This window comes from Geotrypetes seraphini, chromosome 3, assembly GCF_902459505.1.
Source record: "Geotrypetes seraphini chromosome 3, aGeoSer1.1, whole genome shotgun sequence".
In the NCBI taxonomy this organism is placed as follows: domain Eukaryota; kingdom Metazoa; phylum Chordata; class Amphibia; order Gymnophiona; family Dermophiidae; genus Geotrypetes; species Geotrypetes seraphini.
In genome coordinates, this window is record NC_047086.1 from 141843060 (window position 1) to 141957085 (window position 114026).

The window sequence follows — 114026 nt, forward strand, 5'->3', positions numbered from 1 at the left end:
CCACTGATCTGAATTTTAGAGTTATTCCAAAGGGACATGAGTGGACCTTCATCAGCGTGAATTTCAGCCGCTGCATCTAATAGGCGTAAAGCATGCTGCGTTGCACATAATAAAGAATACCTTCTCAAGTGTCTAGGTATTGACACTGTAAGAAAGCACGAGACGTGCAGTGGTGTACATAAAAAGCGTTCCATTTCAAACCATGCTGGTTGGTCTTGAGGGTTCGAATCAACTATCCATTGAGCTCCATATTTGGCTAATGATGCAATATAATAGTAGTAAAAATCTGGTAGATTTAGGCCGCCATTAATCTTAGAGGCCTTCAGCTTGGCGAGAGCAATACGAGGTTTTTTCTTGTTCCAAATAAATTCAGAAATTTTCATATTAAGCCAATGAAAGAATTTTTTCTGGCATAATAGGGGAAGCATAGAAAGAATGTAATTAATTTGTGGAGCCAGAGTCATTTTAATGGAGGCTATTCTACCCCACCAGGACAGATAAAGCGGAGACCAACGCGTTGTAGTATTTAAAATTCTAAGCGCAATTCTATAAAAGTTAGGTGAACTGTATGGAGTCACGCTTAGTGCTGCCTAAGCACTGTTAGGCGTCCTACCTTTAGGCGTACCATACTTATGCCAGTGTTCACTTCGCCGAAATACGTGTGCCTAATAGCTCCTAATTGAAAAAGAGGTGCCTAAAACAAAAACACGCTCATGATCCACCCCCAAATACCCACTTTCAGGCTGGCCTTTTGGACTAGGGCCAGATTCTGTAATAAGCGCCTAAGGGCCAGATTTACCAACCTGCCCAATGGGGCCCAAACCAGGCCCGATCCAGGCAGGTCCGCCGAATTCAGAAAAGAAAAATATGTAGATGGGAGCGATCAGAAGCATGCCCCCCATCTGGTGGCATGGATCGCTTTTCTGCAATCCCCACGCATGCGCAGACCATCTGCAGATGGCTGCGCATGCCCGTTGGAGCCACAATCTTTTTATCTTTTTTTTAGTTTTAGCCCTGCGAGCCTGTGGTTTTAACCCGCTTTAAACCCGCAGGTTAAAACCACAGGCTCACAATGCGGGGAAGGGAAGGAGCAGGCAGGAGAAATGGGGAAGAGCAGGGCGGCGATCGAGGTAGAGCAGGGCGGCAGGCAGGAGACAGATCGGGGCAGAGCAGGGCTTCTATGGAACTGGAGAGTCAGAAAGACGTTGTCAACTGGTCTCCGGCAGTCGCTTCTAGGGTTGATCGGCCAGCCCAGTCGGTTTTAAAATTTTGGTTGGTGAATCGCATCCCTGTCTACTTTGCATGCGTTTCTCCTCATTTACATGCACGGATTCAACGCGGATTGCAGGAGAGGTAAGTGAATGAGGCCAGAGTGAAATTTGATCGTTAAGGGGTCGCAAACCGATCGATGCACGATCGGTTTGCTTTGTGAATCTAGCCTAAAGTTAGGTGCCTAAATCAGCACCTACCATAATTACCTAAATAAGCTTTAACAAGCTCATAATTGGGGAAAAAAAAAATTTAATTGGTCAATAGGCACCTACTCAAATCTATAAAGGGTAGGTACCTATCACATGGTGCTTAGCAGTACCTAATGCCTAAATGGGTGTGTTTCAGGGTAGAGACAGACATAGGCGCCGCTAGGCACGATTCTCGAAAGAACTTAGGCTGGTCTACATTACCAGTGACTAAGTTTTGTGATAGGTGTCGTAAGGTGTGATTCTGTAAATGGTGTAAATTGAAACGCTGACGGCGCCCTTTTTCAAGGCTTCTGCCGATTTAGGTGCTGTTTACAGAATCTGGCCCTTACTTTTGATAGAATTTTTTGAATTAGGCACTTGAAGGGTAAAAGGGGACTTGATTTACCGCTTTTTCTGTGTGGTTTACACAATCAAAGGGGTTTACATGGGGCAATGAAGTGTGAAGTGACTTGCCCAGAGTCACAAGAAGCTGCAATGGAAATCAAACTCACAATCTCGGGGTGCTGAGGCAGCTGTTCTAACCACCTATTAGTGAGCCCTGACACACAGGGGAGACAAGAAATTGTGCTTCCAGGCCACCGAGAGAAGCAGGGTTATAGTAAAAGACAGTATAAAGCACCTAGAGCTGTCTATCCCCCATTTCAGCCGAGGCAGCACCCTTTTAGTAAGAAGGAGGAAAATCTCCTCCATGACCACCGGGGGAGCCAGAGAGAGCTGAAGTCAGCTGCCACCTCAGCTAGGCCTGAGCGTGGTTTCAACAGTTTTAAGCCCAGCTTGCAGAAGCTAGCCAGGGCAGTTCAGGAGCAGTGGCTGAGAAAACCTCTCCAGCCAAGGCAGCGAGTCCAGGCAGAAGACCCCCCCATGGACTGGCAAGGTCCTGAAGATTCCCATACACCAGAGCCTGACCCGGAAATGGAAAGCATGGACTTTGCTGAATCAGAGCCAGTTCCTAACCAGGCAGAGGCCATGGAGATTAACCTGTGCATTGTGGGCAAGTAGCCATTTGTGGCATGGTTTGGGTTTTTTTTCTCATCCTAAAAGCCCTGCAGTGCTTTAGAGTTGTTGGGGAGTGCATATGGTTATAGGGGATGTGTATGCTGTGACATCTGGGAGGGATATTTTTTTTGAGGGACTCTTTTTCTCTGATGTTATTTAAAGAAAAAGTGATTAAGCTACACAGCAGCCTTAACCCCCACAATCAGCTCTGAGGAGCTGAACACCTGCCAAAGCTGGTAATAGGCAGGCTTGGAGAACCTGGACTGTTTCCTTTGTTGAGAATTGGTTAGGTTAAGAGTTGAATGCAAGGGCCTGGTGAAGAGGACTTTGTTTTTGGACTACTGAAGTCCAGGCACCTTGCTGGGCTGTGGGCTTTTTGCCAGCCCTAAACAATCCTAGTGTTTTTTGTTTTTTTTCTTTTGTGCATTAGTTTGCTTTACCGATAGCTTTTGTTCCTAGGCCTGTTTGGGACTGTGAAAGTAGCCCAGAATGTATTGAACTGTTTTAGGACTTGCTAAGGACTTGCCTAAATACTGGAAGCCAGAGTTTGTGAGGTTTTTTTCTCTTTTTGTTATCTCTTTTGGGCAGAATAATAATGCCTAACTGATAAACTTACCTTGCAAAGCTCTCCTGTTTGAGAATTGTTTTCTTTTACTGTTTTGAACTTTGAGTTGAAACTAACTGGTGCAGTTTTAGCCTGCTCACCCTAAAGGGCCATTCTCCCTCTGGAGTGGCATGCAGAAATCGGCCTAGTCACCTTTTGCCTGCACTTGCACTATCCAGTGGAGGCCGGGAAGATGACAAAATTGGTATCAGGAGTGGGATATTGCGCCCCCTTCAGGCAGTGGTAAAAAATATTTTTTTTCTTGGGGGAAAAAACCCCCAAAGTTTTTTTTTTTGTTGTTGTTGAATTTTTGGACTTTGTCTGATATCCTGAGCCTTTTGGAAATCTGAGCAAGCTGATTGGACTCACTCCTGCTCACCCTGAAGGGCCATTCTCCCTCTGGTGTGGTGTGCAGAAATCGGCCTAGTAACCCTTTGCCCACACCTGCGCTATCCAGCGGAGGCCGGGAAGGTGACAGCACTAAGCCAATCCTCCACTCCAAATAATGACAATTATGAGGTATTAATGGCCAATTATTGGCACCACTTAAGTCTATTAACCAATTAATCCCTCCCCTTATACTAAGCCGCAGTAGAGGTTTCACCTATGGTCAGGAGCGCTAAATGCTCCGACACTGCTCTGATACTCATAGAATTCCTATGAGTGTTGGAGCAGCGTCAGAGCATTTAGCGATCCGGGCCATGGTAGAAATCTCTACTGTGGCTTAGTAAGGGGCATCTGTCCTCCTCTCTCCTCCCCCCCCCACCATCGCATGCGACGCTTCTCTTCCCCTATACCTCATTAATGTTCGCGGCACAAGCAGCAACCCCAACCTGCTGCTCACGCCAAAATCAGCTCTTCCTCTGACATCACTTCCTGAACCCGTGCCTAGGAAGTGATGTCAGAAGAAGAGCTGATGCTGGCACGAACAGCAGGATGGGGTTACTGCTCACGCCGCGAATGTTAATGATGTGTGGAGGCAGGAAAGGAGCAGATGGATGTGGGTGGCAGAGAAGAGGGCAGGGAGGGGCACCACCTCCCCAGGAATCTCTCACCCTCGCTACACCATTCTCTGGCGCCAGATCATGTGTCACCTTATAACATATACATCCAAACTTAAATATTACTTTTGCTTCTACTGGGAGCCAGTGAAGTTTTCGGTAGTAAGGTGACAAACCAAACGTTCAAGAAACCTTTTTATCTACATACTGTACATAAGTATCAAATTGGCTCTGTGGATAATATGGGACATCAAACACAGTATAGCCATAAATGCCAAATTCAGTGCACTTTGGGCTATATTCACTAAGCAAACCGATTGTGTACCGATCGTTTTGTGACCACTTAACTATCAAATTTGCCTCTGGCCTGATTCACTTACCTCACCTGCGATCCACTTGGAATCCTTGCATGCAAATGAGGTGAAACGCATGTAAATTCAACAGTGACCTGATTCACTACACCAAATTTCCGATCCGACTGGGCTGGCCAATCACCTGAAGAAGCGACTGCTGGGGACCAGTTGAAAATGTCTTTCCGACTGGAAGCCCTGCTGTCTGTCCTGCAATCTCTCCTGCCTGCTCACCCCGAATGCTGCCGTGCTCTGCCCTGCTATCTCTGCTGCTCACCCTCATGCCACCCTGCTCTGCCTCGATCTTCCCCTGCCGCATTGCCGTTCTCCTGCCCTTCCCTGCCCAGTGAGCCCGTGGTTTTAACCTGCGAGTTTAAAGCGGGTTAAAACCATGGGCTCCATTTATCTTTTTGTGAGGGCGGCAGCTGGCAAGAGCAGGAACAGCTTTTAGGAGCCACGTGGGTTGGAGTCAGTGGAGGTGGCGGCGTTTCCCCGAAGTCAAAAGTTAAAAAAAAAAAAAAAAAGATTGCTGGTGCTATGGTCTGCGCGTGCGCGTGGATCGCGCATGCACGAGCCGTGCAGGAAGATGGGGGCGTTCCTCCAATCGCCCTCATCTGCATGTTTAAGTTTACTGAATCAGTCAGACCTGCCGGGATTGGGACCCAATCGGGCAGGTTAGTGAATCCAGCCCAAAGTTGGCTAAACTGGTGCTGATTTCATTACCATTTTTCCCGTATTTTGTAACAAAACCTGTATCACTTCAGAAACTATCAGTGCAAAGATCAAAACCAATTAGGGATCGCCCCATTCCTGCAAGCTCTGTCCTCATCTCCACTAGCCTCAAACACTTTAAAAATCAAGTAAACATACACATGAATGAAGCTCAAGGTTCAATGGGTGCACTATGATACATGTTGGTTTACTTATGTATATAGATAAAATGGGGTAAAATCAGCAACAATGATTGGTGATTTTTTTTCCCCACTGCCAGCAGAATTAGACCCAGATATAAAACAGGATATAAAACTAACCAAATAAATAAATAAATACATATCTGGTACCTCAACATCGTCAATATTCAGCAGCATTATATGGATAACTACCTGGTTAACACTGAACTGCCTTTTTGCTTTCCAAAGTTAACTGGATAGCTATCAAAGTACCCCTGATAAATACGGGCAATGCCTGGAAAACTCCTGGCTCTGCCCAAACCATCCCTGGACCAGCCTGGCACTAAACAGAGAGTGCCACAACAGTCAAAGCAAGTATTTGGAGGAACTCTCCAATTTAATGCCACTGAAAAGCCACTGCTGATCTGATGAGCATGATTTAACCAGGCAGGAGCCTCTCATAGAAACATAGAAAGATGACGGCAGAAAAGGGCTATAGCCCATCAAGTCTGCCCACTCTTCTGACCCACCCCATTAAGTCTGAGTGCTAATGACCTAGTTCCTTAACTGCCCTCGTAGGGATCCCACGTGGATGTCCCATTTATTCTTAAAGCATTGGAAGCTTGTTCCAGTGATCTACTACCCTTTCTGTGAAGAAATACTTCCTGGTGTCACCATTAAATTTCCCTCCTCTGAGTTTGAGCGGGTGCCCCCTTGTGACCGAGGGTCCTTTGGAGCAGTCTCTCCTGTCCAGTTAAACCACACTGAAATATCAACCCCCCAAAACTGGTTTTGAAGACTTGGTACTTAACTAGTAGTTTAAGATTAATGGAGTTAGCAAGTCCCAATTCTCACTTTTCTCGCTGTCATTATAACGTGAATGTTTCTAGCACCTGTGCGCATGCCAACAATTAGAGAATGACGAGGGAACCCATTTTTCCCTGTCCCGTCCCAGCGAGTTCTTTTCCTGTCCCTGCCCCATTCCTGCAAGCTCTGTCCTCATCTCCACTAGCCTCAAACACTTTAAAAATCAAGTAAACATACACATCCTGGGGGGTGGGAGGGAAGAGAAGGGAATAGAATTGGAATTGATTCAAGGTTTTTATGAATAGTTTCATGAAGGTTTTATTATATTTGTTCATTAGCTGGGAGGGTGGGGGAAATTTCATTATGAAGTAGTATTTGTAAGTTTTGTTGCACTTATTATGTAATGTGCAAATATGTGAATCATTTATTCTGCATTTGTAGTTTGAAAAATCAATAAAGATTTTAAAAAAAAATTTTTTTAAAAAGGTGTTCGAGGCTTGTGCGGTTAAAGCAGAGCTTACAGGAATGGGGCAGGGACAGCGACAGTGACAAAACTCAGGGGGACGGGAAAATTGAGTTCCTGCAGGGATGGGGTAACATTTGTCCCCATGTCATTCTCTACCAACAATCTTCTTGAGCTCCCCAGTGACATCGCTCAGCCCTGCCCATTCTCCAACCTGAATAAGGAGGTGGCCACTTTACTTCTTCTGTAGCTATCATGCAGAATGCTTTGTTTTACAATTCTAGCTCTGTGTGGGAATTAGTTCCCTGTACCCCTATTTATATCTAACAGCAACAATGCACAAAATGTACCAATGTTTTAGTCAACTGATTTGCCTGTAACATAAGTGACCTACACCCTTTAGCAGGAAGTGTTAATGGACAGCAATTCCTACATGTTCAAAACCTGTGGCTAATGAGAAAGAAAAGGAGGCAGAGCAGAGAAGACCTCTCTTGGCTAAAGAGAGCAGTATGGTCAGGAAACAAAGATCAGGAGAAAAGGAATTGGATCAGAGCTTGGGAGCTTTTACGTAACTTGTGTGCAGTGTGAAAAAAAAAAAAAGGATTTCCTCAAAATACATTTGAAAGAAAAGATTGGATTGGATATACAAAGACACTGTTTGATGCTCTGTATTGCTTATTTGATGTAACGGGTTTGTATGTGATTTGTTGCTATTTTGTTATCAAAAAAAATTTTCAATAAAGATTACGATTAAAAAAAAAAAATCAGTTACATTTGCAAATATATAAAACTGGATATTTTTAACACAAAGCAAACAGAATGAACAGACACTGGTTTCTTTGTGTGTATCATGAAATCTGTGCTACATAGGTTCAGGGTATAGCACATTCTTGGATGTCTGGTAGCAGTGGATGGGCAGGTTCCAGCCTGGCAGGTTGTATCTTCCATCTTTAATACTGACCTGTCACAAAGGAGAGTAAAAAAGATAATGTTATTTTAAAGCATGCACTTACAGATCCAATTCTCTCCTGGCAGAGATAGAGACACAAAGCACCTGAAAGGTATATGACCCAATCACTAATCTAATCTAATCTAAGACTTAGATTTATATACCGCATCATCTCCTGAAAAAGAGCTTGATTAGATTAACAAAATAAGCACAAGCCCTGAGCTCATGGAACATCTCCTGGATTGGTTGTATTTAGAGTGGCAATTGATGTCCCCATTACGACTGTTTCATGTGTTGAGTATCAGATTACCCAGATATGTTATGGACAATGGTATTATATTTGACACCTTGAAAATTTTAAAATTTATTAATAAATTAACAGATGTTCCGGGAGAGAAATCCACTTATCAATCCTTGTGGCTAAACTCCAAGATTCAAATTGGCAAGTCTGGGATCTTCTGGAAGCAATGGATGCAGGCAGGTATACGTACACTAGATGATGTTACATCAGATGGGAAAATGCTTGATTTTTCACGACTGCAACAAGCATTTGGTATTGCTAAGTCTCAGAATTATAAATGATTGCAGTTGAAGCAAGCCATTCAGAAGGGGTTCCCTGATTGGCAAAATTTTAAAAATTATTACAGCTTGCAGGTCCTATGCTTCCAGATGGATTCGTTAGGGCATCAGGCTGCCCGGTGGTATAAATTAATATCTGATTTCTTGAATAAAAAACCAAAAAATTGTTATTAGAGACATTTGGAGCATAAAGCAGTACATTTCTGCATCTCGATGGCCACGAATTTGGACTTGGAGGTTGAGATGTACAGCGTCAGCATCTATGAGACAAACATGTTTTTTTCTGTTACATTGATCTTTTTGGACCCCTGTTAGGTTGCACTAGTTAGACAGTTCTAAATCTAATAGATGCTGGCATTGTCATCTGGACATAGGGACACTGGATCATCTATTGTTCTATTGTCCTTTGATACTTAACTTTTGGAGGTCAATATGGGGTACGATTAACAACATATTGGAATCATCAATTCCACTGATGTTCCACTGAGGCGGTCATATGTGGAACGTTATTACATGTTAAACCCCCTATGGATCGTTATAAATGCCGCCATTTTCTTGTCAAGACCGGGATAGCCATGCAGATGGTAACCCGAAATTGTAAGAACTATGACCGCCTAAATTTTCCTTTCTGGTGGGCAAATTTGTGATCCAGGTATAGATATGAAAAAATGAATGCCGATAGTTTGGGGCACAGTAATTTATTTAAGCTGGTTTTGGGGCCATTGACATCATATATTACCTCACTATAGTAGGTCTTTGATTATGAGTCAGTTTTGGTTTATTTTCGTACACATCCAGGAAAGGGTGGGTGGGGGAGGGGCTATTTCTGTCCTAATTTGACTTTTGAGTATGTCCACCTGGGGTGGGAGGAGGGTGGGAGAATATTTTTATTCTGAATAGGGTAAGGTTATTGGGATAGTCTATGTTTCTGTGTTTTATTGAATAATCATTGGGTGGGGGGGAAAATGGTTGTTTATGCATATTTGTAAGTTGAATGTGCTTTTATTAACTTATTATATGATATAAATTTGTGTATTGCACTTTCGAAGTTTAGAAAATCAATAAAGAATTTTTAAAAAAATAATAAGCATAAGACAAGACAGAAGCTTTTGATTTGAATAAACTAAAATTATTAGTCAAAGATTTTCTGTAATCTGTTAAATAAGATTCCCTATCGACTGATGAACAAAATTACTATATTTTTTACTCCATAAGACGCACTTTGTGTAAATCTCGGTGCATCTTATGTAGCGAAATACAAAATTTGTACCCCCTTAGTGTTGTAAAACACCCCCCAATGCCGCTGCCACCATTGTTGCCGTTGATGGTACCTTTTTTAAACAGCCTGGTGGTCCAGCGGTATCCCTCCATCGCTAGACGGCTCTTGTACTCAGGTCAGGAGCACGGATGTCAGGAGCAAGCGTTACGCGCTTCTGCCTCAGTCCGCTGCTGCTTTCTGAATGGTCTTTCTAATTGTATGGCAAACACCTTATTGGTAAGCTTCTACCAGTCCCAAATGTACGTATTGCAAATATATATTTTCAGTGGACCGGATCATAAAGATCACTAACATTTATGGGTTAGCCTCAGCCCCACCACTCCACCGCTGTTCTATCTCGTGACCGCGGGGAGATTTATGTGGCACTTCATCACTGGCTGTCCATGTTATAGTTTAATATTTTATATTCCTTATTTTTTAATATTTTGGAAAGTATATTCTGTAATTCTAATTTAACGCAAGTAATAGTATATGTACTTAGCTTATATCAGACACCGCCTGGGAGTCTGACCCGACATGAACTTGAGTCGGATGACACGACGCGCGACCTCGGGAGACCCTTGATACAGCACCGAAGGGTGTGAAACATGCCATGTCGGGTCAGACTCCCAGGCGGTGGCTGATATAAACTAAGTACATATACTATTACTTGCATTAAATTAGAATTACAGAATATACTTTCCAAAATATTAAAAAATAAGGAATATAACATATTAAACTATAACATGGACAGCCAGTGATGAAGTGCCACATAAATCTCCCCGCGGTCACGAGATAGAACAGCGGTGGAGTGGTGGGGCTGCGGCTTTCTGAATGGTGGCATCAGTTCTGGTGGAACTCGCGAGAACTGACGCCAGCCATTCAGAATACAAAGGCGGGCCCAAGCCGGAGCATGTAACGCTTGTTCCTGACATCCATGCTCCTGACCTGAGTACGAGAGCCATCTAGCAAGGGAGCGATTTAAAAAGGTACAGGGTGGGGTAGGTGTACGATTTAAAAGGTACGGGGTTGTTGGGTTTTTTGTTGTTTTTTTTAAAGGTACATGGGGGTTTAAAAGGGTATGGGGTATGATTTAAAAGAAACAGGGGGTGTTTAAAAGGGTTCGGGGGTATGGGGATGATTTAAGGTACTGGGGGGTACAAGGGGGTATGGGACCTGCCTGCCTGTCATTAGGCTACTAGGTATGCCTGCCTGCCTGCCACTAGGCCTGCCTGCCCTATGCCCTGTCCCAGCCTACCACTAGACCACCAGAGGGGGGACAGGGTACAGAGCTAGGCAGGGAGGGGGACAGGGTGCAGAGCCTGGCAAGAGGTGTGGGGTTGGGTGCAGAGTCTGGCAGGGAGAATTTGGTTCAGAATGTTTTTTTTCTTGTTTTCCTCCTCTAAATCTAGGGTGCGTCTTATGGAGCGAAAAATACGGTATTTGTTTTCCCTGAGACAGTTGTCTAAATACTGTTAGAATAATAATGTTTTCATAGATTTACGAAGGGTCTGAAACAAGAATTCTAATAGTAGATGGAAGTTCATTCTAGATCTCTTTGAATCTATAAAGTATCACAAATAAGATCGAACAATCTTACCAGTTGATATTATTCCCTTAAAAGATGGAAAAGAAAATTTGTATTTTTGAATGTTTCTTGAGTCAACAGATTGTTGTGCATTCAGAGATAGAGGTAATAGGAATGCAAATACAGTCGACTCCGCCTAAGTGCACGTCAGTTAAGCGCACGCTTCGGTTATCTACAGCCTACCACCATGGTCCCTTTTTTTTTTTTTTTTTTTTTATATTATAGTCGATGGACGTAAATTCCGGATAATTGCAATTCTGATAAGCACACAATCCGCTTATGCGCACTGATGTTATAGGTCCCACCTCTATTTGTTCACGTTACATTCACTCCAGTTAAAAGCAATCACATTCTGATGTGGATGAGCCACGTGTTTCGGAACAGCAGTCTAGGCCTGGCCAGATGTTTGAACTTTCAGAACTGCACCATGGCGACAAAAATTATTGTCTTTGATTGAACGTGTCCACCATGCTGGACAAAAATCATTGTCTTTGCCTGAACGTCTTAAAGAGATTTGATCAATAGGAGAGTCAGGTCTCTATTGCAAAACATTACACTGTTCATCCTAGCCAGATTTTTCAGATTTACAAAAAAAAGCAAGCCATATTGAAAGACTGGCAAAACAACAGCAATCCTACCAGAAAATGGAAAAGAATTGGGAAGGCTTGAGATGTTGAATAGGCGTTGCTGCGGTGGTTTGCTGAAGCTAGAAGTTGACAGCTGCCAATCAGTGGGCCTCTGCTGATGGAAAAAGCAGCACAGCTATCTGAAGAACTGGGCGTAGACGACTTCAAAATAACAAAAGGATAGTTAGAGAGATGGAAAGTTCGTAAAGGCATAAAATTTAAGAAGCAGCATGGCGAAAATCAAGATGTGGATGAGTTTGGTGCAGAAAGATGGGTCAGGAAGTGTTGCCCTCACTCATTGGTGGATATTAACCATGCAACGTTTTCAACACCAATGAGATGGGCCTGTATTGGCATGCCATCCCTGATGGAACATTGGCTTTCAAACACAGCAAAACTGTTGGCCTCAAGGTGCCAATGGAATGATTGACATTGCTGATCAGTTGCAATATGGACGGTAGTGAAAAGCTTGAGTCACTGGTGATTGGGAAGAATCGAAATCCTCGGTCTTCAAAAGCATTAAATGCCTGCCTGTTGAATATGAAAGCAACAAAAATGCATGGATTATGGTGACAGTGTGGACTGAATGGTTGCAGAAGCTTGACAATCTGTTGAGAAGGCGTAGGAGGCACATTATAATGCTGTGTGATAACTGTTCAGCACACAGCAATGACGTAAGACTAACCAACATCAAACTCGTATTTCTTCCGCCAAACACAACCTCTTTGATCCAACCAATGGACCAAGGGATAATCGTAAACTTCAAATGTCATTACAGGTCACTCGTCCTAAGATATGTGATGGCAGTGATTGATGCAAACACGGAATCCAGCCCCCGAGCTGCTGAGGTAACGCGAGAAAAATGACGGTACTTGACTCTCTTCACATGGTATGGCAGACGTGGAGTCGAGTCTCATCATCAACGATTTCAAATTGCTATCGACGGGCGAGCTTCATTCACGTATCTGATGAGACAACTGAAGCTGACACTTCATCCATTGAACTCCCAGTTGGATTCTTGTCACAAGAGTTTGAGCTGTATGTCGCCGTGGACAATGATGTGCCATCATTTGACAGCACTAATTCTGATATCTGTACAGTCATAAAGGACACTGCAGACAACCAAGAGTCTGATGAAGACAGAGATACTGCTGCAGTCAACACGACAAAAGAAACACCTGCAGAGATTGTGTCCTTCTCAGACGCGCTGAAGTCCCTACACGCGCTGTGATCTGGAGATAAATGGATGTCACGACTATGGACAGTTTTACAGCATCAGTAGTCAGATACACAGCCTGAATCGTGCAATGTGTGTGCAGAAAACAATGACTGATTATTTCAGTAGAATGTTGGTTTAAAAAAAGGTTTGCAGTGTATTGCATTAGACGGAACAGTGCTGTTTCTTTAACTGAACCTTGTTAAATTGTATTCAGTGAGTTTTTTGCTGAATAAAAGTTTTATTGCATTTGACTACAGCGTACTGTGATTTTTCATGACTAAAAAGTGGTACTACGATTAAACTCGCACTCCGTTTAAGCGCACGTGGCAGTCCAGTCAGGAGGGCTTGCACTTAAGCAGAGTCAACTGTATACCATGTAAGATTTTGAATACTACTAAGTTAATCAAAGCAGTTGAACCTTGGATGGTCAGTGCCAATATCTGGCCAACCCAAATTTCATCTCCTTTAGTGTGACTGGCATGGATTCCAGAGCCCCACCAGCTGAAGACCTCCTCCTCACTGAATTTACATGTTGGGCGGCTGCCAGCACTGTACCAGAATCACTACTGTTCCCAGCCATAGGCTACTCCCTCCCTCATCCATGCTCAGTTTTCATGCTTGCACAAAACTTAGCATATGCACACAGAGGCTGGCTGGCTGGGACAGTGCAGGCAACCACCCAACATGTAAACTCTTTGGCAGAGAGGAGGTCTTTGGCTGACAGGGATTGGAGATCCTCGCCAGCACAGGTATGCTGTTTACCTTGTGGGCACTGGGAGGAGGAAAGGAGCAGAAAATAAATTTGGGTTTGCTTTAGTTGGGGGGAGGAGATACAATTTTTATCCCACCTCTTTGCTGTGATAATCAACTTAATCAGCTGCCTAGCTGCGCTACTGGCCTATACTCTACCCAGAAACCGCTCCCATCTGCAAACTACACATTATTGAAGATATGGGCAGTAGCGTAGTGAGGATAGGAGTAATATTCTAGTGAGAATTGGTGGAGGTCAATATGGTTGAGATCATTAAAGGGAAGTAGAAGATCTGAACCAGAAGTGACAATTTTTTTAAAAAAACAAATCCCTTTGTTGAGTTGGGAACTATTGGAAGTTGGGATGATAAGGATTGGATTGGTAAAGGCTAGATTGGTATGGAATAAAACAACGATTATCACTGATGTTAAGGAAGAAGAAAATTTGATTTTAATATTCCACGCATATACAGTATGATGAAAAAGAGGGGGAGATTCAGGAACATGTATTATGTTAGGCATTAAAGGCCTATATGTTTCAGTAAATAGTAGATTTTAACACATATAGAGCAGGAAATATGTTGGACAATATTTGAGGGGACAAGAAATGCAGAGGAGATTATGTCAATCCACGACAGGAAAACTATTAGGATGGTCTGATCATGTGTTAATAAATTTTATATTACAGAAATCTAAGAATGTCATGTTAGACGAAAGGGAAAGAAATCAGATAAAGATTAGATCTAATTTTGAAGAGAGAATTAAATTATAAACTGAAGGTACGTGGGGCTGCTGAAAATTTCTCAGCCCAATCAAGTTATTCCACACTTTTCTTGATACTTTTCATTTCATTTCATATCATTGAAATGAAAAGTGTCAAGAAAAGTGTGGAATACTTTGTAAGTTTCATATCTCCACAACATTCTCTTATTGATTGGGCTGAGAACTTTTCAGCAACCCCTTGTAGATGACCATCAAACATTAGAAGAGATAGTACTAGGATGGAATTCAGCTTTACAATCATCATTAGAGGTGGTAGCTCCTGAAAGGATGATTGCAGTTAAAGCTAGACCATGGGTTAAATGTTCCTCTTATTGAGACAGGAATTGAGGCAAAGTGAAAGGCTGTGGAGGAAAACAGGGGATAGGGATGATTTATAAAGTTATCAAAGTAAATTAAAAAGAATATGTTTGGATATGTGATGACGAGAGAAGGTATTTTAGGAATACGATTCAGTCAGTTATATATAATACAAAGGAATTATTCCATATTATACAAATTTTAGTTAGAAGACATATTGATATAAGAAATGTAAAGGGGTTAAATAGAACCAGATGATTATGCAAAATTTTTGAAGGAGAAATTGGAGAAGTTAGCTGGGAGAAATGATGAATGTATGGCTGATGAACTGCTGAGTGACATGGAAGATGATGTGGACGGATGGCTGAGTTTTGATAATGTGACAGAAGAAGTAGTGAAATCTGTGATATGTGGATAATCTCCAATAAGATCGGTTTTTGAACCTTGCTTGACAACACTTGTGAAATCTGTAGTTGATGAAGGGATTACAGCAGTGGTCTCAAACTCGCGGCCCGGGGGCCACATGCGGCCCGCCAGGTACTATTTTGAGGCCCTCGGTATGTTTATCATAATCACAAAAGTAAAATAAAACAGTTTCTTGATCATATGTCTCTTTAGCTATAAATGACAATATTATTATTAAGACTTAGCCAAAAGGAAAGATTTATGAACTATAAAGAGTTTTACCTTATGCAAAATTGTCATTTCTTTAATAAGACATTAACTATTTTTTTTCTGAGGCCCTCCAAGTACCTACAAATCCAAAATGTGGCCCTGCAAAGGGTTTGAGTTTGAGACCACTGGATTACAGTGTGGACTACAATTGCCAATAAAACACTTCAGATGGGAATGGTTCCTGAAAGTTGTAAGATTGCAACTGTGAAGCCTTTGTTGAAAATACAGCATTTAGATCCGGATAATCTGAATAATTCTAGATCAATTTCAATAATGGCATCTGTGATGAAAAGTATTGAGTGCGTAGTGTTACGGGGGTTGGAAGAGTACATGCAAAATAAAAACTGGTTAGATAGCATTAATATGGATTCAGGAAAGGGCATGAGGTGGAGACTTTGTGCCCATATCTCGCTGCGCACTGGTCTATAAAGCAGAGTGCCTAACTTCAATCATGTATATCAGAAAAAGGGGTGTGGCCAGGGGCGTGTCAGGGTGTTCTAAAAAAATTGAACACAGATTTATAGAATTTGACAGAAATGTGCCTACGTTGGACGCTGGCATTTACATCTGCAGTGGTTCATGCCGAACACAATTCTGTAAAAGGCACGCACTCTCTCTACAAAATAGCACTTAATGCTCAATTTTTTTCAGCAACAAAATTTTGCTACCATTTATTGAATTCCCTTTTATGCGGACAATTTTATCTGGTTAACTTTAGACCAGATATTCAAATTAACCTTATTTGAGCTGAATCTTCAAAGTTAACCACAAACTGTGGACTGAATAGTGATGATATATTTCACAGGGTACCTGGGAACAGCAGAAATTGTTTCTGGATGAATGAAAGTCAATTTATTGAAAAATACAACAATTGCTTAGCAGCTATATTCAACTGCAGGTGATGTGAGAGGATGTGATTAGGACCCAACACGATCCGCATTTTGGCAACTCCGGCCTTCATCCGGAGTCCATATATTAGAAAGTCACATCAACTAGGGCAGGGGTAGGGAACTCCGGTCCGGGTTTTCAGGATTTCCCCAATGAATATGCATTGAAAGCAGTGCATGCAAATAGATCTCTTGCATATTCATTGGGGAAAACCTGACTGGAATACGGCTCTCGAGGACCGGCGTTCCCTACTCCTGAACTAGGGAGTTGATTCATAAGTCATGGCAACTATTTTTTTTTCTCTCAAAAATGTGCCAACAATGGAAATCTATTTGAAAGTGTGTGACATGGACTTCTTAATGTTGCCACCAGAGGAGAAATGAGTGTATCTGTCTCTGGTAGGGGAGAAGCAAAAAACATGACATTTTAAATCATTGTTTTACAGTGGTGCCTCACACAACGAACTTAATTGGTTCCAGGAGCAAGTTTGTTATGTGAAACGTTCGTTATGTGAAACGCGTTTTCCCATAGGAATACATGTAAAAAAAAATAATTCGTTCTGCAGCATAAAATATGCTAAGATGACATAAAAAAAGATAAATTTTTGGTTATTATTTTTATTTAGATACATCTAAAAACATAATTGTTTTTTAAAACAACACACATTTTTTAAATTTAAAGACAGACTAAGTAGAGTCTAATTTTACAGTGAGAGAGGGCAGAGTCTCAGCGGCAAAAACTGGGACTTAACTGTTCATTTTTTTTTTTTCTACCGTGTTTCCCCGATGATAAGGCAGGGCCATCAAATAAGACAGCCCCCCCTTTTTAGAAAAAAATGTAAAATAAGGCACCCCCCCGCAAATAAGCCACCCACCGATACCTGCGCTTACCCGAATCGGGTGGTACGGTGGGTGACTCCGTGTGGTCCTTGGCACCCCCGACACGATCGGGGCAAGAGGGAGCTCAAGCCCTCTTGCCCCCCCGACTCCCCGACACGATCGGGGCAAGAGGGAGCCCAAGCCCTCTTGCCCCCCGACTCCCCGACACGATCGGGGCAAGAGGGAGCCCAAGCCCTCTTGCCCTCCCGACTCCCCGACACGATCGGGGCAAGAGGGAGCCCAAGCCCTCTTGCCCCCCCCCCCCGACTCCCCGACACGATCGGGGCAAGAGGGAGCCCAAGCCCTCTTGCCCCCCGACTCCCCGACACGATCGGGGCAAGAGGGAGCCCAAGCCCTCTTGCCCCCCCGACCCCCCGACACGATCGGGGCAAGAGGGAGCCCAAGCCCTCTTGCCCCGCCGATTCCCCAACTCCCCGACAATATCGGGCCAGGAGGGAGCCCAAGTCCTCCTGGCCACGGCGACCCCCTAACCCCACCCTGCACTACATTACGGGCAGGAGGGATCCCAGGCCATCCTGCCCTCGACGCAAACCCCCCCTCCCCCCAACGACCGCCCCCCCCCAAGAACCTCCGACCGCCCCCCAGCCGACCCGCGACCCCCCTGGCCGACCCCCACGACACCCCCAACCCCCTTCCCCGTACCTTTCTGTAGTTGGCCGGACAGACGGGAGCCAAACCCGCCTGTCCGGCAGGCAGCCAACGACGGAATGAGGCCGGATTGGCCCATCCGTCCCAAAGCTCCGCCTACTGGTGGGGCCTAAGGCGCCTGGGCCAATCAGAATAGGCCCGGGAGCCTTAGGTCCCTCCTGGGGGCAGGGCCTGAGGCACATGGTCGGGTTGGGCCCATGTGCCTCAGGCCCCGCCCCCAGGAGGGACCTAAGGCTCCCGGGCCTATTCTGATTGGCCCAGGCGCCTTAGGCCCCACCAGTAGGCGGAGCTTTGGGACGGATGGGCCAATCCGGCCTCATTCCGTCGTTGGCTGCCTGCCGGACAGGCGGGTTTGGCTCCCGTCTGTCCGGCCAACTACAGAAAGGTACGGGGAAGGGGGTTGGGGGTGTCGTGGGGGTCGGCCAGGGGGGTCGCGGGTCGGCTGGGGGGCGGTCGGAGGTTCTTGGGGGGGGGCGGTCGTTGGGGGGAGGGGGGGTTTGCGTCGAGGGCAGGATGGCCTGGGATCCCTCCTGCCCGTAATGTAGTGCAGGGTGGGGTTAGGGGGTCGCCGTGGCCAGGAGGACTTGGGCTCCCTCCTGGCCCGATCGTGTCGGGGAGTCGGGGGGGCAAGAGGGCTTGGGCTCCCTCTTGCCCCGATCGTGTCGGGGAGTCGGGGGGGCAAGAGGGCTTGAGCTCCCTCTTGCCCCGATCGTGTCGGGGAGTCGGGGGGGCAAGAGGGCTTGGGCTCCCTCTTGCCCCGATCGTGTCGGGGAGTCGGGGGGGGGGGGCAAGAGGGAGCCAGGCGGAGAGAGGGCAGTTAAGCGCAGTGCCTGCGCGGAAGGATGCAGCTCGGGCGACTTCGTTGTGTGAAACGAAGTTCGTTGTACGAATCAAGACATAAAGTTCGTTGTGCGCAGCGTTCGCTGTGCGAGGCGTCCGTTATGCGAGGCACCACTGTATTAACAAATAAGTAATAAAATGTTAGCTGTTTCACAAAACCAAGAACACAATCAGCTTGAGAGTGAGTATGTTTAACTGTTAGCATCCTTCAAAGTAGTCTCCCATCCCCAACGCTGAACAATTGTCTGCTCTGGTGAGCTGTAGCATTGTCATGTAGGATTATGGCGTTGTGCAACAGTTCCGGACATTTCTCCCATACTGAATAATGCAGGTGGTACTTAAGAAATGATGACACACAAGACAACCTGGGAGACTACTTTGAAGGATGTTAACAATTAAACAGTTTGTACGTGTACTTTGTTATTCATGTTGTATGTACATTGTTTGCCATAATAAAACGATGATTTCAAATGTCATGTGTTTTGGGATTTTTTCGCTTCTCCCCTACCAGAGACCACTGCACTCAACTCTTATCTAGTGGCAACATTAAGAAGTACATATCACACGCTTTCAGATGTATATATTAGATTTTCAGTGTTGGTGTTTTTTTGAGAGAAAAAAATAGTTGCCATGACTTATGAGTGAAGGAGTGGCTTAATGGTTAGGTTCAAGCCCAGTGTTTCTCCTTGTGACCCTGGGCAAGTCACTTAACACTCATCAGTCAGATTGTGAGCCTACTGGGGCAGATAGAAAGAAATACTTATGGGGTAAAGACCTGGAACAACTGCTCGTGCCTACCACTTATAGGGAATTCAGGAAATGCCTAAAAACACATCTGTTCCTGAAGTACTTAGGTAACTGACCTATACAATCCTAGTCCTAAACAAATGATCTTTAGAACTGTTATTCACTAACTCTGAACTATGCTTATTCCACTTGATCTGTAATACCTTTTAATCATTGTAAACCGCATAGAACTTCACGGTCCTGCAGTATATAAACTGTTATTATTATTATTAAACTGCTTAGGCCAGGGGTAGGGAACTCCGGTCTTCGAGAGCCGTATTCCAGTCGGGTTTTCAGGATTTCCCCAATGAATATGCATGAGATCTATTTGCATGCACTGCTTTCAATGCATATTCATTGGGGAAATCCTGAAAACCTGACGGGAATACGGCTCTCGAGGACCGGAGTTCCCTAACCCTGGCTTAGGCTATAAGGAGTGTACGAGTATAAATAAATCCTTGGAATAAGTAAAAAGTTCCACCAAGCATCTAAAGAAAATGCTCTGGGAAGTGTGCTACAAAGCAGATATTATGGGATGTCCACTTTGCAGCACACTTTCTTTAGACACTTGCTGGAATTTTTTACTTATAGCTGATGTGACTTTTGAATATATGGACTACAGATGAATGCAGGAGTTGCCAAAATATGAACCGCTTGGGATTCTAATACATCTTTTCACATTACCTACGGCTGAATACAACTATTAAGCAATAGTTGTACTTTTATTCATCCAGATACAATTTATGCTGTTCCACTGTTATTCCCAGATGTTATGTTGTAGGATTTTTTTATTTCTCCCTTTTTGTTTGGCTTCACAAGACACCTTCCGTGTATGAACTTGTATTTGAGGATTTTAACAAAATACTTGTTCTTTATTCATTTACAAGCAAAAATGAAAGTTCTTTCTTATTGGTATATCTTTGCTTTATGTTCTATGTCTACAGGTTATAGAAGGGAAGGGAGGGGGGTTATTCTTTATGTATTATTAGTGACAGATTATAAGTGCTTACTGTGGCGGATTAATGATTATATATACAGTATATTGTTCTGTACTTTTGTTGGCTTGAAAAATTAATAAAGTTAAAAAAACAAAAACCTGACACATTTCAATCACTATATTGAAAATAAAATCACTTCCCCCCTCCCCATAAAAAAAAAAGAAAGTTCTTTCTTATATACTGAAGTGCTTGGAAAATGGATCCATACACTGACTTTTACTACCAAATGGAGAGAAGAGGCAATGGGCAGACCAGAAGTTGATAAAACTCTATAACTCACCGTGCTGTGGCCCAGTTGCTTTCTGCCTGGATCCTGAATCTACAAACACAAAATATTTTATGTGAACAAATAATTAGTCGTTCTTCTTGACAGACAGACAGTACTTGCTTATAGAAACTTAAAAACACGAAAGCAGATAAAGACCAAATAGCCCATCCAGTCTGCCTATCTGCAGCATCCACTACCTCCTCCTCTCTCTAAGAGATCCCACATGCCTGTCCTGTGCTATCCCTTTAAAAAACACAGTGGATCAGCTTCCACCAAACATTCATCCAAGTCAGAGCTCTATTCATACTCCATCTCCATCCCTACCCCACCCCCATACTAATTAGGCATATTAGTCACATGTTTAGATACAGTAGACTCTCAGTTATCCATCACCCATAGGGATTGGTGGATACCAGATAACTGTAGTTCCCCCCACCCTCACTTGTAGGTCCAGCATCTATTCTACCTTTCTTTCTGGGTCACTTTCTCTCCCCCTTCTCTCCCCAAATGGGTCTAGCATCCATCCATCTCCCATGCCCTTCACCCTGCAGAACCAGAATCCATGTCCCTTCCTCCCCACCCCTCTCCCCCTCACACATGCACACACTTATGGGTCCAGCATCCATGGCAGCTGGTCCTGACAACCCCCCTCCCTCCCTCCCTCACTTATCCTAAGTAGCAGAGCCAGTCTTGACAACCCCCTCCCTCAGTTATACGAAGCAGCAGAGCCAGTCCTGGCAACTACACCCTCCCCCTTTCACTCATTTTTCCAAAACTGATTGGTTAATGTATTGGGAAATAATATTTTTTTGCACACATTAGGAAGCCATGCGCTGGGCTGTAATACAAGTTATTGCATTAGCTTCCTTATAGAGTCTCAGTTTTGACTTAACATGGTTTATCTTTATGCTATGGTAGGAGATATGGAGCCAAAAGTGGTATGCTCCTAGGAATGTGGCAAAATCATCTCTTGAGTATTTGGTCATGATCTTTATAGACCTTTTCTCTCTCATCTTTTACTTAGACTCTTCTTAAAGATCTCACTCTTCACCCCTCTCCGTTTGATTCTCCTCAGATGGATCAGTCCTCTCACCCAAACCAATTTCAAGTAACACTCTTACCCAATAAGAAGGCCCTCCCACAGATTAATTGAATGTAAACTTGACCCGGGGTTGTTATGAACTCCAGAAACGTTCCAAACCCTGAGCAGCTGGATAAGCAGAAGCAAAGGAGCTTAATTTAAACTCACATGATCTGCTGCTTGGCAGTGGATGAGATTAACCACAGGGTCAATGAAAATGCATTTAGTCTATTTTTGAACTTCTTGAACAGTTCCTAGAAGCTCATTTCCCAACATTATGATGGGGCACACCATGCACAAACAGAGCATGACTGCAGTATGTGATGACACACCTAAGATCACCTAAGTTCAAGAGAGCCTGGCAGTAGAAGACACAATTCCAGACACTTTAAATCAAAATCTAACAACATTACTGCGGATATCAGGCAAGTCCTACACCATACTCTTAACTGCCCAAAACAGGTGCATGGAAAGTAGAGGGGGTTCATTTGGATACTGTTTATATAGTAATAAAACAATCTGCTATTGCAATTATATTGTGAAGGATAACTGCATTTACAAATACACAGAGATAGGAAAAATGGAGTGACAGAGGGTGAGATGTAGAGAGTGAGAGGAAGATCAATACAGAGAGACAGACAGCAAGAGGAAGCATGAGGAGAAAGGACAGACAGATTATCCCTAACAGAAAAAAAAAAAAAAAATAGGAGTGAAGCCCTGTGCTATAGTGAGGCAGAAAATTAATGGCACTGTTTTATTGAGAACCAATCTCAATCTTCTTTATAAGAGAGGCAATGTTTTTTTCAAAATGTACCTTTAAAACATTACCGTTTTGGTTTTTTAAACAACAAATTTCAAGACTCCTGAGGAAGGTGCCCTTAGTACCGAAACGCGTGCAGCGTTGAGTCGCTGAATGTTTTTATGTTACTGACAATAAAGACCCCACTGGAACATCTCGACCTTCCCACTTTGGGTTTTGATGATTTGATTGCTTCCTTGGGGATTTCCTGCCGCTTCTAGTGGTGCAGTCTTTATTGCCTGACAGATTTCTCCTGCTTTTCTACAGGAGTCTCTACAGGAATCAGGGAGGCCTCCGCTAGGGTTCTGGCATAATTTGCAGCTACACAAGATTGTTCCCGTTTCCTCTATATTTGTTCCTCACTGTCTGGACTCCTGCTGAATTCCCACAGCCGGGAGCTCTTCCATCACTCAACTTTTAGGATCAGGAATTTAAACTGGGTCCTGGTTCTAGAGTGATGCATCACCATCACAGAGGTAAGCAAAAGGGACTCACCCCTTTGCTTTCCCTTTTGTGAATAACTTTGGGAACCTGGAAGAAGAATATAAGTTCTAGGAATTTACTGAGTATTTCTCCAATTGAAAATGACTCTGGATATTACAGCTGCATTCTGAGTTTTGATTTCAGTTGTCATTGAAGAACATTTCAAAAGACAAGCTATTTTTGCATTTTTTGGATATATGAACATAATGTGAATTATCATTGTGCTGTTTATTTTTTGCATTGTTGCACTGTTTCAGATCTTTGTAGGTGGGACTGATAGTGAGAATAGTGGTAAATTGGCAAAGATCATACTCTATTGATAGTTATTTAACTTTTAGATTCCCACTGTTGAAGGTCTTTCTTATCAAGATGCATTAGGGTCATAGGTCAAGTTAGTTGGCTGTTACCATGACTTAAACAGCCCTAGTATTGCTTGATTCAAAATACAGTGGTGATATTTAAGTTGCTGCAAGTTAAACAGTATGAAAATACTCACATGCAACTTGCGGTGATATACAGCAAGTCACACTAGGGCCCTAAAATCACAGTAAAATGACCCCAGCTTCTTTCCCTTAAGTAAACATGACCTCTAATCGTAGTTGAACATACCACTAGGGGCACCATTTAACTGAAGGTGCTGGACTGGGCTGGGTTAGAGGGACTGGGCCTCAATCCTACCAGAAGAACTCCTTTTGACCACCAGGATTCAAATGTACCCCTGTAAGGGCTGGGATGGCCTTCAAAAGAGGGGGGGGGGATCTTGAGGGTTAGAAGTTGGCAGGGCCACAGCTGAGGGTGGTCTTATGCCCCAGAAGGATTGGGCTGCAGTTTTCTGACCCAATGTTCCCAGGCTAAGGGAATAATGCTGCTTGCAACGTAGCTCACAAGCCATATTAGTCTTTTAAAATAGAATTAGCAACCTGCGATACTGAGATCCTTCAGGTTGCTTTATCCGGCAGTGAATCAACATATGATAAAAGGCAATCTTTTACCACACCTTGATAAATTTCCCCCCTTTTTATTTTTTTAAATGTTAGCTTTGATTTAACTATAGTAATTCTTTTTTTCTCATTGGCCTTAGTAAGGGGTCCTTTAATTAAGGTGCGCAAACTAATTTAGAACATGCTAAATGCTAAGGAATCCATTATATTCTATGGCCACCTTAGTATTTAGCACGCGCTAAATCGGTTAGCACACCTTAATTAAAGGACCCCTAAATTAGACATGATAGGTATTATTTTGGACCTTTCATATAGGTAGGTGCCTTTAATAAAATCCCACCCCCACCATGCCACAGAAATACATTTATCCACGCTCTGTATGACTTCAGAGCATGGCAGCTATCCATGGAAAAACAAGCCAATAATTTTTTTAAAGTGTTTTTTGGCTCATGAATATCTTTTCGCCCTGAGACTCTAATTTTCAGAAAAAAACATGAAATGAGACTCAAAAGCCTGACACTGCTGCTTCAGTGCAAAAAGAAACTATTGAAAATGGACTTAATAGAAATATTGCAATAAGCACCACAGTATAAAGAATTACACATACCACAAGGTGGAGCCAAAGAACTACTGTACTGGCCATAATGCATATCTGTAAGAATTTTTTGTCTTCAAAAAGATGAAAGTTCAAAGGGATTTATTGTAATTGAAAGACAGTTTTTGGGTGAGATTCAATTGAATCTGAGCTTATTCATATTTTCTAATTTACTTTTGGGTCTCCAGTTAGCTCTAATGTGACTTGACATTAGTACATGATGTATTACGGACGGTATTAATTATATGTGTGAATATTGCTCTGTATGTTTGGTTTTTGTGTAGTTTAGGTCTTTCCTATTTTAAGATGGAATTCTTTGATATTAAATAGATATTTGTAACCCGCTTGGACCAGTCATATGAACAAGTGGTATAACAAGTTTTAATATAACATAAAAACATTATCTACGAAGCCTTCCTTGGGAGGATTTAACAGAGGATGTCAATAAGAGTTGGCCACTTGTTATATACTTTGGGAGCACAACTTTCAGTTCCTTTACGATTCCACCATAGGTACTTTCAGGATTCAACACCGTCTGATAAAACTTCTGACAATGTTTTGCACTGGGAACAACACTATAAGTTTGCACTGCATTTATATATTGCACCTAATAGAGCTCGCTACATGGGACTTTCCTCTACCAGGGCTTGCCCCAAGTGTGGATATGTGACTGCTACTTTGGGTCCCATGTTTTGGCTCTGTCCTGCTGTACATGGTTTTTGGAGCACTCTACTTACCTATGTTTCGTCCATCTGGACTTGTGGACTGAAATTGGACCCTCTGATACTGTTTGATTTGTATTCATTACAAACGCCTGTTCCCAGAGGCTATCATTCTTTTCTGCAGTGAACCACTTTGATGGGGAAGAGTTATTTTACTCAACTGACTTTCTCAGAGTCCCCCCTCACTTACTGCCTTTTTGTGGTACATATTCAAAGCAGTTTACATATATACAGGTACTTATTTTGTACCCAGGGCAATGGAGGATTACATGACTTGCCCAGGGTCACAAGAAAAAAGTCCTAGGATTTGATCCCACAACCTCAGGATGCTGAGGCAGCAGCTCTACTACTAGGCCACTCCTCACCTCACACTGATTTAAGCCATATCAAGTGATATAGAAACCCTGACCAAATTCTGCTATCCCACATAGAGCACAATTCTATAACAGAGGTTCACTTCAATCGAAACCTACACCAGTGGCAGACCACCCCAGGAGCCGTCTTCATGGGGGTTCCGGTGCCTCTCCTCTTTGCCTCCCCCCCATATCTTCTATCTGGTGCTCACGCTAGCCTCGACTCCCTTCTGATGTCACATCCTGATCCCGCACCAGGAAGTGACATCAGAAGGGAGCAGAAGCCGGTACAAGCATCTTCCACTTGCTGCTCATACCAGCTTCTGCTCCCTTCTGACATCACTTCCTGGAGTGAGACCAGGATGTGATGTCAGAAGAGAGTCACAAGCAGCAAGTGGAAGATGCTGCGCGCACCAGCGGACATTTCAAGAGGTACGTGGGGGCACTCAAATGGTGGGGAAGAATGGGAGGCACTAAAGCAGCTGGGAAGTGTGGTAGGGGTGCGCAGAATGGCGATGCCGGACACCACTGCCCCGAGCGCCATCCTCCCTCATTACGCCACTGACTTACACTACCATCTTATTTGTTTTTCAGTCCTTCCAACAAATCTAATACTTCTGATGTTTTACCATGAATTGCCGTTAAATCTTTTTTCTAAAGTAAACATCGGTGCCATAGGAACAAAGGGAAGATTTCAAAGGTATTTAAAAGGAGACCAGAAGAAAGGCATATAGTTAAGCACCAACTTACCTTCTACTACCTCTGCTTTTTCCTCATCTCCGCCAGTCTCTCCTTCATCTGCTTCAAAGCCATCTTCTTCTTCTTCTGCTTGGAAACCTAGAAATGAAGATATAAAATAAAGTTCATTAATTTGAACTATAACCAACACATAATGATGATCTAGGTAACCAAGAATTCTAAGCTTGAGAATCTAGTATAACCAAAAACTGTAGGTTCAAAATGCAAGCAGTTCAATAACAATATTAATATAGCAGCAGCTTACATGGTGCTGTGCAAAATACCTGCTTCATAGAGTTTATAGTCTCTCATCATGGGGACAGTCTAATCCTGACCTTAGGGGACAGTGGCCATAGTAAGGGGGGGGGATTGGACCACCCCAGGTGCTGTCTTGGTGGAGGCACCGGAGCCTCTCTGCCCCCCCCCCTTGGTATCTCTTTAAATCTTTGCCAGCATGAACAGCTACTCTGGCCTGCTGCTCGTGCTGGCCTGTCTCCCTCTGAAATCACTTCCAAGTCACAGGGCCAGGAAGTGATGTCAGAGGGAAAGCCAACGCCAGCGCAAGCAGCAGGCCAGAGAAGCTGCTCGCGCTGCTGAAGATTTAAAGAGGTTTGGAGTGGAAAGGGAGGGCGCAAATGGAGCATGGAGGCATAGGGTCATGGAAAGAGCAAGGAGGGTGTAGGGGGGCGCCACTGCACTGGGCACCTCCTACCCTTGCTACGCCACTGCATAGGGAGGTTACTGACATGTTCAAGCTTATACAGAGAAGACGCAGGGGAAATGAAGCCTTTATAATCCTATATAGTCCTTCAACACAGAAATGGAAGGTAAAGCCAGGTTATTCAGTTCCTAGTTCTATGTCTTTCAGTGGGCTGAAGAAATTCGATCATGTAACACCTTATCGACTTCTGCATTGGCTGCCAATGGAGGCGTGTGCGAAATTTAAGTTTGGCTGTTTTTGTTTTAAGGTTTTATTGGGTTAGCTGACCTTTTTTCTTTTTCAACCAATAGACACAAGAGAAACTCACACTTGAATTTTGTCTCCCCAGCGGTTAGAGGATGTAAACTTAAAAAATATCATCAACATCTTTTTTCGTATCAGGCAGCATTGTGGGGTAAAGATTTGGAAAAATTGCTTTTGCTTACTAATACTTATGAGGAATTTAGAAGACACCTAAAAACATTTGTTCTTGAAGCATTTAGATAACTGATTTTTAAGGTTTTTAGTTACTAGTTTTTAACTTTGTAAGTTTTACTCAATTTGTAGTATTTTTAACTATTGTAAGCCGCATAGAACTTTACGGTCCTGCGGTATATAAACTTTAATTATTATTATTACATATGAATGATGTGGAAAAGGGAGCAATGAGTGAGATAATCAGATATGCAGATCACACAAAATAATTCACAGCAAAGTACAAGAGAGCAACGTGGATCCAGCTACCCACACTTTTGATGAACTCAGACCCTGGCAGACATTGAAGAGACTGTCATTAAAGTGGCAACATGGGCAACTCAATTAAATTTATGCCAGGTTGGTTAGGATATATGTACACCATCTGCTGGCATATGCACAGAAAGAGCAATTTTGCAAAGCTATACATGGAAAAAAAAGAACAGCATCACTTGGCAGCTATAAATGCTGGTACTTATATGTGGAAGTGATGATTTTACAACCTCCTCATACAGGTACTCATCAACTTACGACCTATTTAAGTTACGACATTACGACGCGTTTACGACAGTTTCCCCGCCAGCTGTTAGCAGCCCCAGTCTCCCGCACTCCCAAGTCTCGCTACGCAGCAGTAATAATATAAAGAGGAGGAGGCGCCACAACCAATGTTCACCACAAAGGGACTGTGCTGTGCTTGACTTAGAAAGTAAGAAAATGTTGATTAAATATTACTTTAAGATGATTACAATATCATTACCCAGTGTAATACAGTATTCTTACCTTAGTCTAACATAGGCCGACTTACGTCCTGATCAACATACGACCTGTCAGTCAGAACCAATTGCGGTCGTAAGTCGACGAGTACCTGTCTAAGTATCAGCACTCGCACATATACTCCTGAATTCTATAAATGACGCTTTAAATTGCAAGCTCAAGTGTTAACAATAGTTCACCAGGTTTTTTGGGTTTTTTTTAATAATCTTTATTCATTTTAAAATAATTTCAATAAATGAAGAACAATAAATAAAACATTTACACTACAGACATCACTTAAAATATTACAATATTCTTACAGACCAATAACCCTCCCACCCAAACTATTCTTTATCATTCAAGAATCTATAGATCTATCATAATTCCGTAATTCACTACATATTTTAAACATAAAATTACACATTTATCCACTTAGACATATTTTAAACTTATAAACCACCCTGCCCCCATCCATAATAATATTTGATTATAACCTATATATTCCTCCCACCCTCCCTCCCTGAATGGGCAATTCTTCTAACAACAAATGTATAATTATATTAAATCTACAAAAGATGTCAATGGACCCCCATATTAGATTAAAGTTTTTAAAATTCCCTAACTGATCAGCTCTCATTTTTTCATATTTATATATTTGACATAAACGTGTCCACCAGAATGTAAAATTTAGACAATCCCAGTTTTTCCAGTTATGTGTAATCAGTTGTATAGCTGTACTTGTCATAATTAATAAGAGACTTCTTTTATATTTATCTAGGGGGTCTTTGATATACAAAATGGTACCACAGATTATTACTTCATAAGTTAAAGGAATCTCAGATTCTAAAATATTAGTAATATGTCCTCAAATCGATTTCCAAAAAACCAGTATCTTAGGGCAATAAAACAAACAGTACTTTGTATTCTTCCAAGCTTTATTCAAATAAAGAACTTGATGGTTTAGAGTGTTTGGATTTATTAAAGGGTCCTAAAGTTCCCAAGCATATAAAAAGATCTCTTGATGCTCCTATTACATTAAAGGAGATCCGGACAGCGTGGGAGTCTCCTAGAGTTCACCAGGTTTTGTATTATGTTGCGCCAGTATGTTTTAGGGAGATGTTGGCAGTGGTTAGTGAGTTAAAAGCGTATACTATTTAGAGAGTAGAGCCTCTATGTTATCAAGAGCTGGAGTGAAACTATGGGATGCCTTGCTGGGTTTAGGCGGAATAGAAAATTTTTAAATAATAAATGTGGGTGCGTGCCCAATTTGCAAGCCCAACTTAATTGAATAACATGCCGATTAGTGCTGATACTTGACTTCTTAACAATTATTAGCATTAATTGATTTTCAATTAAGGGCCTCTTCTATCAAACTGTGCTAGCAATTTTTAGCGCCGAGAGCTGCGCCGAATGGCCCGCGCTGCTCCCGATGCTCACAGGAACTCTATGAGCGTCGGGAGCAGTGCAGGCCATTCGGCGTAGCTCACTGCGCTACAAATTGCTAGCGCAGTTTGATAGAAGAGGCCCTAAATTTTTGCAGGTAAATTTAGGCACAGAGCCGCACTTAAAATTTATTCACAGCACCGAAATGGGGGTGTGGAAATGGAAGGGTCGTTCAGCATGATTGGGGCGTTCCTCAAAGTTATGCATATAATTACAGATCTTAGGGACATCCGCATCTAACTTTAGGCATGAGGTTTTGCACCGCATTTCCATTGGTATAAATGGTCACGGCTTAAAGTTAGTGAGATCTGTTTGCATACAATGGAAGCAGTGCATGCAAATAGATCTCATGCAAATTCATTGGGGAAATCCTGAAAACCCGACTGGATTGGAGCTCTCGAGATCTGATGCTGGACATGCCCTGATATTAGAAATTTGGTCCATAAGGGCAACTCGGTATTTGAAGGCCTCCAATTAGGTCCCCAGAGCAGCTTATTCGTTAACAGAATACTGACCTAACGGATATTAATAAGTGCCCAGCCTGTAGCCCAGAGTTGGTTTAACTGCACGCATCTAGAGTCGGTGCAACGGATGGCCACCAGGATGGACTAGGGGCTCAAGGATCTATCGTATGAGGAAGAGGCTGAAAAATTTGCGGCTGTACTCACTCAAGGAACGTAGGAGAGAGAGGGAACATGATCAAGACGTTTAAGTATATTACCGGCCGTATCGAGATGGAAAAAGAGATTCTCTTTCTCAAGGACCCTCAGCCACAAGAGGGCATTCCGCTCAAGCTCAGGGACGGGAAATTTCATGGCGACACCAGAAAATATTTCTTCACCGAGAGAGTGGTTGATCCTTGGAACGAGCTCCCGGGTGCAGGGATCGAGGCAAACAGCGTGCAAGAATTTAAGAGCAAATGGGATGCCCATGTGGGATCCCTTAGATGGTTAAGTCAAGGGAACTGTCACCAGGAGTGGGATCCCTAGGATAGTAGACTTGGGGGTGTGTCAGTAGAGTGGGCAGACCTGATGGGCTATGGCCTTATCTGCCGCCATTCTTCTATGTTTCTATATCTAAGGGCTCCTTTTACTAAGGTGCGCTAGTGGTTTTAACAATGCCGCACACACTAAACACTAATGCCTCCATAGGTTTGCGTTAATATTTTTCATTTAGCGCCATGGTTTGTGAGTGCTAAAATGCTTGCGTACGTGTGTGTTATGTGGTTCATTAAACAAAAAATCGGCCTCCCGATTCAATGGCACGACCTTCCCCCACGCCTTCCTAAAGCAGGAGCTGCAGCGCTGCCTCTTGCTGGCCGTCCGCTGCTGCTCCTGCTTGAGGGGGAAGGGTCGTTCTTACCTCATTAACGCTAATAGGCAAGCGACAGGAGGAGTTCCGGTGTGTGAGAACCGCAAGTCCTACCTGGACTAGAAGAAGAACCAGTGTGGCCGCTTCCTGCGCGTCCACCAGATGCTTGGCCGGGGCTTGGCATGGCGCAGGGCCAGACCATCGAGTTCCGCTACACTCTGGCCAAGTGCGACGACTACGGCGTGGAAGAGGAGCCGGCCGAGCTGCCCGAGAGCACTTCGCTCACGGTGGACAACAAGCGCTTCTTTGACGTGGGTGCCAACAAGTACGGCGTGTTCCTGCGTGTGAGCGAGGTGAAGCCCACCTATCGCAACTTCATCACAGCACCGCACAAAGTCTGAGCCAAGTTCGGCTACACGTTCTGTAAGTATGCCGAGGACATGCGCAAGATCCAGGACAAGCAGCAAGAGAAGCGGCTGGCCAAGCAGCACGCGGCCCGTGGCGCCGCCTGTCTGCGTTGCCGAGCTGCTGGCGGCCCCGGACCAAGGCGACGATGACGAGGATTGAGAACGAGCTAGCACCCGTCTTGCACAGTAAGCAGCTGCTAAACCAAGTACTCTTTTCAACAACTGAGTGGTTCTTGCCCCAAATAACCAAGAACTTTTCTACACGTTTAAGCTATTATTCTTCTTCAAATGTATGCAAGGGTCAGATTATTGCTGAATTCTATCTATATAGAGATAGATAGAAAAAGATAAGTCCTCTTCGTGTGAGCTAACATTTGACTTTAGCACAAAAAAAGATATTTTAGAACACGTCAACAAGATTTTTATTTTTTCTTCTCATTTTGTTTCCCATGGTCCTCAGTGGCACGTTCTTCCTGCTATGTCCTGTCCCTGCTCTGATGTCAGGGGTAGGATCGTGGCAGAGAGAACGTGCCACTGAGGACCACGGGCAGCTGCAGGGATCACTTTAACACCAGCGAGCCTGCAAGCTGCCCTATTAGCATTAAGAAGGTAAGAGCGGGGAAGGTGCAGGCTTGCGGGGGGAGCAGGCGTTCGTTCGCGGCGGGGGGGGGAATCAGGCCTTCAGGGCAGGGAGGCAGACCTGTGCAGAAGGGGGAGTAGGAGGATGAGTTCCTTTGGCGGTGGGGAGGCAGGCCTGTGCAGAAGGAGGAGGAAGAAGGAATAAGAGAGGGGAAGGGAGATGCCAGACCTGGGGTGAAGTGAAGGTAAGTGAGAGACCAAACCAAAAAGAGGGGGGGAGGAAAGCAGAGGAGAGGTGCTGGGCTAATGGAGAGAGGGAGAGGGAGAGAGAAATGAAAGATCACAAGGGGAAGGGCACAAGAGGGACAGATACTGCTCCAAAGTAGGTGGGCAGGGTGCAGAATGGCTGGATAGATAGTAGGAGAAAGCCTGTATCTGGGGAAGGGGATACAGGAGGTAAGGAAGTGAGAAAGAAGAAGCTGGAGAGGAGAATAGGGACACAGAAGAGAGATGCTGGATGAAAGGGTAGATGAGAAAAGGAGAGATGGTGGATCTGTGGATGGTGGGGTCCATTGCTGCAGCTGCGGGGGGGGGGGGATGGAAATGAAAAAAAAAGGAAAGATGCCAGACCTCCGGGGGTATGACAGAGAACACGAAGGGGCGGACAGCGATGGTAAGATGGATGGTTAGCACGAAGAAAGGGAGAGCCTGATCAGAAGACAACCAGACCCAACATGGGACCAACAAGATTTGAAAATGACCAGACAACAGAAGGTAGGAAAAATAATTTTATTTTTCTGTTTTGTGATTACAATATGTCAGATTTGAAATGTGATATCCTTCCAGAGCTGGTGTTGGACGCAAACGTGAGCTAGGATTTAATAGAGAGAGGAAAGCTATTTTTTGTTTGTTTATTTTTTTACAACCACAGGACCAGTGTGGGTAGGAGAGGGCAAAGGGGGTGAAGAGGCTATAAAATAAACCCACCAGGATGTTTGGAAAAAACAACCCAATTAGGCAGGAAAATCTAATTGAATCGAATCGAAATTTTTTTTCCTGAATCGGGCAGCACTAGTGTGTACATATCTGTCTATCTATGTCTATTTTTATTTATTTATTTAGATATTTATATACCACCTATCAGGTTATCTAAGTGGTTTACAATCAGGTACTCAAGCATTTTCCCTCTCTGTCCCGGTGGGCTCACAATTTATCTAATGTACCTGGGGCAATGAAGGATTGAGTGACTTGCCCAGGGTCACAAGGAGCAGTGTGGGATATGAACCTGTTTCTATATACTCCTATACTTCCCCCTCCATATCTGTAAGGGTTAGGGGCACAGCCCCCCTCGTGAATAAAAAATTTGCAAATAACTTTAGGGCCGACACTGAACCACCCCCTGTCTCCCTGACCTCTCCACACCTTACTTTTAAAGCCTGGTAATCTAGCAGTGAAGCGGGGCAAGAATGATCTTCCTTTGCTCCTGCCCTGTGCAGAGCCATGATCAAATTCCCGCTGTAGTTTCGTAAGACTGCGGGAACTCATGGCAGCCATTTTTCAGCAAAGCTCTGCACATGGAGCAGGGAAGATCGCTCCTGCCCCGCTTCACCGCTAGACCACCAGGCTTTAAAAGTAAGGTGTGGAGAGGTCTGGGAGGAAGTGGAAGAGAGGCAGGGTGGTTAAAGTCTTGCAAATAACTGAATTAGTGAATCCTGAACCTGCAAATATAGAGGGGGAGTGTACATCTATAGATATAGATGTATAGATATACAGTATATAGAAGATAATTTGAAAAACAATTCTGTCTTAAATGTTTCTTCATGGTATAATGCAGTATGTACTGTACTGGCTGGAAAACATAATTCTGTTGATAAATGGTAGCACTTAGTAGATCAATATGCATTTCAATGATGGATTTATTTTTGTTTATTGTTTCTTATGCTATTATCTGAGCAATTTAATAAAAATATTTGAACAAAAAAAAATAGAAGAAAGAGAGTAAATTGTTAAAATGTACCAAGTCTTTGCTGGTTGGTTTTTCAAAGGTTAGACATTGAAAGCAAATTGTCTCTGATTTATCAAGGTCTTTTCCAATAGATAAAGACTGAGAATAAAAACCTTAGCGGTCACGTCTATAACTGAGCTCTCAATATTAGGCACCAACCCCTGGATTCTATAAATGGCACCCAAATTTAGGTGCCCCAAATTGCGCATAGTTCTGAGATTCACCTACAAATTACTTAATGAGCTATTAACAATCAATTGTTGATGTTAATTGGCTCTAATTGGTGTTTGTGCTTGGATCTGGCTGTGTGTGGCGCTACAGTCTCAGCACCCTGATGCCGTGGGTTCAAATCCCATGCTTCTTGCGACCCTGGGCAACTCACTTAATACCCCCCCATTGCCCTGGTACATTAGGTGGAGTGTGAGTTCACTGGGATGGACAGGGGAAAATGCTGAATGTAAACCACTTAGGCTATCAGTGGTATATAAATGCTAAAATAAATAAATATCCATGCACAAATCCTCTCATGTACAACCCTAATGGGGGCATTCCAAGGAATTACATGCAGTGTTATAGAATCTGTGGACTGTGCACCCAAGTTGTGTACCACGATTTACATAAGTTCGCTGCACTGCATCTAAGATGAGGGGGGGGAGGGGGAGAAGCCAACATATTAATATACAAACAGATCTTTTTTAGATTTGATTAGAACTAGAGGACAAGAATTGAGGCTGCAGAGAGGTAGACTTAGGAGATACACCAGAATAGTACTTTTTTTTACAGAAAGGGTGGTGGATGCCTGGAATTCCCTCCCAGGGAAGGTGTTAGGGACAAAACAAGGGACAAAATTTAAATATATATGGTCTCAAACTCACGGCCCGCCAGTTACTATTTTGAGGCCCTCGGTATGTTTATCATAATCACAAAAGTAAAATAAAAGAGTTTCTTGATCATATGTCTCTTTAGCTATAAATTACAATATTATTGTTAGGACTTAGCCAAAAGGAAAGATTTATAAACTATAAAGAGTTTTACCTCATGCAAAATTGTCATTTCATTAATAAGACATTAACTATTTTCTCGGAGGCCTTCCAAGTACCTACAAATCCAAAATGTGGCCCTGCAAAGTTTGAGACCGCTGGTTTACATAGTTGAAAATTTAAGTAGGGAAAGGAAAAGGAATGATATACTGTCTTTCTGTGGTTACAACCAATGTGGTTTACAGATTATATTAAGGTACTTATTTGGCACCTTGGGCAAAGGAATGTTAAGTGACTTTCCCAGAGCCACAAGGAGCTGCAGTGGGAATTGAACCCAGTTCCCCAGGCTGTTGCAGTGATGTAGTAAGGAGGATGCGAGGGGTGCGGTCCGTTCCGGGCACAGTCTTCTTAAGGGTGCGGTGGCACGCCTCCTCCTCTCAGCGCTCCCCCCCCCCACCTGCCTGCCCCTCTCCTTGCCACGCACACCCTTTTCCTTGCCCCGTATCTTTTTGGTGCTCTCTGATGTCACTTCCGGAACCCACGCCTAGGAAGTGACGTCAAAGGGAGCCAACACTGACGTGGACAGCATGCTGTTCACACCGGAGAAGTTTAAAAGGTACAGGGAAAGGGAAGGGGGGTGCGCACATGGGGGGGAGGGGCGCACGTGGAGGGGAGGGGCACCACTACAGGTGGCGCTCACCCTTACTACACCACTGAGCTGCTGCACTAACTTCTAGGCCACTCCTCCACTCCCAGTACAATAACGTAACCTAGAAAGGTTGTTATTTTATTGTCCATCTGTTTGCTGAGCTAAGTTATGATTCTCCTTTAACATTAGAAACATAGAAACAGAAATAGACAGCAGATAAGGGCCATGGCCCATCTAGTCTGCCCACCCCAATGACCCTCACCTACCTTTCTCTGTGAATAGATCTCACGTATCTATCCCATTTGGCCTTAAAATCAGGCACACTGCTGGCCTCAATAACCTGAAGTGGAAGACTATTCCAGCAATCAACCACCCTTTCAGTGAAAAAGAATTTCCTGGTGTCCCCGTGCAGTTTCCCGCCCCTGATTTTCCACGGATGCCCCCTTGTTGCCACGGGACCCTTGAAAAAGAAGATATCTTCTTCCACCTCGATGCAGCCCGTGAGATACTTGAATGTCTCGATCATGTCACCCCTCTCTCTGCGTTCCTCGAGTGAGTACAGCTGCAACTTATCCAGCCGTTCCTCGTACGGGAGATCCTTGAGTCCCGAGACCATCCGGGTGGCCATTCTCTGGACCGACTCCAGTCTCAGCACATCCTTACGGTAATGCGGCCTCCAGAATTGCACACAGTATTCCAGGTGGGGCCTCACCATGGATCTATACAATGGCATATTGACTTCAGGCTTACGGCTGACGAAACTCCTGCGTATGCAACCTATGATTTGCCTTGCCTTGGATGAAGCTTGCTCCACTTGATTGACAGTCTTCATGTTCTCACTGACGATCACCCCTAAGTCTCGTTCTGCTTCAGTTCTTGTTAGGATCTCACCATTAAGGGTGTAAGTCTTGCATGGATTTTGGCTGCCCAGGTGCATGACTTTGCATTATGTAATATGTTTTGGTTTAGGTTTTCTATTGTAATTTCAGCACTGCTTTAATTAAAAAAAAAAAAAAAAAAAGATTTCAACATAAACACTAAACTAAACTAAACCTTACGTTTATATACCGCATCCTCTCCACGGAAGTGGAGCTCGACACGGTTTACAAAGCTTAAAAATATAGGAAGAAGAGAGGAGAAAGATTTACAAGGACATATAAAAAGAGGGGATGTAAACAGGAGAAGAGATGTTATATGTTAGAGAAAAGCCAGGTTTTCAGTTGTTTTCGGAATAGTTGGAGGGAGCCCAGGTTCCGCAGCGGGATAGTGAGATCGTTCCAAAGGCCCGTGATTTTGGAGAGGAGGGATCTTCCCAGTTTACCTGTGTGGAGGATGCCGTGTAGAGAGGGGAAGGATAGTTTATGTCTGTGGGCTGATCTGGTGGTAGCAGGCGTCAGGGCGAGGAAGGATAGAGGGATTAGGGGCGGGAGGATGCCGTGAATGATCTTAAAAGCCAGGCAGGAGCATTTGAAATGAATTCTGGAAAGTACTGGGAGCCAGTGAAGATTGGTAAGTAGTGGGGAGACGTGATCAAATTTGCGTTTAGCAAAAATCAGCTTGGCTGCAGTATTCTGGATAAGCTGGAGTCTGCAAAGACTTTTTTTTGTTAGGCATAAATAAATGGCATTACAGTAATCGAGTTTGGATAGGATGATGGATTGTACAAGGACGGTAAAATGTTTTTGGTGAAAATAGGATCTAACTTTCCTCAGCATGTGGAGGCTGAAAAAACATGATTTTGCCAAGGAATTCAGGTGATCGCTGAGGGAGAGGGAGGAATCGAGTGTGATGCCGAGGACCTTGCTTGAGAACTCAAGGTGCAGAGCAGGTCCTGTGGGTAGTGTGAAGAGGGTGGGCAGGTGTACTAATTTTGGGCCGAGCCAATTTTGTTTTTGATTCATTTAATTTCATCTGTACAGAGAGGGACCAGGCGTGAAGTCTCATTATGCATGAAGTGATGTTCTCTTGGAGGTTTGTAAGGTTCTGATCTGTTTCAAAAAGTCCTACACTTCTCCCTCTGTATTCATGGTTTCAGCATTCGCGGTTTCGATTATTCAGTTTTCAGCTTGCTGGCTCCTCCCCCCAAATTACATCAGCTTTCATATAGAAATCGCCAATTCCAAGCGTTTACAGAGAAAATCGCTGGTTCCCAGCACTTTGTTCACCGTGATTTGCCTCTCTTTCAGAAACAAGCCAGGTCTCCCACCATGTTATTCACGGTTTCACCATATTCACAATGGTTTTTAATAGAAAACAGCAAACAGCATATAAAAAAGTTATTCGCGGTTTTTCAGTATTTGCGGTTCTGTTAATCCCCTATCACAGCGAATACGGAGGGAGAAGTGTATATAAAAAGAAGATGGAATCAAAGCACAACGTAAATGTCCTTCACACTTTAAACATGGCATAGAAGGGTGCAACCTGCATGAAGTGTCAGGAGCAACTCTGGCTACCTTGTTGAATAGACTGGATGGACCATTCAGGTCTTTATCTGCCATCATTTATTATACTTCCATTTGGATTTTTAAAATGAGTGTAATCTGTTAATGGGTCCTGTGACATTAAAGTAGATATTGGATGTAAAGATGTAGAAAGTACAGCTATGGAAGGCTTACAATATAATAGCACAGTTCAAGTAATCTAATGCATATGGTGAAGGAGTCTGGGACTGGTTTTCCTAAATGTTGAACTAAGTTTTCTCTTTAATAAAATGCTGATTTATTTTTAGCTGCATACCTAACTTATCTCATGTTCTAGCCTGCCTGCCTTGGGTGTTAGCTTGGACATTCTAACTTCTTATGGCTATCTCAGCATAAACAACATGTAACAGAAAGACTGCAGGGCCTAGATAAGTGACCTGCTAATGACCTGCTAGTGTGAGCTTAGCACCAATGATTGTTAAGAAAGTAACACGTGAACAATTTTTTTCTAGAATTCAGTTGTATAGCCAGAAGGATGTATAAATATCTCTGTAACGTCCTGTTTTCAGCACTTCTGAAGCCAGCTTGGAGCTCAGGAGTTGCATACGTATGCTAATAAACCATCTGTGCTTTCTTCAAATCTCTAAGTTTTGTGGCTTCCTAAAATGACCTTTCAATGGCACAGTCCTAAAACCAGCAGGTTCATGTCCCCATGCAACTTCCCATGCTCACTCTTTAACCTTGAACAAGCCATTTAACCTCCTTGCGATCACACTTCTGTAAGTTCTATGAAGCAGGGAGTTTACAATCACTTCACACAGGTCCGATTATACTGACAAATTTCTATAAACACAGTAAATAATTGTTTGCTTTTTCCCACCTGACTGAAACTCAATTGTTCTCAACATCTCTGCCACATAATCCACGTTGACGTTAAAATGGTCCATAGTCTCATAACCTGGGTTCTGGACGCTCAATCGTTGACACCTTGGACATGTCCACAACTCCTGAAAGAAAGGAAAATAAAGCAAGCCTTGTCTGTGCACTTCCTCTCCAGAATGTATGTACCAGCTGGTAAGATCCCTGTGGCAGGAAGTCAATGTTCATGGTTGTTGACACCAATAGGGTCAAGATGGGCTGTAGATCATAGAGGGGCTGATTCTGTAAACAGCGCCTTAAAAAAAAAAAAAAGTGCCGGCCACATGTCATTCACGCTTGGGCACCATTTACAGCAGTGGTTCCCAAACCATGTCCTGGGGGACCCCCAGCCAGTCGGGTTTTCAAGATAACCCTAATGAATATGCATGAGAGAGATTTGCATACCTGTCTCTTCCATTATATGCAAATCTCTCTCATGCATATTCATTAGGGATATCTTGAAAACCCAACTGGCTGGGGGTCCCCCAGGACAGGGTTTGGGAACCACTGATTTACAGAATTGCGGCTAGCAACGCCTATGTAAAAACTGAGGTGCCTGAAATGTAGGCGGGGATTTTAAAGGCCTACATTTCAGGTGCTTAAGTTTTTACACTTAGCAGCACCTAACTCACTTTACCCATAGAAACACCCAATTAGGCATTAGGTGCCTCTAAGAGCATTGCGATAGGCACCCATCTTTTATAGAATCAGATAGGTGCCTATCACCCAACTAAATTTTTTTTATCCAATTATTGAGGCTATTAAGGGTATTTTGCCTTTATAGAATCAGCCCCAGATAGTGTTAGACTCTAATTCAGCACTGATAAATTAACCCAATGGCTCAGCAAGGAAGGAGTTCCCATTTAAATGAGAACCAACCTTTGGAAAACAACATTTTATTGACGTAAATAAAAGTTCCTGAACCTTGTACATTTTTCTCTGCGGTTTCATTTTGGATTTGTTGCTCTGCTTTCACTGCAGACTTGTTGGATTTTTCTTTGTTTTGCATTATTTAACACCCCCTCCTCTATATTAAAAAAAATATTTTTAGTAATCCACAAGTCACTCAATAAGAGTGCACCTAAGAAAAGGCAGCATTTTAAACACTTCAGTGAGAACTAGAACATCAATACACCCATTGTAAAACTAAACAAGGCAGATTAGTACAGATCGATCCTGCACATACACATAGAACACAGATACACCCTCGCCCAGTATAGAATAAGATATTATAAACTAAGGGGTCCTTTTATCAAGCTGCGGTAGGGGTTTAATGCACATAATACCGTGCGTTAAACCGCCTGCCACACTAGTCGCTAAGGCCTGCATTGAGCAGGCGTTAGTTTTTTAGCTAGCCGCGAGGGTTAGCGCGTGATGAAATGTCTGCCGCGCTAACCCCGCTAGCGCAGCTTGATAAAAGGAGCCCTAAAATTAGAAATATGTAGACAAAAGTTAAACTGAACCACTATGAAGCCAGAATCTGCATACAGTGCAACTAACACCACAGAAATAGAAATAGTGACGCATGTCCCCTAATATTGTGCAAAATATAAAGATAGCAGAAATAAATTTGAAAAAAAATGACAAATAACAAAACAAACGATGGTAAATAAGAATATAACATTTTATTGGACTAATGCATTTTTCAATTAGCTTTCAGAGGCCAAAACTTCCTTCCTCGTGTCAGTACCGTATACAGCTGTTACAGTAGCCATCTGACCTGAGGAAGGGGATTTTGGTCTTTGAAAGTTAGTTAAAAAATGTATTAAAATTAGTCCCAAAAAAGACGACCTTATTTCCATTTTCTGTTTATAAATGTTTATCAATATAGCTACAATACTACTATATTCTAAGGCAACAACATCATAATATTTTTCTACCTTTTGTCATCTCTGGTTTCTACTCTTCTTTTCATCCAGCATCTGCCCTCTTTCTCTGCCCTTCCATCTACTGTCCACTCTCTTTCTCTGCCCCTTCCATCCACTGTCTCCATCTCCTTCCCCATGCTAATCTAATCTAAAATTTATGAGTTGTGCTATGCTCTGGGATATCTCTCTTCTTTCCTTCTTTCTACTCCACCTCACCCCACCTCATGTCTGGCATCTTTCTCCTTCCCTTCCCTGGCATCTCTCTCCTCTCCTTCCATCTCTCCTTCTTCTTTCCCCTCCATGGTCTGACATCTCCAATCCTTTCTTTCCCTCCCTCCCTCCCATATGGTCTAGCACAGTGGTGTCCAACCCGTGGCCCAAGGAGGTATTTTGTGTGGCCCAGCTCGAGGGCGATGCAGCGTTTCATGCTGTTCCAGCTCGAGGGCAATGCGGCATTTTCCTCTGCCATCCCCGGATGTTTACTTTCTGGCTGGCTCCCTCCTCCATCTTGCTGCAGTGTTTTTCTGCTCAAAGCTGTGCATAGCGGGCTCCTAAGTGCCTCCAGCGGCTAACCCAGAAGTGTTCCCTCTGACGTTGTGACATCAGAGAGAAGGCTTCCAGATCAGCCACAGGAGGCGCATAGGAGCCGCTGCCCGCAGCTTTGAGCAGAAAAATGACTTTAGCAGTGAGGAGGGAGCCGGCCTGAAGGTAAACACCACAGCACAGAAGGGAGGGAGCACAAACAAGACAAATGATGGAAGGAAGGAGGGAGGGGCATGAACTTAGGACACAGAATGAAAGGAAAGAGGGAGGGAAGTATGAGCCATAGGATTGAAGATTGGAGGGAGTGAGGGAAAAAGATGCTGAGGTGAGGGAGGGAATAGAAAGGGAGAATTGGGTGTCTGAGAGAAGGAAAGAGATGGTGCACATGAAGAGATGACAAAAGAGGAGAACTGTTGGGCAGAGAGAGGAGGGAGGGAGAGAGAGAGAATTATTGGACATGGTGGTGGGAGAGGAGTGATGTAGAGATGTATGGGTGTGGAGAGAAGGGGGAGAACATGGAAGGGAGGGAGAAATTATAGGCCTGTGGATGGAAGGCAGAGAGATGCAGCATCTCTCTTTTTTTCCCTCCATTTCATTGCTCAGCATTAAGTGGGGAGGGAAGAAGAAAAACAGAAAAGAGAAGAAGCAAAATGTTGGACCATGGGGATAGATGAGGAGAGATGGACTCGGGGGGAGGGCAGGAGGGAAGAGAGCTGGGATAAGAAGATGCTAGGGGATGGAAAGAAAGGGACAGGGAGTTATAGACTGACCACTGGAGAGAGGGAGGGGAATTCTGAAAGTGGTGAGCCATGTGGATGAGGTCAAAAGGGAGATGACAAGATGAGTGAGAGAGTAGTGAGTACAGTGGTAGAAATGTGGTAATGGGGAGTAGATAGAAGAAAATAGGAGGTTGGGAAAGGAGTGAGATGGATAATGGGAGAGCCAGGGACTGAAGAAGATGGAGAATTGAGAGGTAGCTGAACATTTTAAAAAAAGAAGGGTGAGAAAGAAGGCAAGATTTGAATGGACAGAGGCAAAACAGAAAATAAAAAGTTAAGGAAGCTGAAAGAGAAAAATAAATACGTTGGAGTCAGGCATAAGGAGGAAATGGAACAAGAGAGAAGAGGAAAAAAAAATGGACAGCAGACACTGGAAAGAGAATTAGTTGAAGAAAGACAAAAAGCAGAAAGAGAAACTGGGACTAAGATGATGGAAAAATAAAATATCTAATCAACAAGATAGAATTGTTATATTTTGAATATGTTAACTAGAATATGTTAGCTTTGGGATATGTGCATCACAATTATTTTTGTATTAAGAGGCATAGTCATATATAGCTGATTTGGGGAAGGGACTGGAGCCCAAAATTAGTGGATGAGCACCCAAAGTTTCTCCCCTACTGAGTGCAATTTATAAATCCTTGAGCTAGTGGGGATTCCCAAGCCCTGCCAACTGAAGACATTTTCCTCCAGTCTGGCAACCCAAAATCTCCAAGCTTTGCAACAATGGCAATATCCTCAAGCTGCCCCTGCTTTCATGCATGCATGAAAGTCAAGGAGGGGGGGGGGGCAGGGAGGAGGGAAGGTAGCAGCTCTGCAATATTGCTGACAGCTGCAGAGCTTGGAAAGTTAGAGGGGGAGGAGGTGACTGTTAGTTGGTGAGGCTTGGAGATCCCTACTAGCTACAGCAGGGGAGATGTTCATTTTGAGGGAGCCTAAGCTCAAAGTGGGAGTCCAAAAAAGCAGTAATATTTACCCTGACTAAACGATCCTCCACGTGCGTTGCTAATATCTGATTCAGCATCCCTGCTCTGATGAGGCTCACCGCAGCTGTAATAGAAGTGAATGAGAGAACCAGGAGCACGCATCCCTGCTTATCAGAGTGGGGATGCGGAAGCCTGTGGCTGTTCCCACTGTCAGCGATGCATGTGGAGGATCACTCAGTGAGGGTAAATATTACTGCTTTTTTGGGTTCCTTTCCACAATGTTCCTTTAATGAAGGTTTATTATTAGATACGTACATCTTCTATATTAGTGATTGCAAATATGGGACCTGCTCAACCTTTTTTTTGCTCATCAGCTAGTGTTAGTGTTTGTGCAGTCCCAGGGAAGCCAAAAGGTTGGACACCCCTGGTCTAGCATCTCTCTCTACTCCCCTAGTCTTCCTTCTCCTCTCTTCCCTCCCCCCTCTGGAGGGGTACCCTCTTTCTATCTCTCTTTGTCACACACACACACACACACACACACACACACACACCCTGCTAAAAACTTGCCTTCCATCATCGGCAGCAGCAGCCTTCACAACTCACTGCTCTGGCTGGCGCTGGACCTTCCTCTCTACTGGTCCCGCTTACTTTCTGCTTCTGCAAAGGCAGGACCTGGCAGAAAGGAAGGCACAACGCTAGTAGAACAGCAAGTTGTGAATGCTGTGGCTGCCGCTGCCAGAAGGAGAAGACACCAGCCCTGGGAGTACTCCCTTATGATATGCACCTGGGGCGGGCTGCCCCCCCCTTGGAACACCACACTGCCTTTTTGTAACAACTATGTATTCATTGTGTTTGTAGGTCTGGATGTTTGGGGGAGGGGGTTGTGGGTTCAGTAGTAGTTAATGTAGGATCCAGTTCACATAGCCTATACATCTGTGATGATATTCAGCAGCTTTAAGGCCTGGATTCTCAAAACTGCACCGTTCAGAAGGCACCAGTGGATGGCCTAACGCTTAAGTTTTTTAATTGGCCATTAATGTGTGGTAATTGGCCGCACCGTTGAAAAACAATTTAAAAATAAAGTGGGCACCATGAGGCACCTGAATCACATCTATGCAGATGCTTACCCGCACTGAACAGCAAAAGAGGCATGGTTATGGGCGGGGTTGACGTTTGGGCTGCTAAACGTGATTCTACATTGAAGATAGGCGCCAGAAATGTAGGCCTATAAAACCCTGGCCTTCATTTCCATGCCTATCTTCCACACAGACTGCGATTCTCAAAACGGCACCGTAGCTTGAGTGACATGTGCCCAGCACTGTTTTTTCAGGCGCTGGCCGATTCTGCCGCCATTTTGAAAATCCAGGCCTAACTGGTTACATGCCACTGAATATAAGTGGATGGTCCCAAACAAGTGAGTTAGCTGGTCAGAAGCTATTTTTGGCCAGTTAAATTGCTTTGAATAGACACCCCCATATTTTACAAAATACATGTGTAAGTGGTGACTCCACTACTCCGCCCAAACTCCTTCCCTGAGCGCATGTACTCCAGCTTGCATGGCACATGTTTTAGGCTAAACCTAAATTTATAAGAGGCACTGATTTGCACAAAAAAATTATTTATAAAATGACCCTCTGTAAGACTGATGTGTGCTGCAAGCATTCCAATCTCGGGAGAAAACAAGAAGCAAAACAAAAAAAGTGACGGTATACTTACTTCTTGATTAGCTCCTTAGCATGCTGTAAAGGAAGAAGAAAATTAAAGATATAGGAATCACTGTTTAAATAACCATTAAAAAACAAGACTCTAGGATTGCCTAGGTAGAGCTACTGGAACAAAGTCCACCCATCCAGAAGTACTTGTAATGCCAGAAATCCAAGCTCTTTCTGCATATATTAACAAATATTCTAAAAGATCAAAAATCACTCAAATTCACCTTATTCATTGTGAAGCTGAAATAATAACAGTGTTTTACTAAACCGTGGAAGAGCTTCTTACTGTGGGCTGGCGAGGTAAATGCTCTCATAGGAATTTAATGAGCAACAGAACATTTACCTCGCTGGCCCGTGGTAAGAAGCTCTTCCACGGTTTAGTAAAAGGAGCCCAAAGATAATAATAATAATAACTTTATTTTATATACCGCAGTACCACAAACAGTTCAGAGCGGTTTACAGTGTAAGAGACTGTACATTTACAGCGAAGATACAATGAGGACTGTACATATTCAGTAAAGGTGTTTATACAACGAAGAACAATGTAGATTTACCATGCAGTAGACTGTACATATACAGCAGAGATATATATATAGTGGAGAGGCAGTGCGAGAGGCTTATAAAGAACAACGCAGTGTACAAAACCAATGCAGGGTGGTGAATGTCAAGAAGACAACCAGTATCAGTTACAGGATGGAAGTATTTGACTATTTGGTGATGAGGGGGGTTCAAGAAATTTGTCGTAGAGGAAAGATTTGAGAGATTTCCTGAAGGATGAGTAAGATGGGGCAGATGAGATGAGGGTGGTCAGGCAGTTTGTCCATCTGCCAGCTTGGTATGAGAGAGTTCTATTGAGGAATCTTTTGTAGGTGCATCCCTTTGGGGAAGGGTAGGTAAACAGGTTGGCATTACGCGTGCGAGTGGTTCCAGGGAACACGAAGTGGTGAGACAGATATATCGGGGACAAGCCAGATAAGGTTTTGAAGCAGAGGCAGGCGAATTTGAAGATGACTCTCGCTTATATTGGCAACCAGTGCAGTTTTCTATAGTAAGGGGTGATATGGTCTGACTTTTTGAGGCCATAGATTAGGCGGACCGCAGTGTTTTGGATAAGTCTCAGTCGTTTGATGGTTTTCTTGTGGGAGCCCATATAAATTATATTACAGTAATCCAGTGTGCTTAGGATTAGGGATTGGACCAGCAGTCTGAAGGAGGGGAAGTCGAAGTAATGTTTGATGGTACGGAGTTTCCAGAGGGTATAAAAGCATTTTTTTGACCTGGGCGTTGGTGTGGTCTTCGAAGGTCAGGTAGCGGTCTAGGATGACTCCAAGGATTTTGATGGTGGGGTTAATAGGGTAAGTTAGGCCGTTGAGTTGTAAGGTGGTGTTCGTTAATTTGTGGTTGGGACTTGCTAGGAAGAGTTAATGAATCCTAATATAACATAATAACATAAGCATAGTTATGTTATGCATAGATAGTTAATGAATCCTAATATAACATAATAACATAAGCTTTGCCATACTGGGAGAGACAAAATATCCAACAATGACCAATCCAGGACACAAATACCTGATAATATCCCAAAAGAGTATAACAGATTTTTTTGCTGCTTATCCTAGAAATAAGTAATGGATTTTCCTAAGTCTATCTTAATAATGGCTTATGGATTTTTATTTTAGGAAATTAGCCAAACCATTTTTAAACCCTGCTAAGCTAACTGCTTTCACCACATTCTCTGGCAACGAAGTCTAGGGTTTAATTACATGTTGAGTGAAGAAATATTTTCTCTGGTTTATTTTAAATGTACTACTTAGTAACTTCATTGCATGTCCCATAGTCCTAGGGCTCCTTTTACTAAGGTGCGCTAGCGTTTTTAGCACACGCACAAAATTACCGCACGTTAAACTGCATGGTACACTTCTAGAATAACACCAGCTCAATGCTGGTGTTAAGGTCTAGTGCACGCGGCAATTTAGCGCACACTATTCCGCACGTTAAGGCCCTAACGCACCTTAGTAAAAGGAGCCCCTAGTATTTTTGGAAAGGGTAAACAAGCGATTCAAGTCTACCCTTTCCACTCCACTCAGAATTTTATAGACCTCTATCATATCTCCCCTCAGCCGTCTCTTCTCCAACCTGAAATGCCCTAGATGTTTTAGCCTTACCTCATAGGGAATCATTTTATCCCATTAATCATTTTTGTTGCCCTTTTCTGTACCTTTTCTAATTCCGCTATATCTTTTTTGAGATGCGGTGATCACAATTGAATACGGTATTCAAGGTATGGTTGCACCATGGAACAACACAAAGGCATTATAACATTCTCATTTTTATTTTCCTTTCCTATTAATTCCTAAGTCTATTTGCTTTCATAGCCACTGAGCAGCACTGAGCAGAAGGTTTCAAAGCATCATTAGCGATGATAGCTTGATCCTTTTCCTGGGTGGTGACTCCTAATGGGGAATCTTGCATCATATAGCTATAATTCGGGTTCCTCTTTCCCCATATGCATCATTTTGCACTTGCTCATATTACTCATACCATTGGAATGCCCAGTCTCCTATTCTAGTAAGGTCCTCTTGCAGTTTTTCACAATCCTCTTGAGATTTAACGATTTTGAATAACTTTGTGGCATACCTCACTATTCCCATCTATAAATCATTTATAAATATGTTAAAGAGGAGCAGTCTCAACACAGACCCCTGGGGAGCCCCACTATTTGTCCTTCTCCATTGAGAATATTGACAATTTAATCCTACTTTCTGTTGTCTAACCTACCAGTTCTTAATCTACAATAGGGCATTACCTCCTATCCCATGGCTTTCTAATTTCCTCAAGAGTCTTTCACAAGGTACTTTGTCAAATGCCTTTTCAAAATCCAGATATACAATATCAACCAGCTCACCTTTATCCATGTTTATTCACCCCTTCAAAGAAATGTAATAGATAGGTGTGATAAGAGATTTTCCTTGAGTGTATCCATGTTGATTTTTTCTCAAGAATCCATGCCTTTATGTATGCTCTGTAATTTTGCTCTTTATAATAGTCTCTACCATTTTGCCCAACACTGACATCAGGCTCACTGGTCTATAATTTCCCGGATCACCTTTGGAACTCTTTTTAAAAACTGGCATTGCATTGGCCACCCTCCAATCTTCCGGTACTTCTGTAAGTTTATTCTTCAGTTCTATCAGTACTCTGGGATGTATACCATCCAGTTGAGATGATTTGCTTCTCTTCATTTTGTCAAATTGCCCCATTACATCTTCCATGTTTACAGAGATTTGTTTCAGTTTCTTTGATTCATCAGCATTGAATACTACCGTATTTTCTCGCATATAATGCGTGCGTTATATGTGGTTTTTACATACCGCGCATACCCTTGCGCGTTATACACGTGAGCGCGTTGTACAAAATTTTTTTTACATAGTTCCCCCCTCCGACGTCCGATTCACCCCCCGCAGGACCGCTCGCACCCCCACCCCGAAGGACCGCTCGCATGCACTACCACCCGCACCCGCTCCCCCACCCTGAAGGACCGCTCGCACCCCCACAGCCTCCCGACCCCCCCCCCCATCATGTAGAAGCTCCTACCGGTGTCCTGCTGCTTCCTCATGGAGGTCCAGACACCCGACACGATCGGGGCAAGAGGGAGCTCAAGGCCTCTTGCCCCAGCCAACCGCGGCACCCCCGACACGATCGGGGCAAGAGGGAGCTCAAGCCCTCTTGCCCCCCCGACTCCCCGACACGATCGGGGCCAAAGGGAGCCCAAGCCCTCTTGCCCCGCCGACTCCCCAACTACCCGACAATATCGGGCCAGGAGGGAGCCCAAGTCCTCCTGGTCCTGGCAACCCCACCCCCGCTAGTTGTTCGGGCCAGGAGGGAGCCCAAACCCTCCTGGCCACGGCGACCCCCTACACCCACCCCGCACTACATTACGGGCAGGAGGGATCCCAGGCCCTCCTGCCCTCGACGCAAACCCCCCTTCCCCCAACGACCGCCCCCCCCAGAACCTCCGACCGCCACCCAGCCGACCCGCGACCCCCCTGGCCGACCCCCACGACACCCCCACCCCCCTTCCCCGTACCTTTGTGTAGTTGGCCGGACAGACGGGAGTCAAACTCACCTGTCCGGCAGGCAGCCAACGATGGAATGAGGCCGGATTGGCCCATCCGTCCCAAAGCTCCGCCTACTGGTGGGGCCTAAGGCGCCTGGGCCAATCAGAATAGGCCCGGGAGCCTTAGGTCCCACCTGGGGGCGGGGCCTGAGGCACATGGGCCCAACCCGACCATGTGCCCAAGGCCCCGTCCCCAGGAGGGACCTAAGGCTCCCGAGCCTATTCTGATTGGTCCAGGCGCCTTAGGCCCCACCAGTAGGCGGAGCTTTGGGATGGATGGGCCAATCCGGCCTCATTCCGTCGTTGGCTGCCTGCCGGACAGGCGGGTTTGGCTCCTGTCTGTCCGGCCAACTACACAAAGGTACGGGGAAGGGGGTTGGGGGTGTCGTGGGGGTCGGTCAGGGGGGTCGCGGGTCGGCTGGAGGGTCGGTCGGAGGTTCTTGGGGGGGGACGGTCGTTGGGGGGAGGGGGGTTTGCGTCGAGGGCAGGAGGGCCTGGGATCCCTCCTGCCCGTAATGTAGTGCGGGGTGGGGGTAGGGGGTCGCCGTGGCCAGGAGGGTTTGGGCTCCCTCCTGGCCCGAACAACTAGCGTGGGGGGGGGGGTCGCCAGGGCCAGGAGGACTTGGGCTCCCTCCTGGCTCGAACAACTAGCGGGGGGGGGGGGGTCGCCAGGGCCAGGAGGACTTGGGCTCCCTCCTGGCCCGAACAACTAGCGGGGGGGGTCGCCAGGGTCAGGAGGACTTGGGCTCCTTCCTGGCCCGATATTGTCGGGGAGTTGGGGTGTCGGCAGGGCAAGAGGGCTTGGGCTCCCTTTTGCCCCGATCGTGTCGGGGAGTCAGGGGGGCAAGAGGGCTTGAGCTCCCTCTTGCCCCGATCGTGTCAGGGGTGCCGCGGTTGGCTGGGGCAAGAAGGCTTGAGCTCCCTCTTGCCCCGATCGTGTCGGGGAGTCGGGACCGCCAAGAGGAAGCAGCAGGACACCGATAGGAGCTTCTACATGATGGGGGGGGGGGTGGGGAGGCTGTGGGGGTGCGAGCGGTCCTTCAGGGTGCGGGTGCGGGTGGGAGTGCGTGCGAGCGGTCCTTCGGGGTGGGGGTGCGAGCGGTCCTGCGGGGGGTGAATCGGACGTCGGGGGGGCATCAGGCTTTCAGGGTAGGGACAGGACTTCAAGGGGGAGAGGAGAGTCGGGGTGGGGGAGAGGAGAGTCGGGGTGGCCAGAGGAGAGTCGGGACGGGCGAAAGGAGAGTCGGGCGGCGACGGGAGAGTCTGGCAGCATGCGCGGTATACGGGTGTGTGCGGTATATAAAAATTTCTGTACATAAATTTGTGTTTTTCGCGCGCTATACCAGTGTGCGCGTTTTACACGGGTGCACGTTATCTACGTGAAAATACGGTATTTGTAAAAATTGTGTCTTCTCCACATCTTCCTTGTTGAAGACCAAAGCAAAGAATTAATTTCATCTCTCTGCTATGGCCTTATCTTCCCTAAGTCTTCACTGAAACCTTCTGCCCAAGATACGGCCAAAAAAGCAAACAAGATGCTAAGAGTTATTAGAAAAGGTATGGTAAATCAGACTAAGAATATTATAATGCCTTTGTATTGTTCCATGGATCGAGCTCACTTTGAGTGTTAAAGTCAATTCTGATTGCTGTATCTCAAAAAAGATATAGCGGAATAAGAAAAGGTTCAAAAAAGAGCGACCAAAATGATAAAGGGGATGGAATTCTTCTCATATGAGGAAAGACTAAAGATAGTAGGTCTCTTCAGCTTGGAGAAGAGATGGCTTAGGGGAGATTTGATTGAAGTCTACAAAATCCTGAGTGATATAAAATGGGTACAAGTGAATTGATTTCTTACTCCATCAAAAATTACTATAGACTAGGGATATTCATTGAAGTTACAGGGAAATACTTTTAAAACCAATTTTTTCACTATAAGAATACACTACTCCCTCAATATTCGCAGGGGTTAGGGGCAGAGCTGGCCTGCAAATATTAAAAAACTGTGAATAATATTCGGGTTGGTTCTGACCCACCCCCACCTTTTCCTGGAATCCCAGACCTTACCTTAAGCCCTCTGAGACTCCCCGGAACTGTACCTGGTGGTCTAGCGGGCTTTCGGGGCAGGAGCAATCTTCCTATGCTCCTTCCCCATGCAGATCACTCATAGGAAATGGCCGCCATGAGCTCCCATCGTAGTCTCGAAAGAGAGTACGGGAACTCATGGCAGCTATTTCCTATGAGTGATCTGCACAGGGAAGGAGTGTAGAAAGATCGCTCCTGCCCCGAATGCCTGCTAGACCACCAGGTAAGGTTCCAGGGAGTCTCAGAGGGCTTAAAAATAGCCCCCCCCAAATTAAAATCGATGTAAAAAAAAAAAAATCACGAATAACCGAATCCGCGGATACTGAAACCACAGATTCAGAGGGAGAAGTGTAGTTAAGCTCTGGAATGCATTGCCAGTGGGTGTGGTAACAGCGGTTAATGTAGATGAGTTTACAAAAGATTTGGACAAGCTCCTGGAGGAAAAGTTCATAGTATGCTATTGAGACAGACATGGGGAAGCCACTGCTTGCCCTGGGATTGGTAGCATGGATTGTTGCTACTATTTGGGTTTTTGCCAGGTATGTGTGACCTGGATTGGCCACAGGATACTGGGCTAGATAGACTATTGGTCTGACCCAATATGGCTATTCTTATTTTCTTATGCATGCCCCTTTTACCCCTTGGCCATCTTCTAGCAGTCCAACTAATTCTTTTACTGGCTTCTTTATTTATATTCTGAATATCCTACAATTCTATACGGATTACAAATTATTCAGATACTCAAGCATTTTTCCCTATCTGTCCCAGCAGGCTCACACTCTATCTAATGTACCTGGGGCACTGGGGGATTAAGTGACTTGCCCATAAGGAGCATAAGGAGCAGTGTGGGATTTGAATCCATAACCCCAGGGTACGGGGGCTTTAGCTCTAACCACTGCACCATACAGTCCCCACACTCTTGCTTATAATATACCTAAAAAAGGTTTTACTATATGTTATTGCCTCTAATACAATCTTCTTTTCAAAGTTTCTATTTGCCTTCCTTTTCAGGGTTCTGCATTTGACTTGCCATTCCTTATACTGTTTCCTATTATTTACTTGGATCCTTCATCCATTTTCTAAGGATATTCTTTCAGCTCTGATAGCTTCTTTCATCTCATTTTTTGCTTCATAGACAAAAGCGCGCGCCGACAACCCAGCGCAGACAACTGAGCGCAAGGCGGAAGCGCGCCAAAGAAAAACAGTATTTTAAAGGGCTCCGACAGGGGGTGTTGGTGGGGAACTCCCCCACTTTTCTTAATAGAGATCGCGCCGGCATTGTGGGGGGCTTGGGGGTTGTAACCCCCCCTCATTTACTGGAAATTTAACTTTTTCCCTCTTTTTTAGGGAAAAAGTGAAGTTTTCAGTATAATGTGGGGGGTTACAACCCCCAAACCCCCCACAACGCCGGCGCGATCTCTGTTAAGTAAAGTGGGGGGGTTCCCCCCCACACACCCCATCAGAGCCCTTTAAAATACTGTTTATCTTCGGCGCGATTCCGCCATGCGCTCAGTTGTCTGCACTGGGTTGTCAGCGTGCCTTTGTCGTCGCACACTTTTGACCCGTCACCCATTTTTTTTTTTTTAAGTTCAATAAGTTTTATTATTTTAGTTGCCAACTGTCATTTGGCCTTCTGTCCTCCTTTTTAAATATATGGAATATATCTGGTCTGGGCTTCCAGGATGGTAGTTTTGAATGACATCCATGCCCGGTTTAAATTTTTGACCTTTACAGCTGCTCCTCTAAGTTTACCATTCTCCTCATCTTATTATAGTCTGCTTTTTGAAAGTTAAATGCCAACATATTGGATTTCCTGTCTGTATTTACTCCAGATATTATATCAAATCTGATCATGTTATGATCACTGTTATCAAGTGGTCCCAGAACAATTACCTCCTGGTACATTGTGCCACTGACAATGCCTTTTGATTGACAACTGAAATTATAACCTAGATCAGTGGTTCCCAACCCTGTTCTGGAGGACCACCAGCCAGTCAGGTTTTCAGGATAACCCTAATGAATATGCATGAAGCAGATTTGCCTGCCTGTCACCTCCATTATATGCAAATCTCTCTCATGCATATTCATTAGGGTTGTCCCAAAAACCCAACTGGCTGGTGGTCCTCCAGGAAAGGGTTGGGAAATACCGACCTAGATTATACAAATGTTGCTTTGAAACTGACACTGGAATGAATGGTAACATTGGCACAGGTGGACACATACTTGCAGAAAGGCAGCCATCTGGGGCTCTTCCATAGACTGTATTGCCGTCTCCACCAACTTGGAGGTGATCTCCAGGTGATCTCCATGCTGGCGAATGAGGGAGCGCACATGCTGTAGCTTCTCCTCCTGCTCCCGAGTGATGATCTGCAACAACTCTTTTTTCCGTTCCTCCAGGATGCTGTACAGGGAGTCAAAGCGCTGGCTCAGGTTCTGCTTCTGCCGCCGACTATTGTCCTGCAACGAGAAGACAGAGAGAGAGAGAAGGGAAAACTTGTTACAGTATCTTCGCCCACGTTATTTAGGTTTCTCCACATTTGCATTGCAGAATGCCTGAGTCAATGCTAATATAGCTTCTAGTGGCTTGGTTTCGTTTTCTTCTTTCATGGCAATCTTTCAAGGACTTGATTGATGCTTTGTGGATGGTGCTCTGCAGGCAGATTTTTTTTTTCACGATCCCTTTCAATTATAGCAAAAAGTTTGTTGGTATCTATAGTTACTTTACTCTGTGTATTACATCTTTCTCTTGAATAAATTCAAAGACAATAAATGGCATATAATCTGAATACATCATACATACAGGCTCTCAGCACCTTTGTGGAACAAATTCAGCTGGAACATTTTCTTTCATATAAAAATAATGAAGGCTAATATTGCTATAAGCTGAAAATGCAGTTATTGAGGAGTTGAGGGACTAATTACAGTCATTTTTGGATTGGCCTTCCAGGGGGTTATAGATATTTTTTTCTTTATCTGATATAAGTTGGACTTTCTTTTCTGAGCATTGTCCTCCTTCTCCACAGTGTGGTCTAACATGACTGTGGGGGTTTTGGGTTTTTTTTGTAATGTGGTTTGTATATTTAGATTTTTGTTTTCTTTTAAAGATTTTAAAGATTGTTTTCTTTGAAAGAATTTAAACACCATGGTTAGCATTGCTTTAAAACACTGCTAGAAACATAGAAACATGACAACATTTAAACTTCCTTAGTCACCAGCAATGAATAGTTTGCTATAAATTGGCCACTGGAAGTTTTCTGGGTACCACCTATATTCAGGAATATCCGGACAAGTTTGGACAGCTATTTTAATAATCGGCACTGAAAACTGACTGTGCCTGGATAATTGCTGGCTTCGCCCCTGGATCATCCTAGAACTATCTGGATAGTGCCGGGCAGTCAGTAAAGATTTTAGCTGCATTATTTAGATAATGCTGCTGAAAATCAGTGACGGGCCCCAGTGAGCAGCTTTAATCCACTTAGGAGGGCAAATGCTCCTGAATATCAGCCTGTCTGTTTCTGAAATTTTGCCAGGTAATTGACATGCTGTTTATTTTGAAAATGTAAATTTTAATAATTAACACCCCTTCCCCCCTTTTTACAAAGCTGCATTAGGCTTTTGTATTGTCGGGCACGGTGGTATTAGCTCCAACGCTCAGAGGAATTCTATGAGTGTTGGAGCTAATACCGCCACGGCCAGCGATACAAAAGCCTAACACGGCTTCGTAAAAAGGGGGGAGGGGGATTTTTACAGAGAGCAATTTTCATACTACCCACATAATTGCACAGTCCTCGCATTCTTGCTATCTCTGGAAGCTGCACCGATTTTCAGAGCAACAGCGTAAACATACTTTCACTTTGAAAACCGGTTCAAAGTCCAGAGGTCACATACAATATATTCAGACCACGCCAAGAGAGACTTTCACATCCAAAACATGTTTTTATAGTTTTATGCTTTATGTGGATCAATTTCACACCCCTTCCCTCAATCTATGTTTTTACATTTATAAAAGACCATTAGCCAATACTGTAAAAATTTCAGGAGTGAAATATGGGGGAAAGGGAAGGAGGATGGGACTTGATATATTGCCTTTCTGTGGTTACAATCAAAGAGGTTTACATATAAGAGGTACTTATTTTGTACCTGAGGCAATGAAGGGATAAGTGACTTGCCCAGTGCTGCAGTGACTTGCCAAAGAGCTGCAGGTTCTCAGGCCACTGCATAACCACTAGGCTACTCTCCACTCATGCATGCTGATGTCATTTAGAATTGGGGCTATGCCTATGCCATCAGAATTATCTTGAGAATTTGCCTTGCCGATATTAATGACTAGATATTGATGAACAATTTGCAGAAATATTAAAGGTAACTAGACCAACTGCAAGGCTGAAAGCACCTAAGGCTGATTTTATGGCAGTTAAAGGATGAAACCAAAGCGTTGGGGGGTAATTTTGGATAAGAAACTAATCGTGTACCCCTAATCTTACTAACGTAGTGCAGAGTTTATCCTTCATTTTATCAGAGGGTTATGATCCCTCCTTTCCAAAGAAAATGTGCCCTTGTATGGGAAGTCTGACCTTTACTGGTAATGATACTGCAAGACCACTGCTAGGGGACAGCAATGACATTTTAAATCCAAACCCAAATGGAGAGGGAGCAGAAGGAAGCTGCCCCTGCACCTTGCCACTGGACGATTAGGCCTTGCCTCTTGGTGATTCCGGAGGTGAATGGGGGTTCTGGTGAGGTCTTGGGGCAGCGGGAGGATTGGGTTTGGTTGGGGACAAGTAGAAGGGGTGGTATATAGTAGAAAGGGCTTATGGGGGTGGGTCAGACTTTGTGATTAGGCAGTGGTGGGCTTTAGCACTTGTGATCGAGAGTTGGGGGAATTGGCTCCTATGATCTTAAGTAAGTGAACTGGAATTTGATCAGAAGGCTGGGGGGATCAACATCTATGATCAAGAGGGGGTGGGAATAGGTGGTACCAACATGAATACTTGATCCTTTGCAAGTTAATGTACAGGCAGTGTATTACATGCCCATGTTCATTCCATGAGGACTGTCCAAAATATTGCAAACCTTTCCCACAGACTACAACCAATAACGGGTAATTGGATTTGATATACTGCCTTTCTGTGGACGAGTCAAAGTGGTTTACAATTATTATATACGCATTATGCAGGTACTTTCGTTATACCTAGTGGGTTCACAATCTAGGTATTGTAACTGGGGCAGTGGAGGGATGGGTGGCTTGACCAGGGTCACAGGGAGCTGCTCTGAACCCAGTTCCCCAGGTTCTCAGCCCACTGCATTAACCACTAGGTCCTCCTCTGTTCTACGTATGAAAATCCTGAACAGAACAGCCCCAGTCATTAACTAATAAACCCTTTATTATTTCCTTAGGGCAAACTTTATTTACTACCATAGTTAGCTTTGATGGCTCTGGAGCAATGTAGCCGATGCCGGACAGACTTCCACGGTCTGTGTCCTGTATATGGCAAGACAGATCAGGAGCAAGTATGCATACTTTCATCTTATAGAGGAACTTAGTGAGTAAAATGAATAATTACTTGATGACTTGTGTGAGACTGTTGGGCAAACTGGATGGACCACACAGGTCTTTATCTGCCATCATTTACTATGTTACTATCCCCCTCTTTTACGAGGGCGTGCTAAATGCTAACGCATCCATATGTTATTACTTTCTATTATCTGTTACTCAACCAATTTATAATTCAGTCACCTTGAATCTCACTCCTTAGTTTCAAGTTTATTAAAATTTGTTATACCGCCTATAGAAACTTCTAGGTGGTTTGCAATAATAAAATTATTTTAAAAATGAGAAACGAACATTAAGACTTAAGAACTTCGCTTGCGTTAAATACATTTGATTACAAGGGGTTAGAGGGGAGAACTACATTTTTGAATAGGATAGGAAGACATTTAACCCTTTCAGGACCTTAAGGATCGTAGGCCAATTTTTGTGGTTTTGACGACATTTTTATGGTAAAAAGGGCTTGCAGATGCCAAAAAATTGATTTTTTTTGTGAAATATCATTATTTTTATTTTAAAAAAATCACACTTCTGGCTTATGGACAGTGTGGCAAGTGAATCTTCTCGTCAATCTAGCAACGACGCTAATGAATGAATGTCGGAACCAGTTTGTTTACATAAAGGCAGTATCATATGGAATCCGTACATATCAAATTTAGAACTGTAGACTATCCCAATCAAAATTTATAGGATTTTAAAGTTATGGGACAAATATGTCCCTTGGTCCTGAAAGGGTTAAGGTTAATACATTAGGGTAGGGGAAGGTTTTGAGTTGAAGTGATGGAGATGAAATAAAGCTTATAAATCAAACACATCCTTGAAAAGAAAGGTCTTCAGATTCGATTTAAATCTGTCCATAGAAGGTTCTTCATGGAGATGAGAAGGCATGGAGTTCCATAACTGTGGGGCTCTGACTGAGAATATGGAGGAGAGTGTAGTGTCACAAATTATTTGTTGTGGTGAGGATATTACTAAGTTCAAGTTCAAGTTCACGTTTATTTGATAAATCGCCTATATAAAAAATATTCTAAGCGATGCACAATTTAAGAAAACTTATGGGGGAACGATCAATCTTAAAACAATCTTAAAACAATTTTAACAAAGATTAAAAACATTAGATTAAAAGACAAACAAAATCAAAACAAATAAGGTTTTTTCATAAATATAATTTAGGAACAAACAGGATACACAAAGGGGAAGGGGAAAAAGTTACAATTATCTTAGTCTAGTAAAAAACATAAAAGGGGTAAAAACACAAAAGGGGGGGGAGAGAAAAAAAATAAAAATAAAAATAAAAAGTTGGTTTGAAAAAATGATCATAGCCTTGGAAGATTAGTTAGAAAACGCATCATTATATATAAATGTTTTTAAAAGTTTTTTAAAAGTGATAAGATCTTTTTCTTTTCTAATAAAGAGAGGCAGAGCATTCCAAGTTTGAGGAGCTAAAACAGAAAACATTTCATTTCTCCTTGTACCCACTACCTTTAAGGACGGGACTGATAATAGATCTTGGGATGACGATCGGAGAACTCGAGAAGAATGATAAGGAATAATCATTCTAGATATGAACTGTGGTTCGTTAAATAGCAGTACTTTGAAAACTAAAAATGCTATTTTAAAAGTAATCCGATGATTAATAGGCAGCCAATGGGATTTGATCAAAAGTGGCGTTACGTGGTCATATTTTTTTGCTTTGTGAATGAGCTTTATAGCAGTGTTTTGGTTTATTTGAAGTCTAAATGATTCTGTTTTTGCGATCAGCCTATTCATATTCTCCAGCACCCCCTAGGACCCCATCTGCTGCAGCTGGGTGCTCCACATACCTCGATGCTCTTGCAGATTTCTTCCATCTGAGAGACAATTGCCTGGATACGATCGTTTCCTGCCACTAGCATAGCGATGCCATCACTCAGCTCATTCTGGGATTAGAGAGAACAGAGAGAACTAGGATATTGATTTCTTTAAGCATGAGAGAGCTACCACAATCTTCTTTTAAATATGTAAAGGAATGGTGGGCAGTTTCTATACATTGCGCCTTAAAAATCTGCACGGTGCTTATAGTTAGGCACAGTTTATAGAATAGTTCTTAAGGCCGGGACCTAAGCCTAACTGTAGGTGCAGTCATGTATATCAACTGAAATGTGGTGCAAACCCTTGTGCCTAAATTAGGCATGGATCCCCCTTATTCTATAACTATGTGTATAAATCTAAAGAATGCCCCTGATCTGCCCACGACCTTCCCATTTCTATGCCCCCTTTTTGGACTCATGCGTAAAATGTAGGCATGGATCCCGCACCTAAATTTCTGCAAGTAGATTTTTAATTAAACCTAACACGCACCAATGGTTGCATGTTAAGATCCCAATTATTGGCACTAACAACTTCGCATTCGTTCAAATTAGGTGCACAAATTGTGCACGTACCCAAAATTTGCACATGCAATTTTTAGTGCTTTTTATAGAATTTGAGTTAGAATCTGCCCATCTTCATGAAGATAGTGACCAGGTGCAGAAAAGCAGAACACCTTATAAAAGGGGAATTCTGTAAAAAAAGTGTCTATTCCTAGGCACATGAGCACGGCTACTTAGAAGCTATTCTTTTAAGACAAGTGGCACCTGCTTTTCTTTTTAGACTATGGGGGAAATTCTATAAGAGGCCCCTAAAGTTAAGCACCTAAATACTTAGGCACCTAAAGTTAGGCGTCTGCCTTAGGGCTGCTTTTACTTAGCAGTGTAAGAACATTTTACCTCGGGCTGGTAAGGTAAATGCTCCAACGCTCATTGAATTCCTATGAGCATTGGAGCATTTACCTCACCAGCCTGCGGTAAAATGCTCTTAAGCTGCTTAGTAAAACTCAGCGTTAATTAGTAAATTGGCTTCAATATAGCTCATAATTGAAAAACATAAAATTTAATTGACAGATAGGCGCCTATTCTCTTAGGTGTGATTCTACAAAAGATAGGCGCCCATCTAACACCAAAGTAGGCGTGTTTAAGGGAGGAGAAAAACTTAGGCGCTGCAAAGCATGATTCTTGAGTCGACTTAGGCGTCTATAATGTAGGCCTTTAAAACCCTGACCTACATTATAGGTGCCTAAGTTTTAAGTCGGGCGCTGCTCAGCTCGATTCTGTAATGAACACCTAAGTGTAATTTGACATACATTGGGCGCCTAACTATAGGCGTTTATCTTTTTTAGGTACCAATTACAGAATCTGGCCCTACTTACATAACTGGGCAAATACATGCACAAGTATTTACCCATGAGCACGTATGCCAGCCATAGAGCTTGTGTAAAGGCTCACACCTTGTGTGGGAAAATAGATGCATAAATCATAGTATTCTATAATTTACACACATAAATGGACACCTTCCCAACCTTCTGCCCAAATTTCATTCCTATGAATGCCCACATGGAAAGTCCACACCCTCCAAGGTTGGCGTGTTCTTTCAGAAAAGCATGTAGCCAGAAACCACTCATTTAGGCGCGGATGTGTTCACATATGTGTGTAAATGACTAGAATATTGGCATGCACATGTACTCTTGCTGCATAAATCCAGGCGGTTCTTAGAGAATTACCCCTTAGAACTTTGCACCATCTTAATAATATAATAGACATATAAATGCTTAAGAAATCTATTAAATATTTTTATAAGTTGGAAAAGGATGACTTACTCCTGATCCCTGAAGCAAAATAGTATAAGCTACAAAGAAATGATACAGTTCTGATTCCCAAAGGCACAATGGTAATTGGTAAGGTATGCAAGCACTTGGAAAACAAACAGGAGAATCTGCCTTCACACCAGTGAACAGCAAGAAACAACAACAAAGGAGCGGTACTTCTCATGATGAGTGAAAGAATATTGTGTTTTTCTCTTTCATGATTTAACCACAAGACTCCTGAGGCAGGTCCCCCTGGGCTGAAACACGATTGTGTCGAGTCAATTACAATAAAAAGATACTGAGCACCAATTGGTCACCTTTGTTGTCATTTTTTAAGGTATGCAAGCATACATTTTAAGACTTGTATCCCCAGTTGGATTTTGTTTTCACACTTTGATCTCAGTAGAATTGCTTGAAATTGAGCACTTCATGAAGGTTTTCGTTGAATTAAACAAGGAGTATTTTAGATGTTGCAAGGTAAGCTGACGATCATCAATTATGGTCAACCTTCAATGTTCATGACCGTTTTCCACCCTCCACTCACCGCCTCCCATTACTCACTGTAAGAGATTGATACTTCAGTAGATCAGTGAATAATACCTTTTGCCTTTTATAGATGTTTGTAAGTGGAGCCACCTCACAGTCCTTGTGGGCACCAAAAACCTTACACATAGAGCAGGTGGGCACTTCACAGGCCAGGCAGTAGATGTTGATTTTCTCATCCTCGTGTTCCTCACACATTAACTGCTGCTCTGCCTTGGAGTGAATTGGTCTGAAAGGAAGGAATTCAGAGACAGATGTATCATTTACTGTGAATCCCAGTTATCATAAAGAGCATTATAGATAGAAACATGATGGCAGAGAAAGGCCAAATGGCCCATCCAGTCTGCTCATCCACAGTAATCAGGAAAAGAACCTGATTGCCAGGCTCACCACCCTCTACAGAAAGATAGAGGTCCTTAATGTTATATTTGAGACATTTGCTCTTCTTATGCCAGTTATTACTTTTGGTGTAGGCATTTACAAGAAATAACATGAACAGGGTGAAATTCATCATCTTTTTCATTTTCATTAGCCTTAGAATCACTTTTCTTGTCAATCTTCCTCTTACCTAGTCTCAGTCCTTGTCACAATCAGGATCATTTGCATTATCATCATTGTCACTGTTCTTTTCCTGCCTTATTAGTGTCAGCCACTCTCATTTAAACCATCATCATGCAACTAAAGTCATAACCATTCCTCCAGTTGTCATCTTTCTCACCATTTCTGTTCCCATTGATGGCCCCTTCTCACTCATCACCATTGTTGCCAATATACTCCTTATCAAGGGCATCCTCACCATCCTACTTCCTTGCTCATTAAATTTATCTTACTCACTAAACCATGTTTTCCACTATCTCCAGTTTTTCATTATCGACCTCTTCCTTGTAATCACCATCCTCCTCACCCCTCCCTATCAACTTGGTATTGTGTTTCAAATTGCTAGAATTATTATCATAATTATGCCATCGTCAACCTCATTAATAGCTTTTTTTTGTCTTCATCATTGCTATTATTCTAATCCCCACTCATTATCATCATATTTCTATCTCCTATTGGCTCTAGCCTTGTTCTTTAACTACAGAAGCTGTCATTGAAGCCAATTTCAGCCCTTCCAAATCTCTCCAGCCACAATCAGGGCACAGACCATAGAAATTTGCCCGGCACTGGTCTATCTGTCCAGCTATGATCAGGTCACTGATTCAGTAGCGTAAGTTCAACATTCAATCCAAGTGGAAATCAGCTAAACAAAAAGAAAGAGATGCCAAGGAATGGACGGGAGTAAGCAAAAGCCACCCAGTTTCTGAGTACTCACCAATAGCCAGATTTTTCAACCCCTATCTTAAATCAGCCATAACAATTCTCATTCCTAAGCTCTTGGGATAGAAAGTTCTAAAGCACTGGAGCTAGTGAGCAGAAGGCATGGGCTCCATACTGGAATGCACAGAGCTCTGTGGTGGTGTTACAGAGTTATCAATACCGGCATGATCATGCCATAATCCATCATCTTGCTTATATGCACATGTTTATACCAAATCAGTTGTCCTATGTATGTACACATGTAATACTAGGTTTACTATTGCAGCTAAATACACTATACACTTTTTCACCTACTTCTTAAGGAGGTTGGCCATTTCAACTAAATATAGGGCTCCTTTTACGGAGGCGCGTTAGGGCCTTCATGCGCGGAATAGCATGCGCTAAAATGTCGTGCATGCTAGCCGCTACCGCCTCCTCTTGAGCAGGCGGTAGTTTTTCGGCTAGCGTGCGCTAATCCGGTGCGTGTGCTAAAAACGCTAGCGCACCTTCATAAAAGGAGCCCATAATCTATTTACATGCACCCCTGAAAGTTCTAGTTTCCTTTCTCTGTCAACTTCATAATTTCAGTTGAAGTAGTTTGAGAAAAGGAGAGTCTTTATACGTTTCTTGAATTTTCCGGTGTTCTTTTCTAACTTTAATTCCTTCGGACTGGGGAGTCAATTCAAAGCAGTTTTCATGAGTGTCTGTAATGGTGTTACAATACAGAGTGGCTTGCCTTTGATAATACAGAAAATCACAGGCTTAGCTGTACTGAAAACTTGTATTTCAGGATCCTTCTGACTCATAGGTTTCTGCACTGAACTCTTGACCGTACTTTCAATATTTCACAATCATCATTCACCTCAATGGCAACCACTGTACTCATTTCTTAGGAATCTGATTCCCACAGGTAGGCTTTTTCTTTTTTACTCATGACTAAGCCATGGGATTCATTAAAAACTGTTTGTGATATTTATCTCCTCGCTCAGCATTACTGTCCTGCCGATTGCTGCCAACATTATAGTTCTTCATCATTCTCATCCTTGATTGCCTTAGAATCCTCATGTCAAGCCGCTTGCTTCTTCTGACTCTGCCTTTCTGCCAAAAGCCTGTTGTGTCCTATAGAAACCCAGACAGAGGGTCATGTTTCTGATCTGTACATAAAGTATTTAGAGTCCCATTTCTTTCTCACTCAAAGCTCCCTGCTGCCAATCTAACTGCTTTTTCTTCAGTCACAGCTAATTGGAATTGTTCAGTTCAAAATACAAAGAAAAAGGAAAGAGCCCAGCTCTGGATCAGATATCACACTTTTCTTAGAAATTGCTTATAAAAACCAAGAGACATTTCACACTTCTTGAACACTTTTAGCCTGATTTTAAGAGTTTAGGCTTCTAACTTTAAAACTTAATGTAGGTTCCTAAATCAGCCCTATGGATATTTTCTAGGCCTGAAGATACAGGGGTCCTTTTATTAAGCTGTGGTAAGCACTAGCATGTCCTTACCACAGTAACAATGTGCTTACTGTGGGCCATACTCAGGTGTCCTGCAGAATTTTACACTCTGCTTGCAGTCCCCAAGCACTAAGAAGTAACTTTACTTTTTAGCACTATGGACATGTCTGGGGGCAGAAGGCAAGTGTGTTATGCAATAATTGGTTAGTGCAGCTATATTGCCAGGTGTCAAATCAATTAGCAAAACAGGTGATGGAAGGAACTCTTACACCAATGACTATGCACTAATGGGAAAATTAGCGTGTGGCCATTAATACAGAAAATCGGATTTTCAGCCATTTTACTGCTGTGGTAAAAATGTCCTCAGTGCACAGAAAAGACCCACATAAGGGCGTGCTGAGGCCACCTTTTAGTAAAGTTTGGTATAAGGGCCCCACAGAGCTTTACTAGGATCCTATAATATTGAAAGGCTATGGAAACAGGTTTCGGGTAGGGGAAAACACTCTGAATTCTATAACTGAGTGCCTATATTTAGTTGTCTATAGGGCACCTATGTGGCACTTATTCTATAATATAAGTGTAACTATATAGATGTATAAGTGTATATATATCTATGTGTATGTTTTTAGGTGCATACATACCGGTACAACTAAATATAAACTCGAGTGAAAACTGCATGTAGGAAAAAGGCCTCAGAAGCTATGAGAGACATAGGAGATTGCCTCCTTATATGGAAGTCTGACCTCTAGCTGTAGTATTGCAAAACTACTGCTAGCAGTCAAAGCAGACATTTTGAGAACTGGAGCTAGATGGGGGGAAGCAGAGGGGAGGGAAGCCCTTACCCAGCCCTCTGTACCAACCATGATCACCTATGGGTATGGCACAGGGGTAAAGGTGGGCTGAGGAGGGTGGGGGAAGTTTTGGATTGGCACATGTGGATTGGACCATAGGTAGGGGAGAAACCTATGGACTCGCTGATCTGCAGGGTTGAGGGATCAGGGGAGGATGCTATCTGAGATATTGAGAAATATAATCAGCAGAGCTGGAGTCAGGCAATGAGTGTGTTGAGATGGAAAATTGGAAGCTGGGGGATTAGACAGAGAGGTTGGAAGATTGTTATGAAAGGGCCATGGCTATACTACCAGACTGCTGGTAGCATGGCTGCACCTTCTCATGAGGTGGCGTTAAGAGCAGCCATAGGCTGTCATGGCAGATTCTGCAGAGTATCGACCTTCACACTGCCTGAAACCAACAGCCATGCTTCTGCCCTGTCATGCCCACTCACTGTGTTAAGCAACTAACAAGGATTTTTGCCACACAGGTTGTTTTAACATGCAGAAGTTAGTGCAGGTGTGTCCTAATGTCTAATGCATGGTAAAAACTATGCTAGCTGCCTCATAGAGCCCTAACTTTTAAGATCCTTAATTTAGGTGAACTTTCAGTTGAAAAGGCAATCCAATATAGAAAACCACTCATCCAGGTACCTCTACCCAAGCAAGAGTTGCTCATGAGGACCTGTCAGTGATCATCAGTGGCATTCTCTGGATAATGCTTCTGACAGACAAGAAGAAACCAAAAGAAGGGTCAAAAAGATGACTCTTCCTGGGTGCAGTATTCAAAATCTAGGTTTATTATCTCATATGAAACCCAAAACAGTACCATATTTTGGTGAAAAATGCCTTCCTCAGGTGTTAGCGAACACAATCTTCCTGACTCTGCCTTTTGCAGCAGTGGAAGCTTGCGCCTTTTTTTCTCCTGTTGCTTTATGCTGCTTTGGCTGGATGCCTTGTAATTTCTGCTATTAGAGTTCTAGATTATACAGGGAGCTGGAACAAGCAGAAGCCGAGGAAGGAGGGGCAGGTAGGAAACACAACCCAGGAAAATGCTCAGACCCACAGCTTGGGCAACGGGGCAGCGAGAGTGAGAGGCGCCCGGGTGGTGGTTCCCCTCCTCCACCCCCCCTACGCCCTTCCCTTCCCCTGTACCACAAGAAAGTCAACGTACTCCTCACGACCCCTTTGTTTCCCCTGCTGATGTCACCCCAGGCGCCTCTCACCCTCACTATGCCACTGCGCGCACACATTCAGAGAAAAGCAAAGCCAGTGTAAGGCAGACTTCTACTGTCTGTGCCATGAAAATGTCAAGAGCAAATCAAATATGCATATGTAGTATCATATCATACCTTATGAGTTTATCTTGTTGGGCAGACTGGTCTTTTATCTGCCATTATCTAATCTATATATATAAAATCGGAGGTATGTATGTGTGTATGTATGTGTGTGTGTATGTGCCGCGATCACGCAAAAACGGCTTGACCGATTTGAACTAAACTTGGTATGCAGATCCCTCACTACCTGGGGTGATATGTTCTGGGGGTCTCGCGGACCACCTGCACACGTGGGCGGAGCTACAAACAGAAAATCAGATTTCACCCATTCATGTCAATGGAAAAAATGTAAAAAGCTGCCATTCTCACAGTAATTCAAAAACGGCTTGACCGATTTGAACGAAACTTTGTATGCAGATCCCTCACTACCTGGGGTGATATGTTCTGGGGGTCTCGCGGCCCACCTGCACACATGGGCGGAGCTACAAACAGAAAATCAGATTTCACCCATTCATGTCAATGGAAAAAATGTAAAAAGCTGCCATTCTCACAGTAATTCAAAAACGGCTTGACCGATTTGAACGAAACTTGGTATGCAGATCCCTCACTACCTGGGGTGATATGTTCTGGGGGTCTCGCGGCCCACCTGCACACATGGGCGGAGCAACAAACAGAAAATCAGATTTCACCCATTCATGTCAATGGAAAAAATGTAAAAAGCTGCCATTCTCACTGTAATTCCAACTATAAAACACTACCTGGGTGATATGTTCTGGGGGTCTCGCGGCCCATCTGCACACGTGGGCGGAGCTACAAACAGAAAATCAGATTTCACCCATTCATGTCAATGGAAAAAATGTAAAAAGCTGCCATTCTCACTGTAATTCCAACTATAAAACACTACCTGGGTGATATGTTCTGGGGGTCTCGCGGCCCATCTGCACACGTGGGCGGAGCTACAAACAGAAAATCAGATTTCACCCATTCATGTCAATGGAAAAAATGTAAAAAGCTGCCATTCTCACAGTAATTCAAAAACTGCTTGACCGATTTGAACGAAACTTGGTATGCAGATCCCTCACTACCTGGGGTGATATGTTCTGGGGGCCTCGCGGCCCACCTGCACACGTGGGCGGAGCTACAAACAGAAAATCAGATTTCACCCATTCATGTCAATGGAAAAAATGTAAAAAGCTGCCATTCTCACAGTAATTCAAAAACGGCTTGACCGATTTGAACGAAACTTGGTATGCAGATCCCTCACTACCTGGGGTTATATGTTCTGGGGGTCTCGCGGCCCACCTGCTCATGTGGGCGGAGCTACAAACAGAAAATCAGATTTCACCCTTTCATGTCAATGGAAAAAATGTAAAAAGCTGCCATTCTCACTGTAATTCCAACTATAAAACACTTTCTATGACACTATAACCACTAGGGACATCGTTTCTATTCTACCACGGACACCATACATATAGAGTTTGTATGTTCTAACTGTGTTTGTAACTGTTTCCTTCATGCACCCCAGTTCATAATGTTATTACATTACATGAGTACTCACATATGCTGAACTAGGAACACAGGTTGAGTACCTGATTGTAAAAACCGCTTAGATAACCTTGATAGGCGGTATATAAAAATCCTAATAAATAAAAATAATAATAATAAATAATTCTGAACCGGGAAAACACTGCATGGAGTTTCTTTTCAACCTGAGTTTCCACATATTGAGTTGTTTAAATCAATACTGAAACTTTTGTTCGTATTAATTTTGTTGTATATTCTCCAAGTACAATATATTTGCTCACTGATGTATCTTTAACTGGTTGCGAGAGAGGGCCATTCTTGCTGCTAAAAATGAAGATGTCCATGGAATAAACAATCAAATACTTGCCATGTTACCAGGCGCAGTCACAGAATACAAGTCTATTGATACAGTAGTAGATGCTGATGAGGTCATCAATTTCCCAACTGAATTCCTAAACTCACTTGATCCAGCTGGATTACCACCACATCGTCTTTTACTTAAAGTGGGATCTCCAGTTATTTTACTTCGCAACCTTGACCCACCAAAACTTTGCAATGGCACAAGGCTTTGTGTAAAGAGGTTACTGGCCAATGTAATTGAAGCAACTATCTTAACCGGAAAGGGACAAGGTGAAACCATATTTATCCCGCGGATACCACTTATTCCAACAGATCTTCCTTTTCAGTTTAAGAGATTGCAAATTCCAGTGAGACTTGCATTCTCTATCACAATCAACAAATCACAGGGACAGACTATTACATACTGTGGAGTGGATTTAAGATCCCCCTGTTTTTCCCATGGACAACTCTATGTTGCTTGCTCAAGGGTGGGTTCACCCAAGAATTTATATGTTCTTGCTCCTGGAGGTGAAACTAAAAATGTTGTTTATAATCAAGTTTTGTGTTATTTGTATTGTATTCATTTTGTCAAATATTTCACATTATAATTTGAATATTGTACTTTTTACAAAGCTGTAAAGAAATAATTTCATTCACCACTATAAAGTATCTTTATTTGAATCCATTTACAGTGTTATTGCTATAATTAAATACCCGTGCAACGCCGGGGCATCAGCTAGTATGTTAATATGATGTGCTTGTGCATGGGCAGTTTTAGTGCATCACATTCATTTTCAAAAATTAATGCAAAGTCTGTAGGTCATATTTACCCCCGAATTATACTGCTATGCAGACTGGTACAATATCACTCTTCTGATAGCAATTTTTAAGCTGCCCAGCCATCTGTAATGCTTGCAGGTACTTTTTCCCCAAAGATTTTGTAGGTATGCAGAATATATGAATATTGCCTATCCCCCCCACATAACATACCTTCTATATTTATCTAGATATAGGTATTGATGAGAAAGTAAACAAATTATTAACTTAACTCATCAGGCTGTACAGAGATAAGTTTTATAAAGCTTGTTTAACATGCAGATATATGTTCATATGTGTCTATGCCTCACTAAAATTAAATATATTTATTCGCATGCTAAGCAAAGGCATTTCCAAGCACATATCTTCAGCAGAACAAGAGTGGCATTGCAATATATACATGTATTTTATAAACACATGTAAACATAAGGAGTACATATGGCCTGGTTCTGGATACCTATCTTATAAAACTCCATAGGCTTAAAATCTGCCTTTTTGTACTTTTCTCCTAGACAGCCTCTTATCCCTATAATCCCTTAAAATTATCCCTATAATCGCTAAAGTAATTGAGTTCTATCATAACTTTGAGCTGGATCCATACATCCTATGAAATGCTTTTTTTCTGTTTGTGTGACTTCCTCTTCAGGCACCAAACCCTGTCCAAACTCTGTCAGGCATCTTTTTGCCCAGCACTCCAAAGATTATTAAAGCCTTCTATTCCAAGCAGTCTTGTAATCCTCTACCTCACACACTCCCTTATCCCTTAGCTCAGTCATCCTCCTGCTACAAAGATCATGAGAGCATGAGAAGACAAGTATTTCTGAGCCATGAGCCAGAAATAAAGAGCTTGCTGTCTGGGAGGGCACACCATCCTCTTCCTGGACACAGTGTACTGTGAGCAGCAGAATTCCAGAGCTCCGATGACAAGAAATTCAGGTCAACTTCAGAAAGAGACTGACCATAGGCATATGTCATTGACTTGAGAGAGGGGAATTCGTATGAGTGTAACAACAAAAAGCACTGGATGAATAAATGAATGCTATACAGACAAACCAAAGGCTTTAAAACCCAATTTGCTAAAAATAGTTTTTAAAGAACTACTATCCATTCAGTCGTGTCCGACCCTTGGATATTCTGTAGGCCAGCTCTCGCCTTGTTTTCTACGGCTTCTCTCAGTTGCTTGATGTTCATTCCCGTGTCATCTAAAGAAGGAAAATTGTAGCCCTCTCAAAGCTCTAGACATGGACTTTCCATATTTCTTGCTTTTCCCTATTTAGGATCCTTTAAAGGAGATCCCATGCTGTGCGATGGTCAGGTGATATTGCCTTTTTTAAAATTCCCATCCCATTCATTTACAACCCTGTTGTTATCCTAGGAAAACCATGACCACCACTTGCTAAATGCAATGGAACAAAAACAGGATTCAGCCCATCTCTCAGACCAAAGCTATCCAGTTATCTCACTAGATTAGGTAAAGTCTCCAAATCCTGGTCACCAAAAGACAGTCTGGGACATTGCATTTTAGGACTTGTTACTCAGTGGTAAAAGCTACGGCCTCAGCACCCTGAAGTTGTAGGTTCAAATCCATACTGCTCCTTGTGACCCTGGGCAAGTCACTTAATCCCCCCATTGCCCCAGTACATTAGATAGATTTTGAGGCCACCGGGACAGACAGGGAAAAATGCTTGAGTACCTGAATAAATTAATGTACACATTTCTGAGCTTCCTGGGGAGAAGAGTATAGAAAATTGAATGAATGAATAAATATGAGTAGGGATTTGTTCATGCCTGTAATTTATGGTAATAAATACAGGCACCTTTTTATCCCTCTGCATCAGACTTTAAAAATAAGAGTAGGGGAGGAGCTGGATTAGGGAGCAAAGTAAATTTTCCCCTTCCCCTCCTGATTTCTGCAGGTTGCTGCCTGGGGAGGGGGGGGGGGGGGGTGGAAGGATTGGGTGAAGTAAGAAGCAGGGGGCTAATCTCTGCAGGACTCTGACTAATAGAGCTGGGCCCTTATCCAGTTCTGCTGTGAACCCACAGCTGATGCGCACATGTACTTAAGTGCAAATTTGAAATTGTCTGGCGGGCCAAATTTTATTACACCTTGGGCTAGATATTTGGACATGTCTGGTATAGGCAAATAACAAGCAGTTCCGGTATGCTTAACATCTAGCCACACATATACAGTTGTCTCTCACCTGGATGACTCTTGCTTGTATATGTCAATGATGTTCTCCACCAGGAGGTTTCTTTGTAGTCCATAGACCCCATGTCGATCCAGGACCACCTCATGGCGACACGATGGACATCGGAAACGGCCCCCTGTTGACACCGTGCTGGAGCCCCTTGATTGCCACAGTGGATTGGAGGCCTTGAAAGGGCAAAGTGACATTTGTTAAAAATTTAGAGGTATCAGTCTGATAACATTCCTGCAAAACTAGCTTTTCCCATCTTCTGGGGGCTTAATCTAGATCCATGCACCAAACTATGGCAGCTCAGTGTCACCTATTACTCACAACAGATCAGTTTAACCTAAAAAGATTACAAAATTTGATGCGCAATTCACTAGCCAGTCCTAGGCAAGTACTTATGTTTTCAGTTATCATTTGATTACAAGACAACTGGTGAGGTACAAGACAACCAGCAAGACAACCAACAAGACAACCAGCAAGACAACTGGTGAGGTATCTATAACATAGCTGCCATTATCATCCCAATGACGTTACAGAGCTTCTCATTTCTCTTGGAATTCTTTTATCATTCAGTACCTTACAATCACTGAATATTTGTGATAGAGACAATGTACTGCTCTGCATCAGCTCTTATGTAGCCAGCTTCCCCTCTCCCCCACTGGCCCACAAAACCTTGACATATCATAAGTTTGGGGGGGGGGGAATGAAGCAACAGGAACAAGAGCAATCCTCACTCACTTCTGCCCCAGTAGCTTCTTCAAAATGGTGCTGCTGACCCCCAGGGCAGGATTAATTTGTCAAGGGCCCCTAGGCACAAAGGTACACTGGGCCCCCTGCCCCGCCCCACCCCACCATGCACGCAGGCAGAAACAGGAAGCTGTGTCACAGGGAAGCTTTGGGCAAGCAGCACCACTTGCACAATTACAGTTCCCGTTGCCTTTCTTACCTGTGTTGCTTGCTTGTCCTGCTTTCTGTCGCGGGGGGGGGCTGCGTTGCTGATTGGGGGGGGCTGCGTTGCCGATCGATGCTGGAGGGGCCCATCGCCGTTTGGAAAAAACAATGTTGATGCTCTCCTTCATCAGGCCCCCCTGACCATTTTGGGCCCTAGGCACGTGCCTACTTGGTCTATTGGTTAATCTTGCCCTGCTGACCCCTAGCAGAAATCTTGCACTACTACTACTACTAAGGAATTCAAGCTGTCAAATAAGGGGGGGAAGGTCCTTATATGGCACATTGAACTCTAGCAGTGGTATCAGAAGAGTACTGCCAGAGGGTCAGTGGCACTATTGCTCCTGGCTCAGACCTCTGGGATGAGTCAGGATTTTGAGCGTATGTGGAGCATAAGGAAGGGGGCTGTGTTGGGAAAGGGGAGGGGCTTTAGGGGCAGAGTAGCATTGGGGGCTCATGCCAGACTTACTGGATCACCAGGGATTTGAGATCCTGCAGATGGAGGGGATTCGGTGGTGGGGGGAACCTCAAATTCCCTTCATTGAACATAAGAACATTAGAAGTTGCCTCCACTGGGTCAGACCAGAGGTCCATCGCGCCCAGCGGTCCGCTCCCGCGGCGGCCCATCAGGCCTATGACCTGTGAAGTGGTCCCTGACTATTCCTATAACCTACCTCTACTTCTATCTGTACCCCTCAATACCCAATCCCAAACCACTGCTGGTTTAAAACATGAGAACAGGAAGTATCTGTTGCTGTATTTAAACCTAAAGATGTGCTAATAGCAGCACAGAGAGACAAGCACAGTAGTGACTGGTATGAAAAGTGGATCAATGAGTCAGATTTTGGCACCATCTAGCTCATGTTTTAAGCCAGACCTGTTCAGAAACAGCTAATATCAATGTACCAGATGTATCTTTGCTAAGAAAATTTGTTGCCTATTAATTTATTTACACCAGTATATTTCAAACTGTGTGCCTCCTGAGATTCCAAGTGTGCCGCGGCACACTGAGGAGGAAGAGAGGCACTTTCTCTACGCGGTACACCACCAGCGCTGCCCGATTCACTGAAGGCCTGCATGTTTCTCCCTTCTCTCTAGCGTCCTCCGGCTTCCCCCCTGGCCTCCCGGTCTCACCTTTAAAGCTAATTACAACAGCCTTTAATAATAATAATAACTTTATTTTTCTATACCGCCATAGTCAGATTGACTTCTAGGCGGTTTACATAGAAAGAAGGCTGGACAATCAGCGAATTGCACAGTGTGAGAGGAAGAAGTTACATAATAATTAGGGAAGCATAGTGAAGGAATACATGAGAGAAAGAAGTTACATAATACATTGGGGGTGTAAGGGGAAAGAATATCTGAGAGAGGTCATCTAATTAGGCAAGGAATTTGTCAAATAGAGCGGTTTTAATTGATTTTCGGAATGTGTTGTAGGTCTGTTCGGCTTTATTTATGTGGTTTCCCAGCCAGGATTGCTGTCTGTTTGCTTGGAACATGAAGGTTCTGTCTAGGAAGGATTTGTATTTGCAGTCTGTGATCTTTGGGTATGCAAAGATGCTTTTGTTTCTGGTTGTATGTGTGGGGTTGTGTAAACTGAAGTGTGCTTGAAAGTAGGAAGGTGCTAGGCCCCAGACTTGTTTGTAACAGATGCATGCAAATTTGAACAGTATTCGCGCCTCCATTGGTAACCAGTGTAATTTTTTATAATAGGGGCTGATGTGGTCTTTTTTCTTCAGCCCGAAGATCAAGCGAACTGCAGTGTTTTGCACTAATCTTAATTTTTGTACTGTTTTTTGGGGGATGCCCAGGTAGGCGATGTTGCAGTAATCTAGGGTGGATAGGATCAGTGATTGCACCAGTAATCTAAAGGATGTTGTGTCAAAGTATTTTTTGATAGTCCTTAGCTTCCACATCGTGTAAAAGCATTTCTTCACCAGTAGGTTTGTGTGGTCAGTCATGGTTAGGTGAGTATCTAGAGTGATACCCAATATTTTTATGGTTTTGGAGATTGGGTGTTCAGGGTCGTTTATTTTTAGTGAAGTTTTCATTATTTTGTCGTTGGGGCTTGCCAAGAAGATTTTTGTTTTCTCTGTGTTTAGTTTTAGTTTGAAACTGGTGGTCCATTTTTCGATTTCCATCATAGTATGTGAGAGTTTATCTCTAATTTCATTTGTGATGTCAGTTATGGGGATTAGGATGGTTATATCGTCTGCGTATATGTAGTGTTTTAGGTTTAGTTTTTGTAGAAGGTGACCTTAGGATGCGAGGTAGATGTTGAGAATCATCGGTAGGTAAAATGATTTTATTTTCAATATAGTGATTGAAATGTGTCAATTTGAGAATTTATATCTGCTGTGTATATTGTGTGTATATGACAAATGAATGGAAAAAAATGCATTACAATTAGTAAAGGGGATGGGATCTGGGGCAGAGCTTGGGTGGGCCTAGGGAGGTCTGTGTTTGGGGTACTCAGTTGATATTTGTTAGACTTAGGGGGTACTTAGCTTGAAGTAGTTGAGAAACACTACTATAGGCAATCAGCTGGCACCAGTGCCTCTCCTCTCCGGCCCTCTTCCCTGCTGGCACCCCTTACTGGTGTCTCAGGGCCCATCTGGAGGGCCTCTGCACATGCGCAGATGTCGACGTGATGATGTCATGCATATGCGTGATGTCATCACGGTGACGTCCACGCACTTCTGGGTGCCTCAAGCCATGGCCACTACCTTTAGTGTGCCCTGGCTCAAGAAAGTTTGAGAGACACTGATTTTCACATTTGTATATTCCACGCTATCTCCAAACCTAGGTAGCTATAAAAGACATACATAATTAAAACAGGAAATCAAACATAAAACCAGACGTAACAAAAACAATACAAAATTCACCATTGTGCTGTTAAACTATTTCCATTATATAATTAGAATATATCAGAGTGCATTAATTAAAGACAGGTTGTTCACCCTCTCCAAGGTAGAGAAAACGAGAGGGCACTCTCTAAAGTTAAAAGGGGATAGATTTCGTATAAACTTAAGAAAGTTCTTCTTCACCCAGAAAGTGGTAGAAAACTGGAATGCTCTTCCGGAGGCTGTTAAAGGAGAAAACACCCTCCAGGGATTCAAGACAAAGTTAGACAAGTTCCTGCTGAACCACAACGTACGCAGTAAGGCTAGTCTCAGTTAGGGCCGCCGCGTGAGTGGACTTCTGGGTACGATGGACCATGGTCTGACCCAGCAGCAGAAATTCTTATGTTCTTAAGCAGAAATTAGTAAAACAATAGCCTCCATAAGCACAATCATCCAATCCAACCTCATTGCCACTGAACCCTACACAGTTGACCAAATCTGGAGCTTGTTTGAAATATTCACCCAAGATGAGTTGCAACCCATATTAAACAAGCTGTCCATTAAAAACAGTGCAATGGACATTTGCCCATCTTACCTTTATGCTCACATACCAAATGTCCTCATCCCCTTGTTAACTTCATTGTTAAAAAAAATTACTACTAGAAGGTCAGCTACCCACTCAAATGGGTTATATTGCCCTCATGCGTATCCCTAAAAGTCAAAGGGCTGACATCCTTATCCTCCAATTTTAGACCCATTCCTGGAATACCTCTATTCACAAGACTTCTGGAAACAGTATATAAAAAACCCACAGCCTCCCTGGAAAAAATACACTTGCTTACACCCCTCTCAGTATGTTTTCAGGCCTCAGTACAGCACTGAATTACTACTACTCACAATAACCACCAACATCAAACAAATGCTCAGTAAAGGGCAACAATCAATCCTCCTGCAGTTTGACATATCAGCTGCATTTGATTCAGTTGATCATGAGCCCCCTCTTTTACTAAGGTGCACTAACCGATTAGCATGCGCTAATTGAATTAGCACATGCTAAAAGCCTTCGCGTCCATAGACTAACATGCACATGTTAGCGTTTAGCGTGCACTAATCGGTTAGCGCACCTTAATAAAAGAGGGCCTTAGTGAACTAGGAACTGTTCTTAATTGGTTCAAAGAGTTCCTCGTGAACAGAGAATACTGTGACTGGAAAAATGGCACCTTCTCCCGAAGTTGGAGAACAGTATGTGGAGTACCTCAAAGGATGCCGCTTTCACCTGTTCTCTTCATTATATTTATGAATTCCATGGGGAACCTCATCTTCTCTGCTGTCCTATGCAGATGACATCTTCCTCTTAATCCCCCATTACACAGATAAGGATCTCCCTATAATAGTTTTTAAAAACAGAGAAAAAAATATCTACTCTTGGGCTCTCACCAATAAACTAAAATTATACACCATGAAAACCAAATTACTTTGGTTCCATTGTGAAACACAATCTGTCCCTACAAACCTAAAAGTTGAGAAGACTTCCAGAGTACTTGGAATCTTATTAGACTCTACACTATCCTATGGATCACAAATCTCCAACCTCTGGAAAAAAAAACTTTCTACTGTTTAAAAAAATTGAGACTTATCAAACCTTACTTTTACAATAATCTTTTTGCAATTCTCAGCTAGAGTACTGTAATTCCCACTATGCAGGGCTAACTTCTACTCAATTGAATAAGCTTCAAATGATTCAGAACACTGCAATCAAATTGATTTTCAGTTTAAGGAAATATAAGCACATCTCTGAGTACTATTGCAGGCTTCATTGGATTCCTATAAACATTTATAGGAAGCCAATGAAGCCAGCAATAGTACTCAGAGATATAGTTATATTGTCTAAGCTTGTCTTGTCTAAGCTTTCCTGCATTGTGCGCCATGCCCTAAATGCCAACTTGCCAGAGCAGATAGTCAATATATTCTCCAACTCCCACTTCACCTCATCGAGGATTAACAACCTACAACTGATTGCCCCCTCATCTAAGGGAGTGAAATAAAAACAAATATTCAACATCCTCTTCGCGTTTGCAGCTACCAGAACCTGGAATGACCTTCCAGTACCCTTAAGAGCAAAACTTAACTATCTCACCTTTAGAAAGCTACTTAAAACTTATCTACTGTATTTGTTAAATGCCTATCTGTTCAGTAACTTTGCTTCTTGGAGTTGGTCTCTCCTGTTATGTTTTTATTGAATTATTGTATTATTATTCCCTCTTCCTTCCTTCATATATGTTCATTTTATTCATTTTAATTATTTATATTCCACATATCCTACAATTCTATGCGGATTACAAATTATTCAGGCACTAAAGCATTTTTCCTTATCTGTCCCGGTGGGCTCACACTCTTTCTAATGTACCTGTTATGTCCGTTATGTATGATGATAATTGTTTGTTCATTCCTCTTCATCGGTACTGCAGTTAGATTGTGAGTCCATTGGGACAGAGAGGGAAATGACTTAAAATATCTGCTTAGATTTTTGGCTATTATACAAGTTTAGGTTTCATTTGTTTTCTTGTAAACTGCTTTGAAGCCAGTGTGATGATTTAGCAGTATATAAACTCTGCATTAAATTAAATTAAAACAGATATGCTTTCAGCTGTTTTCTAAACGAGAGCAAAGATGATATTAAATAAATATGTACAGTAAAGCATTCCACAGAATCAGGTTGGCAACCATAAAAAGGGACTTTTGATAAACATCCACACCAGTTTAATGTAACTAAAAGAAGGCACATCAAGAAAGCCCTTGTTGGTGAAACTCAAAATTCATGCTGGTTTATATATTTTCAAAGCAGCAGTAGGATTGTACAAGGAGAATTATCATGCAACACTATAAAAATGGTGTGCCTGATGGTTAGTGCAGCAGACTGAGATCCTGAGGATCTGGGTTTAATTCCTACTGCAGCTCTTTGTTACCCTGGGCAAATCACTTAACCCTCCATTGCCCTTGCAGTGGCATCCCAAGAATATTGCTAAGGGTCAGCAGCACCACAAGGGACAAAGAAAGTACCTGCAAATAATTTATACAGCACTGAATATGTCTAGTAGTGTTATAATCCACATAAAGATCGACAATGAAGAAACAGAAGTGATTGACAGCTTCATTTTCCTTGGCTCCCTCATTGATCATAGTGGCAGTTCAATAGCAGAGATCAAGTGTCGATTAGCACTGGGGCGTGAAGCTATGGTAAGCATGGACCAAATATGGAAGTGCAAGGACGTTTCGGTCACCATCAAAGATTGATTACTGCCATTGTGTTCCCAATCATGACATATGGCTACGAGACATAGACATTCACGAAAGCAGATAGAAGAAAAATCAAAGCCTCCGAGTTGTGGTACTGGAGAAGCCTTGTACGAATCCCATGGACAACTGGGATCACCAACAAAGGTGTTCTTAATCATATAAACCCAGAGTTGTCCCTGGAAGGCAAGATTACCAGAGAGAAACGGACCTATTTTGGACATGTGATGAGGGCAAATTCGCTAGAAAAGGAGGTGCTACTCGGAATGGTCAGTGGTAAAAGGAAGCAGGGGATACCACCAAAGAATGACATGGAAATGAGCATCAAGCAATTGAAAGAAGCTGTGGAAAACAGGGAAGCATGGCGAGAACTTGCCTACAGAGTATCCAAAGGTCGGACACAACTGAATGGATAGTAGTAGTATCCATATAATAGGAAGTCAATGAAATCAAGACAAGACAGGATATATATGCACAAAGCAAATAAGTAGTCTCATATAAGCAACTTGTAATGCCCAAAGTGAATTCTGAGGAAAATCTTTAAAAAAAATGCATTACAATAAATCTAATAATAGAAAGGTCTGCACAACCATCTGAAAATTAGCTAGACTCCAAAAGTCACGTAGGTGGCAAAGAGTTTTAAATTTGAAAATCTATTGGACTATACCTCTGAAATGCAGCATCAGGGATAAAAAAAAAAAAGACTAGAAGTTGATTTTGACCTGTGAATAATTTCATATGCTTAAGGTGAACAATACATCTGTACCAGTTATCTGATAAATACTTTTTAAAAGAGATTACTACCTCCGTAGTTATGATGTTTACAAGAAATCTTCTAGAGGAATAAATATTCATGCCACCCTTGAGCTGAAGTTAAACTTTTGCACCCAATGAACAAAATCTGGCTGGATTCCTTGGCAACAGAAGAATGCCATATGGAATTGAGCTTACAATCCTATTGTTATCTTGTTTTCATTCTTTCAACTGATTTTCTCTTTTATTTGGTGTGGTTTGAGCTGGTGGAGGTATTCTAGAAAGACCAGCTTACCTGCAACAGGGTGACAATCTAAAGCTAGCTTCTTACTGATCCCCATTTTTGAGAGATACATAGGGATCTTTGGACTAAGCTATGATAAAAGCAGCATTGCAATGTGAGTTATTTGCTGGCTTTGTCTAAGTCACCAAATTAATGAGATGCAGAACACAGCAGCGTTACCATGACCACATTAAAGACAGTATGACTGCGGTAACACTGCCACATTAAGAAGTTTAGCTTTCTGCATGATAACCAGCCCATTGAAAACCTCTACATCCTCCCCCAAGAGCTGCCAGGTTGAACCCAAATGCTCATTTCAAGAAGGGATGGATATAGAGAATGATTTGTGTGCAGGAAGAAAGGGATTAGGTTGTTTGGGCCCTGTAGCATATTTAATCCATTTTGGTTTAGATAGGATGTGTTAAGTATATTAAACTGGCCATATTAAGCATCATAGGTAATTATTCTGACTAGTTATACCTAGGACATCTCTGGATTTAACCCAGAATCTAGAGGTTCAAGACATGACTTCAGATCTCCAGGAAAGATCCCAGGATCTCTGGGCCTTGTAGCTGCCTCTCTTTCTTCCAGTATTGAGGAGGTACTACTAGGACCACAGCAAAGAAAGAGCTGTCTTCTGTCTTCTGCTGCTGTTGCTTCCTTGCCTCTCCTCATGGACTAAGAACATCAGTGGCAGGAGGCAGGCAACCAGCATGCTCAGAGATGCTTCTCCCACACCTGCTGAAGACAACATTGAACTGAGGGTGAAGTGGAGAAGTGGAAGAACAAAAGGATAAAAGAGAGAACAAAGAGAAGGTTTAAGAGTGGGAAGAGCAAGAAGATAAGCAAGAACTGGGGAGAGGAGAAAGAGTAGACTGAGAGAAGAACTAGAGGAGAAGGCAAGAGGAAGAATGGGGAGAGAGGAAAACGGTTAGATTCATTGGAAGAAAAAGAGCTGGAAGAAGGGGGAAGAATAAGAATAGGGATAGAGAGCAGAAGAATAACAAGGGGGGAGGCTGAGTGGAAGATTCAGGTGTGGGAAGAGTAAAAAGCAAGAGTCGGAAAGAGAAGGGAAAAGGAGAAGATCAAGAGCTAAAGGAGATCAAGTTAGAAAGGAAAGAAAGATTATCAAGGAAAGGGAAAGGGAAAGAGGAAGAAATGACCTACCTTGAAAGAGGACAATGGTAGAAGGAAATAACTGAGGATGTGTTTGGAGAGAGAACCCAGATTAGAGGGAGATGATAGAAAGGGAGGGAGAATGCAGAAATGGGGAGGAAAACATAGCCAGTGATTGCAGGAGACAGAGATGGAGAGAACTGAAGATCAGAAATGAAAAAGAGAGAGAAGATCTTTACTGAGGAGGACCTGTTATTAGAATTTGGCAGTATATAATGCTTGATTAATAAATATAGACATATTACTGCCCCAGAACTTGTTTATCCACTCCTACCCCAGCTAAGATTATATTCATGCACCTTTCTGATACCACATGCAACTTTCTTTAAATTAATCCCCTTATCCTCTGTGTTCTGTTACTCTGTCTTATCTGTCTATATGCTCCACCTTCACTTACACCCTATGCTATCTATTATAAACATAGTAACATAGTAGATGACGGCAGATAAAGACCCGAATAGTCCATCTAGTCTGCCCAACCTGATTTAATACTATTAGGGGCATAATCAAAACACAAAAACTTTTTTTTTTTTTTAAACCCACCCAAGTTGGCACACAAGTGCTGATTTTCAAAACTATAAATCTAGACATTTTATGGTCATTCATCCTCCAGAACATCTAAGTCTAAAAGGGGTATGCAAGAGGTGCATTATGGGCAAGCTTTGGAGTGGGTTAGACTTGGATGTTTTGCAGAGATAATCGAACCTTTTGCAAGATGTTCTAGACAGAACTTGAACAATTTTGCCTAAACCTGTTTTAGAAGCATCTAAGTGCCAAAAAGGGACCCAAACTAACCAGATGACCACTGGAGAGATTAAATAATGACTCACACACACACACACAGTTCCCCAGTGGTCACTGACCCCCCCTCCCACCCCCTAAATCTCTAAATAAAACAATATATACCTGTCTGTAGAACAGCAGCACCTGGTATGGGAAATCCTAATACAGCATTACAAAGGTGTCTGACGTAGCTTAGTGGGTGGGCTAGTGAACCATAGAGAGGCAGAGCCAGGCCCAAAAGCAATACATTTATGGTGGAAAGTATGAGCCCACCAAAACCCTACTCTACTGCTAGATAGGTGCTACCTGCAACCATAAAGGCTATTAGGGAGGTAGACAGGTGGGTATAGTAGGTTTGGGGGAGGTTTGGAGATCTCAGAATAAATTATAAGGGGGGTTATGGTGAGATGTACGTCTGGCACTCTTTATGTGAAGTTCACAACAGTACCCTCTAAGGTGCCCCACTGCTCTGTTGGCATATCTATGTGGCCAGTCCAATTCAATTCTTTCCCATCCCACATCTACATGGACGTTTTTGTGGTAAAAAATGGCGAATAACTTTAGACAACCTGGTGGTCTAGACTTTTTGGCTGCCAAGATGTTCAAGTGGGCAATTTTCAAAAAATACTTTATTTGGACGTCCTGTTCGGAAATGGACATTTCTCTACTCCCGAATTTGGATGTTTAGCAGGAAATGTCCAAATTTGGACTTAAACATTCTACTGAAAATGCCCATCCATGCCATACTATGGACTGTTATTTTAATATTGTTTTTTTCTGTTGAAATTGTCTATTGTCTATGTACATACTGATCTTGTTGTTTACTGCCTTGGGTGAATTTAATCACAGAAAAAGTAAATAAATCCTAACTCATTACTTTAAAAAAGGCTTATAATATACAAGTATAATAAGCAAAAGATGTTTTTTTTATAAGGGGGCCTTTTTGTTTTTACTTTTTTCTCACCCAGTGCTCTCTTCTGTTTTCTGGTCATCAAAGAACCTGCCCAGGCAACTCAGATAATTCCCTTGGTGCCACTTATTGGTCTACAGGGCTAGCACAATAGCCACAGCCATCTTTCCTTCATCTGTGTGCCTGAGTGTACCTTTTCCCCAATGTATTCTTACTGGGCTGACCCTGACAGATTGTAGATCCGAACCAAAGTCCCCTGAAATTCAGTGGTACAGCCTCAGTCATGGAGTCCACAGTAGCTGTTGTACCTGAAATACTTTGGAAACCAACCAATACAATCTTAGTCCTCAACAAACGATCTCTAGAACTATCAATCACTAAGTCTGTACTTTGTTTATTTCATTCAATCTGTAACATTTCTAATCATTGTAAATCGCATAGAACTTCACGGTCCTGCGGTATATAAATTGTTATTATTATTTGGTTTCTAATTAATTTGGGTAGGAATGCTTTCCCTCATCTGTGTTAGAGGTAATATTGTCTTCCCTCTCAATAAGAGCATGTAAAGGTATCAGGACTGAGTGTTCCTGAATATAGTTTCCATGAAATTGTGCAGATTTTTTGAGTATTTCTTAAGCACTTAGCCTGAGTATTATATGAAGCAAGCTGGACCAGTTGCAAGGAGCCTTTCCAGTATAATACAGCATAATTTTCAAAACTGAGCAGTTAAATCACACATAGTATCCTGTAAAACATATGAAGAAGATAGATATGTGTCAGTACTGTCCCTCAGAATGAATCACTGCAGGGATAATACTATCACTGCAGTTTTGGCAGCATGTGGGAGACCGACATAAGTCTTTGTCCTTACAGATGCCTGTAAACAGCAGAGACTATGGCAATCAGTGCCGGGAACAGTTTCTGCTTCCTCAGCATGCTGACACATTGCCACGGCCTTTTACAGAGAAAAGCACGCCGAGCAACATGGAATACCAAATGTAATTAAGGCATTATCCCCCTCTATTATGAACGCAAAGCATGGGTTTTAGCGCCGTCAGCGGCGGCAACTGCTCCGACGCTCATAGGAATTCTATGAGCGTCGGAGCAGTTACTGCCACTGCCGGCATTAAAACCCGCACTATGCGTTCGTAAAAGAGGGGGTATATGGGTAAAAATATAACTATATATACCTACAGGCTGACTTTACCTCAAGAAATATTCCAGTTCAATAATGTAAAGTCCCACAACATTAGACTCCAAAATGAAAGTTAATATGAGCATTTAGATTCAAGGATGAAAATATTTCACCGAGTACCCACTGGTTATCTATATAACTCTCCATGGAAATTTTAGCATCCCATCACCAATAAGAAAAACCTCCTGAACAATGTCCATTGACTTATTTGCTATTTACTTTTTCATACAAATTCATAATCTATTAGAGCAAAAATCAATATAAACTTATCTTAAATTTCAGCAGAGACTCAGGCAGATAGCTACGCTCAACAGAGCGTCCGTTTCACAATTGCCATCAGGAGCTACTCCCTGCCCGAATGCTTCCTAGTCTAATCTAAGGCTTGGCTTTATATACCGAGCCATCATTCCAAGAAAGCTCGACTCGATTTACAATAGTTAACTTAACAAAGAAAAACCATAAAGAATAAGAGTAAGTTTCGGAAGATTAATTTTCAAAGTGTTTAGCAAATAAAATGATTTTTAAAGATTTACAAAAAAGTTGAAATGAACCAGAACTCCTTAAAAGGAGTGGAAGATCATTCCAAAGTTGAAAAACTTAAAAATCAGAGATTAACTAAAAATCTTGACTCCTTTAATCCCTACTCATTCTGCTTATCCCAATTCAAGCATGCATCCTGCTTCTCCACTCTAACTATTCTTATACTTACAGTTCAAATGATGCCTGTATTATAAGGGTAAAAACATGTTTATAAAACATATTTATAGGTATTCATTTGTTATTCTGATTTAATGACTCACCATCACATTAAATCCAAAAGAGGTACAAAATCTATATAGATATTATAAGTTGCTTTCTGTCCTTATTAATACAGTGAATCAGGAATAGGGAAGTACTTACTAGTTTCAAGTTTCAAGTTTATTAGGATTTTATATAAGTTTATTAGGATTTTATATACCGCCTATCAAAGTTATCTAAGCGGTTTTTACAATCAGGTACTCAAGCATTTTCCCTCTCTGTCCCGGTGGGCTCACAATCTATCTATGGTATGTCAATATGTAATATTTGCCTGTATGCTCTCTGACTGGGATCCCTTCCTAGTACAAAGATTTGCCTACCAGAACCTTCTCCTGGCTCAGCAGTGCATTCCTCTTAGGAGACTTCTCACTCATTTTCTCATACAAGCCTTAGGGCTGGTTAATGCAAATATGCTGTTCTGTAGAGAGGATCATACAGCGTTGACTCAGGGAAGCTTGCAAGTAATATTTATTTATTTATTGATTTCATGTTTGTTCCAAAGTGAGGTGGTTCTTGTCAGCTAACATTTTAAATATAAATGAATCTAGCTAGCCACATCACATTTTTAAAGTATTCAAGCGCTGCATAAAATGGGATACACTCGTCCTACTGAGGTATTCTGGAGACACCAGAGCAAAAATGGAATCCCAGGCCTCATATGGACACTTGAAAGGACACCCAAAAAGAATATAAGAAGCTATTCTTACTGAGTCAGACCAATGGTCCATCTAGCCCAGTATTCCATCATCATGTTGGCCGATCCAATATGAAAAAAGTGCCCTGACGTTTTCCCAGACTCAGAGGAAAGCTGTTCACCCACAGCTCCAAGAAAACCAGTATATTGTGTGGTAGATTCATGGAAAACATCATTGCCAATGCACTCCCATATTTGACAGTATCCAGTGGCATACCAAGAGGGGGGCAGGGGGGGGGGGCGTCCGCCCCAGGTGCACGCTCCAAGGGGGTGCACAGCCGGCCGGATCCAGAACCTCCCGCGTTGCTTCAAACGGCACCTCAGCGCAGCTGCCGTACTTAGAGCAGAGTCAGCAGCTGCGCTGAAGTGAACGATGGTCCCGCGATGACTGCGCCGTCTACTGCCTCTGTTCCAGAAGAGGTAAGTGACATCGGGGGGGGGGGGGAGAGGGGTGGACCAGCAGCCACAGTCATCGCAGGATCTTGCCGCAAATAACTGCGTCTGCCGGCCCAGCCCCCTCCGACGTCACTTACCTCTTCCATCCGGAGCAGAAGCAGTCATCGTAGGACCTTTGGGATGGAGAAAGAAAGGAGCATAGTAGGGTGGTGAAAGGAGGTCAGCCTGGCATGGAAGGGTGTAGAGGGTGAGAAAGGAAGTCAGGGTGATATGTAATCATGGTGAAGGTTGACAAAGGGGGGTCAGAGTGGTATGGAATCATGGTGAAGGGTAACAAAGGGGGTCAGGGTGGTATGGAAGGGTGTGGAGGGTGACAAAGGGGGTCAGGGTGGTATTGAATCATGGTGAAGGGTGAGGAAAGGGGGTCAGGGTGGTATGGAAACATGGTGAAGGGTGAGAAGGGGGTCAGGGTGGTATGGAAGCATGATGGAGGGAAAGAAAGGGCCAGATGCTGATGGAATTGCAGGGAAAGAGACATAAGGGGGAAGGATACTGCATGGAACTGGGTTGGAGGGAGAGAAAGGAGGAAGATGCTGATGGAAGTGGGAGGAAGGGAGAGGAGAGATGTAAATGCTAGGCCATGTGGGTGTGGGAGAGGGAAGGGAAGAAGAGGAGAGCTGCCAGACCATTGGAGGAGGGAAGGGAGGAAGATGGATGCCAGACTAATGGGGGTGAAGGGAGAAATGGAAGGGGGATGCATAAAGTTTCTAGAACGGGAATAGAAAGAGAGAAGATGCCATAAAGAAGGGGCAGAGAGAGGGTAGTCAGTGGATGAAAGGAAGAGAGTGATAAAAAGATGAGGAAAGCATTTTGGTTTAGGTGAGATGCATCACTGTTTCTGTGATGTTGCATTGTATGCAGAGTCCAGCTTCTTGGTGCTTCAGTTTAACATTTGTCTATGTATTTTTATTCTATCTCCCCATTTACAAAACTGTAGAGCATTTTTTAGCATTGGCATCTGAGCTGTTACCACAGTGGCTAAAAACCACACTACAGTTTTGTATAAGGGGGAGGAGTTAGTTTGTGATTACATACTAGGCGAAGGTGTTTTCTGTGTTCTGTGTGTTCGAAAAGACATGGTTTTCTATTAGGATTGACTGTGTAGGATTGATCTGTACTAGTCTGGCTTGTTTAGTTTTACAATGGGTTTATTGATGTACTGCTCACTGCAGTATGTAAGATGCTGCCTTTTCCTAGGTACACTCTTGTGTGACGTGTGGATTGTTACTAAAAATCATGTTTTTCATACAGATGGGGGGGGGGGGTGGTGTCAAAAAATGATGGGCCCCGGGTGTCACATATACTAGGTACGCCACTGACAGTATCTACTGCACAGCCCTAGAATGTTCTTCTACTGCACAGCCCTAGAATGAGACTATGCAGTATTTTGTAAACATTTGAAGACTTGCATGTTTGGGATCATATTTCCTGAAAGAAAAGGTATTTTAAGTGTGTGTTGAAGATTGTGGAAGAGTGTTTATGATGCATTTGATGTCTGTTGCATTGTTGATGTCTTCCATCCCCAGTCTACTACTGTAGGGATAGGTGGTTATAAATAAATGAAATGGAATTAATTTAAAAATTCAGAAAAAACACGTGAGCTTCTACAATTACAAAAATTTTGCAAAATAAATATTTCATTTGGATTCAGTTCAGATTGAGTAATCCCTAACATTAAAGCCCTCTTTTACTAAACCACGGTAGAGGTCTCTACCATGGCCTGGAGTGCTAAATGCTCCGACACTCATAGCAATTCTGTGAGCGTCGGAGCAAAGTGGAAGCATTTAGTGCTCCGGGCTGCAGTAGAAACCTCTACCGCGGCTTAGTAAAAGAGGGCCTAAATGTTGTTTGGATGATATGGGTGAAGACCAATCTGTTGAAAATAAATTTGACAAAGTGGGAAAAAAGCTGAAATGTGACAAATGAAATATACTATAATTCTGAAGGGACAACCCTTCACTTCTGTGATAATCTATACAATATGGAGATAGTATTTAGAGTCAAGCTTTTAATGGAAAGGAAATTTGCTTCTGTGTCCAAAAATACATATTTCTTTTTCAGTTAAAACAGCTGAGACAGTTGACAACCTTAGTAATGTAGGAGTGTATTATATTGTTTCCTTAATAGAATATAGTCAGTACATTTATAAATGGGGGAAATGCTCTACATAGGGTTTAAACAGAGGCCCATTTTTATTGCTATTTTCTAAGAGCATGTATCCATTAGTCACAGTGTTTAATAAATCTTAAGGTCCTGAGTAACAAATGATCAGTATCTGAAGTGAACAATGAGCACTGCAATAAAACACTGAATACAGCAACTTGCCTCCTGTAAGAACACATAGGAGGGGGTGCTGAATTAAATTTGGCCTGTGATTTGGCCCACCGTTCCTTCCCTCCCTCCTGGCTTCCCAGTCTCATCTTCTAAGCAGCCTGCATAGGATCACCAGTCGGCTGTAGCAAACCTAGCAGGCTGCTGTCGACCTCCTAAGCACATTCCCGCTGCCGTGATCCTGTGCGTCAGAGGATGGGTGTGACCGCGGCAGAGGGAACATGCTGCAGATGCCGAGGTAGCCTGCTAGGTTCATTACAGCCGACCGGCGATCCTCTCAAGGCTGCTTAGAAGATGAGACTGGGAAGCCGGGCTGGAGGGATGGAAGGAACAACAAACCAAATCTCGAAGATGAAACCGGGAAGAAGAAGGGGGAAAACATGCAGGCCTTTGGGGCGTGGGGCGGGCCCTGGTGTAGAAGTACACAGAGGGAGGGAAGGAGGGGTCCAAAGAGATGTGTATATGCCTGACTGAGGGTGGGGGTGAGGGGAAGAAATAATGGGTCTAAAACAGAGGAGAGGGAGAGAGATGGTGGACAATGGGATGGAGGGAGGGAAGAAACAGAAAGGGAGAGAAGTTGGACACAAGGGATGGTGTGGGGGGATAGAGATACTGGATAGGAGGGTAGTTGGGAAGAGAAAGTGAGAGATGGTGGACCCCGGGGTGGTGGGGAAGGAGGATGAAAGGGTAGTTGAAAAAAGGAGAGATGATGGGGTCCATTGCTGAAGGGATGGAGACAAAAAAAGGAAAGATGCCAGACCTCAGGGGGAGGAAAGGGAAATGGAAGGGGAGAACAGAAATGGAAGATGAATGATTAGCATGGAGAAAGAAGAAATTGACAAATGGGCAGGAGACCCTGGCAACCAGAGCCTGGGACCAACATGATTTGAATAATGACCAGACAACAAAAAATAATAATTTTATTTTCTGTTTCGTGATTATAATATGTCAGATTTGAAGTGTGTTTCCTGCCAGAGGGGTGTTAGACAGCAAGCATGAACTAGGACCTAAGAGAAAGGAAAAGTCTTTATTAAGATGCGCATTTAGCAAGCGCTAAATTGGTTAGCGTACCTTCATAAAAGGACCCCTAAGTATCTTGATAAAAAATTTGGCCCGCGACAGCTTATGTTTTAGATTTTGGCCCCTTATGTGATTGAGTTTGACACCCCTGGCATAGACCATCCACCCTACTCACCAGATCTTGCTCCATCTTACTATTTTCTGTTTCTAAACCTTAAAAAGAGTTTGAAAGGGAAATAATTTTCGAGTGATTTGGAGGTGACTGCAGCAGCGGAGCAGTATTTCTGTGATCAGGCATCAGAGTATTTTTTTGGAAGAATTACAGAAACTTCAGACATGATGTGCCAAGTGTGTTGAACTTAGGGGTGACCATCCTATATAATAAAACGCTAGCCGCGCATGCGCACTCAACTGCGTGCTTGTTTTCCCTGATCTGTGAGATGTAGGTCCGTGGCATTGCAGGAGTGCGCATGCGCGCCTAGGGTTCTTTTCAGTTCATCTTCGTCGTCGTCTTCGCCCCTCCCCCCCAATCCCCGTTGAACCTCCCACCCGATTTTCCCTTCTCGCGGTTTGGCCGGCTCCCTTAGTCCCTTGCCGCCGCCACCCCCTTTCCTTCCCACGGTTGACAAACCTCATGGCTCCAGCAGCGGCCGCAGCACTGTAAACATGCTGCTTCGCGGCCTCTACTGCCTTGATTTGCTCTTCCGTGTCCCTGATGACATCATCAGAGACGAGGCAGAGCAAATCGGGGCAGTAGAGGCCGCGAAGCAGCGTGTTTACAGTGCTGCGGCCGCTGCTGGAGCCAAGAGGTTTGTCGACCATGGGAAGGGAAGGGGTGGCGGCGGCGGCAAGGGACTAGGGGAGCTGGCCAGACTGCGGGGATAGCGCGCATCTTCAAAAAAAGTGTAGGCAGGAGGCGAGTGAAGGAGTTTCAGCTCAGAGGAATGGCTGGAGGGTGCTGCAGGTGGCCCATGCAGGTAAACATTTTCACAGGAGGGGAAAGGGGGCTGCTTCAGGGGGAGGGGTGTGCTGGGAGGCAGATCGTTTTGCTTAGGGGGGGAAGACAGAAGAGGGGCCACGGAGAGACAGGGAGGAACTGGAGCGGGAGAGGAAAAGGGGCCTGCTTTGGGGGAGGGGTGTGCTTGGAGGCAGACAGCTTTGCTTGGGGGGGAGACAGAAGGGGGGCCAAGGAGAGACAGTCAGGGAGGAACTGGAGGGGCAGACGGAAAGGTGTCTGCTTTGGGGGAGGGGTGTGCTGGGAGGTAGATAGCTTTGCTTGGGAGGGGAGACAGAAGGGGGGCCACGGAGACACTGTGAGGGAGGAATTGGAGGGGTAGAGGGAAAGGGTCTGCTTTGGGGAGGGGTGTGCTGGGAGGCAGACAGCTTTGCTTGGGAGGGGAGACAGAAGGGGGGCCACGGAGACACTGTGAGGGAGGAATTGGAGGGGTAGAGGGAAAGGGTCTGCTTTGGGGGAGGGGTGTGCAGGGAGGCAGACAGCTTTGCTTGGGAGGGGAAATAGAAGGGGGGCCACGGAGACACTGTCAGGGAGGAATTGGAGGGGTAGAGGGAAAGGGGTCTGCTTTGGGGGAGGGGTGTGCTGGGAGGCAGACAGCTTTGCTTGGGGGGGGGGAGACAGAAGGGGGGCCAAGGAGAGACAGTCAGGGAGGAACTGGAGGGCAGACGGAAAGGTGTCTGCTTTGGGGGAGGGGTGTGCTGGGAGGTAGATAGCTTTGCTTGGGGGGGAGACAAAATGGGAGGCCACAGAGAGACAGTCAGGGAGGAATTTGAGGGGTAGAGGGAAAGGGTCTGCTTTGGGGAGGGGTGTGTTGGGAGGCAGACAGCTTTGCTTGGGAGGGGAGACAGAAGGGGGGCCACGGAGACACTGTGAGGGAGGAATTGGAGGGGTAGAGGGAAAGGGTCTGCTTTGGGGGAGGGGTGTGCAGGGAGGCAGACAGCTTTGCTTGGGAGGGGAAATAGAAGGGGGGCCACGGAGACACTGTCAGGGAGGAATTGGAGGGGTAGAGGGAAAGGGGTCTGCTTTGGGGGAGGGGTGTGCTGGGAGGCAGACAGCTTTGCTTGGGGGGGAGACAGAAGGGGGGCCACGGAGACACTGTCAGGGAGGAATTGGAGGGGTAGAGGGAAAGGGGGCTGCTTCGGGGGAAGGGGTGTGCTGGGAAGAAGATCGTTTTGCTTAGGGGGGGAAGACAGAAGGGGGGCCATGGAGAGACAGTTAGGGAGGAACTGGAGGGGGAGAGGGAAAGGGGGCTGCTTTCTAGCACCCGTTAATGTAACGGGCTTAAACACTAGTGTGGAATAACTTGTCAGTTTCATGGAATCCATGTCATGCCCTTCTTGGCTGGGATGAGATCTTTTCAGCACCCCTCTCATAAAATTCTCTGTCTTGGGATGAAATGACCCTTGAGTTCCTAAACATATAAGCTAATAACACTTCTGCTGTTAAAAAGTTCTTCACGGTAATTAGAGTCTTATAAACCCATTTTCTAAAAGCGATTGAGTGAAGCCTAGCAGAAGGTCAGCTTTTCTTTTATGCAGTGAACAAAAGGTGATAAAAGGGGAAGGGTTTACACTGGCTTTTACTAAACTGTGGTAGAGCTTTTTACCGCAGGCCAGCAAGTTAAAAGCTCCAATGCTCATAGGAATTGAATGAACGTCGAAGTATTTACCTCGCCGGCCAGCAGTAAAAAGCTCTACCACAGTGTAGTAAAAGGAGCCCTTAGTGACTTCCTTATGCATGCTCAAATCCAGTGTATTGGCCCAGGCAGGGTGCTACATTTAAGGCTTTTTAGAAACAAATTGGCCTTGGCTTGTAACACAGATTTTTGACATAAGAGAGGGGGATAAACTAGCTGTTTTTTCATCTTGCTCTGGACTGAGGTGTTTTTAAATTAGTCATTGGCTTAGAGCTCCTTTTACTAAGCTGCGATAGCGTTTTTAGCGCATGCAGAATTTTAGCGCACACTAAACCCACGCTACGTGGCTAGAACTAATGCCAGCTCAATGCTGGTGTTAAGGTCTAGCATGCGCAGCAATTCAGCACGTGCTAAGTGCGTGCTAAAACCGCTATCGCAGCTTAGTAAAAGGAGCCCTTAATGTAAAAAAAAAAAAAAAGAAAAAAGTTTGGTTCTATTTTTGAGATCAGGGAATTTTTTTTCACTCAGAGAATAGTTAAGCTCTGGAATGCGTTGCCAGAGGATGTGGTAAGAGCAGATAGCATAGCTGGCTTTAAGATAGGTTTGGACAAGTTTCTGGAGGAAAAGTCCATACAGTAAAACCTTGGATTACAAGTAACTTGGAATGCAAGTGTTTTGCAAGACAAGCAAAACATTTTATTAAATTTTAACTTGATATACGAGCAATGTCTTGCAATACAAATACATACAGTATACACATGTCACATCATCACAACTGAACCAATAGTTCTTCTCTCTCTGATGCTGCGGGAGTATAGTGACTGTTCTAAATGAGCGAGGTCTTAGTATTTTGTATTAAAGTTTTTGGGTTGTGGAGTGAATCGGCTGAGTTTCCATTATTTCTTATGGGGAAATTTGCTTTGATATACGAGTACTTTGGATTACAAGCATGCTTCTGGAACGAATTATACTCGCAAACCAAGGTTTGACTGTAGTCTGTTATTGAGAAAGACATGGGGGAAGCCACTGCTTGTCCTGGATTGGTAGCATGGAATATTGCTACTCCTTGGGTTTTAGCCAGGTACTAGTGATCTGGATTGGCCACTGTGAGAACGGGCTGCTGGACTTGATGGACCATTGGTCTGTCCCAGTAAGGCTATTCTTATGTTCTTATGATCTCCCAAACTACTACTGTGGAGCCTATGGATGCACACCTATAGGAGTAGCCTAATGGTTGGTGTAGTAGTGGGTTCAGAACCTGGGGAAATTGGTTCAATTTCCATTGTGCTTTTTTGTGATCTTGGTCAAGTCATTTAACTCTTAAATGTCCTAGGTACAGAAGCATAAAATATGAGCCCATTAGGGATAAAGTAATTCCATGCAGGGCAGGATTAACTAATAAGCCAAGTAGGCACGTGCTTAGGGCCCGAAATGGTCAGGGGGGCCTGATGAAGGAGGGCATCAACATTGTTTTTTCCAAACGGCGATGGGCCCCTCCAACATCGATCGCCAACGCAGGTCCCACCCCGATCAGCAACGCGCCCGCCCCCATTGACGGAAAGTAAGACAAGCAAACAACGCGGGTAAGAAGGGCAACGGGAACTGTAATTGTGCAAGCGGGGCTGCTTGCCCAAAGCTTCCCTTTGACGCAGCTTCCTGTTTCCGCCTGGGCACATGGTGGGGCGGGGCAGAGGGCCCAATGTACTTGGGTGCCTAGGGGCCCTCGACAAATTAATCCTGCCCTGACTCCATGTAATAACTGTAAACTGCCTTGGTTGTAACACAGAGAGGCAGTATACAAGTGGAGGCTGACAAGTTCTCAGGCCAATCGACCAACCTCCTAAATTCTGAGCATTATTTTGCTGAAAAGTGTTAGCTTATTTCGTTAAGTGCCAATTTGCAGAAACAAAATTCCATGTTTTGACATTGTTTCAGATGGAACCATATCCACGTCATTCTCTTCTTGGTTGGGCTGAGAACTTCACAGCACCCCCTCATTAAACAGAAACATGACAGCAGATAAAGGCCAAATGGCCCATCTAGTCTGCCCATCCGAAGTAACCATTATCTCTTTCTCTCTCCGAGAGATCCCACCTGCCTATCCCAGGCCTTTTTGAATTCAATAGAAACATGATGGCTTTTTATTGCTGCTGTGAAATGGCTGGAGGAAAAGAGGTAAGGTCAAAACATAGTAATTGCCATCGGAGAAAGACCAGCATAGCCCATCCACTTTGCCCCACTGTCCAGGTTACACTCTCCCCCATTTGTATTTAGGGTTGTAAGCACTCAAGCAGTTCCCTTTTTCCCTCCACTGCTTAGGATCCCCTTCTTTTAGCCACCAAATGAGTCTGAGAGCCCAGCTTCCTAGTTCGTGTTTAATCTAACCCTATTTTGCATCAATAAACGGATTGTTTCCCCTCAAAGGAACTGAATAGGAACCAAAGTGGTCCAGAGCTTCCCCCTCAACCATCTCAGGAAATGATGACATTTTTTCAGGGGATATCCAAAGTTTGGGGGCATGATCCAGACCAGAGTTAGGGACCCCTTTATTTGAGCTACTATTTTATATTCGTGGAAGATGTAGGCTGGGGACCCTCCTTGAAAATGAACCAGTTGACATGGAATTACCCATATTTATTTGTTTGTATAAAAAATATATTACCCACATGATCTACAATTCTCACTGGGGTACAACTATATACTACTCATTGCAGATTTAAGCTAGGAGTAAGAGAGATGACTGGGGAAAAAAAAAAAATCTCAATCCTAACCTGAATCACTTTCTAACCACACAGACATGAATGAAATAAGCAGCTGCTGGGATTCTGCTCACATTCCAACTCAGGTTCATGAGAGGCTGATGTCAATATCTTAAAACTGTGCTTGCTGCTGGGAGCACAGTAGTTAAGGAACTAAGGGCTAGATTCACAAACCTGCCTGATCGAGACCGATCCGTGTCCAATCCAGGCAGGTCCGATGGATTCTTAAACCTCCAATATGCAGATGGGGGGCGATCGGAGGTATGCCCCCATCTGCCGACACAGATCGCTGGCATGTGATCCCAATGCATGCGCAGACCATCTGTAGATGGTCTGCACATGCGTCTAGACCCGTCCGAGCCGCGACTCTTTTTTTTTTTACTTATATTTTAACTTTTTTTTACTTTTCAGCCCAGTGAGCCCGTGGTTTTAACCCGCTTAAACCTGCTGGTTAAAACTACGGGCTCGCAGTGCGGGGATGGGCAGGAGAAATTTGGGGAGGCAGGCAAGAGAAAACCGGGGATGAGCGGGTGACGATTCGGGGCAGAGCAGGCAGGAGAGATGGGGACGAGCAGGGTGGTGATTTGGGGCAGAGCATCGGGGAAGCAGGCATGAGAGATTCGGGGCAGCAGAGAGCAGGGCTTCTATGGAGCTGGAGAGTCGGAAAGACATTTTCGATTGGTCCCAAGCAGTCGCTTCTTGAGTTGATCGGCCAACCCCCCCAAAAATTTGGCTGGCGAATCGCATCCCCTGTCGACTTTGCATTTGTTTCTCCTCATTTGCATGCACAGATTCAAAGCGGATCACAGGAGAGGTAAGTGAATCAGGCCGGAGGGAAATCTGCTCGCAAAGGGGTCGCAAACCGATCGGTACACGATCGGTTTGCTTTGTGAATCTAGCCCTAGATATTCTTACCAGTTTAGCAGAAAACAATTTAGTTTGTGACTAAACTCCCTTTGGAGAGACGATTGCCCAGCAGGACAATGGGGCTGCTCTTCAGAAAGAATATGGCAGACATTCATTACACAATCTGTAACAGCTCGGAAACTTTAGTGTTGTTAGAAGAGATAACAGATTTCCTCACATTCAGTGAATGTGATTGGCCTATATTAACTATGATATTACAAATAACATAGCCTATTGGTTAGTGCAGTGGGCTGAAAACTAAGGGAACCAGGCTTAATGATTCCCACTGTGGCTCCTTGTGACCCTGGGCATCACTTAACCCTCCATTCCCCAGGTACAAACTTTAAGTGTGAACCCGCTAGAGATTAGGGTCCCCAGAAGTCCAGATTTACCCGGACATATCTTTTTTTTAGATGACTGTCCGGGCATTCAGGTGGCTTTTCAAAAACTGACACTTTGCCTGGGTTTTAAAAAGCTGTTGGGATTGGGGCTGAGTCTGGAGTACATCTGTGCGTGGAATGCGGTGATGTCACATGCGTGTGTATGACATTATCGTGTTGCATCTGCGCAGATGCACTCCAGACTTGGCCCGAAGAGACAAGGTTTGCGGAATGGAGCAGGGCTGGGCCATGCATCCTTTTTTTCCAGATGCAAAATCTGGTAATCCTACAAGGGATAGAAAGAGTATCTAAACCGCTTTAGTACCCTGTTTCCCTGAAAATAAGACCTATCCTGAAAATAAGCCCTAGTTAAGGCAGGGACAGGAAAAGAACTCTACGGGATGGGAAAATTAGTCCCCTTGGGGTCGGGGAAAAATGTTTCCCCGTGTCATTCTCTAATGCACTGAACTTCCGAAAAAGGAACTACGAAGGGATGAGAGTCATGGTGAGGAAGAAGATTAGGAAGAGGATAAGCACTGTAATACGCTAGAGCAAGCATAGACCCTTTTTAAGGACACAGTCACGGAGGCACAAAATCTATATATACCGCGTATTAACAAGGGTTCCAAGAGGAAAAAGAACAAGGAACCGACGTGGCACACTGTAGCGGTGAAGGAAGTGATCAGAGACAAGATGACTTCTTTTAAGGAATGGAAAAGGACGAAAACTGGAAAAAGCACAAACAACATCGAAGCAAGTGCCATAAGGCGTTAAGAGGGGCCAAAAGAGAATATGAAGAGAAAATAGCCAAGGAGGCAAAAAATGTTAAGCCATTCTTTCGATATTTTTTTTTTTTTTTTAATTCTTTATTGATTTTTAATCAAAAATAGTGTCATACAAATGAAAGAACAAAAGATATTCCACATATTACACTATTATCTATACAGGTAACATAAATATCATTCAATAATTTCATTTTCCTGCATATAATAATATCATAATATATCCTAATATACAATACAAATAAAGAATAAAGTTACCCAAATATCACTATCAATATTTATTCCCCTCCCTCCAACCCCCCACCCCCCTGGATGTGTAAAGATAAATAAACCAAAGAAAAGAAGAGATATGATGAAAATACATTATTATGTTTTTACAAATTTAGTCAATGGGCTCCAAATTTTATTAAATACCTCACTAAAACCCCTACATTCTGCGTTAATTCGTTCGTATCTGTATGTAGTACACACATTCACCCACCAAAATGTATAATTAATTCTATCATGGTTTTTCCAATTACTTGTAATCAATTGAATGGCTATACATGTTAGGATCATAAATAGACGACTCTTATATTTATCTAGAGTGGGTTTCACATGTCAAATTGTTCCACAAATTATAGCCTCATATGACATTGGAACATTTTTCTAGTACTAAATTTATTTGTCCCCAAATTGACTTCCAATATATTAATATAAACAGACAAAAATACAACAGATGATCCAATGTCCCTATACCAGTATGACAATGCCTGCATCTATTAGACTTAGAACTATCTATTTTATTTAATCGAACTGGGGTCCAGAAAATCCTATGTAACAAAAATAACCATGTTTGTCTCATAGATGCTGACGCTGTACATTTCAATCTCCAAGTCCAAATTTGTGGCCAACGAGACCCAGAAATATACTGTTTTATCTCGATACTCCAGATGTCTCTAAGATTATTTTTTGGCTTTTTATTCAAAAATCCAAAAATCAATTTGTAACACTGAGCAGCCTGATGACCTACTAAATCAGTTTGGTAGCAAAGGATTTGCAGGCTAAAATATGTTTTAAAATGTTTCCATTCAGGGAACCCACTCTGAATATCCTGCTTCAACTGCAACCACCTATATTGTTGAGATTTTAAAATGGCAAATGACTGTTGCAATTGTGAAAAATCAAGCAGATTTCTACTAGACATAACATCATCTAATGTCCGAATACCTGCCTGCATCCAATTCTTCCAAGCGATCCCAGCACCACCTATTTGAATCTTGGAGTTTAACCATAAGGACTGCAAAGTAGACTTTATTATGACCTAGTGGATCACAATATCCTTCTGCAAATTTTGGACGCAATAGGTATCTCTGATAAAGTATACGCTTGGTTTGAAGGCTTCCTAAAATCCAGAACCTACAGCGTAAAATCAAACAACGTAAAATCAGAACCTTGGGCAAACCCCTGCAGGGTTCCCCACTATCACCCACCCTCTTCAACCTATACACTGCCTCTCTCGGAACACATCTGAACAATCTAGGTATAATTACCTACAGCTACGCGGACGACATTACCATCCTCACACCTTACGATCAACCTAAACCCACCATGCCAAACATCCTACACAGAATACTTAATACAGTTACGATCTGGATGAAAGATCACAAACTTAAACTCAACCCAGACAAAACCAAACTCATCCTATTCGAAAATGACAAAATCCAAACCTCAAAAAATTTAGAAATCAACTCTATCAACTACCCCATCCAAACCACCATAAAACTACTAGGAATGACCTTAGACAGAAGCTGTACCATGCAACCACAAATAAATAATACAATCCAGAAATCCTTCACAATCATGAGAAATTTGAGACAAGTCCGGAAATTTTTTGAAAGAAATCAATTCCAGCTTATAGTACAATCTCTAATCCTAGGACTGCTAGACTATTGCAACATCCTATTCCTCCCATGCCCTGCTACTATGATCAAACAACTTCAAACAATCCAAAACACAGCCTTGAGACTCATCTTCTCATTAAGAAAATTTGACCACATCACAGAAGCTTACATCAACTCACATTGGCTACCAATCCAAGGAAGAATACAATTCAAATTCTACTGCATGCTATTTAAATCCCTAAACGGAGACAGTCCTTCCTACCTGAATAACCGCCTCAACCAAACATCCACACTCAGACACAGAAAAACGCACTCCCCATTCATACCCCCCCCGATCAATGAAGTAAGAAGATCAAAACTTCACGATGGCCTCCTAGCCACTCAAGCCGCAAAAATGGATACCCGAATTTCCAAACTACTGATGACCACATCAGACTACAAGACATTCAGAAAAGAAATAAAAACAATACTTTTTAAGAAACTCCTAAATCAGCCCTAACTTCACCTAATTTTACCTCCATGTACACAATTTACTGAAAACTGTAATTATCCTTACCTCGAAACTACCTAACTGCCACTCTAATGTATCTTCAATTCCTACATTGTAACCCCATTTTATAAATCTTTTTGTAAGCCGCCTTGAACCGCAAGGTAATGGCGGAATAGAAATCCCTAATGTAATGTAATGTAATTATGGGAACATCTGTTAACTTATCAATAAATTTAATTGTTTTCCATGTGTCCAATAAAATCACATTATCCTTAGCGTACCTAGGTATTTTAATACTTAATATATGAGACAGTCTCATCGGGGACATGATTTTCCACTCAAGATATAGCCAGTCTGTGTAATGTTCTTTCGATATATTAAGGGGAAACGACCCGTGAAGGAAGAAGTGGGGCTCTTAGATGACCATGGAATAAAGGGAATACTAAAGGAGGACAAAGCCATTGCAAACAAACTGAACACATTTTTTGCGTCTGTATTTACCGATGAGGATATATCTAATATACCAGAAGCCAACAGGCTATATACAGGAAATGAAGACGGGAAACTGACAGGGACATCAGTCAGTCTAGAAGAGGTATGCAGGCAGATTGATAGGCTTAAAAATGATAAATCCCCAGGACTGGATGGCATCCATCCGAGGGTAATCAAGGAACTGAAAGGGGTTATACCTGAACTGCTTCAACTAATAGCCAATCTGTCGATCAAATCAGGAAGGATTCCGGAAGACTGGAAAGTGGCGAATGTTACGCCGATCTTCAAGAAAGGTTCAAGGGGAGATCCGGGAAACTACAGACCAGTACTGACTTCGGTACTGGGAAAGATGGTAGAGATGCTGATAAAGGACCGCATCATTGATCACCTTGACGGACCCAATCTGATGAGGACCAGCCAGCTCGGTTTCAGCAAAGGAAGATCTTGCTTGACAAACTTGCTGCACTTCTTCGAGGGAGTAAACAGGCAGATAGACAAGGGTGACCCGGTCGACATTGTATATCTAGATTTTCAGAAGGCGTTCGACAAAGTCCCACATGAATTTCTACTTCGAAAAATTGCGAGACATGGAATCGAAGATGATATACTCACGTGGATTAAAAACTGGTTGGCGGATAGGAAAAAGAGAGTGGGGGTAAATGGACAATACTCGAACTGGAAAAGTGTCACAAGTGGTTTAGTGCTCGGGCCCGTGCTCTTCAACATATTTATAAACGACCTGGAAATTGGTACGACGAGTGAGGTGATTAAATTTGCGGACGATACAAAGTTATTCAGAGTAGTGAGGACAGAAGGATTGCAAAGACCTACAATGAGACATAAACACACTCGAGGAATGGGCCGCAATATGGCAACGTGGATAAGTGCAAGGTGATGCATGTCGGTAACAAAAATTATATGCACGAACACAGGATGTCCGGTGCTGTACTCAGAGAGAGCTCCCAGGAAAGGGACTTGGGAGTACTTGTAGACAAGTCAATGAAGCTGTCCGCGCAATGCGCAGTGGCAGTAAATAGGGTGAATAGAATGCTAGGAATGATTAAGAAGGGGATCACAAACAGATCTGAGAAGGATATCATGCCACTGTGCCGGGCCATGGTGCGCCTCCACCTGGAATACTGCATCCAGCACTGGTCGCTGTACATGAAAAAGGACATAGTACTACTTGAAAGGGTCTAGAAAAGAGCAACTAAAATGGTTAAGGGACTGGAGGAGTTGCCGTACAATGAGAGGCTAGAGAAATTGGGCCTCTTCTCCCTTGAAAAGAGGAGACTGAGAGGGGACATGATCAAAACATTCAAGATATTGAAGGGAATTGACTCTGTAGAGAAAGAGAGAGTGTTCACCCTCTCCAAGGTGAAAAGAATGAGAGGGCACTCTCTAAAGTTAAAAGGGGATAGATTCCGTACAAACGTAAGGAAGTTCTTCTTCACCCAGAGAGTGGTAGAAATCTGGAACGCTCTTCCAAAGGCTGTTATAGGGGAAAGCACCCTCCAGGGATTCAAGAAAAGGTTATAAACGTTCTTGCTGAACCAGAACGTACGCAGGTAAGGTTAGACTCAAATAGGGCACTGGTCTTTGACCTAAGGGCCACTGTGTGAGCGAACTGCTGGGCACGATGGACCACTGGTCTGACCCAGCAGCAGCAATTCTTATGTTCTTAAAAGCATCATGGTGGATAAGGTATGAAAGTTGACAGCATCCTCAGTGAGAGGCATATCTGGGCAAGCTGTTGTGTGAGGTTCTTTCCATCACCTGTGAGTGACAGAACATAAGAACATAAGAATTGCCGCTGCTGGGCCAGACCTACAGAAGATCTTTATATTGCCAGTCACCTTGGAAGGAGATGAGAGTGCAGACAGTATCCCTGTGAGAGGCATGTCTAGGCAAACTGGTGTGGGAGGTCCCATTCTTTTTGACACCTGTGAATGACAGCATACAGGCAAGCAGGGGACACCCTGGGTGATGTCATCTAAATGATGTATAAAAGATCTTTATATAACCCATTTCTTTGTGGCTTGTAAGCACAGGGGTGTGCCTTGCCCCTTTGGACCTTTTCAGAGCACTAGTGGAGCAACTGTAGAGGTTTAGGAAGACTGTTGGAGTGTGAAGCTTCTTTGATGAGTGTTCATCTTGGTGCTGCATTATGGAGAAGGGAAAGGCAAGATCTAAACAAGTAATAGCATCCACTCCTAGTGTTAGAGACCCAAAAGAGAAGTGTAATGTACAGTGGCTGAAAAAAAATCTCTGTGGATTTTTTGTCAGGATCTCAAGATAGAGCTTCTTTTTCAAATGCAGCCATGCAAATCCCACTGCTGGATGGGATTGCCTTGGTTTCCTCTAGCACTTTAAGGGTTGGTTCATAATCTCATGTTGGAGTGTCAGTTGAGACAGTCTGGGTGGTTTAGTAAATGTGAAGATGCCTAAAGCAGTGTGTTTATCTTTAATTGATGCCTCTGGAACCGAGATGACTTCTCAAGATGTTCCATTATTGGATAGTTGGAAAATGGTTATAAATACTGAGTTGCCATTTTTGGGAGCAATAGCTCAGACTCAAGCTTGCTTCTCAGGCTTAACAATGCGCCATAGCAATCATCCTGCCATAAATACTCTCCTATAAATATATTTTGTGGGACATGCAAACACAAAATACCACAAAATGCTTTATAACACATTTCTGTGGTGCACTAACCCCGCATTAAGGGGTTAATGCCCTTTAGTAAAAGGGCCTCCTAGTTAATTCTTCAACAGTCATCTTATTAGTAACTTTTGCTTTTGCTAAAATAAATTGGGTAGGCTAAAAAAAATACTTCAGTAAAAAGGATTGCTTGTTTTGTGGTCAAAAGAGCCACATCTTTTCCAGATTTGTCTCAAGCTACACAACATCTTTGTAAACTGTTTCTTTTTCCTTGAGGTCTGGAAGCTTGCTTTGGGTGAAACCTTTTTCTCTTAGGTTCCCTGTGTCACATTACCCTTCACAGAAATAAATGTGTATTTTCTGATCCAACATAGCAGGAGAAATTTCTTCAGGAATATAATAACGCTGGGGTCTTTCCAGTTATTTAGGAGAACTGGAGCAGTTGGGGGGGAGGGAGTGTTAAATTAATTCTCTTAAAAGGACCTTTGTGGTTCTTTTTCTTTTTTTTGTACTTATTTACTTTCTTCCTCCGCAATGTGGGCTATGTACTTTCAGAAGGAAGGCGGAGTAAAGAATTTCAAAAGGTAATGACTCCACAGGAATTGGTTTTAATCCATTGAGGTGGGCAGCAGTGCTGACTGTGAGCCCTTTACAAACTTTGCACAGTGTCCACAGGCTGCAACTTTAGTTTTTTTAACATGCAGCACACAACAGCTGCAAAACCTCCACGGGTATATGTAAGTATCAAGATTCTTAGAAGCTGATAGGCTGGAATCATGATTTAAAAAATGAAATTAAAATAAAACCTTTGTAAAAATTCTGGTACGTAAATCGAAGCATGGAAAAAAAACAAACCCAACCCACACACACATTTTACTCCCGCTGAGCCAGAAGCAGAGTGGCACTAGTGAGAAAAATTTTTTAAAGCAGATTTTTCAATACATGCTCTCCTGCCCATGCTCCACTGTAGTGTAGGCTTACTATATGGCTCCAGAAAAAGGAATAGAGATTGAGACATCTGGGTTTTACTTCCATTGAAAACAATGGAAGTAAACCTGGATGTCTCTATCCATCCTCCTTTGTCTGGAGACATATGGTAACCCTACTCCACCCCCATGTTGCTCCTTATCTCCCCCCCCCCAAGAAACAAATTTCTCACCTACTCACTGAAGTGGCCGAGCCTCTTCTGGTAGCCCACCACTCAGGCCTAGATGCACTAACAGGATCAATAAGACCTTGTAGGTCTGCACAGATCCAAGTTTTCAGCCGATTCAGAAAGAGCTATTCCTGCACTAAAATGTTTGCATGCAAATGATTCACACGGATGTTCATTGCAATCCCTGACTCTGCCATCAGATGATGGCAGAGCCGTCAGGGAAAACACGAACAGCTGCGAGGTAGAGGATGTCCCCCGTCACAGCTGTTCGAGAACAGGAAACTTTTTTTTCTAGGGGCCCTTGGGGCCTTAGGTGTTTGAACCAATCAGGGCCTTAGGCTCCTCCCTCTGTCCTGGGATACAAGGGGGAGGAGTCTAAGACCCTGATTAGCTCACAGGCCCATTTTTGAAGTGGCGGGCCTATGAGTGGGACAGACTGAGCTTTGCTCCTGCTCCAACTTCTCTAAAAAGGTCAGGATAGGGAGGTCAGGGGGGTTCAGGGGACTTCTGGTGGCAGGAGGGAGTGGGCATCCCTCCTGCCTTTTCTTTCAGGGGGGAAGGGTAGGTAATATTTGGGGGAGGGGCACCTGGCTCAGGGGTGGGCCTTTGGTGGCAGGAGGAGTGGGCATCCCTCCTACCATTTCATTTGGGAAGGGTGGTCAGCATGGCAGGAGGGAGTTGACATCCCTCTTGCCAATTTTCTTTCACAGGGGGGATGGGTTTGGCATGGCAGGAGGAAGTGGCATTCCTTCTGCCGTTTTCACTGGCGTAGAGTTTGTGGTGCTGGTTCATGGGGAGAGCCATCATAGGTTGTAGGGGGGGGATGTTTTTTTCCTTTTTTTTTCTAATGGGGCAGATATTGTGCACATGTAACATGCACAGCATCTGTACCCATTAAAAAAAAGGTTAGACAGGTAAGCGACTGGTCTCGACTAGTTGCTTTAATGGATTTCTAAAAGCGATCACTTTTTTTAAGTGCATTGGAAAGTCATATTAAAGCATCAATCACTCTACTAATTTACATAGCAATTTAATATTAATCAGCTTATTTGCATGGTCGGATCAGGGAATGAGTGATCATGCAAAAAAACAGGCATCAAGTCAGCAAATGCAATTGTCGCTACAGCTGTTAAAACAGTTTTAGCGACGATTGCTGGCTTTAGTGCATCTGGGCCTCTGTTTCCTCTCTGCCTGCACCATGACCCAAACCAACTTCATTTCTTATGGCCAACAGTTCTGCCCATGTCAAGTTATCCAGTTCCAGGCTGGAGATTTTGGGATATTTTTGGATTTCCGACGACCCGATTCTGATGCTTTATGGGACTTGCAGCACCAATTTCAATGGTCAAATTCAGGCACTACTAATCCCACACTGATTTAGGATGTAAGTTCAAAACCAGCACTGGCCAAGAAGTCTCCAGCCTGGAACTGGGTAACTTGGTATCTCTATGTTAATCTCATGATATTAGCTCCAGGCTTTGAGATTTAAAGTTGCTTGTGGTTGTGGTGCTGACAATGAAGAAACAGCAGTGAGCTGCCACTTTTGCAGTAATATATGACGGGTTGTAAGAAATGTAGTAAAATGTAACTTCCTCCCCCACGCTGAGATGGTCTAGGCATCTGCCTAGTCTGTGCCTAGGATAGTTGGGCAAAAGGGATGCATTATTTTATGGGTTTGGGCACTAGGGCAGGTCCAAGATTTCTCTGGCATGCTAAGCAAACTCTGCATCAGACTTCACAAAATGATAGAGACTACACCAGGTTTTGGTTGTTTGTTGTTGTGTAGTTGTTTTTTTTGTTGTTGAAACCAGAACATATACTGTACTTTAGTTGAAGATACAGCTTCAACAGTTTCAAAACAGATGACCAACTATATACAATAGCTTTGCTCCTTTCCTCCAGTCATACAAAAACACATATTCTCTTTTTTCCTCAAGCCTACTCACTAGTGCTGGCCGATTCAGAGGAAAAATTTTCAATTTGGTCTATTGAATTGATTTTCAATTTGATACGATTCATTTTTCCCACCCAATCAGGCATTTTTTTTCAAACAGCCTGACGGGTTTATTTTTGTAGCCTCTTTACCCACCTCACCCCCCTTTGCCCTCTCCAACCCCACACCAGTGTTGTAGTGTAAACAAAAAAGTCTATTCCTCTCTCTCTCTTGGGTCCTAGCTCAAGCTTGCTAACACCAGCTCTGGTTGAATACACATTTCAAATCTGACATAGTGTAATCACAAAAACAGAAAATAAAATTATTCTATCTTCTATTATTCAAATCATGTTGGTCCCAGGTTCTGGTCTTCTGTTAACTCGCTCACCAGGGACCCCTGCCCATTTGATATTTTTTTCTTTCTCCATGCTCACCATTCATCTTCCATCTCTGTACCTTCCCTTTCACTGCTATATTCAACATGTCTGTTTCTTTCCCACTGTCTACCATCTCTCTTGCTCCCTGGGTCAAACCTCCCATCCTCCCCTCCATTATCTATCATGTGCAACATTTCTTTCTGTGTCTCCATGCACCATCTCTCCCTGCCCTTTATCCTATGTCCAACATTTCTCCCTTTCTTCTCCATGCATGTCTCCCTCCCTTCCACCATATGCAGGATTTCTCCTTCTCACCCCTTTTTACATCTTTGTTGCATCTCTCCCTTCAGCTCCTCCACCCCACATCCAACAATTCTTCCTTTTTCCTCTCCCCCCCCCATGTACAGCAACTTTCCATCCCTCCCTCAATGCCACAGCCTTCCTATGTCTCTGTGCAGCACTTCTCAATCATATGGGCCTTCGACAGCAGCAACAGGGGTGGCAGAGGCAGCACAATAAACAGGCTGCTCGTGACCTGCCCACTAGGGCTTCCCTCTGTCACATCATCAGTGATATCATCAGTGCCGTGCAAGAGGTCAGGTCCTGGCGAGGCAGGAGAAGCCTGTTCACCACCTGTCTCTGCCCGCTGACTGAAGGACTCACTAAATTGTCGAGTCCATTATTATTATTTTTTTTAGAATAGGGAATTGTCTTCATATGCATAGGGCTGCAGCACTCATAGAAGCTTTTCATGAAATTAATCCATTTTAACCACATACTTTGAATCTAAGTAGAATGAACTGCAGAGCAGGATTATAAGCCCTCTTCTAAATGTAATGAATCCCTGCAAGGCATCTTAGTCTCAATTCTATAAGCAATGCTTAGCAGCTAGACGCTGCTCAGTGTTTTTGTCAATCAACCATTGGAACCATTTGTAGAACTGCGCCGCCTAACAGCATCTAACGCAACTTAGGCGTTAGTAGGCGTCATAATGTTAGGTGCAGGTATATTAGGCCAGGGCTTTCTTGGCCTAATTTATTGGCGCCTAAGGCAATACATGCCCAAACTTTGGCCCTAACCACGCCCATTTTTCAGGTAGGGGCATTGGTGTAAAAGCCTACATGGCACCTACTGAGTTAGGCAACTACCCCCCAAAAAAAATGTTTTAAAATTGGTTTTTAATGTTGTTCAATTGATAGCACCAATCTAGACATCAAATGGTGCTTTTTTCTAGAATCAGGATCCTCCTTTTTGAGAGTGAAAAGCTGTGCTTTGTCAGTGGAAGAGAAACTCTTTTGCTGAAGCTTGAGAAGCCCCACCAGAAGCAGAAATGAATAGATCCCATGGACACAGTGGCATAGGAAGGGGGCAGAGGAGGGGCATCTACCCCAGGCACCAGCCCCCCTCTTCCTCTCCACCCTGCCTCTTCCTACTCCTCCCCTGACCCCGTGTTGGCCCCCTTACCCCATACATCTAGCAGTTCACCGCCACAACTTCAGTGTGCTCCTTGCGACCGCGTTCTCTCCCGCTGATGCCACTTCTGAATGCCATGCACAGGAAGTGACGGGGTCATGAGGAGTACCCTGAAGTTCTTGTTGCTCACAGCGGTGAAGAACTAAAGGTACAGGGGATGGGGAATCACGTGCAACAGCACTATAACCACTTCAGAAGCTATTTATAGAGTATGAGCTACGCCTGACTCTCAAACCAGCTGCACAGTTAAGTCGCCTATTAAATCATTCCTAACGCGTGACGGTGAAATCAATGGTCTCGAATGCATCTACTTCAAGTTTTGTGAACCAGATTCTTCATGTAGTTAAAAACAGAAAAGACAGGGTCGCTCAGTCATGGGAGGGAGGAGGGAGTGTAGTTTGTAAAATCCACCCATCCGGAGTTTGTTGAAAGAGAGTTGTTCTGCCCTATAGCATGCGCAACTGAAGAGCTACAGCATGGAGCTGAGTGGAAAATCAAAAACAAGTGAAAGTATCTAGGGCAAACTCAAAGCAAAGCCTATTTGGAGATGGGGGTAGGGAGGGAAAAAGATGAAGCAAGAAGAGCAATTGGCAAGGACCCCTTGCAAAGCTGAGCGATGTGGGATCCAGTGTGCATAAAGTCAAGACCGACTGTGAGGGGTTCACTATCTTACACAGTTACTCACAATGACCTGCGGAAAAACTTCAGCTTTCCCCTTACTAGCCAATACTATCAATCAACCCAAAGAGATAAGTAGCTTATTCAGAAAGGACATTTCCTATCTCTGTACCTATAGAATACGACTACTATTTGTCATTTCTATAGCACTGAAAGGCGAATGCAGAGCTGTACATTCAACATGTAATACACAGTCCCTGGTCAGAAGAGCTTACAATCTAATTAGGAGACAGAACAAATTGGACAGATAGGGGTTGGGGAGTTTCTTGCAGAGAACATGTTAAGATGGACATAGGTATCTTATGGTTAGTTAGGAGCTGAAAGCAGCCTCGAAAAAGTGGGCTTTTAGTTTGATTTGAATAAATACTCTCTTTAGACCCACTTTTTAGAGAGATTCCGGTGTACCCACTCATTGCTGGCATTGCTTTCCTTGTATTGCATTTGCATAGGGTTCTCAGTAGCTGTTAAGGCAATTGGTAAAAGATCCTGAAAATGTTTTTGTGCATTGGAGACTGAGCTACCATGAACGTTAAGACAGGCTATGGTCAGTCTTACATGCACAGCAGACTTTTATGCATCTCCCACACAGAGTGCAAAAAAAAAGGGCAACAATTCAATACCAGTGCTATCACCATGAATCCTATAAAGTATTTATACACTAAGGTCCCAAGTCTCAAAGAATAAAACCTAAATAGAGTGTGGCAAGGTGCCCCTCTTGTAAGAAATTCTCAAGTTTCCCTTTCTAAGGGTCAGATAGTAGAAACAGTTCAGAAAGAAAATCTCACAACATAGCTTGAAAATAGAATCTTCTTATATTTCTGAATAAAGGGTTAAACCCAGTTCTTTTATAAACTAACTAGTTTTTTAGCCCGTTACATTAACGAGTGCTAGAATAGATGTGTAGACTTAGGCATTTCTTTTTTTCTCTCTGCCCCGTCTGTCTTCCCTTCTTCCTTACTTTTACCTCCCCCCTGTCCTGCTCCCCGTCGAGCAGTAGCCCTTCTCCATTCCTTTTACCTCCCCCCTGTCAAGTAGTACTCCTTCTCCTTTACCTGCTCACTATCCAGCATCCGCTAGGCCAGGCAGCCTTGAGGCTTTTGCTAGGCCGGCCCGCTTCGCATTATTGAAGTGGGCTGGCCTAGCAAATGCCCCGCGGCTGCTGCCGCTGCTGGTCTGGAGGTGAGGAGAGGCGTCGTCAGAAGTCAGCCAGCGTCGGAGATTGGGGCAGGAACATTGCTGGGGAAGCCGCCACACGTCGCAAACGGCCAAAGGCTCCTACTGCGCATGCGGTGACACGGAGCCACAGATCAGGGATCGCGGCTGCACGAAGTTTGAACTGCGCATGCGCGCTAAGGGTTTTATTATAGCGGATGCTTGGAGATGTACTGCAAGCAGTGAATTACTGATTCAACTGTAGGTGCAAGTATGAAAATACCATGTTTCCTTCTGTACATGGCTGCATTTATAAAAGCTTTTAAACACGACTATCTGCATATCAAGCGACCAGTTGGGATGCAGAGCTTCATAAATTGTCTTCTCGTTCCTCATCAGACATGCATTTCAGAAATTTACTGAAATCAAGTTTTATTTGCTAGATTCTTGGGAAATTGTTGCTTTACAATTTTGAAACTTTGTAGATCACTAAGATTGTACAGTCCGTTCATTCTTTGTGAACTGCGAGGTTTTGCGATCTAGAAATGAAAATGTTATGTTATGAGCCTGAATTTGTGCATTTCCATTGGAATTTATTAATCATCGCCTTTATGAAGAGATTCACCCAAGGCAGTATACAAGTTATAGCTCAACATAAAATTTTCAATTTTGTTCTTAGCGTAACAATATTAAAATGACCAAATATAAAGCATAAATACAATCAATGAGGTAAACTTAGAAACAGCAAATTGAATCCTAGTAACAGGTCTAACATGAAACTATCAGAAATACAAATATTTAATAGCACTGTAAAACAATCATATAGCAGAAATATATGTCAGTGCATACAAGTGAAATAATAACATGAAAGAACATTCAAATGACAGATATGATATGATGTTAACACTGTTCATACAATATATGAAAGGCCACTGAAACTATTTTAGGATCGAGGGTGAACAAATATTTGAAAATAGTTAACACATTTTAATTACTACTTCTAGACCCAAGAAAACTGACCCAGTCACTTATATATAAACAAAAAAAAAAGTAGAGCAATATTTCCAGGATCAGCAATCATGACCTTAATAAAGAGGCATGAAAAGACACAGAATCTGTGATTGCATCTGTGTTCACATTTCATTCAAATTCACGTGCAAGGACGTAGTGGGATTGTTTAAAGATTTTGTAAAAATCACTAGAACAAAGGGCTGTCTGGGAAGGCAACTAACCTTTAAGGGCACAGAGGTTCCCAAGTTCTTTTATTTCCAATGAATGCTGCAAGTCAAAAAAATCATGATTCCAGATAAAGCTCTGATCCCTTATGGGGAGGTTCCTCAACTGTGTCAAGTTCTCATTACCAGAATATTTTCTTGTGCTGCCTTTGCTACTAACCTGAAAGACATCATTGGCACATTTCCGACAAAGGTTGTGCTGGCAAGGCAAGATCACCACAGGTTTGGTGAACATCTCCAAGCAGATAGGGCAGATAAGCTGCTTCTCCAGGTTATCCATGGTCTGCAAGTCCCCCATCATTGGCTTGAAACCCACGGCAAAGTTCATCCCCTCAGCAGGATGGTGCAACTCTCTTTCCCACTTTTATTTTCTAGAGAGATTTCCTTTTCCTAAGGTTGGAGTATTTTTTATGTCACTACAAGGCCAACCTCTGGTTTTGTTCTCTTCTCTTTCCTCACTGAAAAGGACTTTAGTTAATTTTAGCTGCACTTGTGCTGCTGATAACTTTGTGGGTCTCTTTGTCAGAGGTGGGGAGAGGAGGAACATGTGGCTCAGCTTCTCACATTCCTGCTCCCATTTTTATCTCGTGTAATGGGATCGCAGGGGCTGGCTCAAGCACTGAGTGCAAAGACAGAAAAAGCAGCTGTCAGCAGCACTGGTTGACACTGAGTCATTCATCTCACATCAGACCCCAGAAAGGATTATGGTAAAACCATTCCTGCTCAATCACTCAGAACTGTGATCTGTTCTGTTATGCAGGGCTGAGGGAGGAATTGGTGGTGTCACTTAGCTAAATTTGGGTTCCAAAGAGTTATAACTATGGCCTCTTACTGGCAGCATTATAGCTAACATTTGATAATTAAATAATTTTCAGGAGTACATCATCTTTTGACTATTCTGATGGTGGTCCGATAAAAAGGCATTACAGCCTACAGAGTAGTTTTCTTCAAGAGCAATATGGCTACCAAAACTCTTTTCTCCTTCTACAATTATGGATGTAATTAATTACCAAGCCTATTTTTGAAAGTGGTACTTGCACATTTTAATTGCTAAAATTAAAATCGTCATTTAAAAAGCCTATTTACTAGACAGTTTTCTATGTCGAATGTCAGTAGTTCGTCTAAATTTCAAGGGGGCATGTTGGAGACGTGTTTTGGATGGAACTAGGGCAGACTTCTGACCTGGAGATTTTGTAGCAATAAACATTTTACAAAACGTACAATGTACAATTTGGGGGCTAGACATGTTTTAATAATAAATAAGTACCAACAAAGTGCTCAAACTGACCAGATGATCACTGAAGGCATGAACACATAACCCCTCCACATTCTCCCAGTTGTCACCGACTACCTTCCACCCCCCCCCCCCAAAGATATGAATTAAACAGTATATACCTGTTTGACAGCAGCAGATGTTATGGCCAGTCCTAGTAGAACAGTAAGCAGATGTCTGGATTAGCCTGGCGGTCAGTGCAGTGGACTCGGTAAGGGAACCCAGGCCCACATCCCACTACTACACTTGTGGTGGAAAAGTATGAACTCATCAAAACCCACTAAAATCCTACTGTACTGCCATATAGGTGACACCTGTAGGCATAAGAGCTATTGGGGTGGTATTCAGTTGGGTACAGAAGGTTTTGGGTGAGTTTTGAGATGTGTACCTAGGGTGCCCTATCACTTCTGCTGAAATGTCTGTGTGGCCAGTCTACTAAAAATGCTGACTCCTCCTACATCCCAATTTCTTGTTTTCTGCATTTTTCATTTGGACATTTAGTTTTTTTAGAAAATGGTAAAAAAAAAAAAAAAAGATAGACGCAATAAGAAGGAACATATCTAGAAAGGTCAATTTTTGAAAAAAAAAAGATGTTTTACAGTTTCAAAAATGGTTATTTTTTCTACCCAATTTTTGGATGCACTTCACAAAATGTCCAAACTCTGACAGGCATCATAACCAAAATGGCCCTCTATATTACTCATTTTGTGTAAACTTACTTCTAATCTAATAGTGAGTCACTCTATGCCACTGGTCTCAAACTTGTGGCCCGGGGGCCACATGCGGCCCGCCAGGTACTATTATGAGGCCCTCGGTATGTTTATCATAATCACAAAAGTAAAATAAAACAGTTTCTTGATCATATGTCTCTTTAGCTATAAATTACAATATTATTATTATTTTTAAAATCTTTATTAATTTTTCAAAGCCAACAAAAGTGCAAAACAATATACATACATATAATAATAATCATAATAAGCACTTATAATCAATCAATAACAATACAGAAAAATAAAACCCCTTCTCCCATCCAATTTTCCATCAGGGAATAAAACCAAACGAAAAGAGATACCAACCCTCCCCTGAATGTGTGTGTGCTAAACAACAAAAAATAAAAGACAACTATAATGAAGCACAAAAGATGTCAATGGACCCCAAACTAATTTAAATAACTTATTGTGCCCCAGTCTGTCAGCGTTCATCTTTTCATACTTATAACATAAGCATATATTCGCCCACCAAAAAGTAAAACTAAGGCGATCGCAGTTTTTCCAATTGCGAATAACCATTTGCATGGCTATCCCAGTCATAAGGAAAAGCCAACATTTATATCTGTCCAATATCATCCTACATATGACTACATCATATGTCAATGGAATCGATGACTCCAGTATGGTATTAATCTGTCCCCATATTGACCTCCAAAAGTTGAGTATTAAAGGACAATAGAACAACAAATGATTCAGTGTCCCTATGTCTAGATGACAGTGCCAGCATCTATTAGACTTAGAACTATCTAATTTCTGCAAATGAACAGGGGTCCAGAAACTTCTATGTAACAAAAAAAAACCCATGAGGTTGAAAGAAAGAAGCAGACCAAGATGCATAATGGTGAGGCTACTGTGCTAGTTTAAAGCCTAGGGCCTCGATGTTCTAAACCAGTGGTCTCAAACTCAAACCCCTTTGCAGGGCCACATTTTGGATTTGTAGGTACTTGGAAGACCTCAGAAAAAAAGTTAATGTCTTATTAAAGAAATGACAATTTTGCATGAGGTAAAACTCTTTGTAGTTTATAAATCTTTCCTTTTGGCTGTCTTAATAATAATATTGCAATTTATAGCTAAAGAAACATATGATCAAGAAGCTGTTTTATTTTACTTTTGTGATGATAAACATACTGAGGGCCTCAAAATAGTACCTGGCGGGCCACGTTGGCTCCCGGGCCACGAGTTTGAGACCACTGATATAGAGGAACCATGAAGACCGGATGGGAGGGCCCTGCTACAATTAATAATTGTGGAAGTGCGGCACGATGCAGCCAGCTTTAAAACAAAGCAGCCAGTGCATTTAAGGTTAACATAGCAACAGCAGTTTTATAACTTTGTACAAGCACTTCCCCTGAAGAGCCATCCAGGAGTGAAACGGACTGGCCCTAGTTCAGTTGGGAGCAAGCTAAGTGCTTTTTTTTTCATATTCAAAGGACTGTAATTATAGCAGGACTTTAATTGTTGAAGTTTACATCAAAATAATACGTGTCCTTTAAATAACTTCAAAGTTAAGAAAATATCTTTATACTGCTGGTTGATTTGTACTGCATCTGTTAACAATGATCACATGCACATGATTTTGATTTAAGCAAAATGGAGAAAAAAAGAAAAAAAAATATTACTGGGTTTTTTGACCAGTAATAATGATCAAGCCCCCACAGTGTTTTTAGCTTACAGTATTTCAAACATGGGCGTTTGAGGTCTTTTCCTGGTTTTGCTGTGATATAAACATCAGAAGAAATATATGGGGAGTGTGTGGTGCTGTGGTTAGAGCCACAGCCTCAACACCCTGAGGTTGTGGGTTCATATCCCACTCTGCTCCTTGTGACCCTGGGCAAGTCACTTAATCCCCCATTGCCTCAGGTACATTAGATAGAGTGTGAGCCTGCCAGGACAGATAGGGAAAAATGCTTGAGTAGCTGAATGTAAACCACTTAGGGCTCCTTTTACAAAGCCGCACTAGGGCCTTAACGCGTGGAATAGTGCGTGCCCACTTATTTAATAACACAACTTTAAAAATAAATATTTAAATCGAAATTTTATGTGCTTATAGAAAAATGTTCACAGGGCGCCATGCGGTAATAAATTACCAGTGATGCATGAAATTCTAATCATGGCAAATTTTTAAAAGGCTTCGAGTAGCTCAACAATTACATTACATTACATTATTAGTAAGATGTCTCTTAAGTGCAAAAAACTTAACTCAAAATCCTGTTTTGTGGAATAGCAGGTGACCCTGGGTGATCATTTTACCTGGTATGACCAAGTCTACACTACTAAAAATCAATGAGCAGACATAGTTGCAAAAGGGTTAATGGAGAAATATTTTGTATGCTACAAATTTCCCTACAGAATGCACTCTGACCAAGGTACAGATTTTGAAAGCCTGTTAATTAGAGAAATGTGCAAAGTTTGTAGCATCAAAGAACATAAGAATTGCCACTGCTGGGTCAGACCATTGGTCCATCATTCCGCTCATGCGGCGGCCCTCTGGTCTAAGACCAGCACCCTAACTGAGACTAGCCCTACCAGCGCACGTTCTTGTTCAGCAGGAACTTGTCTAACTTTGACTTGAATCCTTGAAGGGTGTTTTCCCCTATAACAGCCTCTGGAAGAGTGTTCCAGCTTTCTACCACTCTCCGGGTGAAGAAGAACTTCCTTACGTTTGTACGGAATCTATCCCCTTTCAACTTTAGAGAGTGACCTCTTGTTCTCCCTACCTTGGAGAGGGTGAACAACCTGTCCTTATCTACTAAGTCTATCCCCTTCAGTACCTTGAATGTTTCGATCATGTCCCCTCTCAATCTCCTCTGTTCGAGGGAGAAGAGGCCCAGTTTCTCTAATCTTTCGCTGTACGGCAGCTCCTCCAGCCCCTTAACCATCTTAGTCGCTCTTCTCTGGATCCTTTCAAGTAGTACCGTGTCCTTCTTCATGTACGGCGACCAGTGCTGGACGCAGTACTCCAGGTGAGGGCGTACCATGGCCTGGTACAGCC

The 114026-nt window shown here is 43.2% G+C and overlaps 1 protein-coding gene across 1 annotated transcript; it reads right to left on the bottom strand.

Moving 5' to 3' along the window:
* Positions 1–6629: 6629 nt before the first annotated feature.
* Positions 6630–109936, bottom strand: TRIM54 (tripartite motif containing 54). Its single transcript, XM_033935797.1, is given in 11 exon segments — positions 6630–7553; positions 20656–20694; positions 26368–26454; positions 38957–39038; positions 39040–39083; positions 44816–44849; positions 53245–53478; positions 58393–58488; positions 60831–61002; positions 70508–70680; positions 109152–109936. Coding segments are annotated over 11 exon segments (1140 nt in total). The 5' UTR covers positions 109320–109936; the 3' UTR covers positions 6630–7542.
* Positions 109937–114026: the final 4090 nt, after the last annotated feature.